Genomic DNA, 144,179 nt, shown 5'->3' with positions numbered 1-144,179 from the left:
AACATTTTTATAGCAATCTTTATTGTTCTAAGTATTCAGAATCCAACTGCCAGTCTTTTTTCGATGAAATTCAGGATTCTGTTGAAAAAATGAATCTTGATTTAAAAAACTTATGGAAGATGACTTCAGAATCGAAGAGCTTGACGTAGCATTACAACAAATGGAAAAGGGTAAATCTCCAGGCCTAGACGGATTAACTACAGATTTTATTCTTTCTTTTGGAAAGATTTATGAAAACTATTATTTGAGGCCCTGCTGGAATGCATTTCAAGCAATAATCTCTGTCCCACTATGAGACGAGGTCTGATTACTCTGATCCCCACAGCCAACAAAGATCCTTTATCTTTATCAGCAGCAGGAGCTGCAGCAGCCGCAGAGACAGCAGCTGGGGTGGACAGGCTGGTGGGTGGAGGTCTGGGTGGAGGCGGTCAGCTTAATCCATTCTATTTCCTCCACTAGACCGGTAATCCCCAGGTGGGACAACAGTGGGAGCTGGTCCTTGTACACGTCCCACAGGCTCTCCTCTGTATTCATCCACACCCAGGGCAGGTTAACAGTGGGTAACGAGTTCAATACTTTCCTCAGGTTGAGGAACATGGGTTCCTCCATGAAGCTCAGGAGAGACGTGACTATGGGCTCCGGGCTCTGTGTGGGCGACGGGTTCATTCTGGCCGGTTCACACTGTCAGAAAACGTACTGTTGAACCCGAATTCAGCCACACACAGAGCCACTTTAAGAGTTTTTATTGAAGGGTTGAATCATGGAATGGAGAAGCGGAGGCTGTACCAGACTGCAGCAGGTGTGTGATGATGGCTGGAGCTGGACGGCGGAGCTGAGGCTTGGCAGACTTGGAGAGCAGGCAGGCTTGGCAGGTGCAGGGAGCAGGCAGCAGACGTGAGGAAGACAAGGAGCACACGAAGGTGAAGACTGAGAGGAACTCTGGCAGTTAGATTTGGAAAACTCTGACTGGCAGACGAGGTTTGAGTGAAGGCGAACCGGCGGGGAAGAGCTGACTGAAGGGAGCTTATATAGAGAGGCTTGCAGGTGGAGTGAGTCCCGGTGATTAGAGGCTGACAGGTGTAGGTGATCAGAGTGGAACTCGGCTGAGTGAATGGTGGAACTGTCCATGGTGCTGCAGGGCAAAAACTAAACCCTGACAGTTCTTCTTAACACCATTTATTTTCTTCATACCTCTCCATACCTCAGATAACTTGGTTTCTCCTCCAATAGAATTACAATACTGCCTCCAACATGCCTTCTTAGCTGCTCTAACAGTCTTCCTAACTACAGCTTGAGCTTTCTTATACTGAATTAATGCCTCAGAAGTATGGCATCTCCTCACCAACTTAAAAGCTTTATTTCTTCCCCTTATAGCAATACTACATTGCTCATTCCACCATGGAATAGACATTTTATTTCCTCTTCCCCTGTTTTAGAAATTGCAGTTTCAGCTGCATTAACAATAACAGACACAATCTTTAAGTTACATAACTCCACATCAGAAAACAAGTTTTCATCTAGTTTATCCCACTGGTTATTAACTAAATAGTGAAATAATTCCCAAGTAGCCCTACTTAGTCTCCATCTAGGAATCAGTACTTCCTCTTCTTTAACTACGTCAGAACCAACTGATATTATAACAGGAAAATGATCACTACCCAGAGGAGAATCACTCATCACCTCCAAGATGTAATTCCAGCTATTCCATGTGACACCAAAGTTAAATCTAAAACACTTTCTGAATTCCTATTACAATCATTCCTAGTAGGACATCCATCAATAAAACAAACCGGTGAATGTAATTCTAGAAACTCTTCAATGACCAATCCATCTGCATCTGTATTTAGACTGCCCCATAAAACATGATGTGAACTGAAATCACCACACCATACAGTCTTTCCTTCATGCTCTTCATTTACTTCATTAAGATCTTTAATGGTCAACTTCCTGCTAGAATTATATAGATTAATCACTGAAATCTGACCATTTCCTATCCATATCTTAACAACTATTGATTCATAATTCTGCCCTATTCATTCCACTTTATATCTTATACCATCTTACACAAAAGTCCACCCCCCTACACACCACCACCTTGTCTTTCCTTTCAATCATTCCTAGTTGTTGTTTATCCAGGAATTACAAAATCTAATTGGGGCTTAAGCCAAGTTTCCCGAATGTAAATCAGATGAGGCTTAATTATCAAACCAGAAATGTATTTCTTAAACTCTAGACCATCACTAATGAGACTTCCTGCCTTCCACTGGAATATAACTAACATAAAGAAGGGCCACCACTGCATGACTGAGGCAGAGAAGATTGTGTCTCATTCAGTTTCTCCTTAATTGATTCCCAGCTTGCATTCTTAAAATCAAGATACTTTTGGGCTGCCTTCACAATTATTGATTTTTTTCTGTTTTCCTTTGAGCAGTGTGATTTATAACCTTCACCATGAATAAACCAAATGCTCTTTCTTCATAAGTAGAGTGTCATCTTTAATCTTGTTGCCTTCATACAATCAGAACTTCCTTCTTCTAGCCCTGTCACTTTCTTTGGCTGCATCATTGGTGGAACAGGCACTTTTTTAGCTGCTTCTGCATCAGTGATCCCAGCAGTGATTTTAACTTTCTGTACTTCCACAGCTCTTTTACTAGCTACACATCCCCTGAAACCTGAACTATGTCCACCTCCACCATTACAACATCTCAAAGGAGCTCCTTCCTCACATTTCCATACGCATCATCCCCAGCACATCTCCCACACTTCTGTTTCCCTGCGTTCTGCCGCCACATGTCGACATCTTTGACATTTAAAGCACCGCAGTGGTGGAGGAATAAATGGTTTAACATCAGAACTCATATATCCCACAAACACTTTGTCTGCTAGAGTTTTCTCTTCAAACTTTAGCATGATAGAAAAACTATCACTCCTTTCTCCCTTTTTGTTTCTTTTCAACCGTTTGACTTCAACTACTTTCCCTCCTGATAGATTAGATATAATGTCATCAACTCAGGAGAAATAACCTGAAATAAAACCGCCACCTATTTCCTGTTATCTAACATTCTCCCCCTCACATTCTCACCTAGGACGTTTTATATTCAGGACCTGTCCTTTTTGTTTAACATCATTACAAATTATCAGCAAAGATCCATCCCTTAACACTTTTACATTTCTCACTTTTCCAACCAGTGAGTTGATTTCTTTAGTAAGTTTGATCAGATTCCACTTACCAAAGGACACACCCTCTTTGACCGTTTAAGACTATTTTAAACTCTGTCATCACAACTGTTTCTCCTTCAGCCTCAGAAACAGACCATTCTGTTTGTTGTCTTGATTTTCTGCCTTTGTGTTTAGCTTTTTCAGTTTACCATATTCCTTCATTTGATCCCCGGTAAGATGGCGATGTGGGCACACGTATTATTCTGAACTCCATCTACGCAGCCCTCAAGCTGCTACTTAAACTGGCCTTTACACATCATTTCATCCACAAGGTGAACCCCAACATCCACGCTCTACAGTAAGGGGAAAAATAAGAGTTTATACAAGATGTCGGCTGTTGATGAGAAAGATTTTAGTGGAGAAACTATGAACAAATGGAGATTAATGCAGATAAATGAAGTATTTTAATGATTCCACAGCCATAAAAACATGATGTGATGGAGAATATTTCATGTAAACTGACTTTAGGAGCTGAAGCTCCCAGAAGCAGAACCTGCTACTGTGACATGTTGTGTCTGAGTGTTTTAGTCAGTAAAATCCTTGCAGAGCTTCTAAAAGTGCTGAAGCATCAATCAGGGATTATAGATTTGTTCCTGTCACACAGATTCCAGGAGCTGAAATTGACTTTTCTAAACTGGCTTGAATCCCCTCTGAGCCGCTTCCCATGAGGGGCATTTCTACACACTGGGGGTCCCAATGCTGTCCGCTTCTGACCTGAGATCAGGGCTCTGTTATGATATTTTTTCGAGGATGAACCCGGACACAGCACGCACACACAGAGCTAGTTCTTAAGAGTGAGTTTATTGAAAGGTGTGGAAGATGGACGATGATGGGACCAGAGTCTTTCAACAGACGGAGGTGTAGGGTGCAGAAGCTGGCCGGCAGGAGGCGTGTGGAGAGACTGACCGGGAGGAACTCTGGAGCCGAAGACTAACGACCAGAACAGAGCATCTGAGCTGAGGTCTTGGAGAGCAGAACCTCTGAGCCGTAGACTCGAGAGCAGACCGGGAGGAACTCTGGAGCCGAAGACTAACGACCAGGACAGAGCATCTGAGCTGAGGTCTTGGAGAGCAGAACCTCTGAGCCGTGGACTCGAGAGCAGAACCTCTGAGCCGTAGACTTGAGAACAGAACCTCCGAGCCGTAGACTTGAGAGCAGAACATCTGAGCCGAGCACTGGAGAGCAGAACATCTGAGCCGAGCACTGGAGAGCAGAACATCTGAGCCGTGCACTGGAGAGCAGAACCTCTGAGCCGAGCACTGGAGAGCAGAACATCTGAGCCGTGCACTGGAGAGCAGAACATCTGAGCCGTGCACTGGAGAGCAGAACATCTGAGCTGTGCTCTGAAGAGCAGAACATCTGAGCCGTGCACTGGACCGGAACAGCTCACCAGGAGATGAGAACAGGAGTGGGAACAGAGCTGAGCTGGATCTAGGCTGAGACTGGAACACAACAAAACTGAAGGAAAGTCTATTAGCTGACTGTAACAAAAAACAAAGTTGAAGAAAGTCTTCAGGCTGACTGTAAGAAAAAAACCTGAGCTGACAAGGATTCTGGCAGAGACTGAGCGGGAGTGAACGCTATGGACCGGCGACGAGAACAGAATGAGGTGAGTCTTATAAAGAGGTGAACACAGGTGGCAACAGATCAGGGGTAATTGTTGACTGACAGGTGACGGGAATGAAAACTAATTAGTGTCCAGAGAAGTGACTAAAACTGAGCAAGGGAGAGCTAAGTGAACTACAAAATAACAAAGAAGCCAGACAAAACTTAAACCATGATAGGCTCAGACTCAGTTACACAGAGAGACAACATTAAAAACTGGCTCCAAGTCCAGGAACAAACTCAGCAAAGATTTATTACAATAGAACATCTGAACTTTGCTTTTCAGCTCAATTACATCCACTTATTCAATTATTTTAACATCATCCTGTAGAAAATGGAGAAAAACTGACCTGATGAAGGTTTAAAGAGATTAAAAACCTTCAAATAAATGAAACGTCAGCATTTTATTTCTTCTCTCTTCCTCTTCCTCAGTTCTGGATAAAAGCTGCAACTCTAAACTGAAATTCAGCTCATTGTTTCATGTTTTCTGCTGATTATTGAATAAATGCTGACAGGAAGTTAGAAAAAGAAAGAAACTTTAAGTGGAGCAAAGCAGTGACGAAGAAAGCAGACTTTACCATGAAGATCCTCAGTGTGGATCAGTAGAATATCAGCCAGATGTCTGCAGTTTAGTGTCAACACAACTTTCACATCACAGATATCAGAACTAAAACATGGAGTCTGACCTCAGTGTCTGTAGTTTGCACAGGGGAGTCTGGAGGAAACCACAGAGCTCCTTCACTCCACCATCTTTCAGGTCGTTGTTACTCAGGTCCAGTTCTGTCAGATGGGACGGGTTGGACTTCAGGGCAGAACCCAGATGTTCACAGCTGATCTCTGACAAACTGCAGCGCTCCAATCTGAATAAAGAATGAAAGATGTGAGCTGAAGCCACCAGGATGCAGGTTAAAACTGAAACATGAACAAATAAATGATCAAATGTAGAAAATGAATGTCCCTGAATGTAAAAGTGCCAGAAACATGATGAACTGATGTCTGATATGTGATCCAGTAGAACTGATTTAAAGAGTTAAAGCCAGCAGAACCAGAACATGTTATCATGACGTGTGAAGGTCCAGATCAAGGTGTGGTTCTCAGCAGTGGCGGCTGCTGATGAAGATGTTCTGGGCTTAGGGTTGGGGGGGGGCACTAGAGCTTGGAGATTAGCAGCCAACAATAAACTCTCCTTGAACATAAATCCATCCATGATCACTTACTACTGCTGGATATTTAAGTCTGATGGCTCTGGCGTCTGTTTAAAATGCTGCTGTCTTCTAGTCTGGCTCAGGGTTCTGCTAGAACAGTGGTTCTCAGAGCCACAATGTTCTAAACATGGATCATTTAACAGAGTTTCAGCTCACATTGTTCTGGATTCATCTTCAAGCTAAAGCAGCATCCTTCATGGAGGCTTTTCTCTAAGGAAACATGGCGTCTGCTTAAAGTTCTGCTCCTTCAGTCCCTGATCACTGAACATTGGTCCATGTTCTGCTGCTGGGCTCACATGTTCTCCATCATCCTGGCTCAGTTGTTCTCAGTGGGTCTCAGTGTGTCTGCTGGCTCATTGTGAGAACCAGAACCTACCATGAGGAGACTTTCTCTACCTGCGGCCCTCAGCTGTGGATCAGCCTTCCTGAAGACCTGAGGGCAGCTCAGAACTTTGGACTAAATAACAATCATCTGCATTTTTCACCACATCTTTGGAAACCAATGAAATGTGTCCTCTGCATTTAACCCGTCCCTCAGGGAGCAGTGGGCTGCCACTGGGTGGCGCCCCGGAGCATTCTGGCTCTAAGGGTCTTGCTCAGGGACCCAGGGCAGGAGCCTGTGGGATTTGAACCAGCAAACTTGCAGTGCAAACGTGGACTACAGATCTATGCATGGTATTAGGTTTCAGCACTAAATATTGAACACTGGAATAATGAGAATGAGGCACAGACTAAATCACCATTTGACACAAGTTATAAAGTGTTAACAACCCCCCCGCCCCCCGCTTTATTTAGGAAAATAAAAAGGTGAATAAATAAATGTACTTTAGGACCTTTAAATAAAGACAACAAGCACTTCTCTGCATACAACAGCAAAATAAAAACCCTCAGGGAGTCAATCTGAGATCCCAGTTCAATAATATTTGCTTAAATGCTTATTAATTAAAGCTAAAGGCGGTAAAAGCCAGGCTAAGCCTACGCTGCAGGCCTGTTTCTATGCTTGTGAACATGGAGACCAAACTCAGTGGTGGCTTCTCTCAAAGAGCAAATTAGAAACTAAAAAGGAACCTTGGTCCAGAAGAATAATAATGCTAACAGAAACGCTCTGCTCCCTTTAGTCCTCCTCTCCAGTGGAAAAAACTCGCCTCCCACAGTCACGGCTCCCATTTCAATACTAGGCCACCTGCGAGGTCCACACCCATCACAATCTCCTCGTCCTTGTCTCCAACGTCTCCAGAGGTCCTAGGAGTGCATTCTGGGTAAATCTCTGGTTGTCCGGTTGGGTAACGATACTCTCCAAGCTCCTAGGTCCATGGAGGTCCCAGGATGGCGGAGTGAGAGGTGGTGTTTTTGCAGCATCTAGCGTACAGTCATTGTTTAGCCAAGATTTAACCCTATTTTTGTGCTTTAGCCCCTGTTTTAAAGCGCCTTTGGGTTTTTTGTCCCTAGTTTAACAACCTTTTGAAACCATTTCAGCCTTCCAGTTCTTTTTTTCACCATCTGTGAATTTGTATACGGAGGCAAGGAAGGAGGAAGGTTTCTCCTTGATGGATAATTAAAGAGTGGACCCTGACTAAGTACACCGCTGTGTTCCTTTACTGCCACTGGTATGGCATACTATGTCTGTATTTGTTTAAAGGGCTATTGCACTATTCCTAATAGTTGTTATTGGCAGTTATCTCATTCCTGCTCATCGTTCCTGAGCTTAGTTTTTGCACAACTACTGTTTATTTCATGTTGTCTTTACTTTCACTCAATGCTAGGGCTTTGAAAAATAATCTCAAAAGTAAGGCTACTTTTCTTTATTGCAAAGAGCAAAAGGCAAAAAACTAAATTCTGCTGGAAACTCATTCATCCAGTGAGGAGACTAAATTCTATAAACTTCAATGGGGTGACCAAATTTATTTCAGTCATGGTACTACACTGCATTCTGCTGGGGTTATGATTATGTTTCATAAATTCCCAGGTTCTTTGTTGGAGCATATCAGTGATACCAATGGCCACTGGGTAACTGTAATAGTGGAGATTGATGGCAATAAGCTCAGTCTGGTGTGTGTATATTAAGGCTGGGCACGTTAACTCGTTATTATCACGTTAACTCATCAATCAATTAACACAGACAATTATTTGATCTCGTATTAACGCAGTTTTTATTATTTCTTTTATTACTGTAAAAGTCTGTTGCTCCCAGGCATTTATTTGGTAAAACTAAAAGTCTGTTGCTGAAGGCTGCCGTGCTTAGGCCTACAGGAACCGGAAAAGAAAAGAAATTGGCGGATAAACAAACCAACAAACATGGAGAAGGGTACGGCACTTTTACATGGCCATTTTCATTTTAACGTTCTTTCAGACGGTGCAGTCCACAGAAGCAAAGTTATTTGTAATCACTGCAAAGTTGATTTGTCTTATCACCGGAGTACTTGGAGTCTAAAATATCACCTAAATGCAAAACACACAGTTGATAGCAGCAAATCATTTAAGGAAACAGACAGTGGCGCCAGGCTTCAGCAGACTAGTGTAGATGCAGCGTGTGGGAGAAGTAGAGATAAACAAAGGCAAGAGAAGCTAACAAATGCCATAGCCAAGTGGATAGCTACAGACTGCAGGCCCATTAGTGTTGTGGAGGACATCGGTCTTCCAAACATTCTGAGAATCGCAACAAATGACGGCAGTTATGAGATTCCCTCAAGACGCACCATCACAAGAAGAATACACGACTTGCATGAAAAGGAGAGGAATGCAAAGGCGACAACTTTACAAGGTGCAGCCGCTGTTGCTCTCACTGAGGACTACTGGACATCACTAGGTAACCATAATTACCTCAGAGTTACAGTGCATTATATTGATGAACAGTGGGCTCTGCACTCACATGCTCTAACGGTAATGAAAAAAGAGGAGAGACTTTATGCTGAAACGTGCGCGGGACACTTTATTGAAGTTGCACAGCAGTGGAATGTATCAGATAAAGTCACCACACTTAGCACAGATAGTGCACGAAACATGATAGCCGCTGCGAGACATGTGCCTTTTGATCATGTTCCCTGCTTTGCACACAGTCTCCAGCGTTCCGTCACAGTATCCCTGCATAACAGTGCCTTTGACAATGTCCTGGCCAAGTGCAGAAAAGTTGTTGGCCACTTTAAACACAGTCCAGCGAGTGCTGCGGAATTGGAGCAACAACAAGTTGAACATGGACAGAAGAAGGAGTCGCTTACACAAGACGTTCCAACCAGATGGAATTCAACTGTGGACATGATAAAAAGCATCGGCAGAAAGGAACAGCCACTGAGGGATGTCCTCACCACAAACACCAAGATTGTCATGCCAACTACAGCTGAAATGGACAAACTGCAGAGGTTGGAAACGCTACTGGAGCCTTGCAGGTATGTTTTACATCATATTTCTCACTATTCTGGCTGAGTGTAAGAGATAAATATGTGTGTGTAAAATGCAGCATGAATATGTAGGATATGTTTTGTGTAGAAGTGAATGCAATTTCTTTGGACTGAAGTGGAGTTGGTTTTCTTTTGCAGGTACGTGACTGAACTTTTGGGAGGAGAAAAGTATGTCTCATGCTCTGTGGTCCTGCCTGCTTTTTGCCATCTCTCTCTGGTGATGGAGAGCTCAGATGATGACCCTGCCTACATGGCCAAGTTCAAGTCCACATTCAGAAAAGACTTGGAGACACGCAAGGAAAATGCCAACATTGCATATCTGAAGATTGCTACTGCATTGGACCCTAGATTCAAGGACTCAAGTGTATAGCCAGAGGAGAAAGGAGTGAGGTGTGGGCCTCAGTCACAAACTTAGTCAAGGAACAGAGGATTATTGCAGAGAAAGCTGTGGAAGAAAGAACATCAGAGCCATCAAAGAAAAGGTTAACCCTATTGGCTGCTTCATATGAATCTGATTGTGAACAGGAAGAAGACTCAATTGAGAAGAGTGTGCGTCGATACAGAGCAGAGCCCACAATCAATCCAGAGTCTTGTCCATTAGAGTGGTGGTCCAAACATGCAGGCTCACACAGCAGGCTGGCCCCCTATGCACACCTGCAGCCTCCGTACCCTGTGAAAGGTTATTTTCTCTCGCTGGTCATATTGTACAGAAAAAGAGAGCTTCTTTATCATCTGAAAATGGGAATAATCTTGTGTGCCTTAGCAACTGGCTTAGTGTAGATGAGTAAATCACGTTTTAGGAATCTACAAACTCCACTGAAAGTGTTTTCTGTTTCTTTTTTAATTGAGATTCTCCAAAGGAAATTCAGTATATTTACAGGCTATTTCCCTGCACAGTAAATCCCAGCAGTGAACTTTTTTTTGTGCTTCACCTCACTCTAACAGGGACATTTGGTACTAGACTGGTTACGCTGCTCCCTGATAATAAAATGTTTCTGCTGTTACCTCAGAAATTGCCTGTTTTAATGTTATGATTGTGACTCGGGATTTTGTGACCAGTTTTTATTTAACTGTTACTGTATAAACAAAATGCTGATGTTAAGTGTTTGCAGAACAAATGTTATGGCACTTCCTTTCATATGGCAGAACATTTAAAATAAAATTGTGCTATACACTACTTTTGAATTCATTATTGTTTTTTTGTGTATAAAAATGTGATTAATCACAATTAATTAGGGAAATCATTAGATTAATCGCCATTAAAACTTTTAATCGTTGCCCAGCCCTAGTGTATATGGATATAATAATAAAGCAATGAATAGTATATTTTTTGCTGACATCGGAAAGATGATAAAACTATGGAAAACAAAATCTTCCACTGATCAGGTTGTTTTAGGTGGAGATTTCAACGTAACTCCAGATGGATCGATTGATCGTCTCCCCTCCCGGGGTCAGCACCATATGTACAATAATATTTTTGTAAACTTAACCTCTAATACAAATTTGACAGACTGCTGGAGGATTAGAAATCCTGATACCAGACAATCCTCCTGGTCCAATCCTTCTGGAAATGGCCAGAGCTCTAGGCTAGATTACTGGTTAATCCCTCACAATATGTTAAATAATATTTCAAGCTGTGAAATCTCAACAGATCCTCTAACAGATCATTGCTCACTGGGTGAAATTTGCTGGGGGGGAAGGGGGGGATTTACCCCCCCCTGTTTGTGACGTCCCCCCCTCTGGTCATTCATGTTTTATCCCTGGGGGGGATACATTCCTCCCCCCCTCTGGTCTGAATAAATCATATTATGGATGTCCGTTTTAATGCGTTAACGCGTTAGACCACAACGTCAACATTTTTTTTGTCGCCGTTAATAGACCAGTTCACACGTGACGTCAGCGCTACATCCGGGTCACGGTGGTTGGCAAAAAACAGAACTGTTCTCGTCTACTACATGACAAAACGGGTGATTTAGAGCGTACTTTTAATTTGTTTATTTTTGGAATCTAAACAATGCCTACGACTTGTTGTGCTCCCGGTTGCACACAGAGGCATTCCAAATCGTTGGATGTACGTTTCTGTCGTTTACCGAAGGAGGAAGGACGAAGAAAGAATTGGATATTTTCAATGAAAAGAGCGCAGGCAGATAATCCCAATGGACTGGGGGAGCCATCATACTACGACAGAATTTGCAGTCTACACTTCATCTCCGGTAAATACAACTTAATTCTGCTCTAGTCATTGTTCTACTTAAATAGCGGCGGAGGGGAGGTGGCGATCACTACAAGGGGCCGGGAGAAGCGGGCTGCAGCTGCTGCTCCGTTACGCCCAGGGTCCGAAATTAACACTCGCCAGTCGCCAAATGCGAGTAAATTTCCCGTTTGGCGAGTGAATTTCAGAGGGCTAGCTGCCACATGGCGAGTAAATGTTTGTACCAAATAAAATAAAAGTAACATAAAAATAACAAAACCCATACGATCCGTTCACAGCTCTGTCCATCCAGAGCTCAGTCTAGACCCGCCTTCTGCGGTGCTGGTTCAGCTTCTTTCACATTCAGAACCAGTCATGGCTGCACGCTGGATCAGAAAACAGATCTGCTAACCAGATACAGTCTAAAACGCCAATTAGTCTGTTTATAAGTTTCGTTCTTATTTATTCAGATTTTTTTTTAACTACCTGCGCTGCGGCTCTGTGCTTCACCGCTCTTACTGCGCCTCCCCCGCCCCCTCTCAGAGCATGGTGCTTTTATCAGCGGCCAGCCTTCAAAACGTGAATCGCTACGTTTAATGTCCTTCCACTCGTACCAAAATGTCCCAATTAAAGTCAGTAGGAGAGTCGGTAACTGTTTTTCATGCTCTTTTGTTTTTAACGACACAGGACCAGCGGTGCTTCAGTGGGCGTGGTGCGTTGCGCTTGAATTCAGGTGCGCAAAATTACGTTACATGTAACCTGTAACATCGGGGGCGCAGCGCACGAGGGTAAAATCCAGCAGCGAGATCAGCGTAAAGACGCAGCGTGAACCCTAAGTGCTTTAAGTGTTGCAGCCGAGGGGAAAATTTTGAACCATACACAGGGGCGGATCTGGACAGGGGCCAACAGGGGCCTATGCCCATGTAGAACTGTTCCTGGCCCCTGTTATGGCCCCTGTACTAAAAATATGATGTTAAATTTCTTAGGACGATAAATGCTGACAAAGATAACGTGACTGACTGGTCATTTGGATCAGTTGCATTTTTTTCCTTTATGGTTTTACCCAATAATAAAATAACAAAATAATAAAAAAATAGATATAAAAAAAATAAATATAAAAAAAATATTAAAAAAATAACAATAATTAAAAACAATAATTAATAACAATAATTAAAATCAAGCTGTTTCACGTTAAACTCCCGCTGTATTGAGAAAAGATCAGGGGTCTGCAACCTGCAGTTCCAGAGCCACAATTGGCTCTTTGGCTTACTTAATATTTTAAACAATGAAATGTTGACCTGTTAAGTCTCCCCCCCCCCAATCTTTTGTTCTGTGCCCCTGTGAAAAAACACTGGCCCCACCCTGACCCACCCTGCTAAATTTGGTCTAGAACCCCCACTGACCGTACAGGCTTGATGAAACTCTGCCTCATTCACAAATAAGGCCAACATGGATAGAATAATGATAATCTGTAGTGTTTTTTATCGGCTGGATGTGAATCTGATAATTCATATTGTGTCTTTTATAATCAACTACAATATATATTTTTTTTAAATTCAGGAAACAAAGATTTCTCTTCCAGGTTCCAGTCAGCCACGCCCCCAACCACGCCCCCCATAATTAACATAATTTCACTCTTAATTTTTATAAAAGTTGAGGTCTGGTCAAAATTAATATTTTGGCCGGTAAAAAATATGCCTGGCCGGTTGATTTTTAACTTGGCCGGTGAATAACAAAGTTAATTTCGGACACTGGTTACGCCCCCGTTCATGGGCGCTAGTACGTCTGTGTTTACGCTGCAATGTCGCCGACACCCCCACCCATTTTAAAAAGACAAAAACACCAAGATAATCTGCAGTGAACAATGTTTTTTTTTAACCTACCGGGCGGGTCTTCCTCTCTGCTGAGACGTCGTCTGTGTCCGACGCCGCTTTGTGCTGTTGCACAAACGTGTGAACAACATCCATCCATCCATTTTCTGACCGCTTAATCCCTCATGGGGTCGCGGGGGTTGCTGCTGTCTATGTCCCGATATAAAATAATTGTAGCCGTCCAGTGGTTTCAGGGGCTTTTTATGCTCTCTCATCTGTACTGGCCTGCCGTGTTTATAAGGCAGCTGTGTATGTCACGGTACGGAACCCTTGGCCAGCATTCACAGACTCGCTCTGTCCCTTCAGGCTTTTGCTGTGTGGATCTGGCAATCTGATACCATCAACCATCAACTTACTCGTAAAACGATGTTGTGATACGTTATCTAAAGAAGACAAATACGTGGAGAACTCGTCAGTTTCTCTGTTTGCGTCCGCCATTGTGTTCGCCTTTTGCCTACCAGTCCGGCACGCATGCGCGAAAAACCCGCATCAAAACAATAACAATGGATAGTGGTCCGTTCTTCGTACGTCGCTAACTCAGCTAGCTGGATTTGATTGTTGACGATTTGGCATGATCTTGGATCGTTTGGTTCTTAGAAACTCATCTTGCGCTTGTTGTCATAGCAACATGTGCGCTAGCTTAAACCTGCTCGCTAACAGGCTTATTTCATGTAAACGGGATTAGATCACGGCTTTATAAGCGGAGGAGATAGGGAAGTCTGTCGTATCCATGTTGTCCATTTTTACAATTGCAACCTGTTGCGGAAGGTGCAAGAATATTTTCAGAGCTTTTCGAATTAATCACGTATTGCGCAATAGACAGGATCCTTTAGCGCAGCGCGACAGTGTAATTGTAGAGAGATTTTTCTTGTGGCTGTTATAAACAGTCAAACGCATCATTTAACAGTGGCTTTTAAAGAGGAAAAAGTGGTGTTAGAGCCATAAATAGAAAATATTTAAGTTATTTGTAGGATGGTTTGCTTTTTATTTTTATCATATTCAGTAAGAACATTTGTTCAGGCCATTTTATTGTGAAGTTTAGTTTACTTTGAAAGGCTGACTTCCTGTCGAGCCGTATATTGTATTAGAAAAACCTATGGATGGATTATCTAGACACGGAGCAATACAGTTTTACCGTGTAAACTGTGGATGACTTGGAAAAGGAAGAACTTAATTTTTTATAGATAAAGATTTTTTTTTTGTTAAAATTCCCAGTTTGCACGTGTCCTTTACTTCCAGTGTCTAAGGAATGACACCGAAATTTGGATCTATGACATAACAAGTGCCTTTTTAAAATAAAGTATAATAATTAAAGGCTACCATTTTGTAGAATATTCTTGTATTTCACTTTTACTTGTTCCCATGTTCTAGTGGGTCCCGTGGAGGCTCTGATATAAAAGAACAAAGTAAATATGAGATTACTAAAATGCTAAATATAAACTGTAGAAAGTGATAGAAACATCTACCATGGACAGTATTTACGCATTAATTTGTCTGCTGCTTTTTGCCGGCCCTCTCTCCTGGCTTTAGCAGACTTTGAGGTGTTACCTGTTGTTTTAATTAATGACTCTGTCAGGATTCTCTGTGTTGGCTGCTAACTCTACTCCGCAGGTGTGCCTAGTTGGCTGAGGAGGCGTGGTCCACACCTGCAGCTCGTTGCAGGCGGCTTCCTCTGGCTTCTTAAGCAGAGCACTGGCAGATGGAAGACGCCGGAGCCTTAACCAGTCGTGGTACGACGTGGCCTCAGTCCCAACTCTCGGAAACCAGCTTGTGAGTTTTTGTTGCTCATCTTTTTGAGTAATTTTTGTACCTCTCTGTGCTCCAGATTTTGGTGCTTGGATGCACTCACCTGTCTTGACGCCTCGTCCGAAGAAACAGACCAGCAGACCTGTCGGCTCAGATTTTGCTCTGGCGCTCCCCTCATACTTCCTGGAAATTACCCAGCGAGGGCTGAGATCCCCTTTCCCGGGTGCTGTTGGTTCTGTGCTCACTCTGGTCAATCCATCTGTCAACCGCTGCCGATGAGGTCATCTCGGATTCCTCACCAGCTACATCTGCCGCCCTCAGCCACTAGCCACCTATCTCCATCAGAGTAGTCACATAGAGTTCTCCTGACGCTACTACTTCCCGGTTAGGTCCGTCCTGCCTAATGGTAAGCAGCGCAACTCTTAGTCGGTTTTTCTGGCTTTCATTATGAAGAACTCACGTGCTCTCTCTCTTACAGTCTCTCCAGCCTTGACGTTCTGACCCAGCCGAGTACCAGTAGTCCGTCCATAAACCTGCTTATTTTTCCTTTAATAAAAGAACTTAAAACTGTGTTTTGCCTCCCGTTCGTATCTGCATGTGGGCTCGTCATCTGAAAACCATGACAGAAGAAGGCTCCGGCCACCAAAGTCCAGCGGATACGTTCGGGCGGCAGTTAGCCGCACATCAAGAACAGATGCAGACGTTAGGTTTTGCTGTGAATTCCACTCAGGAACAACTTCAGAGGTTAGCCGCGCAGGTTAGCCTACTAGTGGACACAGTTACTTCCGCGAAGACGTCACTTGTCACTCAAGGTCTCGCAACCCCGCCTTCCGACGCTCCGAGCATGGATAATCAGGCTTGGACTCCACCACTTGAGGGCGCGTCACCTTGTCCGGAGAAATTCTCCGGTGACGACGGAAGTTGCGGAGGTTTTCTTTTCCAGTGCAAGCTGGTGTTCAACCGTTCACCCCAGATTTTCGCCTCTGATGAGGTAAGGATATCTTACGTTTTACGCCTGTTAACGGGTAGGGCTCTTAGGTGGGCTGAGGCTAGATTCCCTGATTGTCAGTCATTTGGGACAACTTTTCAGGATTTCATTACTGAGTTTAAGACAATTTTTGCACCGGAGTTGGATTCGGCACAACAGTCTCGACATCTCCTCACCTTGAAACAGCGCGGTCGTCGAGTTTCAGATTTTTCTGTGGAGTTTCGTACAATTGCTGCGGTTGCAGGTTGGCAGCCGAGACCGTTAAAGGCAGCTTTCTTTCAGGCTCTAGACGAGTCATTAAAGGACGAATTAGCTCGGGTAGAGGAACCAGCGGACTTTGAGGAGTTTGTCGCGCTAGCTATTCGCTTGGACTCTCGGTTACGCAGCCGAAATCGGGTTAAGTCCAACCTTGCCTTGCAACCATCCACCTCCACAGCTTCTTTTCCTATCAGGAGGGAACCCCGTTCCTTTACACCTCCTCCCGAACCCATGCAGTTGGGGCAGGTGGGTCTCTCCAAGAAGGAACGTCAGCAGCGATTCTCAGAGAACTTATGTCTTTATTGTGGAGGTGATGGTCATTTCCTCAGAGATTGTCCTGTTCGGCCAAAAGATCGAGTCCGCCGCTCTTAACGGGGGGATCGGTGGACAAGTTGGGATCTATTCCCCGGGAGACTGTTAAAGTTTCATCTGGTTCTCGTTGTTGTCTACCTCTTACTTTAATATTCGACCAGGAGAGTTTTGATGTTTCGGCTCTAGTAGATTCAGGTTCTGATTTTAATCTTATTGATCAAGCGGTTGTGGACCAGCTTCGTGTACCTGTGGATCATTTACCCGAACCACTCCAGGTCTCATCATTGGATGGGCAGAATTTGACCCTTATTACTCATCGCACACGACCTTTGGAGGTGATAGTTTCCGGCAACCATCGAGAACAACTTTCTTTTTTTGTCTTCCCGGTTAAGCGTTCACCTGTGGTTTTGGGTATAGCTTGGTTAAGGGTCCATAATCCGCAGTTCAATTGGGCTGAGTCCCGATTAGAGTCATGGTCACCTTCTTGTCATTCCCGTTGCTTGCAGTCTGCTCGACCCGTAGTGGCCTCCTCTTCCCTAACTAATTCCGGAGACGTTATTGATCTGTCTCGCGTTCCTGAGGATTACCACGACTTGCAGCAGGTCTTTAGTAAGACTCAGGCTTGTTCTCTGCCCCCACATCGCCCATACGATTGTGCGATTGACCTGTTACCTGGGGCCCCTTTACCGGCGAGTCGACTCTATAACATCTCCAGGTCAGAACGTCAATCGTTGGAGAAGTACATTGGTGAGTCTTTGGCTACGGGGTTAATTCGTCCTTCTTCTTCCCCATTAGGGGCTGGTTTCTTTTTTGTGGGAAAGAAGGACGGAACCCTTCGACCCTGTATTGATTATCGAGGGCTTAACCAGATAACGGTCAAGAATAAATACCCACTTCCTCTATTATCATCAGCCCTTGAGCCAGTCCAGAATGCCAAAGTTTTCACTAAGCTCGATTTGCGCAACGCTTATCATTTGGTTCGGGTGAGACAGGGGGATGAGTGGAAGACAGCTTTTAAGACTCCGTTAGGTCACTTTGAGTACCTAGTAATGCCTTTTGGCTTGTGTAATGCCCCAGCAGTGTTTCAGGCATTAGTGAACGATGTCCTGCGGGATTTTTTGAATGTTTTTGTGTTCGTCTATTTAGACGATATCCTGATTTACTCTCGTGACCTAGATCAACACAAACAACATGTTAGGCTTGTTCTCCAGCGGTTGCTAGAGAATCGCCTGTTTGTAAAAGCCGAAAAATGCGAGTTTCACCAGACTTCAGTTTCTTTTCTCGGTCTTATTTTGGAGGGGGGGCAAGTAAGATCAGACCCAGAAAAGATTAGAGCGGTAACAGAGTGGCCAGTTCCTGAGTCACGTAAACAGCTTCAACGGTTCCTAGGGTTCGCTAATTTCTATAGGCGATTTATCAGGAACTATAGTCAAGTAGCTTCCCCGTTACATGCTCTTACCTCCACCAAGGTTCCTTTTTTCTGGAGTCCTGAAGCCGATGAGGCGTTTAGGAACCTTAAATCCCGTTTTTCCCAGGCTCCTATTCTAGTTCACCCTGATCCTTCCAGACAATTCACACTTGAAATAGATGCTTCCAACACCGGTGTAGGAGCGGTCCTCTCCCAACAGTCTGAGACAGATAATAAACTTCACCCTTGTGCATTCTTCTCCCGTCGTTTGTCCCCTGCTGAACAGAATTATGATGTAGGCGATCGGGAATTATTAGCTATTAAGTTAGCCTTGGAGGAGTGGCGGCACTGGCTAGAGGGATCCGAGCAGCCCATCATAATTTGGACAGATCACAAGAACCTCTCCTATCTGCAGACAGCCCGCAGACTCAACTCTAGGCAAGCCCGTTGGTCATTATTCTTCTCACGATTCAACCTCACCATAACCTACAGACCAGGCTCCCGAAACATTAAACCCGATGCGCTGTCTCGTCAGTTTGCTCAAGTGGAACAAGAGAAACAACCGGATTTAATTCTTCCTCCATCATGCACAGTTGGAGCTTTGCATTGGGACCTAGAGGACAGGATTAATCAGGCCCAGTTATTAGATCCGGATCCTGGTACGGGCCCACCGGGATTAAAGTATGTTCCCCGATCTGTTCGTCCTGAGGTTTTACGGTGGGTTCACGATGCCAAGTTTTCCGCCCATCCGGGCATTTATAGAACCCAGTCTCAGGTGTCTCTGCGATTCTGGTGGCCATCGTGGACCAAGGATGTCAGAGACTACGTTTTAGCCTGTCCTGTCTGCGCCCAAAATAAGTCGTCTAACCAGCCACCTTCTGGGTTATTGAATCCGCTTCCGATTCCCAAACGTCCATGGTCCCACATAGCTGTCGATTTCGTTACTGGACTCCCTGTTTCCCAAGGCATGTCAACTATCTTAACTGTGGTTGACCGTTTTTCTAAGTCCTGTCATCTCATACCCATCCGTAAGCTACCTAACGCTCTCCAGACTGCCCAACTCCTCATTAAACATGTTTTCAAGCTCCATGGAATTCCTGTTGACATTCTCTCTGACCGGGGTCCCCAGTTTGTTTCTCAGGTCTGGCGGCACTTTTGCTCTGCTCTGGGTGCCCGTTACACGCTCACCTCCGGATACCATCCTCAAACCAACGGTCAGACTGAATGAATGAATCAACAATTAGAAACCACCCTCCGTTGCCTCACGTCATCTACTCCTTCCGACTGGAACAAGTTTTTGCCTTGGGTTGAGTATGCCCTGAACTCTCATATCACCTCAGCCACGGGACGTTCACCTTTTGAAGTTGCATTAGGATATCAACCACCACTCCTACCCTCAGACGAACTCAGGATTCCCTTCACCTCCGTTAACGATTATATCGCTCGCTGCCAGAAAGTATGGAAAGAGACAGTTACAGCCCTCACTCGCACCGCAGAGCGGAGCAAGAGGTTTGCCGACCAGCACCGCAGACCAGCTCCCCATTATCGCCCCGGTCAGAGGGTTTGGTTATCATCCAGAGATGTTTTGACTAATCCATCCGCCAAGAAACTTGCTCCCCGGTTTACAGGTCCCTATGAAATAGAAACAGTCATCAACCCCACCACTGTCCGCTTACGTCTTCCTCCTCACTCTCGTGTTCATCCCACTTTTCACGTATCCCAGATTAAGCCTGTTTTGGACAATGATTCTTACCCTCCTTCCGGACCCCTTCCACCCTCCCAGGACAGTCAGAGTTCTCGCGTCTCCAGGATTGTAGATGCCCGTCGACGTGGAAGGGGTTACCAATACCTCGTGGATTGGGTGGGTCGCAGCTCGGAGGATCGCTCATGGGTATCTGCAGCCACCATCGCCAATGAGGAATTGATCCGAGACTTTTGGTCTACTCAACCCAGCACATCTTCGTCTGGGCCGCCAGGAGGCGGCCGTTGAGGGGGGGGGTAGTGTCAGGATTCTCTGTGTTGGCTGCTAACTCTACTCCGCAGGTGTGCCTAGTTGGCTGAGGAGGCGTGGTCCACACCTGCAGCTCGTTGCAGGCGGCTTCCTCTGGCTTCTTAAGCAGAGCACTGGCAGATGGAAGACGCCGGAGCCTTAACCAGTCGTGGTACGACGTGGCCTCAGTCCCAACTCTCGGAAACCAGCTTGTGAGTTTTTGTTGCTCATCTTTTTGAGTAATTTTTGTACCTCTCTGTGCTCCAGATTTTGGTGCTTGGATGCACTCACCTGTCTTGACGCCTCGTCCGAAGAAACAGACCAGCAGACCTGTCGGCTCAGATTTTGCTCTGGCGCTCCCCTCATACTTCCTGGAAATTACCCAGCGAGGGCTGAGATCCCCTTTCCCGGGTGCTGTTGGTTCTGTGCTCACTCTGGTCAATCCATCTGTCAACCGCTGCCGATGAGGTCATCTCGGATTCCTCACCAGCTACATCTGCCGCCCTCAGCCACTAGCCACCTATCTCCATCAGAGTAGTCACATAGAGTTCTCCTGACGCTACTACTTCCCGGTTAGGTCCGTCCTGCCTAATGGTAAGCAGCGCAACTCTTAGTCGGTTTTTCTGGCTTTCATTATGAAGAACTCACGTGCTCTCTCTCTTACAGTCTCTCCAGCCTTGACGTTCTGACCCAGCCGAGTACCAGTAGTCCGTCCATAAACCTGCTTATTTTTCCTTTAATAAAAGAACTTAAAACTGTGTTTTGCCTCCCGTTCGTATCTGCATGTGGGCTCGTCATCTGAAAACCATGACAGACTCAAATTCATCATAACCTTCCATTAAAAGCTCGTGTTCTGCTTGGGAGAAAAACTGTGGGCGTTCTTTGGCCATGCTGAACAGCCAATAGCAGTGCTGCTGATCATTGTTTCTACTATTGATACATTTCCCCTTTTAAACAAACACATGAACACGCAGTTATCAGATAACTCAATCCAGCCATACTAATCATAAATAACAGGTGTGTTGGAAGAACCCAACTAGCCGGATCATGATTAGCCGGATGATATTATCTTGGATGTCTCATTTGATCTCGGATGTTTTAAGCAACATATGAAGAACGGGGCCCTGGAGTTACTAAACAGTTGCTAAACAGTCTCTTTCAGGGTACTAAGCTCCTGGCCCAGTTGCAAGCAAAGTGTAAGACTGGAATGACCTGGAAATCTAAAACCTTTTTCCAGGCTTAAACTCTATGAATATGGATAGAAACAGCAAGCAAAAATATTGTTGTTGGTGTGAAAGCTCAGAATTAGATGTGTGTGAGAGAGAGTGAAAAAACGAACAATAAAACTTATGACTTTATTGAAATGTAAAATTTTCATTAATTTATATGTATATGCCTAATACCATGTCTATCTTTGTTTAAGAGGCAAAAAAATATATAGGCATGGTATTTATTTACAAATTTATTTACACATTTTGTAAACATCAGGGCGTCATGATTAGTCATTTAGCCATTATAGTCCAGAGTTTAACATTTAAATCTAGAAAAAAGTGCTTGAAAAATAACAAAATAAAAATATTTTTGTACAAGCATGCATTTTATTAGTGTCATTTATTGCATAGTTGTATATTAAAATTAGTGTTGCACCTATACCGATACCAGTGTCGGACGGGGCCCCGATCCAGCACTAAAATGGTGGTATCAGCATCGGCGAGTACCAACAAATAGGGCACCGATACCACTTTAATGTTTGTATGTCACTTGAATGTAGCCTTCTCTCTCCCAACGCAGCCTTCTCTGCCCCGATACTCACTAGTATTAACTATCGCTATTGGCCTGCTCGAGACCAATGGGAGCGGGCCAATAGCCGCTCTTAACCAATGCCGGGGCAGCTTTTTTATGCGGTGGGAAAACAAACCAGAAGAAGAAAGAAAGATGAAAATGTCTGGGGTCTGGAAGTACTTCGTGATAGAAACGCCGTCGAGTACATTGGCGAAATGCAAGATCTGTGACCTAAAAGTTTCGAGAGGTGGAGTTAAACAGGGCAGTTTCAATACATCGAACCTGATCCAACATTTGAAGTCGAAACATATAAACGAAGACAAAGAGTTCGGGACTGCCAAGAGAACCCGGGAAGGACCGCAGCAACAAACCCTGGTCAGTTCACTTCGCGGGAAAGAGCAGTGGGACGAGAAGAGTGAAGCAGCAAGTCAGATGTCCGAGAAAATAACCCAGATGACTGTTCTCTGTAACTTGCCCCTCTCCTTCGATGAAAGCGTGGGCTTCCGGCTTTTTATGGCTCACGCAGTACCTAAGTTTAAAGTCCCAAGTCGCAAATACATCACAGGGACGACTATCCCTGCACTAAAAAATAAAGTGACGGAGTATGTTTTAGGAAAGCTAGCGGAGGCAGGGGCCATAAGCTTTTCAACCGACCTCTGGACCAGCCAAGTCTCCCCACTTTCCCTGCTTAGCTTGACAGCCCACTGGGTAGACGTGGAAACATTCACACCGGAAAGCGTCATTCTTCATGCCAATGAATTCAAGGGATCACACACGGGCGAAGCAATTGCAGGAGCAATAGACCCTTTTCACAGTGACGTCATGCAACTTCCGTTCTGCGGTGAAGCAGGGTATCTTTATTTCCTCTTTCTCCGCGAGCAGTGTTTTTACATAGGGAATTCACACAGTCCCTCACCAATCTACCCAAATTTCGTTTGGGAGACGTGCACAGACTGGTACAAAAGCTTTCGGCCACACCAGCCTCCAAACTCGACAAAGATGACAAGTTCTTTGTGGAACAATACCTTTTCGATTATGAAGGTAAGAGCTTTGTCTTTTTAGCTCTGTTGTTAGCATAGATGCTAGGATAATGGTAGCTATGCTACCAACAGGACTTTTGTCATTTATTAGTTTTCTATTTCTCCATTATATTGCTACGCTAGCTTTATTGCTATATCAGCTATTCTGTTTCACAGCTTTTAGTCAATGAGTCACACCAGGGATATAGTTGATGTATAATGTTGAGCCTTTTCTTACTTTGTTTTGGAACAGTGTCAATGCTGTTGGCCACTTGGTCACAGCTCTATGAATAAAAATGAGGAGCCTCATTCCCTCCCGTTTTTTCTTTTTGTGTAGTATTTTACTGCAGTTGCAGACTTTGCAGTATCCCTCAAAATTCCTCGGTGGGTTCAGTGTGTTTCTCAGTCTCGTCAGTAGATCTGGAGCCTCAATTAATAAAATAATTCTGCCCATTCCTGTTAAAACTGTGATAGTTTAGGACATCATAGACTGAGAAAGACGCTGTCAATAATGTTGCAAGCACACTGCATGCACACTAATAATCAGTTCACTATAGTATTTATGGATTATGCTGCTGTCGGGGCAAACCCCTTGTGTCCTATACTGTTATTTTTCAGGAACTGACCAAAAAAACATGGATTTAAAAAAACTTCAGACATCACACTTCATATATTTTAGTCATTTATTACATAGATACTTTATAGCAGCTCTGTCCATTTTACCTTTTACCTGTCCTGTTTATCCTGCTCCGGTTCCCCTCTGCCTTACAGAAGAGCCTGCTGCCGAGCTCTGGTGGGTTCTCCCCTGAACTGTCAATTCTCTGCCGAGCTGTGGACCCTGCTGCCTGTTCCTGGTTCCAAGAAGTCTCTCTCTGGGCCGTCAGCTCCTGCCAACACCATCACCCTGTTCCCGTGCAGTTCTACCTCGCTGGTTACATCACCCTCCATCCCATCAAACCTTCAATAAAGACTTTCATTTAAGTCCCTTGTGTGTGGTTCTGGGTTCATCCATAGACAAATTAGATTTAGACAACTTTATTTGTCATTATGTATGCACAGAGTGCGTACAGAACGAAATTCCGTTTGCATACAGCTTGAGAATTACAGTAAATTACAGCAGTGATTTAACAGTAAACAGTTGAAATGTAAACAATGCAGGAGAAAGAGACAGTGTGCGATCACAGTGTACAGGTGAGTATTTTTAAAAACCATTTGTATGTGCAGAAATTAATTTCTCAGATTAATTTCCTTTCATTAACAAATTGATTTTGACAGCTCTAATAAAATTTTACGTGGTGAGCCACTGAAATTATCTTGGGAATAGCTAAATTAACTTATAACTCAATTATCTTTAAGAAAGAAAGATGGAGTTTAATTTGTTAAAGACCACTTGCAGAAACATAGGTGTCCTCGGAAGAGAAGTGCTGACTGCAGGCGTAAGTGCTGCCACGAAGGATTTTAAAATTTGGCCCCTCGTCTCTTCTTATTGCCGTCACCCAATGGGCTCCAGTCTCAGCATCAGCCGGGAAGTTGTGAAATCTGAGATATGGAAAGTTTTTTTTGTTGTTCGAACACTGTGGGACACTGCAGTAGCGGTTTCTCTGTGATTGTGCCATGCTTGGTGGATATGATGCTGCTGAGAGATGGACACAAGGGGAGAAAAAAATAGATTAACTATAATACTTTTTAAAACCTTTATTTAACCAGATAAACTCCCATTGAGATTAAGATCTCTTTTTTAAAGGTTGATCTGACTAAGAGGTCAGCAGCACATGTCATTACTAATACAGTATAATAAAAACAATTTCAGGCTTCTACTTAAAATATACAGTATTTTGCACAAAAACTAAAAAATAGTGCATTAATATAAGTGCAAATAATATTATGAAGAAAATTCATTATAATACACAGAAAATTCAGAAACAGAAGTACTGTCCAATAGACCCACGGTAATTTTTTTTAGGAATGAACAAAAAGATTCAAATGGAATAAGATCTTTTTAATTCAGTGACTGCAATTATATATATAACACGTCACCATAACCAAGTAAAGGGAACAATGTAGCAGATAAATGTCTCTTTTTTCACTCAGTGAACAAGATTTATTTCTATAATAGCAAAGCTACAGTAATCATTTTATAACATCTACATCAGATTAATGACAGGTAAAGTAAGCTAACAAGCTGCTCCATGTTAGCTTTGATCTTCATGTTACTGTCCCAATCAAAGCATCTTTATAACAGCAATGATCGCTACAAATACTAAGGAAAATAAAGATAGTCAATAAGACACGTTTAATATTGTGCTCTCAGTCTTACTTAATGAAATCACGCTGATTACTGATAGGTAAAAGTTTGGTAAGGTAAGCTAACAAGCTGCTGCATGTTAGCTTAATCTACATGTTACTGTCCCGATCAAAGCATCTATATAACAGCAATGATTGCTACCAATACTAAGGAAAATAAAGATAGTCAATGCGACACATTGTGGTCTCAGTCTTACCTTATGAAATCGAGCTGATTATCAGTGAAACACCTCTTCACCTCCCGAATTTTCTATATAAAAGCATGTAGCCGGAAGTAAAGATACCCTGCTCCGCTTCAAAACGGAAGTTGAGTGACGTCATGTGAAAAGGGTCTATAGAGAGCATGCTGCTCAACTGGAGCATCCCGAAGTCAAAGGTAACGTATGTTCTCTAGTCTAGACTTTGAAAGAAATGCTGTAGTAATTTGTGGCAATAATTTGAGCCATAGAAGGTGTGTGTGTGTGTGTGTGTGAGAGAGAGAGAGAGAGGGAGAGAGGGAGAGACTCATGCGCAACTTGTATTTGTGTGTTGCTATGACGATGGAGTTGAGTGATGTTGCTGCTGGTACACAGATATAGGGAGGCTGATACAAAGACAGGATGTGGTTAATTTTTACTATAATTACATTATTATTAATAATATTCTTCTTCTTCTTCTTATTATTATTATTATTATTATTAAAGGTCCATGCCGTGCTTTGGGACAATGCAAGCAATATGAAGAAGGCAATGAGGGACCTCGGAGTCTCCAGTCTGGGATGTTTCTCGCACATGATTCAACTCGTGGTGCACGATGGACTGCTGTCCCAGAAAAATGTGAGCGATGCGCTGGCCAGTGGGAGAAAAATAATTGGGCACTTTAAACATTCCCCATTGGCCACATCAAGACTTGAAACTGTTCAGACGGGACTAGGAATCCCAGTAAAAACGTCTGATCCAAGATGTTCCCACCCGCTGGAACAGCACCTTTTATATGACTGCGAGCCTGCTGGAGCAAAAGAGTGCCATCTCACTCTATGCTGCAGACCACCAGTTCCCAGCAACACTGACAGCAAGTCACTGGACCTTGCTGGAGAGAATCAACGCTATTTTGGCTCCATTTGAAGAGATCACAAAACAGATCAGCGTCGCCACCTCCACCACCTCAGAGGTCATCCCCTCAGTGGTCGTCCTGAAGCGTCTGTTGGCCAAACAGACCCACGTTACAAAGACAGGTATGCTAGTTTAAACATCTTGTGTTAGTGTGTAATTAAATGCAGTGCTAAATAACAGCATATATGAGCTAACAGCTATAATATACCATTCTGTTTACTTTGTTACTGCAGATACTTCACAAGTGCAGAGAGTAGTAAGCTTGCAAGAAGTGCACTGACCCAAGAGGTGGAGAAAAATGAGGAGTCATCACTGCAGACAACCACCATTGAGGCAGCAGACCCAGCCAGTAAGACCCCACGGATGACAGCAGAGCCCAACGCTAGCAGCTGCTTTAAGGGGCTGTATGAGGAGTTCCTGCAAGAGCATGCTGCTGAACAAGGTGGGGCCAGCAGCACAGCTACACAGGTACAGATAGAGACATATCTGGCTGAGAAAACAATCCACCGCACAGAGAGCCCATTCGAGTACTGGGGAAAGAATAAAGAACGGTTCCCCTCCCTGGCTACTACAGCTGCAAAGTTTCTCTCCGCTTCCTCCACCAGCGTAGATAGTAAGAGGCATTTCAGCACAGCCTCTAACATACTTGATGAGAAGAGGAATAGGCTGTCAGGAGATCATGTAGAAACACTGATCTTGCTCAAGAAAAATCTGCCAATGTACCTGAGCTTGAACCCCAAGGACTTGAATCCTCAAGAGGACTGAGTAAACACTACTAGGTGTTGTGTGACAGATCTGTCACTAATGTGAAATTTAGTTTTTTCCGTTGCTTGTTTTAGTTTGTTCAGTGTGGATTTTGCAATTGGAACTTGTTGGGAGGAAACTAGCACTTAAAATGGTCTTTTATTTATTTCTTATGTCATTTCTGATTAATCCTATTTGTTCTTATCTCAGATACTCTTAATGCAGCTATCTCTCAAATATACCTCATATGTATATTATTTCTTATTTTAATATAATTATACGTTCTTACTGTTGCACTAGTGTTTTAAATGTTACAATTTTATCAGAGTTGCACTAGTTTGGCATTTGGCAGCCAACATTCAGGGCTTTTAAGAGTTTATTCTATTATTAATATTATTTTAACTTTGTTACTGTTGCACTGCTATTATACATGTTATAATTTCAATTTCATGTTGCACTTTTTTGGCAAAAAGTTTATTAAACTATTTCACCCGTTCCAGGTAGGCAATAAAAAGTTCTACTGGATTTACTTTGTATTAGTCTTTTTTTCCTGCTTCACAAAGGTAAGCAGCAGCTTGACAAAGCCATGATGGCAATTATTTTACATCCATGTAGTATGCAGTTCTTCATATATACACATACACACATCAATTTCAAACAGATGGTATCGGTATCGGCCGATACTGCACAGCCAGGTATCGGGTATCGGTATCGGGGCCAAAAAATGGTATCGGCGCAACACTAATTAAAATGCCCAAACATGCTATAACACTTTCAGAAATAAAAGGATAAAACATGCAATTAATTTGCAATTAATCTCGAGTTAACTATCGACATTATGTGATTAATCGATTCAAATAAAAAAAAAAAGTATCATTTGACAGCCCTAATATAAATACATGTCTTGTGTCCTTCACATTTGTTAATTAAAATTTTTGTTGTCTGTTTTTAAAAAGAATTATTACGTTTTCTGCTCGAAGCGGTTGAAGTAACCTAAAACCCACTCCCAAATTATTTTGTCATATTTCTGCCCGAAAAATCTACAGAAAAGTTCAAGAGTAGATGACGGGACAAACAGCCATGGTAATGTTACAGGACGAACTTTGGTGGATGATGAAGATTTGCAGGCAGCGTCACAAGACAAGGAGCAGCAGCAGCCGATTTCTCCATCCTCCCTCCCAGGACAGGTTACATGCTGTCTCCAGCCAGACAGCATGCAGGCCACATAACCTTGTTGTTATGCTCATTTATAAAACACTTGAAATTATCCCCCCTCTGTTTTTTTTGCAAATCACTTATTGTTCAGTCACCTTGTTTCTCTCTTTAGATAAATCCAAACCACCTTCATTTTTATCTTGTAAGTTTAACAGTAATCTACTGAATAATAACGTTTTGTGCAGAAATCCTGAACCTTATTGAGGATATCTCAGTAATGGATCTGTCGCCCTTAAATAAGTGGGAGTGATTTAAATTTAATGTCAAGACTACAGCAATAAAGACTGAAAAACTTGCTTCAAAACTGAGGAGACAGAAAAAATCCCAACTTATTGTCAATATTAACTCTATGTTCAAAATCAGTTTAATCGTCTGAATCGTCAACTTGATGTTTTCAAATCTCTACTAGATGTTTTTCTACATAAAGCTAGGGGGGGGGGGGGGGCTTTCATTCGCTCCAGGGCTCGGTGGATTGAAGACGGGGAAAAGAACTCTTCATATTTTTTCAGTCTTGAGAAGCAGAGACAGTCCAAAAAGAAGATTCAGAAACAAATTATTAATGGTAATATCACTGAAGACCTGGATTTAATACATGCCACAGTTAAACATTTTTATAGCAATCTTTATTGTTCTAAGTATTCAGAATCCAACTGCCAGTCTTTTTTCGATGAAATTCAGGATTCTGTTAAAAAAAACGAATCTTGATTTTAAAAATCTTATGGAAGATGACTTAAGAATCGAAGAGCTTGACGTAGCATTACAACAAATGGCAAAGGGTAAATCTCCAGGCCTAGACGGGTTAACTACGGATTTTTATACTTTCTTTGGGAAAGAGTTACAAAAACTATTATTTGAGGCCCTGCTGGAATGCATTTCAAGCAATAATCTCTGTCCCACTATGAAACGAGGTCTGATTACTCTGATCCCCACAGCCAACAAAGATCCTTTATCTTTATCAGCAGCAGGAGCTGCAGCAGCCGCAGAGACAGCAGCTGGGGTGGACAGGCTGGTGGGTGGAGGTCTGGGTGGAGGCGGTCTGCTTGATCCATTCTATTTCCTCCACTAGACCGGTAATCCCCAGGTGGGACAACAGTGGGAGCTGGTCCTTGTACACGTCCCACAGGCTCTCCTCTGTATTCATCCTCACCCAGGGCAGGTTAACAGTGGGTAACGAGTCCAATACTTTCCTCAGGTTGAGGAACATGGGTTCCTCCATGAAGCTCAGGAGAGACGTGGCTATGGGCTCCGGGCTCTGTGTAGGCGACGGGTTCATTCTGGCCGGTTCACACTGTCAGAAAACGTACTGTTGAACCCGAATTCAGCCACACACAGAGTCACTTTAAGAGTTTTTATTGAAGGGTTGAATCATGGAATGGAGAAGCGGAGGCTGTACCAGACTGCAGCAGGTGTGTGATGATGGCTGGAGCTGGACGGTGGAGCTGAGGCTTGGCAGACTTGGAGAGCAGGTAGGCTTGGCAGGTGCAGGGAGCAGGCAGCAGACGTGAGGAAGACAAGGAGCACACGAAGGTGAAGACTGAGATGAACTCTGGCAGTTAGATTTGGAAAACTCTGACTGGCAGACGAGGTTTGAGTGAAGGCGAACCGGCGGGGAAGAGCTGACTGAAGGGAGCTTATATAGAGAGGCTTGCAGGTGGAGTGAGTCCCGGTGATTAGAGGCTGACAGGTGTAGGTGATCAGAGTGGAACTGGGCTGAGTGAATGGTGGAACTCTCCATGGTGCTGCAGGGCAAAAACTGAACCCTGACAGTTCTTCATAACGCCATTTATTTTCTTCATAACTCTCCATACCTCAGATAACTTGGTTTCTCCTCCAATAGAATTACAATACTGCCTCCAACATGCCTTCTTAGCTGCTCTGATAGTCTTCCTAACTACAGCTTGAGCTTTCTTATACTGAATTAATGCCTCAGAAGTATGGCGTCTCCTTACCAATTTAAAAGCTTTATTTCATCCCCTTATAGCAATACTACATTGCTCATTCCACCATGGAACAGACTTTTTATTTCCACTTCCCTGTTTTAGTAATTGCAGTTTCAGCTGCATTAACAATAACAGACACAATCTTTGAGTTACATAACTGCACATCAGAAAACAAGTTTTTATCTAATTTATCACACTGGTTATTAACTAAATAGTGAAATAATTCCCAAGTAGCCCTACTTAGTCTCCATCTAGGAATCAGTACTTCCTCTTCTTTATCTACGTCAGAACCAACTGATATTATAACAGGAAAATGATCACTACCCAGAGGAGAACCACTCATCACCTCCAAGATGTAATTCCAGCTATTCCATGTGACACCAGAGTTAAATCTAAAACACTTTCTGAATTCCTATTACAATCATTCCTAGTAGGACATCCATCATTAACACAAACCAGTGAATGTAATTCCAGAAACTCTTCAATGACCAATCCATCTGTATCTGTATTTAGACTGCCCCATAAAACATGATGTGAACTGAAATCACTACACCATACAGTCTTTCCTTCATGCTCTTCATTTACTTCATTAAGATCTTCAATGGTCAACTTCCCGCTAGAATTATATAGATTAATCACTGAAATCTGATCATTTCCTATCCAAATCTTAACAACTATTGATTCATAATTCTGCCCTATTGATTCCACTTCATATCTTATACCATCTTTCACAAAAGTTACCACCCCCCCTTGTCTTTCCTTTCCATCATTCCTAATAGTTGTTTATCCAGGAATTACAAAATCTAATTGGGGCTTAACCCAAGTTTCCTGAATGTAAATCAGATAAGGCTTAATTATCAGATCAGAAATGTATTTCTTAAACTCTAGACCATCACTAATGAGACTTCTTTCCTTCCACTGGAATATAACTAACATGAAGAAGGGCCACCACTGCATGATTGAGGCAGAGAAGATTGTGTCTCATTCAGTTTCTCCTTAATTGATTCCCAGCTAGCATTCTTAAAATCAAGATACTTTTGGGCTGCCTTCACAATTATTTCTGTTTTCCTTTGAGCAGAGTAATTTATAACCTCCACCATGAATAAACCAAATGCTCTTTCTTCATGAGTAGAGTGTCATCTTTAATCTTGTTGCCTTCAGACAATCAGAACTTCCTTCTTCTAGCCCTGTCACTTTCTTTGGCTGCATCATTGGCGGAACAGGCACTTTTTTAGCTGCTTCTGCATCAGTGATCCCAGCAGTGATTTTAACTTTCTGTACTTCCACAGCTCTTTTACTAGCTACACATCCCCTGAAACCTGAACTATGTCCACCTCCACCATTACAACATCTCAAAGGAGCTCCTTCCTCAAATTTCCATACTCATCACACTGCAAAAACAGATCTAAAAATAAGTCAAATGTTCTTAAAATTTGTGTTTTTGTCCTAGATTTGAGCAGGTAAATAATATTATCTGCCAATGGAATGAGTATTTTGACCCCTATAATAAGATAATTAGACATCCTGCACTTGAAATAAGATGATGGAGATGAGTTGTTCCTATTTTAGGTGCAAAAGTCTTATTCCATTGGCAGATCATCTTATTTACCTGCTTAAATCAAGCACAGATACACTAATTTTAAGAAAATATTACTTATTTTTAGTTAAGTTTTTGCAGTGCATCACCAGCACATCTCCCACACTTCTGTTTCCCTGCATTCTGCTGCCACATGTCCACGTCTTTGACATTTAAAGCACCGCAGTGGTGGAGGAATAAATGGTTTAACATCAGAACTCATTTATTCCACAAACACTTTGTCTGCTAGAGTTTTCTCTTCAAACTTTAGCATGATAGAAAAACTATCACTCCTTTCTCCCTTTTTGTTTCTTTTTAACCGTTTGACTTCAACTACTTTCCCTCCCGATAAATTAGATTTAATGTCATCAACTGGCCAATCAGGAGAAATACCTGAAATAAAACCGCACACATATTTCCTGTTATCTAACACTCTGATCCCCGGTAAGATGACGATGTGGGCACACGTATTATTCTGAGCTCCATCTACGCAGCCCTCAAGCTGCTACTTAAACTGGCCTTTACACATCATTTCATCCACAAGGTGAAGCCCAACATCCACGCTCTACAGTAAGGGGAAAATAAGAGTTTATAAAAGATGTCGGCTGTTGATAAGAAAGATTTTTGTGGAGGAACTGTGAACAAATGGAGATTAATGCAGATAAATGAAGTATTTTAATGATTCCACAGCCATAAAAACATGATGTCATGGAGAATATTTCATGTAAACTGACTTTAGGAGCTGAAGCTCCCAGAAGCAGAAGCTGCTACTGTGACATGTTGTGTCTGAGTGTTTTATTCAGTAAAATCCTTGCAGAGCTTCTAAAAGTGCTGAAGCATCAATCAGGGATTATAGATTTGTTCCTGTCACACAGATTCCAGGAGCTGAAATTGACTTTTCTAAACTGGCTTGAATCCCCTCTGAGCCGCTTCACATGAGGGGCATTTCTACACACTGGGGGTCCCAATGCTGTCCGCTTCTGACCTGAGATCAGGGCTCAGACTCAGTTACACAGAGAGACAACATTAAAAACTGGCTCCAAGTCCAGGAACAAACTCAGAAAAGATTTATTACAATAGAAGATTTGAACTTTGCTTTTCAGCTCAATTACATCCACTTATTCAATTATTTTAACATCATCCTGTAGAAAATGGAGAAAAACTGACCTGATGAAGGTTTAAAGAGATTCAAAAGCTTCAAATAAATGAAACATCAGCATTTTATTTCTTCTCTCTTCCTCTTCCTCAGTTCTGGATAAAAGCTGCAACTCTAAACTGAAATTCAGCTAATTGTTTCATGTTTTCTGCTGATTATTGAATAAATGCTGACAGGAAGTTAGAAAAAGAAAGAAACTTTCAGTGGAGCAAAGCAGTGAAGAAGAAAGCAGACTTTACCATGAAGATCCTCAGTGTGGATCAGTAGAATATCAGCCAGATGTCTGCAGTTTAGTGTCAACACAACTTTCACATCACAGATATCAGAACTAAAACATGGAGTCTGACCTCAGTGCCTGTAGTTTGCAGAGGGGAGTCTGGAGGAAACCACAGAGCTCCTTCACTCCACCATCTTTCAGGTAGTTGTTACTCAGGTCCAGTTCTGTCAGATGGGACGGGTTGGACTTCAGCGCAGAGATCAGAGACGCCCAGCTGATCTCTGACAAATTGCAGCTCATCAATCTGAATAAAGAATGAAGATGTGAGCTGAAGCCACCAGGATGCAGGTTAAAACTGAAACATGAACAAATAAATGATCAAATGTAGAAAATGAATGTCCCTGAATGTAAAAGTGCCAGAAACATGATGAACTGATGTCTGATATGTGATCCAGTAGAACTGATTTAAAGAGTTAAAGCCAGCAGAACCAGAACATGTTATCATGACGTGTGAACGTCCAGATCAAGGTGTGGTTCTCAGCAGTGGCGGCTGCTGATGAAGATGTTCTGGGCTTAGGGTTGGGGGGGGGGCACTAGAGCTTGGAGATTAGCAGCCAACAATAAACTCTCCTTGAACATAAATCCATCCATGATCACTTGCTGCTGCTGGATATTTAAGTCTGATGGCTCTGGCGTCTGTTTAAAATGCTGCTGTCTTCTAGTCTGGCTCAGGGTTCTGCTAGAACAGTGGTTCTCAGAGCCACAATGTTCTAAACATGGATCATTTAACAGAGTTTCAGCTCACATTGTTCTGGATTCATCTTCAAGCTGAAGCAGCAGCCTTGGCGCTTTATGCCGCTGCTATGAGCCTGTTGTGGGTGTGGATCAGAAGCTGCTGGTCCCGCAGCAGAGGAGCAAAATGCTGAGTCAGCTTCAGCACCTTTATGTGGAGAGACATGTGGTGTGGCCACTTCTCTGCCACTACCTGGGACAGACACCTTCCTCCCAGCCTGACAGCGTCTGTGAACACCGGGACGTGTGACTCTGGTCTGCTGAGGGCAACTCCCTCTGACACAGTGGGGGGGGTTCCCCAGTGGGCCAGGTGGGCTCCCACTGACGGAGGGACTGCAGTCATCCTCTGCCTCTTCTGGCCACAGGGTCTCTGCGCAGGCGGGTGAAGCATCTCTGCAGGCAGGCGCCTCCTATGAAGCAGAGCCAGCGGAAGCAGCAGGTGGGCCGCTGACGTCATCCCCAGCAGCCGCATGACGGACAGAGCTGTCACTGTGTGGAGGTGTGACCCGGCGGAGCAGCGCTGACAGCGTCTGCTCTGGGCTCTCATGGTGGCCCAGTTTAGCTCCTAGCAGCTGGGACGCAGAACACAACCTTTTAGCACTTTATGGAGAACCCAGTTCTGTCAGCTGTGGAGCCAGAGCTCTGGTCTGCACCGCCGCTTCCTCTCTGGACCGAGCCAGCAAGAGCAGGTGGTCCACATAAAAGAGGATTCTCATCCCTGCAGAGCGCAGCGGCATCTGGAGAACGTGCGTGGAACCAGAGAGGAACCCAACGGCAGGTTGTAGTGACAGGGAATCCCCTGGAAGGAGAAGCGCAGAAACTTCCTGTGTTTGGGGATGATGGAACATGGAAGTAGTCCTTCAGATCTATGGAGGAGAACCAGTGGTTCTGGAGAACGTTCTCCAGCAGCTGTCTGACTGTCAGCATGTGGAACCGTCTCTCTGTGATCAGAACCAGTAAATAAAGGCAATAGAACCCCGTGGAGAACCCTGGAAATGACGTCTTTATCCAGGAGTTCCTGCAGTTCTGACAGGAGAGCAGCGCTCTGCTCTGGAGACGCTAGAACCGTCTCGATGACTCCTCTGAACCGTGGAGGAGAGAGGAGGTGCAGCGCTCTGTTCTGGAGACGCTAGAACCGTCTCTATGACTCCTCTGAACCGTGGAGGAGGAGAGAGGAGGTGCAGCGCTCTGCTCTGGAGACGCTAGAACCGTCTCCATGACTCCTCTGAACCGTGGAGGAGGAGAGAGAAGGTGCAGCGCTCTGTTCTTGAGACGCTAGAACCGTCTCTATGACTCCTTTGAACCGTGGAGGAGGAGAGAGGAGGTGCAGCGCTCTGTTCTGGAGACGCTAGAACCGTCTCTATGACTCCTCTGAACCGTGGAGGAGGAGAGAGGAGGTGCAGCGCTCTGCTCTGGAGAAGCTAGAACCATCTCCATGACTCAACTGAACCGTGGAGGAGGAGAGAGGAGGTGCAGCGCTCTGCTCTGGAGAAGCTAGAACCGTCTCCATGACTCCTCTGAACCGTGGAGGAGGAGAGAGGAGGTGCAGCGCTCTGCTCTGGAGACGCTAGAACCGTCTCCATGACTCCTCTGAACCGTGGAGGAGGAGGAGAGAGGAGGTGCAGCGCTCTGCTCTGGAGACGCTAGAACCGTCTCCATGACTCCTCTGAACCGTGGAGGAGGAGAGAGGAGGTGCAGCGCTCTGCTCTGGAGACGCTAGAACCGTCTCCATGACTCCTCTGAACCGTGGAGGAGGAGAGAGGAGGTGCAGCGCTCTGCTCTGGAGACGCTAGAACCGTCTCCATGACTCCTCTGAACAGTGGAGGAGGAGAGAGGAGGTGCAGCGTGGAGCCTCTGCTGATCAGTCTGTGAGGAGGAGAGGAGGAAGAGGCTGATGCAGGAGGAGGAGGCTGATGGAGGAGCAGAGGGAGGAGGAGGCTAATGTAGGAGGAGGAGGAGGAGGAGAGAGGAGGTGCAGCGGGAGGAGGAGGCTAATGGAGGAGGAGGAGGTGGAGAGAGGAGGTGCAGCGCTCTGCTCTGGAGACGCTAGAACCGTCTCCATGACTCCTCTGAACCCTGGAGGAGAGAGGAGGTGCAGCGCTCTGCTCTGGAGACGCTAGAACCGTCTCCATGACTCCTCTGAACCGTGGAGGAGAGAGGAGGTGCAGCGCTCTTCTCTGGAGACGCTAGAACCGTCTCCATGACTCCTCTGAACCGTGGAGGAGAGAGGAGGTGCAGCGCTCTGCTCTGGAGACGCTAGAACCGTCTCCATGACTCCTCTGAACCGTGGAGGAGAGAGGAGGTGCAGCGCTCTGCTCTGGAGACGCTAGAACCGTCTCCATGACTCCTCTGAACCGTGGAGGAGGAGAGAGGAGGTGCAGCGCTCTGCTCTGGAGACACTAGAACCGTCTCCATGACTCCTCTGAACCGTGGAGGAGAGAGGAGGTGCAGGGCTCTGCTCTGGAGACGCTAGAACCGTCTCCATGACTCCTCTGAACCGTGGAGGAGAGAGGAGGTGCAGCGCTCTGCTCTGGAGACGCTAGAACCGTCTCCATGACTCCTCTGAACCGTGGAGGAGGAGAGAGGAGGTGCGGCGCTCTGCTCTGGAGACGCTAGAACCGTCTCCATGACTCCTCTGAACCGTGGAGGAGAGAGGAGGTGCAGCGCTCTTCTCTGGAGACGCTAGAACCGTCTCCATGACTCCTCTGAACCGTGGAGGAGAGAGGAGGTGCAGCGCTCTGCTCTGGAGACGCTAGAACCGTCTCCATGACTCCTCTGAACCGTGGAGGAGAGAGGAGGTGCAGCGCTCTGCTCTGGAGACGCTAGAACCGTCTCCATGACTCCTCTGAACCGTGGAGGAGGAGAGAGGAGGTGCAGCGCTCTGCTCTGGAGACGCTAGAACCGTCTCCATGACTCCTCTGAACCGTGGAGGAGAGAGGAGGTGCAGGGCTCTGCTCTGGAGACGCTAGAACCGTCTCCATGACTCCTCTGAACCGTGGAGGAGAGAGGAGGTGTAGCGCTCTGCTCTGGAGATGCTAGAACTGTCTCCATGACTCCTCTGAACCGTGGAGGAGGAGAGAGGAGGTGCAGCGCTCTGCTCTGGAGAAGCTAGAACCGTCTCCATGACTCCTCTGAACCGTGGAGGAGAGAGGAGGTGCAGCGCTCTGCTCTGGAGATGCTAGAACTGTCTCCATGACTCCTGTGAACCGTGGAGGAGGAGAGAGGAGGTACAGCGCTCTGCTCTGGAGACGCTAGAACCGTCTCCATGACTCCTCTGAACCGTGGAGGAGGAGAGAGGAGGTGCAGCGCTCTGCTCTGGAGAAGCTAGAACCGTCTCCATGACTCCTCTGAACCGTGGAGGAGAGAGGAGGTGCAGCGCTCTGCTCTGGAGATGCTAGAACCGTCTCCATGACTCCTCTGAACCGTGGAGGAGGAGAGAGGAGGTGCAGCGCTCTGCTCTGGAGAAGCTAGAACCGTCTTCATGACTCTTCTGAACCGTGGAGGAGGAGAGAGGAGGTGAAGCGCTCTTCTGTGGAGACGCTAGAACCGTCTCCATGACTCCTCTGAACCGTGGAGGAGAGAGGAGGTGCAGCGCTCTGCTCTGGAGACGCTAGAACCGTCTCCATGACTCCTCTGAACCGTGGAGGAGGAGAGAGGAGGTGCAGCGCTCTGCTCTGGAGACGCTAGAGAACCGTCTCCATGACTCCTCTGAACCGTGGAGGAGGAGAGAGGAGGTGCAGCGCTCTGCTCTGGAGAAGCTAGAACCGTCTTCATGACTCTTCTGAACCGTGGAGGAGGAGAGAGGAGGTGCAGCGCTCTGCTGTGGAGACGCTAGAACCGTCTCCATGACTCCTCTGAACCGTGGAGGAGAGAGGAGGTGCAGCGCTCTGCTCTGGAGACGCTAGAACCGTCTCCATGACTCCTCTGAACCGTGGAGGAGGAGAGAGGAGGTGCAGCGCTCTGCTCTGGAGACGCTAGAACCGTCTCCATGACTCCTCTGAACCGTGGAGGAGGAGAGAGGAGGTGTAGCAATCTGCTCTGGCGATGCTAAAACCGTCTCCATGACTCCTCTGAACCGTGGAGGAGAGAGGAGGTGCAGCGCTCTGCTCTGGAGACGCTAGAACCGTCTCCATGACTCCTCTGAACCGAGGAGGAGAGAGTAGGTGTAGCGCTCTGCTCTGGAGACGCTAGAACCGTCTCCATGAGTCCTCTGAACCATGGAGGAGGAGAGAGAAGGAGAGAGGAGGTGCAGCGCTCTGCTCTGGAGATGCTAGAACCGTCTCCATGACTCCTCTGAACCGTGGAGGAGAGAGGAGGTGCAGCGCTCTGCTCTGAAGATGGTAGAACCGTCTCCATGACTCCTCTGAACCGTGGAGGAGAGAGGAGGTGCAGCGCTCTGCTCTGGAGACGCTAGAACCGTCTCCATGACTCCTCTGAACCGAGGAGGAGAGAGGAGGTGCAGCGCTCTGCTCTGGAGACGCTAGAACCGTCTCCATGACTCCTCTGAACCGTGGAGGAGGAGAGAGGAGGTGCAGCATGGAGCCTCTGCTGATCAGTCTGTGAGGAAGAGAAGAGGAGGAGGAGATGAGGAGGAGAGGAGGAGGAGAGAGGGAGGAGAGGAGATGCGGAGGAGATGAGGAGGAGAGGGAGCAGAGAGGGAGGAGAACATAAGGAGGAGAGAAGGAGGAGAGGAGGAGGAGGAGAGAGGAGGAGAGAGGGAGGAGAGAAGGAGGAGAGGAGGACAGAAGGAGGAGAGAGGAGGTGCAGCGCTCTGCTCTGGAGACGCTAGAACCGTCTCCATGACTCCTCTGAACCGTGGAGGAGGAGAGAGGAGGTGCAGCCCTCTGATCTGGAGAAGCTAGAACCGTCTTCATGACTCCTCTGAAACGTGGAAGAGGAGAGAGGAGGTGCAGCGCTCTGCTCTGGAGACGCTAGAACCATCTCCATGACTCCTCTGAACCGTGGAGGAGAGAGGAGGTGCAACGCTCTGCTCTGGAGACGCTAGAACCGTCTCCATGACTCCTCTGAACCCTGGAGGAGAGAGGAGGTGCAGCGCTCTGCTCTGGAGACGCTAGAACCGTCTCCATGACTCCTCTGAACCGTGGAGGAGAGAGGAGGTGCAGCGATCTGCTCTGGAGACGCTAGAACCGTCTCCATGACTCCTCTGAACCGTGGAGGAGAGAGGAGGTGCAGCGTGGAGCCTCTGCTGATCAGTCTGTGAGGAAGAGAAGAGGAGGAGAGAAGATGAGGAGGAGAGGAGGAGGAGAGAGGGAGGAGAGGAGATGCGGAGGAGATGAGGAGGAGAGAGGGAGCAGAGAGGGAGGAGAACATAAGGAGGAGAGAAGGAGGAGAGGAGGAGAGAGAAGGAGAGAGGGAGGAGAGAAGGAGGAGAGAGGACGTGCAGCGCTCTGCTCTGGAGAAGCTAGAACCGTCTTCATGACTCCTCTGAACCGTGGAGGAGGAGAGAGGAGGTGCAGCGTTCTGCTCTGGAGATGCTAGAACCGTCTCCATGACTCCTCTGAACCGTGGAGGAGGAGAGAGGAGGTGCAGCGCTCTGCTCTGGAGACGCTAGAGCCATCTCCATGACTCCTCTGAACCGTGGAGGAGAGAGGAGGTGCAACGCTCTGCTCTGGAGACGCTAGAACCGTCTCCATGACTCCTCTGAACCCTGGAGGAGAGAGGAGGTGCAGCGCTCTGCTCTGGAGACGCTAGAACCGTCTCCATGACTCCTCTGAACCGTGGAGGAGAGAGGAGGTGCAGCGTGGAGCCTCTGCTGATCAGTCTGTGAGGAAGAGAAGAGGAGGAGAGAAGATGAGGAGGAGAGGAGGAGAAGAGAGGGAGGAGAGGAGATGCGGAGGAGATGAGGAGGAGAGAGGGAGCAGAGAGGGAGGAGAACATAAGGAGGAGAGAGGACGTGCAGCGCTCTGCTTTGGAGAAGCTAGAACCGTCTTCATGACTCCTCTGAACCGTGGAGGAGGAGAGAGGAGGTGCAGCGCTCTGCTCTGGAGACGCTAGAACCGTCTCCATGACTCCTCTGAACCGTGGAGGAGAGAGGAGGTGCAACGCTCTGCTCTAGAGACGCTAGTACCGTCTTCATGACTCCTCTGAACCGTGGAGGAGGAGAGAGGAGGTGCGGCGCTCTGCTCTGGAGACGCTAGAACCGTCTCCATGACTCCTCTGAACCGTGGCGGAGGAGAAAGGAGGTGCAGCGTTCTGCTCTGGAGACGCTAGAACCGTCTCCATGACTCCTCTGAACCGTGGAGCAGGAGATAGTAGGTGCAGCGCTCTGCTGTGGAGACGCTAGAACCGTCTCCATGACTCCTCTGAACCGTGGAGGAGGAGAGAGGAGGTGCAGCGCTCTGCTCTGGAGACGCTAGAACCGTCTCCATGACTCCTCTGAACTGTGGAGGAGGAGAGAGGAGGTGCAGCGCTCTGCTCTGGAGAAGCTAGAACCGTCTCCATGACTCCTCTGAACCGTGGAGCAGGAGATAGTAGGTGCAGCGCTCTGCTGTGGAGACGCTAGAACCGTCTCCATGACTCCTCTGAACCGTGGAGGAGGAGAGAGGAGGTGCAGCGCTCTGCTCTGGAGACGCTAGAACCGTCTCCATGACTCCTCTGAACCGTGGAGGAGGAGAGAGGAGGTGCAGCGCTCTGCTCTGGAGAAGCTAGAACCGTCTTCATGACTCTTCTGAACCGTGGAGAAGGAGAGAGGAGGTGCAGCGTTCTGCTCTGGAGATGCTAGAACCGTCTCCATGACTCCTCTGAACCGTGGAGGAGGAGAGAGGAGGTGCAGCGCTCTGCTCTGGAGACGCTAGAACCATCTCCATGACTCCTCTGAACCGTGGAGGAGAGAGGAGGTGCAACGCTCTGCTCTGGAGACGCTAGAACCGTCTCCATGACTCCTCTGAACCCTGGAGGAGAGAGGAGGTGCAGCGCTCTGCTCTGGAGACGCTAGAACCGTCTTCATGACTCCTCTGAACCGTGGAGGAGAGAGGAGGTGCAGCGTGGAGCCTCTGCTGATCAGTCTGTGAGGAAGAGAAGAGGAGGAGAGAAGATGAGGAGGAGAGGAGGAGAAGAGAGGGAGGAGAGGAGATGCGGAGGAGATGAGGAGGAGAGAGGGAGCAGAGAGGGAGGAGAACATAAGGAGGAGAGAGGACGTGCAGCGCTCTGCTTTGGAGAAGCTAGAACCGTCTTCATGACTCCTCTGAACCGTGGAGGAGGAGAGAGGAGGTGCAGCGCTCTGCTCTGGAGACGCTAGAACCGTCTCCATGACTCCTCTGAACCGTGGAGGAGAGAGGAGGTGCAACGCTCTGCTCTGGAGACGCTAGTACCGTCTTCATGACTCCTCTGAACCGTGGAGGAGGAGAGAGGAGGTGCGGCGCTCTGCTCTGGAGACGCTAGAACCGTCTCCATGACTCCTCTGAACCGTGGAGGAGGAGAAAGGAGGTGCAGCGTTCTGCTCTGGAGACGCTAGAACCGTCTCCATGACTCCTCTGAACCATGGAGCAGGAGATAGTAGGTGCAGCGCTCTGCTGTGGAGACGCTAGAACCGTCTCCATGACTCCTCTGAACCGTGGAGGAGGAGAGAGGAGGTGCAGCGCTCTGCTCTGGAGACGCTAGAACCGTCTCCATGACTCCTCTGAACTGTGGAGGAGGAGAGAGGAGGTGCAGCGCTCTGCTCTGGAGAAGCTAGAACCGTCTTCATGACTCTTCTGAACCGTGGAGAAGGAGAGAGGAGGTGCAGCGCTCTGCTGTGGAGATGCTAGAACCGTCTCCATGACTCCTCTGAACCGTGGAGGAGGAGAGAGGAGGTGCAGCGCTCTGCTCTGGAGATGCTAGAACCGTCTCCATGACTCCTCTGAACCGTGGAGGAGAGAGGAGGTGCAGTGTGGAGCCTCTGCTGATCAGTCTGTGAGGAGGAGAGGAGGATATTGAGGCTGATGGAGGAGGAGGATTTTGAGGCTGATGGAGGAGGAGGAAGAGGAGGAGAGAGGGATGAGAGAGGGAGAGAGAAGGAGGAGCAGAGGGAGCAGAGGAGGAGGAGGCTGATGGAGGAGCAGAGGGAGGAGGCTGAAGGAGGAGGAGGCTGATGGAGGAGCAGAGGGAGGAGGCCGAAAGGGGGAGGAGGCTGATGAAGGAGCAGAGGGAGGAGGCTGAAGGGGGAGGAGGCTGATGGAGGAGCAGAGGGAGGAGAGGAGGAGGAGGAGGCTGGTGGAGGAGGAGGCTGATGGAGGAGGAGGCTGATGGAGGAGGCGGCTGATGGAGGAGGAGGCTGATGGAGGAGGCTGATGGAGGAGGAGGCTGATGGAGCAGGAGGCTGATGGAGAAGGCGGCTGATGGAGGAGGAGGCTGATGGAGGAGGAGGCTCAAGGAGGAGGAGGCTGATAGAGGAGGCTGATGGAGGAGGAGGCTGATGGAGGAGCAGAGGGAGGAGGAGGCTGATGGAGGCGTCTGATGGAGGAGGAGACTGATGGAGGAGGCTGATGGAGGAGGAGGCTGATGGAGGAGCAGAGGGAGGAGCAGAGGGAGGCTGATGGAGGAGCAGAGGGAGTCTCCAGGAGGCGTGGAGCTCCTGAACTCCTGACCTCCTGGCCACGGTGCTCCAAGCAGCCGGCAGACCAGCGAGGGACGTCGGCCCGGAGCGAGGCCTCACCAGGTCCTGAAGCGTCTCTGACTCCTCGGCGTTCTTCTGGATCTTCTCCAGCGCCGATTTAAAGTGAGGAGCCAACAAAGCATCTGGGCTGATACGGCTCCCAGCACCTCCTTTTTCACATCCTGGGAGGAGGAGGCTGATGGAGGAGAACAGCTGGAGTCAGATGTTCCTCTGGATCATGGTCTGCCAGGCAGAAATGGTCTGCAGACTAATAGCAATGATGATTCTTCAGTTTTCCTTTGCTTTCCTTCTTGGTGCTCAAACTTGTTGGCTTGTTGCTGAACGGTACCGCTGAGTCCAGAGAGCGTCTGCTGCAGTAGAGCTTTTTACTTTTCAATATTGTGCTGTAGTTTTAATAGCCACACTGCTGGCTCCTGGTTCTGGTTCTGTCTGATTGAGCTGTCAGACTGAAGAGGACGGTTCCTCTCTGAGCCGCACCAACAGAACAGCAGCTTCAGGACAAAGCTGAGCTGCTGGAACCTGCTGGTGCCGTCCATCCAACCATTTTCCACCAGGCTTATCCCTGCTGGGGTCCTGAGGGCTGCTGGTGTCTATCTGCAGCTGTCAGTGGCTGAGAGGCGGGCTTCACCTGGACAGGTAAGCAGCCTATCACAGGACAACACAGAGACAGACAGGACAACCAACCATTCACACACACACTCACACCTAAGGAGGATTTAGAGAGGCCAGTTAAGCTAACAGTCATGTTTTAGGACTGTGGGAGGAAGCCAGAGTACCCAGAGAGAACCCACACATGCACAGGGAGAACATGCAACCTACTGGTGCCGTCGCTTTGATTTAGTTTACATTTTCTCTCTTTGTTCTTCTCAGACATTCATTTTTTAGATAATGCTGTTTTATTATTGTTATTTTACTGTTTATGTGTATGAATGTGATCCTGGCACTACTCTGGAGGAACAAAGATTAATGTTTCATGTAAAGATGTGACAAAGAAATGAAAAATAAAGCTAAATTATCTGATCTTATCTAAATCTTTCCCAAATCAAATTAAAACATCTCCATCAATCATTCACATCATTTGACTTATTTTCCTAATTTTTGTTCTTCAGTCCAAAACATTTTAAGTGTTAAATGTTGAATACTGAAAATATCAAAGAAGAAAATAAATAATTGACAAGGCAAAACATTTGGACAGCAGGTTGTCTGTAAAAAAAATGTCAGAACAAAATTATTAATTAAAATAAGTTTTAAAGTAGCAGTGAAGATAAAACCTACGTTAGCTTCTTTACTTTACAGAATGGAGTCTCCAGGATCTCACAGAGACGCTTCATCTCAGAGTCTCCAAAGGTTCTCATTACATAATAGATCTGATCTATTTCCAGGTCAGTCAGGGAGGGGTTGGACTTCAGAGCTGAGGCCACAACTTCACATTCAGTCAGTGAGAGATCACAGCCCACTAGTCTGTGATGAGAGAAAGAATGAGATTAGTTGTAGTTAAATCAGACTAATAAAGACTGATAAACAGACTAAAAGATGATGACTAAACAGTGATGTCATCATCAGATGAACATCTGCTCTTCACATCAATGTCCTGTTTGACCCACACAGAGAATCTCTTCAGTCTCTTCAGGTCTTGGTTCTACTGCAGAGCTGCTGTGTCTCTGCTTTGGTTAAAAGCTTCATTCAACCACAAAGATGAAGAAAGATCATCTAGAGTAAAACAACAGAACTGACTAAATCTATCTGGATGTCCATGGTAGCATTTGGCCGTCTCCTCTATGTAAATTATCAGCAGATTATCTCTAGACATATGTGAGTCTAGTGATAATACACTATGGTTGTTTTGGCTTCATCTCACTTCCAAATCATCTCTAACTATACATACAAGTGACGCCTCTTCCTTTTACTGGAAGTGACCAAACTGGGTAAAATTACTGGTAATGTATCAAAAAGAAAACAGGAGGCTCCAGTTTTCATTTAGTAAAGAGAGTCATGACTTAATGTAACAGATAACGGCGTTACGTTACTTCCACTAGAACACAGTGTGTTACTACAACTGCATCAATAAAGCAGCTTTTCTTCACAGCATGCTCTCCGCTGCAGGAGTTTACCAGTGGCTGACTTAGTTTAGCACTTTACTTCTTCAGTGGTATAATAGCTGAAGTACATTCTACCTGCTGCTGTCTGCAGTGGAGGGAGCCCTATTTCATTTACTACAAAGTCTGTTTTAGCTTGATATATTGCTGCAAGAGAAGATTTTGTTACAACCATTTATAGCTGCTTGCAGCTTGTTAATGTGCAATAATAATCAAGTTCAAAAACATTTGGTTTATTTATTGTTTTACGATGAACATTGAGTATAATAATAATAATCATATCTACATAATTATATTAAAATTGATAGATGTCTTGACTCTTGATATGCCAGAAGCTGGTTGAATATGCTTATTATTATTATTAATTATAATTTGGTATTATAATTTATATAATAAATCATTCAACTCAAAATTCCGTTATAACAAAATATAGTTCAAATGTTAGCTATAAGCTTGTAAGTATTTATACTACTAATGCATTAGTTAATTTGCTGTTATGAACTCATTTATGCTGGAATAAATGATCTGGTCGGACTTGTAACCGGCGAGGTTTATCCGGCAGGCTTAGAGAACCCCAACGTAACTGCAGTTAGAGTTTAAATCCTTATTCCTTATCACCATCCAATGATATTGTCTCTGTATTAATATCAGATGTTAACTGCAAAGGAGGTTAGCTCTGAATTCTGAATACCCAGGCAACTGTGAATTAGATTGAACACAAAACAATGTCTATTCCGCAGTGGTTGTTTATGAAACCAAAAGCAATTCCCTGTTACAGTAATTCTCTGATTCAACGACTTTGGAAATCTTACTCATTACTAAAACTACACATGTAAAATATAGGTGGAAATAAAAGAACAAAAAAACAAACAAACAATGGATTAACATGAGCGATTAGCGAATCTAAGTTCAGCTCACGGTTGTTTAAACCACACTCAGAGACGTCGGCATTTGACGTTGCAGCATTGGGGAGCAGACACCCGCTCTGAGACACTCGCAAGCACAGACATGAATACGTAGATGCCGCGTCCTCGGGTGAGAGGCGTGCCGACAAAGCGGCCATCTTAGGTCAGACCAAGCTGCGCTCAGACAGAATACACGTCAATTCAGGAAAATGTACTTTATGTTTTCAGACACTCTGAATCCAGTGAATTCTCACCCGATTTCCAGATAAATCAACTGACTGAAAACGTCACCCCTTTAGGGGCTACATGGGACCAATTGATTGAATTAAATTATTGTCTAACTTGATAAATAATTTCGATTTTGTATTGAAAGTAAGCAAACTTCCAGAGCTCCGTCCCAGGAAGCCCGACTTTAACTCCGCTTATGGGTGCGCAAATAAAAGGGCACTAGGAACCAGATCCTGGGGAATTACCTTCCATAAGGAAGATTTTATGATAGATAATCCTCATGCTCTACAGTTACAGTTTTTCTGGCATAAACACAATATGTGCTAATGGGTAGCAGGGATGGAAGTAGAGAAAAGTACATTAAACACCAAAAACAATCAATATTGTCCTAAATTACTGGATAGACATGATTTGTGTGTGTGTGCGTGTGTGTGTGTGGGGGGGGGGTTAATATTATACCGTTTTTGCTATGATTTTGTAATGTATTCAATTCTAAGATGCGTTATTAGGGTTTTTTTTGTTGATTTTTTCCCCCCAGATTGCGGTTTGTATTATATAATTTTTAAATGCTGTTATGGGCACCTCTGCTCCCACTTTTCTGTATATAGTTTTTCTCCTATGTAGATCAGTGCTGTTGTCTGTAGATCGGTGTCTGTGTATATATATATATATATATATATATATATATATATATATATACACAGACACCGATATATATATATATATATATATATATATATATATATATATATATATATATATATATATATATACACAGACACCGATATATATATATATATATATATATATATATATATATATATATATATATATATATATATGGGGAGACTAAGTCACAAAAACTTGGACGTGTAGACCTGTATCTCTCTACCTAATATTAGAAAAATCACATAATATAAACAATATCTTTTAATCTTACTTGTGAAACGTTATGCCTCGAGCCCAGACGTCAATAGTCCGTCGATTTAAACAAAAATACACCGCACAGTGCTGAGGTATCATTAGTGTGTTCGGCTTGAATCAGCAGGTTAGGGTAGCAGGTCGACTGCCCCAAGATGGCGGCCGTAATTCCTGTGCCGCGACAGTCAATGCGGGGTCTACTCTTATATTATGTCTATGGGCCCAGCGGCCGGCAGCGTACAATGGGGCGTCTATGTACATAGACATATATAAAGAGTAGACCCCGCATCAACCGCTCTCGCCTATAGGCGCTGACGAGATTTAGGGGCGCCATCTTGGGGCGGTCGACAACTCCGCTCAGTCTAATGCGTTAACCAGGTGCAGAATCAATTTTAATCAACCATAACTCGTTTAATGTTGAACAAATTTTCACATTTTTTTTTGCTTAAAATGTTAAAACTATAGCTATTATAACAAATGGTCCAGTGCGTTTAAATAATCTTAGTGGAGTTAAAAGTAATAGAATATTCTGACATGATGTATGTATGTTTCAAAACACAGCCACTCACACATTTTTATAAGTTTTTTATTACTATATAAACAAACACATTTGTACATGTACACATATACATGTACACATATATATATATATATATATATATATATATATATATTTACGTTCCAAAAAAGAACCCGTGATAGGCGAAATCCGTGAAGTAGTAACCTTTATTTATTTTTTTACAACGATTATTTTTGAGAACTGTAATGAACGGCCAGCGGCGCAAGCAATGCAATGGGCCGGGATAGCAGCGAGAACCGGGGAAGGGGAACCGCGAGAGAGGAGCGGGGGGCGGTGGGGGACAGAGAGAGAGGAGAACGAGGATAGAGAGAGATAGTAGAGAAAAAACGAGAGAGAGAGGAGAGAGAGAGGAGAGAGAGAATAAACGAGAGAGAGATAGGGAGAGAGAAGAGAGAGAGAGAGAGAGAGAGAGAGAGAGAGAGATATAGAGAGATAGAGAGAGAGAGAGAGAGAGAGATAGAAACTAGAGATAGAGAGAGATAGAGATAGATATAGATAGATAGAGATCTAACTAGAGAGATAGAGAGAGATATATATATAGATATATATATATATATATATATATATATATATATATATATTTATCTATCCATCCATCCATTTTCCAAACCGCTTTATCCCTCACGGGGTCGCGGGGGTTTCTGGTGCCTATCTCCAGCGTTCACTGGGCAAGAGGCGGGGTACACCCTGGACAGGTTGCCAGTCTCTTTCTCTCTCTCTCTCTCTCTCTATATATATATATATATATATATATATATATATATATAACTATATATATAGATATATATATATAACTATATATATATATATATATATATATATAACTATATATATATATATAACTATATATATAACTATATATATATATATATATATAACTATATAATATATATATATATATATATATATATAGTTATAGTCCTGACGTCAGCAAGCTTCCTCACCTGACAGCGCATGCACCAGATGATCAACCCCAGGTGGGAGCAGCTCAGATCAGACCAGCTCGGAGGAGAATATTCAGCAAAATAATTCCAACTTCGTCGTGGAATAAAAGCATTAACCTACACCTACAAAGTTCTAACACCTGTCCAGGCACTTCTAAACATCCTGTGGATGAAAAAGAAATAAAAGGGGAGAACCCCGTTACTTTGAGGTGATCCCGGAATGAAGTCCCGGCTTCGGGGTCCGTGAGCGCTCGGAATAACGCGGCGTCCTGAATGCACCGGAGCGGGCAGCAGCAGGGACGGCGTAGGTACCAGATTGACTCGGGTCCTGCACTCCCGGCAAGATGGCGATGTGGGCACACGTATTATTCTGAGCTCCATCTGTGCAGCCCTCAACCAGCTACTTGAACTGGCCCTTTGCACATAATTTCGTCCACATGGTGAACCTGAACATCCACGCTCTAAAGTAAGAGGGAAAAATAAGAGTCTTATAAAAGATGTCGGCTGTTAATGAGAAAGATTTCCCTAGTCTGAAGAAGGCTAATGATGCTAAGCTAAACATGCATAACTATGCTGCTGCTGCTGCTGCTAGCGTTGAAACACCGATGGAGTTGTCAAGAAATGCCTCCGGTACAAGACGGCAACTGAATGCAACTCCAACCAAACTGCCACCTGCTAAAAAACAAGCCACTGAGACTGAGGTCTCCTTAGCTGCCGTCTTAGAAGCTATTAAAAGACTGGATAGCAAAGTTGATGACTTTGGAAAACAGCTAAAGGAAAATGCTGACATGTTTGGCCGCATTACCCTCCAAGTGGAGCAGAACACACTCTACGTTGCTGAATGTAAATCTACAGTAGAAAACCTTCAACAAAAGTTTGATTTAATGAATAAAGAAAACGCAAATCTGAAAGAAAAACTCCTGGAGGCTGAAAGAAACAAGCGTCAATGGAACCTGCGATTGTCGGGGCTCAAAGAGCAAGAAGGAGAAAACCTCAGAGAAAAGGCTGAACAATTTCTCTCTAAAATCTTACCACAATGGGCAGAACAGGCAGGAGATATGATTGATACAATCCACCGGTTGGGAAGAAAAGAAGAGGGACGGAGCCGTCAGGTCATCCTGCAGTTCACTAGGAGGCGCCATCGAGACGCAGTCTGGAAAGTGACGAAGGATTCAGCGGTATGCAAAGAACAAGGTCTGCGTTTTGCTCAGGATTTCATTAAGGAAGACCGGCTGGCAAGAGAAGAACTTTGGCCTAAGATTAAAAAAGCCAGATCCCAGGGTAAGGTGGCCTTTTACAGAGGTCATATTGCAGTGATTGACGGCAAAGTGTTCAAAGCTTCATCTCCCTTCTGAGACCACAGATGTTTCTCTGTTTATAACATCCCCCTATTATAGGGCTAAAAAAATCAACACTGTTTTTCCCTTTAATATTGAGTTATATCTCTAAGATGCTTGCTACAGTTCTCTTATCTGCACTCCAGAGGTTATTCCTCTTGTTTAAATTTAAAGGGAGTAGTTTTAAGTTAAGTGAAAGTTGTGGCTGTAAGGTAGATTTTATTTTTTCCATGTTGTAAAGGGTACTCTTATATTTTCCAGGGGCTTGCCTTTAGTTCATTCTACCTTAACAAAAGTTCTTTATTAAGGTTTGTGTCTTTAAAACTTTTCTTTTCCTTTGTCTTTTTTATGTCTTTAAAATCTAATCTTAGGTTTTTGTCGTTAAATGTAAGGGGCTTGAGAGAAAATGCCAAAAGGAAGGCAATGTTTATGTATTGTAGAAACAAGAATCCACATTGTATTCTTCTTCAAGAAACCCATTCAATGGTCTCTGATGTAACATTTTGGTCAAATCAGTGGGGAGATCAGATTTCTTATTCTCACGGTACTTCTAAATCAGCAGGTGTGGCTACATTACTGAATAATGTTCCATGCAAAATAATTCATACAAAACATGATAGTGATGGCCATTGGTCTCTTTCCGTATTACATACGGAGGACACATTAATACTCCTAGGCAATATTTATGGTCACTGTAACATTTCTAAAAATAAAGAGCTTCTTACGATTATTGAAGTAAATATCGAACAACTTAAACAAAGATTTCATACTAAATATGTTTTATTAGGCGGGGATTGGAACATGGTAAAGGACGAAAATCTTGATAGATACCCAAACAAATCCTCAAATGTCCATCCAAACCGAATTCTGTCTGATTTCTGTGAGAGATTGGGATTAATTGATTTATGGAGAGATAAACATATTAACAAAAAACAGTTCTCTTGGTTTAAATCAGATGCTTCAAGCAGATCTAGAATAGATTTTTGGCTAGGAACAGATGATATTCTGAAGCTAACATCAGACTCTAATATGTCTCCAACTCCTCTTACTGATCACTGCAGCATCGATTTATTAATTACTCCTCTTCCTGAAAGTCTGAGACACAGAGGGTACTGGAAATTCAAAGCAAATCTCTCAAAATATGAGTTGTACTGCAAGGAAATCAAAGAACTAATAAAAAAGATTCTGTTAGACGATTCAATAATAACCTACGCCAAAAAATGGGAATTCTTAAAATATAAAATAAGGGCTCACTCAATTTCTTTTAGCAAAAATCTAAAAAGAAACAATGACATGGAAGAAGTAAGGTTAGTTAAAGAGTTAAACCTACTATTTCGTAAACAGACGTTGACTGATGCTGACAAAAATAACCTCCTGACTCTACAAGCTAAATTAGACAGCATCTACGAAACAAAGGCCCGAGGAGCTTTTGTCAGATCCAGAGCTTAGCGGATTGAGGAAGGGGAAAAAAACAGTTCATACTTCTGCAGACTGGAAAAGAGAAGACAAGTTAAAAAATACATTCAGTCCCTAATTATTAACAACAATGAATGTACTGACCGAACTCATATTGCAAAAGAAATTAGTAACTTTTATCAAAACCTTTACTGCTCTTCTTTTTCACCCCAAGAATGCGACCTTCTGCTAAACCAAGTCAAAGACTTTATCCCTCAAATCACTGAGGATTTTAAGGAAAATTGCAACAAAGATATTAATATCGAGGAACTAGATAACGCCATCTTATGCTTGAAACTCGATAAATGCCAAAGCCCTGATGGCTTTACCGCCAATTTCTATACAGATTTATGGGATTATCTCAGAGAATTTATATTCCAGGTTTTAAAGAGATCCTATGTAACAATTCACTTCCACACAACATGAAGCAGGGTGTTATCACCCTTATACCCAAACCAAGAACAGACAACAAGATTTTAGACAATTACCGTCCAATCACCATTCTAAACTGCGATTATAAACTGTTAACGTATATTTATACAAATAGATTAAAGACTGGTCTTAAGGATGTTATTTCTGAAACACAGACAGGTTTTATGTCCAAAAGATCTATACATGATAACATCAGACTGGTGCAGGATTTACTGGAATATAGTGAACTGATTGAGGATAAAGGATTCATCCTTTTCCTAGACTTTTATAAAGCCTTTGATATGTTGGAGCATCAGTTTCTTTTCAAAGTTCTGCACTTGTTCGGATTCGGGCCAAACTTCTGTAGAATAATAAAAAGCTTTTACAATGACACCACAAGTTCAGTTGCACTGCCACACGGTACGTCTCCACGTTTCACCATTAATAGGGGAGTATAACAGGACTGTAATATTTCCCCTTTTCTCTTCATCTTGGCTGTTGAAGTGTTGAGTATTTTCATCAAAAACTCAAATATACCTAAATTGAGTTTTTGATGACCAAATTATAATCAGCCAACTAGCTGACGACACTACAATTTTTTTTGAAGAATCTAGACCAAACCCCTAAAGTTCTTGAGTTAATTAATACTTTCTCCAAAGAATCTGGATTAACCTTAAACCTGCAGAAGTGTGAACTGATGGCGATTCATGACTCTGATCTGACGGAAGCTTATAATATTCCTATTAAATCCTCAGTTAAATATCTTGGAATTTTAATTACTAAAGATGCTAAACTCAGTGAAACTGTTAACATAGATAATAAAATACAGAATTGCAAGTCCCAGTTAAATAGATGGCTCCAAAGAGACCTGACCTTGTTTGGGAGAACCTATCTAACCAAAATGGAGTCCCTGTCCCGGTGCATATACCCAGCTTACTCTATGGCCATACCCAACAAATACATTAAAGCTATAAATCAGTTGAACTTTAATTTCATCTGGAGAAATCGAATCCACTACTTAAAGAAAGCAAATATGGTTAAAGACTATAATGATGGTGGTTTACAAGCTATTGACTTTGATTTTTTAAATGCAGTCTTAAAAGTAAACTGGTTGAAATCATTTTTAATAAATGTAAATAGTATCTGGTTCTGTCTCACCAAAGGTTTGTTTAAAAAAATTGGAGGCTTAGATTTTGTTCTCAGATGTAACTTTAATGTCCACAGACTTCCTGTTAAGTTATCTGCCTTTCATAAGCAGGTTTTGTTGTGTTGGAAACTTATGTACACGCACAACTTTACTCCTCACCAAACGCCAATCTGGAACAACAGATATGTGTTACACAGAAACAAGTCTCTGTATTTAGATCACTGGATGGAAAAAGGTATTTGGTCCATAAAACATCTTCTTAATGACAATGGAGACTGGCTGTCTTATGACGAATTTTGCTTATTATATAATTTGGATTGCACACGCACTCAGTTTAACATAGTAATGAACTCCATCCCCACTGCAGTCAAAAATCTGGTTCAAAATATAATCACTCAGTCAGCTAACCTTCAGTTACCCACTCTTCAACTTTTTGGAGTTAACCTTTTGGACCAAAGTAACTCTAACAAACGGATGCGTCAACATCTAACTAATTCTATATTTTCTACCAAACCAAATAAAAACTCCATTTTAAATTTGTTTTCTGATTCAGAGGTTAATAAGTGAAGAACCGCTTACCTTAAATACCCTCTATGTCCTAAAGCTAAAGAAGTTAATTTCAAAATCCTCAATAACATTTTTCCATCCAGAGAACTATTAAGGCAAAGATTCAACTTTGATACCAACACATGTACCTTTTGTGATAACGACATTGAAACAACAGATCATCTCTTCTTCTATTGTGTGCATACTGATACATTTTGGAGAAACTTTCAGGACTGGATCTCAACAAAACTTTCCCTCCATCATCCCTTTAAAAGAGAAGATGTAATATTTGGAACCACCCACAGAGACAGAAGAACCGACCTCATTCTTAACAACCTGCTAATTTTAGCAAAATTCTTCATCCATTCCTGTAAATGGGGTAATAGGAAACCTGTGTTTTCAGCCTTTAAAAACCTTCTAATGGACAACCACTTAAGAACCTTAAAACGGATAAAAAATAAGCATGGACTACAACTCCTGAATGACTATATTGATCTAAATTTTTTTAGAACTAATGCCCCATTGTTGTTCTTTTTTTTGTTTGTTTTGTCTTTTATTTATTTATTAATTTATTTATTTTTGTTTGTTTTGTCTTCTGTTTGCTTTTCCCGTTTTTTGATTTATCATTATCTTCTAATATGTGTGCCTTAACCTTGTACGACCTCATTTCTTTATATTTGTACATGCCACGTTATTTTGTACATTTGTTCAAATCTTTAATAAAAAAAATAAATTAAAAAAAAGACTCGTGCCTGCGCCTTCTGATGACGTCACTATACATTGGTTTAACGTTTGCTCAATTGCGCAAAATATTGTAATTGGTCTGGACAACTTACTAAAGTAATTATAGCGGGGTGTAGGTTTTATTCGAGAGTGGGATTGCGGTTTGTAAACGGACAATTTTACGAAGAAAATCGCCATGGTCCCTGCGCCTCCTGATGACGTCAACTTATGGCAACGCCACTCAAACAAACTACATAGAGCCCGCGGTCTGCATTTGTAACGAATCAATTTTATTAAGTTAATTTAGCGGTTTCTTTTTTCTCAAAAGCTTGAACAAATATTCAAGCCATTTTACAATAAATAAATAAATAAAAATCAACAAATATTTGACAATTGGCTCAATGTTAGGAAGAATATTGTTAACAAAAATGGAAGGGCTAGCCAGACTAAGTTATCCAGCATATATCTTAAATGTACCAAATACCACAATAAAAAAATAATCAAATTCATCACAATTTCATCTGGAATAATAAAAAAACATGTGATCAGAAAGAACAACATCAGTACAAAAAGGAGGAATGAACGTTATTGATTTTAAAGTGATGAATGCCGTGATAAAATTAAATTTGGCTGCTGACTTTTATCAAAAATGAAATGAGTTTATGGTTTAGTTTCCCTTGACAACTTAAAAAAAAAATTGGGGGAATTAAATTTCTCTAAGGTTGTAACTTCTTTGATCCTGCAAAATTACCGATTAAATTGACAGACTACCACACAGGTATTCCAAAATGATGTTAAAAGTTTTCATGCCTCGACTAATTTACAGGAAAATAACCGTAAATTAACAAAATAAAATTGATTTGTAACAAATGGAGACCGCGGGCATAATCTAGTTTGTTTGAGTTGAGTTGCCATATGTAGACGTCATCGGGTAGCACCCGAGCCAATCTGGCAGCCCGAGTCAATCTGGTACCTACAACCATAGACATTTATAAAGAGTCAATCTGGTACCTACAACTATGCCTACAACGGCAAGGATGAAAAAGCTCTTTCGTCTCTTCCTCCGGGCTCACGGTCGCTTTGCTCGGCCCAGCAAAAACGTAGTCCTCTTTCGATCCCTGGGAGATAAGGCGGCTTCCAGTATTTGATCAGAGGGAATTAAAAGTACCTATTAGAGTCGACCTCCTGCTATTATTAATGCAGGGATAAGCTTGCTTAGAAAAATTCGGTCCAGCGAGAAACTCGAGCACGTGGCGTGTGGGTAATTAATCCACGAAGTACTGCTGTGTGTCTTCTCAGGTTGGCGGTGCGCCAGAGAAAGAAGGCAGATTTTAGTACGTGAACGAGTTTTATCAACTTTGCCTAGCAACGTTGGCCATTTCTCAATTCACGAGAACGCGAGTCCGTACTCACGTTCTCGTCAAGTCTGTTCTCGGTAAGAACACAGGAAGATCGGACTTGATGAGAACGCGAGCACGCAGCACGTATTGTGCGTTGGAACAGAAGCATACTCGTGACGTCATCACACCCGCAGCGCTTGAGCATTCCTTTAACGTTCAAAACTATTTATACACTACACCATCATATCTTATGCAGGCGCGGATTCAGGCGGTGGCGCGGGTGGCGCGCGCACCCCCCTTTGGGAGACCAAAAGTACTTTTTTTAAGAGGCCGAAATCTTAAACATCCTTCATAGAATTAAGATTAGTAGCCATTACCTGTCATCTGGAACGCGCTATGACGCCGACGCGACGGTTGAGACACCGGATATCGGCATGAATTTGAATTGCAACGCCCAGGTCTCGCCACGCGAGACCTGGGCGCTGTAATAACGCGGCGTTGCAACGCAACGCGATTCAGTGATACCACAATGGCGTCGAAGCGAGCACGAGGAGAGCTGGAAGATTTAAGGCCAAACAAGAAAAGCAGACAACCATCTCTTTTAAGATTCTGGTCCAATCCAACAGAAGGGTAAGTAGAAACCAACTTTATCACTTTATTTTTTAAATAACAGCAAATTTATATGATTTTTTGATTCGTAAACAGTGAACATATGTAGCCAGAAAAAAAGGCTGACCGAAACCCGGCGGCCGACGACAGGCAAATTAAAAAAGAAGTCCGGTCAACAAGGATCATTAGCTATATCTTAAACTAAAATGTTCGTGGTGATTTCATGAACTTAGCGTTAATCGATAAGGAAATAAAAGCATAAATTGTCGTCTCGTCACTGTGTAAAGAGCAGCCATGTTGCGCGCTACTGGGCGACGTCACTTCCTGTGACGTCTCTCTGTGCGTTGCTACACTCTACAAGCTACAACCGTTGTGCACAGCTCCAACAATTATTTTGGATTTCGGGAGGACTTCGCCATTGAAATTCGTGAGAGCTATTGTTGAAGCAACAGCGACCACGTGCATGGCAGTTGGATGTTCCAATACATCGGGTAAAAGTGAAAAAAAACCAAAACATTAGTTTTCGGCGTTACGTTATCAGGCGGAGGAATATTTCCGCCATTGTCTGTAGTGCGGCAGTTTAAAGCGCCGCACCAACACACGACTTCAAAGAAAAAGAAACACCGAGTTCATTTGTTGACCAGTATGTAATAGTTTTATATTTAAAGTACTTTCAGCAGTTAGAATTCTGATTTTGACCGGGCTTTTCCTTTAACAAGTTTCCCAATGTCGTGCATTTGTGCTCTGTACAGCGGTTCCTAATTCAAGGAACCGTTTTGCCCACCTCCGATCAACAATTATTTTGGATTTCGGGAGGACTTCACCATTGAAATTTGTTACAGCTATTGTTTAAGCAACAATGACCACGTGCGTGGCTGTTGGATGTTCCACTACATAGGGAAAAGGTGAAAAAAAACATTACGGTTTTCACCGTGAAGTTATGAGGCGGAGGAATATTTCCGCCATTGTCTGTAGTGCGGCAGTTTAGAGCACAAACAAACGAGTTCAGAAGTTTTGTCGTGTAGTAATAAATCCAAAGTGTAGGCTTATGTCTATAATCTAAATAACACAGATTGAAATGTTTATATCTTGTTTTCTATTCTTCAGTGGACCACCTGGCACAACTACAGAAAATGACCACAGCATTGACCTGTATGAATGTTCAGATATTGGATCATACCTTTCACAGATGAAAGGTATGATGATTGCTAGAAAATGTTGATACTGAGAAAACATTATCAACATTGTTGATTGTTGATAAACAAGTTGTTTAGAGTTGCAAAGTGATGCAATTGTAGGAATACTTACTAACTTTTCTCAATTGGTAAGGATCCAAATCAATGAATGCTCTAAGCACATGCTTGGAGTCTGAGGGAGTCTTGTTAACATTGTGATATAACTACCGATCTGGTGTTATTTGTTTTCAGTGCATTTAATATTTTACAATAAAAATACAATTTACTTTTAAGTAAATTCAGTTTTGTGCACCTGGTGATATGTGTTCAGTGAATTTAATAATTTATGATAAAAACACATTAAACATTAAAACATTAAATTGTTTTGTGGCTCCTCCTGAGATTACAAGGTTCACCTGATCACTAAAATTATTTTCTTTTCCAGATGAACAACAAGGACCGTGTTTCGGTGTAAAGACAACTGAAGAGCCGGCGCTCAACCAAGCGGATTTGCCCCAAACAACTTACGACATAGGTTAGTAATAGTTGTATTTTTTTCAATGTCAAAACAACTAATTTTGTTTTTGTTTTACACGATTGATTTTTTTGCTTAATCTTAATCTTACATTTCATAATAATAATTTCATAATAAAGCAAGACTATATACAATGGCTTCATGTAGGCAGATTTACAACTCCATCAGCACCCGTACAAAATTGTAATGTAAATATCAATGTTCTTACAGATATATCAAAGGCCAAGGACCGGATTAGGGAAATGGACGACTCTGGAAAACTCCAACTTCTTCAGACCAGAAAACCACCCAAATCTTTCAATTTCCCTGCCAGAGACTTTAAAGACATCCGAAGAGCCAGTGGGGTGACCAAAAGAACATGCCAGAGGGACTGGCTGGACAAGTATGACTTGACACTCTAAGGGACATAAGATGTGAGGCTGAAGCTGAATTCAAAGAGGTTTACGAATCAATGTTAGAAATGGGGAAACTGGCTGGTTTTGATGGTGACCTCCCAATACCTAGACGTTGTGGACGACAGACAATGAGAAACAGCAATCCTTCAAATAACCCTACGCAGTACTGGAGATGTACAGTCTTTGTTCCATTTCTGGACAGTCTCATTTCAGAACTTGACTCGCGCTTCAGTGTTATGTCCGCAGCTGCCATACTAGGCTTAAAACTGTTGCCAAGCAACCTGCATTTGATGAACACTGAGAATGAAAAAGACATCTTTACATCATATAAAGATGATCTACCGTCAGGATCAACATTCAGACAGGAAGTGAAGTTGTGGCACACAAAGTGGTCATCATCAGTGGAAAAACCCAGCTCTCTCCCTGAAATTCTAAAGATAACAAATATGAAGTGCTACCCAAACATTTATATGATTCTTCACCTTCTGTCAGTCATACCTGTTACCAGTGCTTCTGTGGAACGTGCTAACTCAGGTCTTAAAGCAGTGAAAACTTTGCTGAGGTCAACAATGGGACAGGAAAGGTTTGTGGCTTTGCTACTTTTGTATGTGCACAAGGACATTCAGTTAGACATCAACAAAATCATTGACATATTTGCCGAGAAGCATCCCAGAAGGTTGACATTTGTAAACCCATTATCATCATCATAAAGTTTGTAGTAGAGAACAATATTCTTTGTCTGGTTTAACTTTTTTTTTTTTTTTCAACAGTTTATCTTGTTAAAATATATTCAAATCTCCTTTGTCTTACTTGAACCATACTTGAACCCAAGTCCTTGTTTTTTTTTTATTTCATGTTCTGTGTAAATATCTTTTCTGGAAATAAAGAAACTCCTTGTTTGATTAATTGTTGATAAGGATCGTTTTTTTCTTCAAACTACTTTTTAACCTTGTGCATGCTTTAAAAACCGAGAGATCTTTTTTTAATTACAATAATGTAATCATGCTAATTCTACTTATGTTCATCCATTAAAATTATCAATTAAAAACCCTTGGATGAATAATTAGGGTAGTGTGAAAGAGTGAAGATGGTATTCTTTGGTCTTTTAGCCTCACATTGTCTTGACCTGTGACCCCGTGACCCTTGACCCCGTGACCCCATGACCCGTAGGTGCGCACCCCCCTTTGAAAAATCCTGGATCCGCCCCTGTTATTGAAAACGTTTTTTATTTAAATTAATTTCTAAAAAGTATAAAAAATATCTAAAATAATTACAGAACTGTGGGTATAAAACCATCAATAGCGTGAATTTCTTTGTGGGGAGGTGTAATTGTTGTAGTTGCAGAGGCGATTGAATCTTTAAAAATCAGCACTTTGTAGAAGCAAAATGAGCAATACGAGCAATATTGCTCTTGCTCTGGTCGTTGGTCAGCTTTACCAGCAGGCTGAAGAGGAGGTGATGCAGCTGAGGAGGCAAATCCGAGCAAGGAGAAGATTGATGCAGCAGAGGAGGCTCAGAAGGCAGGCTTTGCTCACCCATCTATTGCCAACTGGTAGGCATTTTGAGATTGACAGCCTATTTCCTACTTTTATCTTTAAAAAAACCCATTGATGATGATATTAAAAACCTGATCAGGTTGAAATTGTGACTATTTTTCCTATATTAATAAAAATGAAGACCCAGTTTTAACATTAATAACAGTAGGGTTAAGCTACTTTATTGCACCTCCTGACCTTCACAGCATTGATCATTAAGAAAGGAAAAAAACAAAAACATTTTTATGTCTGTCCACCTTTACAGTGATTAATCTATAAGTTATGTGCAGTTAGTTCAGCCCATTTTTTCAGTGAAATAGTAAAAATACCAGAGAAGGGAAGCCATTTGTTACATTTACTATACAACACTATACATTTTACCTTTTCTTTCTTGAGAACTATAATAATCTGCATGTTAAACAGGTATAGTTTTATGCATAGAAAAGGTGACAAAAAACAATGATGGTAACATTTGGCATTTTTTCTTTACAGGAAGAAACAGAAACAGAATATGTGAGGATAAACACTTCTGTGCCAATCCTCCAAATATGTTTTAATGAAGGGGACCTGAAACAAGCCTTCAGGCTAAACAGGTTCACCATCGTCCTCCTCCTTCAGCTGCTGCCCATCCAGAAGGTCCATGGATGGCCACAGGAGATAGAGGTGCTGGTGACCCTCTACTGGCTGGCCTGTGGTGCATCCTATAGGGAAACAGCTTGCCAGTAAGATCTCTTACCTTCTTGTCCTTAAATAGAGCCAACAATGACACACAATTGATACATAGATTATATAAATTGGATAGAAGATTAAGACAGATCAGCATATTACCTAAATTACAAGTTAATTTTATATTTGGTACAGGTCAAGTGGAGGCACGCTACAACAGGCACCACGCCAAGGCTGATAAACATCATTGAGCGTGTCTTTGGTGGTCTGAAGACACGGTGGCGTTCCATCTTCTTAAGGGCGCTGGAGGTCTGCCCGACGTTTGCCCCAAAAGTAATCGCCGCCTGCTGCATCCTCCACAGTATTAGTATAGCAGCAGAGGACCAGCTGGACGTGGAGGATGAGGAGGTCGACCCAGAGGAGGATGAGGAGGTTGACCCAGAGGAGGATGAGGAGGTTGATCCAGAGGAGGACGAGGAGGTTGACCCAGAGGAGGATGACCATCCAGCGGCTGAAGACAGGGAGCTGCTCCAGCTGGCTGCATGTTTAAGTGAACATGACTACACATGACCTAATGTAGATCAGTTGGAGTCATGTTCACATGCTGCTTCATTTCATTTTTTCACCACCTGTGAAAATACATTAAATAATCGTTAAATAATTTCCATTCCAACTATTTTTAATTGTAAGTTTATAAGCATTGTCTATTTGTATGAGATCTTAATAGGAGTTATTTCTTTGTTTTAAACCATGTTAGTAACTGTTAATAATGTGTTGAATATATTACACCTTCATTCTTTTCCAAAGATTAAACATTTGTATAAAATAAATGTCTGTTTTTTTATATACTATTATTACTATTGTTTTCTTTCCCTCTTTCTCCTCTCAATTATTCGTGCCCTGACTCAGAAGAAACTCACTTAGATAGGAAAAACATTTATAGAATTTATTTATTTTATATGCTGCTGTCGTCCTAGGGAGACATTTACAATTTATTCAAGCAAGTATTGAGTTAATAAAGCAACACACGTCAGTCAGATAAACACAAAACAAATAAATCATAACCAGCGGTATTATGCACACTACTTTTTTTAATTACGCACTAACTCTGTAAACAGGCCACATAGGGAAGCTTAAAAGTATAATGTTCTCGCCTCAAACGATCTTAAAACGTACTTTTCAACAATAACAGCAGCAGAAAAGGGATTTTTTTACTTACCGCTGTGAGCTCTGTTTGCGCTGTCTCGTGTCAAGCTGCGGCCGCGGTACATTCTGGGCAAGCGGTCAGTCCGAAGAACGCACAAGTCTGCTCTGATGCATGCTCGATAAAGAGGGTGGGTGAGAACAACATCCGGGGAATTCGGCGCGTTCTCGATTTGGCGTTCTCAGCATTGGAACAGTGCTCGGGCTGAGGCTGATGACGTGTCACGAGCACACGAGCACACGAGAACGCATATTGAGAAACGGCCGTTATCTCTCCGCTCCGTTGTTAGGGCGGCGGCCATTTTGGGCCGCGTTGCATGATGGGAGTTGGTGGCCATTTTGACCACATTGCATAATGGGAAACGCAGTCCGTCATGTTTGAACTGGCATTACACTCTAGACTCACTTGTGCCACCACACACTAAAATGGTAGATTAGTGGACAATGTTCGCAGATTTATGCTCCATTCATCATGTATTCATTATTATGTATTTTATACATACATATACATTTTATACCGATATCTGATTGACCACAATTGTACCGGCTCTGCTGACTTCCTGTTTGTGGTAAGGCGTAATGTGTCACTTCCTGTTGTTGCTGTGTGAACAACGTTTTTTTGCTCCAGGCTCTCTCGCTTTTTATCTTTAAACCTCTTTGCTGTAACATCTGTTTCCAAACATAAGCACTTTTAAAATATTTTCTGTGGCTGCTCATCACGTTTGGGAACTCCTCGTGTTTCACACAGTTTGTTCTTTGGCGTGATAACAGGGCGCTAGCCTAGCTTTAGCCTAGCGTTAGCCAAGCGTTAGCCTCATAATGGCTTCTCCGTCTCTGACTAAGTCTCCTATCTGCTGCTCTCTTTGTCAGATGTTCAGTTATTCCTCTGCCTCCTTTAGTGATAATGGTACATGTAATAAATGTAGTGTTTTTGTAGCTTTGGAGGCGAGGGTGTCAGAATTAGAGACCCGGCTCCGTGCTGTTGAAAAACCAGCTGATAGCCGCTCCTTTGCTAGCGCGGAGCCACAAAGAGTAACTTCACGTAGCGAACCTAAAGCAGTAGCACCCGACCAGCCGGGTAACCAGGCTGGCTGGGTGACAGTTCATAGGAAGCATAGCTCTAGATCCCAGCCCCCAGATCACCACCAGTCCGTCTGTGTTTCTAATAAATTTTCCCTTCTCAGCGACACACCCGCTGAGGAGCCGACCTTAATTATTGGCAGCTCAATACTAAGAAACGTGGCACTAGAGACACCAGGGACCATAGTTAAATGCCTACCAGGGGCCAGAACGGGCGACATAGAATCTTATCTGAAACTGCTGGCTAAGGATAAGCGTAAATACAGTAAGATTGTTATTCACGCTGGCGGTAATGACACCCGGTCACGCTGATCAGAGGTCACCAAAGTTGGTGTTGCTTCGGTGTGTGAGTTTGCTAAAGCAATGTCGGACTCCGTAATTTTCTCTGGTCCCCTGCCTGATCTGACCAGTGATGACATGTTTAGCCGCATGTCATCATTCAACCGCTGGTTGTCTAGGTGGTGTCCTGAAAACGACGTGGGCTACATTGATAACTGGAGAACTTTCTGGGGAAAACCTGGTCTGATCCGGAGAGACGGCATCCATCCTACTTTGGATGGTGCAGCTCTTCTTTCTAGAAATCTGGCCGGATTTATTAGTTCTCCTAAATGCTGAACACCCAGGGTCCAGACCAGGAAGCAGAGCCGTAGTTTAACACACCTCTCTGCAGCTTCTGTACTGTTACCCACCCATTATCCTATTGAGACGGTGTCTTTCCCATGGCCAAAACTTAACAGATCAAAAACTGATCTAAAAGGAACAAATCATAAAAATCTAATACAAATCCATACGGATCACTTTGAACCAAAAAATAAAAGAATTAAATGTGGTCTATTAAATATAAGGTATCTCCCTCCAAAGACTTTGTTAGTTAATGAATTGATTTCTGATAATCAGATTGATTTGTTTTGTCTCACAGAAACCTAGCTACAAGAGGACTACTTTAGTATAAATGAGTCAATTCCGTCTAATTATTTCAATTTCCACAATCCCAGATCTGTGGGAATAAGAGAAGGAGTAGCAACCATCTTTCAGTCTGATTTATTAATTAGTCCCAGGCCAATTAATAACTACAGTTCTTTTAAAAATTTAACCCTCAGTTTCCCTCATCCAAACTGCAAAGCAATAAAACCTCTTCTGTTTGTTGTTTTGTATCGTCCACCAGGCCCTTACACTCAGTTTTTGGATGAGTTGTCAGATTTCTTATCTGATTTAGTGATAAACACTGACAAGGTTATTATAGTAGGGGACTTTAACATTCATGTTGACACAGAATGTGATAACCTTAGTGTAGCCTTTAAAACTATCCTAGGTTAAATTGGTTTTGCTCAAAATGTGCATAAACCGACGCACTCTCGGCTCCATACTTTAGACCTTGTGCTGACATATGGCATTGATTGTGAAGGATTAACAGTATTTCCTCAAAACCCTGTCCTATCTGATCATTTTTTAACAACATTTGAGTTTAATCTCCACCCCCAAAAGAGGGTTCCATTATAGTAGATCTTTATCGGATAATGCTGTATCAAAACTTAAAGGTATACTATGCAACCGGGTTGATTTTCCTGCGAGGCTCCCCCCAGAGGGCGAAAGTAAAAGTGCACTGTCGTAAAGATGCTCAGCTGTTCTGGTTTCCCCGTCAAGCCAGGCGCGGTTGTTTTGAGCTTAGCAGACAGACGAACACAACGAAAAGTGGAAAAAACGGCAGTACAAACAATGACTAACACAGTGAAGGTATGAACATCAAGCTTCCCGCCGCCGCCTCGCCAGTTTTATTATTATTATTATTATTATTATTATTATTTTATGTTGGAGAGACGCTACCGCCACCGCCTCGCCAAGCCGCGGCCGCCGCCACCTCGCCAGTTTTATTATTATTTTTTTTTTTTTTTTATGTTGGCGAGACGCTACCGCCACGGATTCGCCAAGCCGCCGCCGCCGCCGCCGCCGCCTCGGTAGCGTCTCGCCAACATAAAAAATTTTAAAAAATATTAATAATAATAATAATAATAATAATAATAATAATAATAATAAAATTCGATATGCTTGCATGTTTATTTGACGTTAACACGCGGTTCTTTGTTGTTGCTTTCGCGCGTGCATATAGTGAATGGCAGGGCAAAAACACATGGAGTTCTCGCCGTAAAGCGAGACTTCTGTGTGTGCGGGCCGTGAGCTCTTGCAATTGCAAGTGCGGTATTTCCCCCATACACCCCCAGGGCGGCCGAGAAAACCTTTCTTCGACCTGAAATGACTCATTTAATCACCCAAAACGGTATGGAACACATTAATTAACTGAAAAATGTTGCATAGTATGCCTTTAAAGAGTCTGTCCCCTTTTTAATATCCTCAGTATTGCAGAAATGCCCTGTAGATGGCAGCAATGCTGTTTCCTCCCATTCACAAATAGATGTCTTTGTTAGTGGTGTGACTTAGTCATTGCGTTCTGCATTAGACAATGTAGCTCCCTTGAAAAAGAAGGTGATAATTCACAGGAAGCTGGCTCCTTGGTTTAATTCAGAGCTGCGTTCCTTGAAGCACAATGTTAGGAAATTGGAGAGAAAATGGCGCTCTACACACCAAGAGGAATCCTACCTAATCTGAAGGGACAGTTTATTGTTGTATAACAAGACCCCTCGCAGAGTTAGAGCAGCATATTTTTCATAATTAATTGAGGAGAACAAAAATAATCCTAGATTTCTCTTCAGTACAGTTGCCAAACTTACACAGAGCTGCAGCTCTGTTGATCCATCCATTCCCTTAGCTCTCAGTAGTAATGACTTTATGGGATTCTTCATAAATAAAATTGATTCCATTAAAAATAAAATAATTGGCATCCTCCCAAACATGATTACCTCATCCTCAGTAAGTGAACCTGCACAGTGTTTGAACTGTTTAGAAGTAGTAGAGCTTTCTGAGCTATCTAAAATCTTAGCTTCATCTAAACCTTCTACCTGTATGTTAGACCCAATCCCAACCAAGTTGTTTAAGGAGGTATTCCCATTGATCAGTGGTCCTATTTTAGACATGATTAATCTATCCTTAGTAAATGGATATGTACCACAGGTTTTTAAAGTAGCTGTTATTAAACCTTTACTTAAGAAACCTTCTCTTGATCAAGATGAGTTAGTAAACTACAGACCAATATCTAATCGTCTTTTCTTATCTAAAATTCTTGAGAAAGTAGTTGCTAATCAACTTTGTGAACATTTACAAAGTAATGACCTACTTGAGGAGTTTCAGTCAGGCTTCAGAGCTCATCATAGCACTGAAACAGCTCTGGTGAAGGTCACTAATGATATTCTCATGGCCTCATATAATGGACTTGTGTCTATACTTGTCCTGTTAGATCTCAGTGCTGCATTTGATACAGTTGATCACAATATTCTCCTACAAAGACTTGAGCATACTGTAGGGATTAAGGGGAAAGCATTAGGCTGGTTTAAATCTTATCTGTCGGACAGATTCCAGTTTGTTCATGTTAATAATAAATCTTCCTCAAACTCTAGGGTCACCTGTGGAGTACCACAGGGTTCAGTCCTTGGACCAATTCTCTTTACTATATATATGCTTCCCATTGGCAAAATGATCAGACAGCATGGGATTAATTTCCACTGTTATGCTGATGACACTCAGCTATATTTATCCATAAATCCTGATGAATCCAATCAATTACTTCGACTGCAGTCATGTCTTGATGACATCAAAAGCTGGATGACTTTAAATTTCCTGCATCTAAATTCTGACAAGACCGAAGTTGTAATCTTTGGGCCAGAGTCTTCAAAAAATAAACTTCTTAACCAATCACTTAATCTGGATGGCATTAACTTGGCCTCTGGTAATAAAGGTAAAAATCTTGGTGTTATTTTTGACCAAGACATGTCATTTAAATCCCATATTAAACAGGTTTCCAGAGTTTACTTTTTTCACCTCAGGAATATCGCCAAAATTAGAAACATTCTGTCCAGGAGTGATGCTGAAAAACTGGTCCATGCATTTGTTACTTCAAGGCTGGACTAGTGTAATTCTTTACTATCAGGAAGTCCACAAAATGCAGTTCAAAGTCTTCAGCTGATCCAAAATGCTGCAGCAAGAGTTCTGATGAAAATCAACCAGAGGGATCATATTTCTCCAATTTTAGCTTCCCTTCATTGGCTTCCTGTTAAATCAAGAATAGAATTTAAAATTCTCCTTCTTACGTATCAAGCCCTTAATAATCAAGCTCCATCATATATCAGAGCTCTGATTACCCCGTATGTTCCTAACAGAGCACTTTGCTCTCAGACTGCAGGTCTGCTGGTGGTTCCTAGAGTCTCTAAAAGTAGAATGGGAGGCAGATCCTTTAGCTATCAGGCTCCTCTCCTGTGGAACCAACTCCCAGTTTTGGTCCGTGAGGCAGATAGCCCGTCTACTTTTAAGACTAATCTTAAAACTTTCCTTTTTGACAAAGCTTATAACTAGAGTGGCTCATGTTACTCTGAGCTACCTTTATAGTTTTGCTGCTATAGGCTTAGGCTGCTGGAGGACATCAGGATCTAATTTTCTCACTCTTTAGAGTTCTACTGTTCTTCAATTATGCATTATGTGTTCTCATTTCTGCTTTAACTTTCTGTTCTCTCTCTTTTTCTTCATAGTAGGTACACCTGGTCTGGCGTTCTGTTAACTGTGACATCATCCAGAGAGGACGACTCACCCGCTACTACCATCTAATGTAGAACAGATTACTTGATCAATGTGTGCTTCTGTGCTTTTTTGTCTCTCTTGTTGTGTCTCTGCTCTGTCTTCTGTAACCCCCAGTCGGTCGAGGCAGATGACCGTTCATACTGAGCCCGGTTCTGGTTCTGCTAGAGGTTTTTCCTTCCCGTTAATGGGGAGTTTTTCTTCCCACTGTCGCTTCATGCTTGCTCAGTATGAGGGATTGCTGCAAAGCCATGTACAATGCAGACGACTCTCCCTGTGGCTCTACGCTTCTCCAGGAGTGAATGCTGCTTGTCGGGACTTTGATGCAATCAACTGGTTTCCTTATATATGACATTTTTGACCAATCTGTATAATCTGACCCAATCTGTATAATATGATTGAACTTGATTTTGTAAAGTGCCTTGAGATGACATGTTTCATGAATTGGCGCTATATAAATAAAATTGAATTGAATTGAATTGAATATGTGACCCTTGAACTCTGAATTCTTTTTAAAGTTCCACTAACAAGAAAGTGGTCCTGGTTTTGAAGCCAGACCTATCAGCTCTGAGCCACTCTGAGCATTAAAGCCACTCACACCTGCAGATGGAGGCAAAGGCCGGCTCAGCTTCAGGTAAGCTCCCCGTGCTACCAGGCTCCATTTTGCCCTCTTTCACAAGGCCATGGCTGATGTTCTGTGTGTGGGTGAGCATCAGTGTTTGGCTTATGTGCTGCGGGTGGCTTTACTTTTGCTCTCTTTCTGTTTGCTGCAACCTGATAAAATCACTGTTTCCTTTTCATGAGTAACTCAGTGGTCAGTTATTATTTCCTGAGTTACAACCTTCAGTCAATCAGTCTGATGGAGAACATGATTAAATGATCAATCATGGTTGATGATGAAATCCAACTCCACAAAATCATCAAGTAGCTCTTAGACAGCTGCTAAAGCATCTCAGCTGAAATCTGTAGCCTGGTGTCTTTAGACAGGATCAAATACGCTCTAAATGAACGCTTTCTGAGCTCCGTTAACACCACTTAGTCTGGGGGGGTTGATGCGTCACCTTGTGCTTGAATTCAGTTGCACATAATTACCTTACATGTAATTTAGGTGCCAACTTTTAAGGCTCATTTTAAGGGACTTGTAACTGAAAACTCATTTATTAAAACACAGTTTATTATATAGTTTTTAAGTGGCTCTTATTTTTAAAATTCCACATCAGAATTGACTGAAACTTATTGAGCCACATCTGGAGGTGTCATGCTGAAGTGGAATCATCGATTGATTATCTAGTATTTAGTTGCTAGAGCTACAGCAACTTTGTTGAAAATTAGTTAATATATAGCGATTTCAAATGGCTCTCATTTTGAAATTCCAAATCAGAATTGTCTGAAACATACTGAGCAACATCTGGGGGCACGCCCGCCAACAGGGGGGGGCAAACGGGTCAGTTGCCCGGGCCCAGGACCGAGGGGGGCCCCAAAACTGACACTCTGACCAGCGCCCACGCTGCTTGCAGACGCTGCACTAAAGTCTCCCTCACGGCACTTTGCTGCTCCCCCTACCCTCTTGTACATTGCTCAGCCGCGCCAGCCAATCAGCACGCAGGCTTAGCCCGGCCCGCCCACTCTGCTCCCAACACAAACATATGCAGTGCTTCTCAAATCAGATTCGGAGAGAGAGAGAGAGAGAGAGAGAGGGACTGCACAAGCGGAAAAACATGAAGAGGGAAAGAAGCGCCATTTGGCTAAAATTTATTACCGTAAATGAAATCAAGCTGTATGGTTTGTAAAAAGCCGGTTAAATTCAGTGTAAACATAACACATTTATATAAGCACGGGAAAAAACATGAGCAAGAAAACATCGGGCAACAGAAGCAGAGAGAGAAGACGAAACTTCTCTAATTGCCACGACAGACCCACAGACTGACGTCACTGATTGAGGCGTTTCAGTCCTCCAGAGAACATCCAGGTAGATCAGAGTGGTCATCTTCAGTAGCAGTTCATGTTAACTTTCAAAGTAGATATTATCTATCATATGTTACTGGAGCCCACACAGAATATGTAATTAACACCTTGAAAGAACCCAGTACATATATCCTATTAAAAAGTGTTATTTAAGATAAAATAACATTAGTTAATCCTTTATTTATCCCACAGCGGGAAAATTTAGCAACAGGCAGGTGCACACAACCTAGACAAAATTATAAGGATTGAAAGATATAAGAGGTGGATTAGGGGAAAAACACTATGAACATAACATTATTATTATTATTATTATTATTATTATTATTATTATTATTATTATTATTATTTAATTGTAATAATAAAATAAAAATCACAAAATCTGAAAGGTCAACAGTTTCATGATACATCAAGCTTAGGGACTGGCTGATATACAGCAGGTCAGAAAAGGCCATATTTTGGCTGCAGTGCTTTCTGTTTTCTGATGAAGAAAAGATCAACTAGTGCACTAAATTCAATAGATGGGTTGAAAATATCCAGTGTAAAATACAGAGATTTCCAGGGCATGAAGTATACAGTTAAGTTGACTTTTTTTAGTGTGTGTGTGTGTGTGTGTGTGTGTGGTGGCAGCAGGTGTAAAGGGGGGGGGCAAAAAGACTGCGTTGTCCCGGGCCCTGGCAAAGCTGTCAGCTGGCCTGTCTGGGGGTGTTCTACTGTCATGCTGAAGTGGAAGCATCGATTGATTATCTACTATTTAGTTGCTGCAGTGGCAGAAACTTTGGTCAAAATGAGTTATAGAGATTGCAAATGGCTCTTATTTTGAAATTCCACATCAGAATTGTCTGAAACGTATTGAGCCACATCAGGGGTTTTTCTACTGTCATGCTGAAGTAGTTGCAATGAATGATTATCTAGAATTAACTTGAGTCAATGTAAGGGTTTTTAAATGTTTTATTTTTAAATCACAAATCATGTAGATGGACTTCTGGAAATCATCATCTGTCATATGTAAGTGAAGATAGTCACCTGGAAAAATAAGTTGTTTGAGGCTCAAGAGTGTGACCAAAGTATATATTTCCGTTTTCACCAGCAGACCAGAATAATGGAAAAAATGACGCATGAAGCATGAATATAAATATATCATAAATGATGATATGTGTGAAAAGACGTAGTCGATACACCGCAAACATGCTGCTTTTATTTTTGAAAAGTAGTCTCAGCCGTCTGTGCCGTAATCCTTAGTGTTTGCGAGACCAACAAAATCAAGTGAGGGCTCACTTTACCGCAGTCAATTATAATATGCAGATAATATAAATGTTAACGTCCCCGTAGAGCAGGACTATTCAGCTAAACTGCTTAGGGGGCCACAGTTACTGAAGGACTAAAGCTCAGGGGCCGGACATCCAGTTAGTCATGTATAAAAAGGATAAAATATTACAATGACCTTATACTGCTTAAATTCATTTTACAGCATCAAATTATAAATGGAATTAGCAGAACTCAAAGGTTTAATTCAAAGACTGAGTTTTGAAAATGCTTTTATCTTTATGTGAAACTGAAAAAGAAACATAAGAAAAAAATTTTATCAGTTTTTTTTCTACATCTTACATGTTTAAAATTAATACACAGATTGACAGTTCATGTCATTTCAGCCAAAATGTGGCAGTTTTATTTATTTCTGTTCTCAAAAACAATGAAAGAAACCCATAAGGCTGTTTTCATTTCAGTTAGTAGCCTTAGATTAGCTGGTAGACAGCAAAGCCACAGCTGATATTAAAACATTCTAGCGGATCTAGTTAGCTGAAATCTTTCTCTTCTAACTCTGTTCCAGCTCCATAACATAGTGGAACAAGCCAAAGGGCTCCTGAGAGACACTGTGGTGTTGTTAGGCTTGGCTTGTCATGGACTGTTGCTGCTGTCCTCACACCAGGAGACTATGTGAAGCTAGACAGCCACCAAGATGAAGAAAGTTCTCCACACAAGGCTTGATGTCCTTCACTTCTCTGAGGAACCTTTATTCAGAAATGTGTTTTTATCTATAAGTCAGCTGCACATTCTTTGTTATTAGATTTAGACAGAATCCAAGCCAAAGCACTTAGGATATGTTGTGGTTCTTTTAGAACGTCTCAAATTCCTGCTCTTCAGGTGATTACTGGAGAAATGACACTGGACTTAAGGTGGGTGAAACTGACAATAAATTATTGGTTAAATTTACAAGGGCATGAGGAAAATCACTCTACTAAACAGATATTCAGAGAATGTTGGGAGCATGGCCATAACATAAGGAGTTTTGGATGGGAAGGAAATATTTATGCAGATCATTTGGGAATAAATAAAATAGCATGCTGTAAAACTGTAACTAAATCTAACATTGCTCCATGGTTATTTGAAATGCCAACAGTAAATCTAGAAACAAACAAAAATAAAACAGTCCTGTGGAGGTTTGTATCAAACTATTTAGCAGTATTTAGATATAAGGTATGAAAATATGACAAAAGAGGAAAATGGTAAAACAGGAGTAACAGTTTATATTCCAAAAGAAAATATTTCTATAAAAAGAAGAAGAACAGATAATTTATACATTTTTTTAGCAATTATTTTGGCATTACAATGGGTGCTGGAGGTGAATCCTAGAAATTTAGTTATCTGTTCAGATTCATTGTCTTGCCTGATTAGTTTTAAAAATGGAAAATCTGAAAGCCGTCAAGATCTTTTAGATGAAGTCACTTATTTGATATATGGTATAAAGCAACAAAAAATAAGTATTCACTTCACATGGGTTAGATAAGATAAGTTAGATAAGTTGGCGAATGAAGCAGTTAAAGAGAAACAAATTGAATATGATGTCCTGCTAAGTAGAGCAGAAATCTAAGTAATTATTGAAGATAAAATAAATAATATATGGCAGGAGAAGTGGAATTTAGAAGAAAGAGGAAGGCATTTACATAAAATACAGAAGGAGTTTAAGATAGGATAAGATAGGGCTTTATTGATCTCACAATGAAGAAATTTACTTAAACCAAAATGAAGGGTGCTAAAAGGAGGAAAGGTGCACAAGGTATAAGGTATATACAGTGTATCCACATATGTACAGTGTATCAAAATAAAAAATAAAATAAAAGCACAGGAGAAATAAGCAGATATTTAGGGTGACCTATGTACGCTCAGGTGACTTATATACAAGTTGAATGAGGTTTTACATTAAGTGGTACCAGGTAAGAGCAACAGTGAGGTAGTGAGATATCTATGCAGCTGAAGTCACTTATTAAACAGGATTATTTAACAGGATTATTGCACAGTGTATTAAATAGAATTGCAGAGTAGTTATTGCACATTAGTTATTACAGTTATAGTTACAGTTATGGTTACAGTTATAGTGCAGCATTGTATAATCTGATAGCAGCAGGAAAGAATGACTTGCGGTAGCGCTCCTTTTTACAGACAGGATGTCTAAGTCTGGCACTAAAGGAGCTGCTCAGCTCCTCTACAGTCTGGTGCAGGGGGTGGAAGGTGTTGTCCATGATGGATGTGAGCTTGGACAACACCCTCCTCTCAGCCACTTCCTCCACAGAGTCCAGAGAGCAGCCCAGGACAGAAGTGGCCTTCCTCACCAGCTTATTCAGCCTCTTTCTGTCCCGCTCTGTGCTGCCAGGAGCCCAGCAGACAACAGCGAAGAGGAGGACTGAGGCCACCACAGAGTCATAGAAGGTCTTAAGCAGAGGCCTGCTCACTCCAAAGGACCTCAGCCTCCTCAGGAGGTGGAGGCGGCTCTGGCCCTTCTTATACAGAGTGTCTGTGTTGTGAGTCCAGTCCAGCTTATTGTTGACATGAACACCCAGGTATTTGAAACTCTCCACAGTTTCTATGTCCTGCCCCTGGATGTTCACAGGTGAGTGAGGTGGGGTCTTCTCCTGAAGTCGATCACCATCTCCTTGGTCTTACTGGTGTTTAAGCACAGATGGTTCTTCTCACACCAGTCCACAAAGTCCATGATGACCGACCGGTACTCCAGCTCGTTCCCCTCAGACACACAGCCCACAATGGCCGAGTCATCAGAGAACTTCTGAAGATGGCAGCTGTCCGTGTTGTAGGTGAGGTCCAAGGTGTAGAGGGTGAAGAGAAACGGAGACAGGATGGTGCCCTGGGGGCCCCGGTGCTGCAGAGTGCCACCTCTGACTGACAGCCGTGCAGCCGCACGTACTGAGGGCGGTCAGTGAGGTAGTCCATGGTCCAGTCAGCCAGATGTTTGTCCACCCCAGCGTCCTCCAGCTTCCCCCTCAGCAGCACCGGTCTGATGGTGTTAAAAGCGCTGGAGAAGTCAAAGAACATGACTCTCACAGCGCTCCCAGTGGTCTCCAGGTGGGTGAGCGCCCGCTGCAGCATGTAGATGATGGCGTCCTCTACCCCGATGTTGGGCCGGTAGGCAAACTGCAGCGGTTCCAGGGTGGGGCTCACCACGGTGCGCAGGTGAGCTAGGATGAGGCGCTCCATGGTCTTCATCAGGTGGGAGGTCAGGGTGATTGGTCTGAAGTGGGCCGGTTCCCTGGCGTGCGGTGTTTTGGAAACCGGTTCCACACAGGAGGTCTTCCACAGGATGGGCACCACCCCGAGGCTGAGGCTCAGGTTGTAGATGTAGCTGAGGACCTCACAGAGCTCATCAGCACAGGTCCTCAGCAGCCTGGGGGGGATGTCGTCTGGTCCTGCAGCTTTCCTCTGTTTCAGCCTCATCAGCTGCCCTCTCACCTGCATTGGTGTGACTGTGAAGAGGGAGGAAGGCAGGACCGAAGGTGTGGATGGGTCGGGGGTTGGTGAGAGTGGCGGCAGGGGGGATGGTAGGTGTCTGGAGGACTGTGGATTGGAGACGTGTGGAGGGTTGAGGGCAGGGAGGGGGCCAGTGTGAGGGGAGTCAAACTGGGTGAAGAACCTGTTTAACTCAATACTTTGACTCATTTTAAACTATGAACTAGTTTATAATCTTATTTATGTAATTTATTCACACCACAAATGTATTGCTGTCTTTTGACAAAAGGCAGGACACTGTTCATTTTTATGTTCTGTCTCTTTTTATGTTCTGTCTCTCTTTGAGGTCGGTCGTGATTTTTCTCTCCTCTCCAGCTTTCACCACCCCTCCCCCTCTCCTGCTTCTGCTGCTATGTCTTGTCTTTCTGAGCACGTTCTTCATATCACCTGAACTCTGAAAAACATGGATCTGGTAAGTTGGTCTCTCAATGCTATTAATCAAAAATTTTCAACGGGTGGGCAACGAAAGGGGGACCTGTCTGGTCCTGATTTGACTAATTTTGTGGGATACACCCTACATTCCTGGATGGAAAACGATGTGTGTCTTTCGACTTTGTCATTTCTGGACGTTTGAAACGTTTGCATATTTGGATTCAGGATACTTGGATTTCTACTTATTGGTGGATTTTTGATGTATCAGCAAATACAGCGGATGTCGGTAGCCATTTGGCCTTGATCAGTCTACCGGCTGCATATGACGCGCAGTGTAAGGCAGTGAACGGAAAGATCTGGAAGGTGGAGGAGCAGAGCCGAAAAGCTGGCTGTGCTGGTACACAGACTGGCTTCGGTGGTTGGACTCAAGGGGAGATGGGATGAAATCTGGAAGTGAAGTGGGGAAAAGCCCAACAATTAGGAATAATATTGGATTTCACCATTTGGAGCCAGCAATGACTTAAAGCTGCCAGGAAAGTCAGTGCAGCTTGTCTCATAACAAATAAAGTATTTGGATTATGCCTTCCCTATCTATAATAACTCCTGTTTGTTATGGCGGACAATGCTCAGAACTCTCCCCCGCTCCCTCCTCCCCCGCTAACATCTGTGGATGCTTTCTGAACTGTTGGCCGGCTGAGAACATCAAGGACAATGGCCTCTGGAGAGTGTTCACGGAAATATAAACACTTTCACCCAAACAGACACACATAACTGATGCTCATATAAACTGAGGTTGAAGATGTCAGTGACAGTCGTAGACACTGGCAGACAAACATAGTTGTGGACTGTTTCAGAGAACAATGAAAGCTAACCTATTACTTAGAGGTTAGGAACTGAACAGCAGACAAACCAAGGCTGTTCAACCATGCCGCTCATCTGGGCCGTTTTTCACACAATGTTTCTGATCTTCTCTGATTTATTTAGTTTTCACAAAGAAGTCATTTACGGCCCAGATTACCATCACCAGCGGACCAGAAGTGGCCCACAGACCATCAGTTCAATAGCCCTGACCTAAAGAGTGATTTTCTAAAGAGGTGAATTATGGGTAACAGCCCAAAGAGTGAAGAGCTGTTTAAAGTTTAAAATGTGTCTCTGGATGATTGAATCTTTCTAAAAGATCAAAATCTCTAAATACCAAAAGCTGCAGCAGAGCTGACCTGAATGAGCTGAAGATTTAGAAATCTGATGGTTGAAATAGTCCAAAGTATGAAGGAAGTAGTTAAAGGTCCAAAAACGTCCAGAACCGACTGAATAATGAAGAATAAACCGGACGGCAATAATGCTGAATCAGCATCAGTCAATGAAGACATCTGGACTCACCGAGCTTTTCTGCAGTTCCTCACAGCTGGAACCAGTCTCCGTCGTCCTGATTCTGATGTGTTGTACTTCTCCAGGTCCAACTCATCCAGAACCTTCTCTGACATCTGCAGCATATAGGACAGAACTGAGCACTGGATCTCTGAGAGCTCCTTCTCTGATTTCAGGAACTGTTGGATCTCCTGATAAACTGAGAGGTCCTTCATCTCCATCAGACAGTGGAAGATGTTGATGCTTCTGTCAGGAGATATTCTATCATAGTTCATCTTCTTCAGGTTGTTGATGACTCTCTGGATGGTTTCTGGACTGTTCTCTGTCTGACCCAGCAGGCCTCCCAAGAGTCTCTGGTTGGACTCCACAGAGAGGCCATGAAGGAAGCGAGCAAACAGGTCCAGGTGGCCATTTTCACTTCTGAGGGATTTATCCATGACTGCCTTCATGAACTTATGCAGAGATGAGTAATTATGTCCTTTTCCCAGGAAGTTCTTCACCTTTTTGATCCAGCTGGTGTAATCTTCCCTCAGGAAGTTCTTCACCACCTGTGTCTTCCTGCTGGTAAAGCAGTGGAACATGTAGACTGCAGCCAGAAACTCCTGAATGCTCAGATGAACGAAGGAATAGACCGAGTCACCGTCCATCCCTTTCTCCTCTGTAAAGATCTCAGTGAAGAACCCTAAATAGAGAGGAGCCTCTTGGACATCAATCTTAGAATCTTTCAGGTCTGATTCATAGAAGATCAGGTTTCCTTTCAGAAGCTGCTCAAAAGCCAGTTTTCCAAGAGGCAGAACATTCTCTATGTTCTCTGGAGTCCAGAGTGTTTTTAGCTCAGGTCCTCCTTCATACTTGATGTTTTTCTGTTTGATCTGAGTCTCCAGGAAGCGGATGTACATCTCAGTCAGGGTCTTTGGTAGCTCTCCTTGGCCTCTGATCTTTAACTCGTCCTCCAGAACATTAGCAGTGATCCAGCAGAAGACTGGGATGTGGCACATGATGAAGAGGCTTCGTGATGTCTTGATGTGGGAGATGATCCTGCTGGCCTTCTCCTTCTCATCACCAAATCTCTTCCTGAAGTACTCCTCCTTCTGTGGGTCAGTGAACCCTCTGATCTCTGTCTCCAGGTCAATGAACTGTTTTCGGATCTTACCGGCTGCTGCAGGTCTCGTGGTTATCCACAGGAAAGCAGAGGGAAGCAGATCACCACTGATGAGGTTTGTCAGCAGAACATCTACAGAGGTAGACTTTGTGACATCTGTCACAGTCATATTGTTGTGGAAGTCCAGAGGAAGTCGACTCTCATCCAGACCATCAATGATGAAGAGAACTTTGAACTGTTCAAAGCTGCAGATTTCTTTGGTCTCAGTGAAGAAGTGATGAACAATGTCCACCAAGCTGAACTTTTCTCCTTTCAGTGCATTGAGCTTTCTGAAGGTGAATGGAAATATGAAGTGGATGTCCTGGTTGGTTTTGCCTTCAGCCCAGTCCAGAATGAACTTCTGTGTTAAGACTGTTTTCCCAATGCCAGCCACGCCCATTGTCATCACTGTTCTGATTGGATCTTTTCTTCCAGGTGGGAGTTCAAAGATGTCTTCTCGTCTAATTGTTGTTTCTGAACCACTGGTTTTCTTGGATGCTGTTTCAATCTGTCTAATCTCATGTTGATCATTGACCTCTGTACTTCTTCCCTCTGTGATGTAGAGCTCTGTGTAGATCTGATCCAGAAAGGTTTTTTTTCCAGCTTTAGGAATGCCTTCATTCAGACATTGGAAATTCATCTTCAGAAACTCTTTAAGGTCTCGTTGACACCGACCAAAAACAGCTGAATAAAGACACAAAAGGAGACACTTCAGTGAGACACAAATTATCAGAACTAGTTCTGATCTTTTCAGTGGGGGTTTGCACACAAGATTTCATGAGCCTATTAAAATCCAATACTGACAGTAAATATATTGGTTTTATAGGAATTTGTCATAAATCTTCTCTGCAGCAGATAGTTGTCTATCTGTTGTGTTGTGGACCAGCTGACTGTTTGCCACTCTCTGACCTGCTCCACTCTGCTCTGCTAATTAGTGGGAGCAGCAGCACCTGTTACTGCCCTAATTACCTTCATTCCTGTTACCTGCAATCCTGCCTTTATATACCAGTCTCCCACAGTCATTCCCCACCAGTTTCTTGAAAAGCCATAGTGAGAGTAGACAATGCAGTGTTCTGTGCGTGTCTTGCCTGCCTTCACCTGGTCAGACTCTCATTTGGCCTCTGAATTCTGGACACCAACCTGCTGTTTTTAATCAAGCCCTCTTAGTCCCTTGTGGATACCTCTGTCTGGTTCTGCACTCTGTGTATGACCCAACTTGGTTTCAGATCATTTCTGTTTCAGGCCTGTTCCCCATCATCATTAAGTGAACCTACAACCCACTTCCTGTAACTTCACCTCTACCAGGACCAAGACGGAGCCCCAGGACCTACTTAGTGGATCCAGTGCACCCTCCTGGACTCTGAGAAGGTTGGTGGCTTTATTTTAGTGTTCACTAGGACTCACAGAGTCCTTTACAGATATTAACTTGTCTAACTAACCTCTTTCCATTTCAGGGGTTCCTGCTAGTGTTCCTGGCTGTTTTCATGTCTCACATAGAACATTTATTTCTGTAAGTTTTTTGAAGCAGCTCAACTGAATTCTTTGGGTCTTCTGTATCAGGTATTGCAACAAGTTGTCTAAACAGGGAGGTCATTACTACTACAGACCATAACAAGGGAGAAATAAAATATTTAATTATGTAACATTATTGGACTTAGGTCCAATAATACTCAGGTCAACAGTACTGGTATTATTGGACCTAAGTGCAGAATTTGACACTGTTTAATTCTCCATTCTATTAGATCGCCTGGAAAACTGAGTCTTTCTGTTAAACTTGACTGGTTTATATCCTACATGTAGGACAGGGCCTCAATTCCTTTACCTCTATAGGGTAAGGACTCTTTAGCCAAAGCGGAGTGCCGATGGTCACCATGATAAGGACTGTCTGAATAGTGCAGTCAGCAATGAAGGAGGTAGGAAAAGTAGTCAGTATGCTTTCTCTCTTACAGCAGTCCAAAGCTCCTTTCCTCCCCACAATAGAGTTCTTCATGTTGACCCAGTGATGGGTTACTGAACAGGAGCTAGGAGCTGTTATTGAGGGTATTAGGATGGAACCAGTAGGTCAGTATATAAGTTTACATCAGAGGCTCAGGTCTACTCTGCATCCCCAGAACCAAACATTTAGAAGCAGAATTTAGTTCCTATGCTCCACTTATCTGGAACAAACTCTGAGGACTACAGAAGTACTGAAGCCCAGAGTTCCTTTAAATCAATGTTTATTGTTTAGGTTTTTAACCTTAATTTAAAGGAACCCACTTCTCGTGTGAGCTCAATCAAGCTACTCACTCACTGGAGCTTGCTGCTTCTGCATCCTTGGGGTTATTTATGGCAGTAGGTAGGTTGATCCAGTCGGCATCCATCACTGCTCGTAATTGTTTACAATGACTGCTGTCCTTTGTCATTGCTCCGTCTCTTAAAAAAAACAGCTGCAACAGCTGAAAGAACTCTGTGTAGATCTGATCCAGAAAGCACCTATGCAGCGTACATTCAGCACTTTGAATTATCTTGTTACTGAAACATGCTTTATAAATAAACCTGCCTTGACCTGCCTGTCATCATGAAGTGCTTTGAGAGAATCCTGAAGGACACCAAGGATACCATTCCTGCTGGCCTGGACAGCCTACAGTTCACCTACAGGGAGAACTGTTCTACAGAGGATGCTGTCTTGTTGGCCCTTCACTCAGCTCTGACTCATCTACAGTCTCCCATCACCTATGGTGGGATGCTCTTTGTGGACATCAGCTCATTCTTCAACACTGTGGTCAGAAACATGTGGATGACACTACTGTGGTGGATCTCATATCCAACAATGGTGAGACCCACTATAAAAATAATAAGATCAAGTAGGTCATAGTGGACTACAGGAGGTCCAGGAGAACTGAACATGCTCCTCTCTACATACAGGGGGAGGTGGTGGAGCAGGTCATTCATATCTCCTCTGACCTCCTGGACTGTGAAACCTCCCACCTGGTGGAGAAGACCCAACAACTTCTCCTTTTCTAGGGAAACTAAAATGAACTGGACTTTCTACTTAGCTGCTAAGAAACTTTTATAGAGCCACAATCAAAAGCATTTTGTGTCTCAGTGTGACCGTGTGGTGTGGCAGCAGCACTGCACAGGAGAAGAAGGATTTAGCACAGGTGTTGAGATCAGCACAGGGGATTATGGGATGCCATCTACAGATCTATGCTATGAGTCCAGGAAAGGGCCAGACATATTTCCACACATCCCACCCACCTGGCAATGAACTGTTTCTCCCACTTCTATCAGAAAAAGGATTAGGGACATTAAATAAACAAATTAGAGACTTAAACAGCTTCTTTCCCAGAGCTCAAAACTGAAACACTGACAATTCAAGATTTTTATAGAAAGCTTTAATAACGATAATATTAATAATCTTTATTTCTAATTAAAACAAACATCCCGGTGAAATATGACCTCTGTGTTTAACCCATCTGTCAATGACCAATGAGCTACCACTGGGAACCACCCAGGAGCATTATGGGACTAGGGGTCTTGCTCAGGGACCCAGGGTGGAATCTGTGGGATTCAAACCAAGGAATCACCCTTTCCAGGAAAAGAGAGCCCTGCTCTAACTACTAGTTCACTATTGCTTTGTTTATTCTACATTTAGAGTTATAACTGAATTATTGTGTAACTACCCTCTAAGTCACAGGCAGGAGCCTCAACAATCAAACCACTGAGAATGATTTATGAACGAGCTTCAAAGACCCTAGATCAGGGGTCTTCAACTCCAAATTTAAGATGTATCCAACACAACTGAATCAAATGGCTGAATTAGCTCCTCTGTATGCAGTCATAGTCCTGCTAATGACTTGATTATTTGACTCAGGTGTGTTAAAGCAGATGTATATAAAAGTTGCAGGACACTAGACCTCAATGACTGCCTTGATCAGAAAACCTGTTTGAATCTACCAGTCAGCTTCTGCAGAAGTTAAATGTACCAGGTTTAAACTGTCTGTTATTTAAAATTACTGTATTAATGATTGCATAAGCGAGCTTGGTGTTGGCAGTCCTATTGCCAGAGGTTAAGTCATGCCCTGGGTTATCGGTGGATCAGTTCCTGGTCTTGGTCTGCTCGGCTGGGTTAGAGGGGTTTGGTCCCCTGCATCTCACTTTGTGCCTCTTTGTCCTTAGAGCTGCCACTACTGTGCCTCACTGGTGACTTACTTCTGTGTGGGGCATATAGCTGTCTCAGGGTGATGCTTTGTGTCTGGCAGAATGGGGGTGCTGCAGCCCTCCAGGCCCAGGTTCTCCTGTCATTTGTTGTTCTTGGGTTGTTGAGTGCTGAAGATGGCAGGCTTTCTGCCATTCACACCACACTTACAAATGGATGGACCAGTGGTGAAAGGTCATACAAAAAGTCCCTATAACATTACTGTGGTCTTCCTACTTTGATGTTGGCTCTAATCTGGATTTAATAAAGTTATTCATGTAATCAGGATATTGTTTTGAGGTATCATTTTCTTAGGGCAAATCTGCCTTGGCACATGTAGGCAACCATCTGTTCCATAGGCCTAAAATGCAGAGACCTGTTAACATAAAACTTGTTGACCTCCCCTAGTCCTGAATCCAAGCTAGACTCAGACTGGAGACATTTCAGATGTGATCTTAAATGTGTCTTTTAAAAAAAGTCAGTCTTGTGAGTACAGCTAATTGACTATGTCTGTGTTTCATTGGGCATGTCTGTGAGTTCTAACTAATGTTTCTGTAAAGGCCCTTGAAGACAGTTAACTTTGCAGTAACAGCAGCATCACAGAACTGTGTAGCCTCACCTGGCTGAGCAGATAAGGCAAAGGACAAACCCAGCTGATTGGACAGTGTAGCATCTTTTAGCTGAAGATGTTGGATCATCATTTTGCAGGAGTCGGGTCCTTTTTTCCTCACAACATCTATGGTGGAGCGGGCCTTGTCTGCTCTGGTTTGGTTCTTTTGAAGTATTGCCTCTGTTTCTGAATGATTTAAGACACCACCAGCTTCAAGGGAGTCAAGGAGCTGTTTCAGGACTTCCTCAGAAACCCTCTTCACAAACTCTGGGCGAACACTGAGAAGTGTTTTCTCTGCAGACAGAAACATGATTAATTCAAACTGAGAAAAATGTGATTAAGAGCAATTAGACATGTTGTAGCACACAGGGATCATCACAGACTGTTTATTGTGCCTCCTTAGGTCTTAAAAACCTGTTCTTGTTCTATTACTGCTTAATAGTGAGGACCATCTGATTCTGTCTACATGTGACCAGTTGGATTCTTCCATTGAATCCATGGATTGTTCTCTGTGGCGCTCTACACATCAAGAAGAATACTACCTAATCTGTAAAAACAGTCTACTGTTGAATAAAAAGATCCTTCACAGAGTTACAGCAGCATATTATCGTCATTAATAGAGGGGAATAAAAGTAATCCTAGATTTCTCTTTAATACAGTTGATCCATCATTCCCTTAGCTCTCAGCAGTAATGACTTTATGGGATTCTTCATCAATAAAATTGATCCAGACAATGCGGGTTCTGGGTAGGTTGCTTGGGAGGACGCTGGCACCAACTACCCTTTGGAGGGGTGGTGGATGGTACTGGACACCCCTTTGGCACTACCAGTTTTAAATACTAGAGAATAACATGTAACATCATGACATCTGAGCAGGTGGAGGCTGGTTCTGGGTCTTCCTCACACAGCTGTTCTCCATTTACTGCCCCAGGGCGGTAAATGGAGAACAGCTTGGCTGAAAGGTGATATTTTCATTTTTTATTGGACCGTCTCAGGAGGGGAAACCCATCCTGTTTTATCAGATACTATGGGGACAGAGACAGGATCTGATTATTCAATGAATCCAGGAATCAGTCCATAGATGAATGATTCCTGATGTATTGTACTGCAAACCTGTTCCTCCCATCACACATACTTATTTAAACACAACCAAATGAAAACGGTCGTTAGTCAACTTGATGAAACCCTGTTTCAGTTTGAAAGAAATAATTTCACATATTTCTGCTTCAGATAACTTACCTAAATCCTGCTGCTTCTCTTCTAGAGGCTCCTCCATTTTATCTCTGAAAAATAAAAGATCTAAATTTACTCATCATGTTTTAGGATTTACTTCTAACAAATAATTTATTCTATGGTGAAGTTAGAATAGAAACTGAACATACTGGACAGAGAACATCCAAAACATTATTCACTTAAATACTAAATACCCATGAACACACACAGACTCCTATCAGACCCCTATAAGTTAGATGGCCAGTAGCTGACACTGAAACATGAAGCAGCACAGCTGTCTGTCTTTATAAAGCTAAAACATGTCAGCATGACAGCTAACATGATCCATAAAATCAGTGCTGTAAACATTAATCACATTTTTCTTGATGAGGGAGGATGTTCCCGTTAATGATAGCCACCAGTTGTCAGTCATTCCAGCATCTATTTCCTGCAGGTTGACATGAAATCCTTTGTTGCCATCTGACTGTAGGGTGATGTTTCTACCACCAGATGGCAGCATCAGCTGAAGAATGCTCCTACAGAAGGTCTTTGGACTCCTGCTTTGGGTTTTAGTAGACTGAGGGAACCCTGTCCAGGTCCAGCAGCTTCTGCTGCTGTCCTCACTGTGGGCCTCTGATCATGATGACCAGGAGCAGATAAAATGCACAGAGGGATGCAGGGACCGTCTCCTGGCTAAGGGAGCTCCATCAAGCTGAAACAGAAAGAAGTTCTGACTGTTTTTACTGAAGATGCCGTCTGGGACCAAACTGAAGAACTGCTGGAACAGTTTTAAAGGATTTTGATTTGCTTTTAAACCAGTCCTGCCTGAGCTGCAGCAGAGAGGACATCTGGGACAAGGACGTCCCCGTTTAGTCCATCATCTGTGGACTGCTGGATACCAGTCTGGAATGAAACCAGAGAAGTTCTCCTGGTACCAAGAACCAGAACCACAGACCAGCAGAAAGTCAGTGGATCCGTCTGCAGACCTCCAGAACCCTGCAGCCATGAATGAGCTTGTTTACCAGCTTCAGTACTTCCTGACCTTTACACAGACATGGCTTCAGAAGGTCCGGTACCAGCTGGTTCTGATCATTCATTACTGGGTTTGCTTTTTTGAAAGTACAATATCAAATGTTTCCATCCCCTTTGCAAGATTGTCTCTGTTAAAAAACTCAGGTTTATTATTATTCTGGCCTTTAGTCGTCCTTCAATGGTATAATGACTCAGATCATGATTTGAATCATTATCCCACATGTCAGCTGTTGTTTTTTAATAATATGAGGGGCAGGGAAGGCTGGTATACAGTAATATATTAGTGTTCCTATCCCTGGTTCCTGATAGAAAATAATAATAAAATGATGTCATAAATCAGCCATAAAACCTATATTAGAATGTGGAAAATGTATCTAATTCCAAAGTAGACACATCAGAATGAAGAGATGTGTTGGGATTTAAATGTTTTGATTGAGAAAAATGAAAAGTCAACCTTTTCACTGCACAGAAAGACGTCTCATTGAAATGTTGAGGCGTCCAGACGAAGAAATCTACTGGTGTCCAAAGATGGCTTAAAGGCAAAGGAACAGTTCAGCTTTTAGTGGCATGAAAACAATCAGCTGAGACTTTATTATATGAACTGAACTCAGAGTCAAACAGTCTGACTTTAACATGATTGTCTTTTTATTTTCCTCCTTAAACACAGCTGTAGATGAACCTCGTTCCTTCAGAGGAACCAACTTTGCATCTGACTGAAGTCCCAGAAAACCAGTCGATGAACAGAACGTCTGTAGCTCTATCTTGTGCCATGATATTAAAGCCATGATGATAAATTTGATGTCAGATTGAATTCTGGCCATGTAGCTGGAGGACAACTCTAAAGGGGTTTGTGAGCAAAGGAATTTCACACTTCCAGAGAGACAGCCCTCTCTGCAGGGTGCGATCAGTGCAAAAGCTTGCTCCCACAGGACGACCCCCCAGTCTTCAGTCTACCCCTGGCCAGAGGTCCAGTTCACATTCTGCTCCGTCCTGGGACTCTAAAGGAGGGGCTTCCCTGCAGGAGCCATGCATGGGGCCTGGAAGAGGCCATGAGCTGAGTGAGACATGAGCCTCTCTCAAACTCAGTTCCTCCCTGACATGGGGAGGAACTGCCGGCCGATTCAAAGATAAGTCTGCTCCTTCTTAAGGGGGCTGCCACCCAGCCTTCACCTTCTTCCTGCCTGAGACATAGGAGGAGGGAGACGGGCCTGAACCACCATGGGCCCAAAGACGCACCATCCAGCACCTTGGAGAAATCTCTCTTCACCTGGGGGACATGACTGGGTAAATCAGAGTTAAGTCTGTTGTCTTAACTTCAGCATCAGGCGCAGGAGGAAAGGAATCTAACCATGCCAGAAACAGCTTTGTTTATTTCTTCTCAGCCTTTACAGGAATGTGGATTCCAGACGGAGCTGGAAAGCCGACACAACACCCACTTCCCCATGCTGAGGGGAAATCTGCTGAAATCCTGTTATTATTTTATTATATTAGTGTGATTTAAAGGCGTTTTATTTAACTTTAGGAGTGACCGTGTTTAGCGTCTGATTGCTAGTGCGACCCCTAGTGCCCGGAGGTAGAACTGCATCGATAAAACAAGCGCTCCTAAAAATAAGGATTTTACCGAGCAAATTATTCTTTAAAATGTGATTTCCTCTAATAACGTTTTGTGTAACTTGGGATTTGCATTGTGCATGGGTTGAAACAGTTACCAAATGTTGTTTTGAATTAGTAAAGCTACTTTAACCTCATCCTGTGTTCTGTACATCAGATCTGCAGTGAACCAGGATTCACTGAATTATTCTGATCATGATCAACCACTTTTGTTTCTTCTTTTTTTTCTTTTGGCAAGTAAATAGTTCCTTAGCTCAGCTTCTTTCTATCTTTAAGTTTCACTAGCCTAGTAAAGAGGATTTATTGATTGAAATATAGTGTTAATTCAGATAAACAGCATTACACAGTGATGTTCTCTGGTTTACTCCAAGGGTTGAAGATGTCAGTGACAGTCGTAGACACTGGCAGACAAACATCGTTGTGGACTGTTTCAGAGAACAATGAAAGCTAACCTATTACTTAGAGGTTAGGAACTGAACAGCAGACAAACCAAGGCTGGTCAACCATGACGCTCATCAATTCTAAATTCTTCTGTTTCCATTTAAGGTCGTCCACAGCCTCACTCCTCTTTATCTGATCTCCTTCATGTCATCTCAGCCTCCTCTCCCTCAGATCTTCCTCCTCCTTCCATCTCTCTGTTCTCTTTTTCTCCTCAGCACCTTTGGGAGCAGAGCGTCCCAAACTCTGGACTTCTCTCCCATCAGACATCAGAATATTGACTCTCTACACCTGTTTAAATCCAGACTGATAACACACCTCTTCAAGACTTTATTCTCTGTGATTTGAACTTTGATTAATAAAGTTTTATTTGTTTTATTGTTGTTTTTATTTTCATTTGACAGCAGTGACCTTGAGTGTTTTGAGAGGAGCTTCTAAATAAAATATATTCTTCTACTTATTATTAATATTATCATTATCATCTTACATTATGAGGAAGAAGCTGTAGAGCAGTAACAGAACCAGTACCAGTCAAACTGAACAACTAAAACACAGAAGCTTTAAAATAGTTTTTAGAAATATTATCTCTCATTTTTGCCAGGAACAGAAACAGAGGATCCAGAATTCAGCCGGCCAAGCAGAGAAACGTTTTAGACAGTTTATTAAAAAGACAGGTAATGGGTCAGAACCAGAGTGACAGGCAGGCAGACTGATGAAACAGAGTTCGTTATAGTCCAAAGTCAAACCGGGTAATTAGAAGTGCAGCGAAGTCTGAAGAAAAGAGACAAAGGAAGGAAACTGAGCGTTTGTTGGTGCTGATAAGCAGGAAATCAGAGCCTGACCAGCACCACGGTTACATGAAGCAGCAGCTTGGTTCTGAAGGAGAACCAGACTGAGTTCTGTTCCTGGTTCTGTTCACAGTCCACAGAGAGAAAAGCAGAACAAGTTCACACTCACCCTGATCCAGAGTCTTCTCTCTGTTCTGTTCTGCTGCTAAATGGAGTCAGAACCTGTTTCTCCTGATCTGATACCTGACTGTAACTGACTCACCTGAGGCTCCGCCCCCTGTCCAGGTGAGTTTACCTGACTTTGAACACCTTTCCTTTCAGTTCTTCTCTCTGTTCTGTTCTGCTGCTAAATGGAGTCAGAACCTGTTTCTCCTGATCTGATACCTGACTGTAACTGACTCACCTGAGGCTCCGCCCCCTGTCAAGGTGAGTTTACCTGAGATTAAACACCTTTCCTCTCAGTTCTTCTCTCTGTTCTGTTCTGCTGCTAAATGGAGTCAGAACCTGTTTCTCCTGATCTGATACCTGACTGTAACCGACTCACCTGAGGCTCCGCCCCCTGTCCAGGTGAGTTTACCTGAGTTTAAACACCTTTCCTCTCAGTTCTTCTCTCTGTTCTGTTCTGCTGCTAAATGGAGTCAGAACCTGTTTCTCCTGATCTGATACCTGACTGTAACTGACTCACCTGAGGCTCCGCCCCCTGTCCAGGTGAGTTTACCTGACTTTAAACACCTTTCCTCTCAGTTCTTCTCTCTGTTCTGTTCTGCTGCTAAATGGAGTCAGAACCTGTTTCTCCTGATCTGATACCTGACTGTAACTGACTCACCTGAGGCTCCGCCCCCTGTCCAGGTGAGTTTACCTGACTTTAAACACCTTTCCTCTTAGTTCTTCTCTCTGTTCTGTTCTGCTGCTAAATGCAGTCAGAACCTGTTTCTCCTGATCTGATACCTGACTGTAACCGACTCACCTGAGGCTCCGCCCCCTGTCAAGGTGAGTTTACCTGAGATTAAATACCTTTCCTCTCAGTTCTTCTTCTCTTTTTATCAGCCTAGCTCCTCCACTGGAGGCTGGTTAATTAGTTTCAGCAGCCTGATGGGTTAAAGGTGCAGCTCTAGTAATGTCATTTACTGAGGATCAATAAATAGAAAAATAATGAATAATCCTGAATAACAAGTGGAAACATCTACAAAGAATATATATACATGTACATCTCCTTGTGTTTGATTGCTACACGGAGCACTTCTCACCAGGCTGGTGGATAAAAATAGAGAAAAAGAGAAATTAATCTGCAGCAATCAGCTTTAAAGTGCTTGTATCTGCTCTGTGATCCAGGGACCAATTGACTTTTCTAAACTCCTCTATTCACCTTCCAGAGCTGTGCCCTGGGCAGAGCTGCTGTCCTTCTCCTTTTTGTTCTCTCCTTCTTTTTCCTCCATTTTCTGTTGGTCCTTTTACAAAATCCAACAGCTTTCCTCCCAGAAGGCAAAGCCAGTAAGATGCTGACAGGTGAGAGCGCATTAATATCAGAGAGATAAAGTAGTAAAATGACTGGAGAGGAAACAGAAGCAGATCTAAATAATGATGAGGATGAAATAAGGAGCATTCAAACATTTTGATGCCGCGTGACGATTAATTAGAAAGAAGCAGACTTTGTGTCTGAGCCTCCATCTTTAATCCTCATATCTGGAGCTTTGGATCAGAACCATGACTTCCTCTTTATTATTAGATTTATTATTAACTTTAATATTATAGCTGCTCAGCTTTGTCCTCCTGGTTCTGATCACGTTACTCCATCTTGGGGCTTTATTCAGTCTGAGAGGAAACAGGAAGTGACTGTGAGCTCACAGCTAAAGAATCTGAACAAACGGGTCGGTCCAAGATTCCCACTGAGAGAACAAAGGTTTAACTTCCTGGTTCAACTGTCAGAGAATAAAAACATCTTCTGTTTGCTGAGAAGATGTGAAGAATTAAAGCAGAAGCAGACTGGGTTCTGGTTCTGGTTCTGTTTACAGAGAGAAAACCAGGAGAAGTTAAGCCGCCCTGATCCAGGTTCTTCTCTTTGCTCTGATCTAAAGTGACTGCAGTCTGAACCTGACTAGACCTGCTTCTCCTGATCTCATCACACCTGACTCCTCTGAGGCTCCGCCCCTTCTCACAGGACAGGTGAGTCTACCTGTGTGGAACAAGGTTTAGATTCCTTTCTGCTCATCTCTGCATTGACAGCAAACTGGCCCTAAATGGCTGCCCAGTGCTGCAGTCAGTAGCTCTGTTAGCTAGCAGCAAGAAGATCCTGGCTTCAACACCTGGTTTACCTGGAAGAACCCAGGTAAAGCAGGTGTTCTCTCTGGGTACTCTGGCTTCCTGCCACAGTCCAGAAACATGATTGTTAGGTTAAATGGTGACTCTAAGTTACCCTTAGGTGTGTGAGGAGGAGACGGGATCAGAGTGTCTGATTACAGGGACATAATTGACTGCTTTGATTTTCTGCAAGCAGCTCTATAATAGATCAAAGCATATGGCTGTAATAAAAATAAGAATAATGGGCGTGATTGGGTGCCACAGTGGTTAGCACACACAACCCATGTACAGAGGCCTTAGTCCTCTAGGCGTTTGCTGCAGGCTGGACTCTGACCTGTGGTCCTTTGCTGCATGTCTCTGCCCTCTCTGGTAGCCCCTTTGCTGTCAGCCCACTGTCTGAGAAACCAGCCACTAGTGCCGTAAAAACCTCAATAATAATATATCCATCCTTAGATATGTGGCAACCTGAGGGGGGATTTTCTTTTACTTTGAAACACGCATGTTAAAGTTTACAATACGGGAAACCAACAGCGCCACCTGGGATAACTCCAGGAAAATGGTAATAAGGGCCCAGGTAAGTTCTGCTGGAAATGAGACACGATATAGAAAAGTCTACAAAACTTTATTAAACTTCAGGAGGTTTAATTCAACAATAACCTGGACTTGAATGTTTAAACAGTGAAAATTGAGTATAATTTTTTATTTTAAATGAAACCGAGGCTTAGCAATGGGGGAAAGTGGTGAGGAGAAAAGGGAGCACCCTGGACACTACAGAAACACAGCAAACACAAGCAAAGGCTGCTCCAACACAACACAACCCAAAACACCAGGGCCACCAGGGCTCACCACTGCCACCACAGTAGCCTCAGTCCCTAAATGACAGACAAAACTAAATCAATATGAGTAAAACAGTGATACAATGCCACTACAATATTGCACTGCATCCCATAAATGGTGCCACCAATGAAAGTTCAGCTAAGTCTTTAAAACATGTCTTTATAGGCAAAACAGCAGCGAGTGTCAATCCACGTTGAATGTTGATCAGAGGCTGGTCAGGTGGCTGTAACTGGTAAATTCCCAGCATGCCAGGTAAACAAGTCCACAATTCCTCCTCACAGTGTAGCTTCCTGCCAGCAAACAAGTTATTTTTGGACTGTTTTTAGACAAAGAAAGGGTGATTTTACTTGTCTAAGGCAGTGGTGGGACCATGGAAAAGTTCAAATAAAACAACTTTGTCAACAGCATACTCTTAATGTCACTCGTGACGTCACCAGATCTATCAGAGATCTGGAGATGAATATAGTGGAATTAGAACATTTAAGTGAGTCCACAGGAAATCGAGAGCATATTGAAGCTCTCAAATCCAAAAGGCTAGTTTTAGCCAACCTGCTGGAGTCTAAAGTCCAAGGCGTGTTGGTCAGGTCTCGGGTTCAGAACATCACAGAGATGGATGCTCCCTCTAGCTTCTTCTTCAGCTTGGAGAGGAAACGCGGGCAGAGGAAGGTGATCCATTCCTTACTATCTGACACAGGGCAGCAGGTGAGTGAACCGGGCCAGATCAGGAGGAGGGCTGTTGAGTTTTACTCCTCTCTGTTTGAGAGTGAGTATAAGGAGAATGAGGAGCTGTTTGGGGAGTTCTGTGGGGGGCTGCCCCAGGTCTCTGAGGAGACCAATGTACAACTGGAGCGCCCCCTGGGGGTACAAGAGCTCCATACAGCCCTCCTGAATATGCAGGGCCAGAAGGCCCCAGGCATCGATGGTCTTACAGTAGAGTTTTTCAAAGCCTACTGGGACATCCTGGCGGAAGACCTACTGGAGGTCTATAATGAGAGTTTGGCCGCTGGTTCACTCCCGCTTTCGTGCCGCAGGGCAGTCATCACCCTCCTGCCCAAGAAAGGGAATCTGCAGGACATTAAGAACTGGCGCCCTGTGTCTCTCCTCTTCACCGACTACAAGATCCTCTCCAAAGCCTTGGCAACGCGGCTGAGAGAAGCTATGGAGCAGGTCATCCACCGGGACCAGACCTACTGCGTCCCCGGCAGGTCCATGGTAGATAACGTCTACCTAATTCGGGATGTTTTGGAGGTCTCCGGTTCATTGGGTTTAAGAACGGGCTTGATTTCATTAGATCAAGAAAAGGCATTTGATCGCGTCGAACACGGCTTCCTGTGGAAAACTATGGAGAGGTTCGGGTTCGGCGCTGGTCTGATCGCCAAGATCCAGGTGATGTACAGTGGCATTGAGAGTATGCTAAAGATTAACGGTGGTCTGTGTGCTCCTTTTAGGGTGCGTAGAGGTGTTCGCCAAGGCTGCGCCATGTCCGGGATGCTCTACGCGCTCTCCCTGGAACCCCTGCTTCAAAAGATACGTTCTACTGTTCATGGTTTGGTTTTACCTGGTTTTAATAGTAGAGTGGTTTTATCTGCCTATGCTGATGACGTCGTTGTTTTTAATAAAAACCAGCAAGATGTCGACATACTGAACGAGATAACAACTAAGTTCTCTGTTTTATCTTCTGCGAGGGTGAACTGGGGGAAAAGTGAAGCCCTGGCAGTGGGCGAATGGCGTGAAGGGCTCCCGGTTCTCCCTCAGGGACTTTTATGGAAAAAAGATGGTTTTAAATATCTCGGTCTGTTTTTAGGCAATGAAAACATTGAAAAAAAGAACTGGGAAAACTTGGAACAGAAAATAGAATGTAAACTAGAAAAGTGGAGATGGCTACACTCCCACATGTCATACAGGGGAAGGGTTTTGGTTTTAAATAACCTTGTAGCATCTCAGCTGTGGCACAAACTTTCCTGTTTAGACCCACCGTCTGGTTTGTTGGCCAACTTACAAGCAAAAATGGTCAACTTTTTTTGGAACGGTTTTCATTGGGTGCCACAGTCTGTGTTGTTTTTACCCAGAGAAGAGGGGGGCCAGGGCCTTGTCCACCTAGCCTGGAGAACAGTGGCTTTTAGATTACGTTTTGTTCAGAAATACCTGGCAGGGTCCTCTGACTTAGTGTGGAGGGACGTGGCCAGCTGCATTTTTAGAGGTGTAAATAACCTGGGGCTGGATGCGGCTCTGTTTTTAACTGATTTAAATCTTTTAAAGTTAAGGGGATTGCCTAGGTTTTATCAGGGTGTTTTTAAATCATGTACCCTGTTTAAATTAAAGCCATCCCAAACGACTAACTCTCTGCACTGGCTTTTACAGGAGCCTTTAATCTGTGGGTCCAGGCTGGACGTGTGTGACGGCGCTGGACCAGGGCTGTCGGAGGCGCTGCGCCGGTCAAAGATAACAACCGTGAAACAGCTGGTGGAGACTGCAGGACCGTCCCTCTCCAACGTCGAGGCCATGGGTTCCGTGATGGGGGTACGGTCTGCCAGGCTGGTGCGGCGCTTCCTGGACCTCCTGAAGGAAAAGATGTCGGCCAAGGAGAGGAGCCTCCTCCGTGCTTACTGTGAGGGACAGAGCCAGCCAGACCCGATGGACTCCTTTCCTGGCCTGATCCTGGATCCTGGGTTCCCGGAGAGAAGTGGACCTCTGCTCTCCAGCCTGGACCCACAGAAGATGGTTTTATCCACTATGGACCAGAAAACTGTTTATAGAGTTTGCTCCAAAGTGATAAATCGAAGACACTTTGAGAACCGCGCAGTCTGTGTATGGACTGATAGACTTGCTGGTAGAGCACCCCAGTGGAGGACTTTATATAAGCCTCCAATTAAAAAGAGAACTGGTGATCTCCAATGGAGGATTTTACACGGTGCCATCGCCACAAACTCTTTTTTATCCATTATTAATCGGGCTGTTTTAAATGAGTGTCCTTTCTGCAGTCTGTCTGAGAACGTTTTTCATGTTTTTATGGACTGTAACAGACTAAAGACCATTTTTAGCCTTTTAACAAAAGTTTTTAGTCTTTTTGGCACTGTTTTTACTACTTCTTCATTTATTGGAGGAGTGTGCCAAAATAAAAATAATAAGGCAAAGGCCAGACTTTTAAACTTTTTAATCAGTGAGGCGAAGATGGCTATTTATTTGTCCCGTAGAGACAGACTGCAGGGAGGACCTCACCTTGATGCTGTGGCTCTGTGGAAGTGCAACGTTAAAGCCAGAATTAGGCTGGAGTTTCACTTCCACAGAGCCACGCAGAACATGGAGGATTTTATGCAGTTGTGGGGTTTTAAAAAGATTTTATGTGAAGTGTCTGAAAGAAAAGAACTTCAATTTAACAAGCTTCTTATTTAAGAATTTTATGTAAATGACACTTGGTTTTAACTCAATTGTTTAATTGTTTGGCCTTTTGTAATAAAAGTTTTGTTAAAAGTCACACAAAAAAGTCTTCTTCTTCTTCTTCTTCTTCTTCTTCTTCATCCACCTTGATGCTGCCAAGCCTCCTGTGGAGCTTGTGGCCCAGAAAGCAAAGCAACATGTTGGTTTTGCTGAATCTCCTCCAGCTGCAGCAGTTTTCCACCTTAAAGCTGCTTCAGGCCAGATGTGAGGGAAAGAGGAGCTGAAGAGTTCAGCAGATGTTAAAGCTTCATGTCTCCCAGCTCAGCTTCAGGCTGCTCTTCATGTGTCCCTGCAGGTGGCGCTGCTGCTCTCCCTCTGTGGGCCATGCAGCAGCAGCAGCGCCACCTGCTGTCCACAGCAACTAAGTGCAGCCAGCAATCCTTCCTGTCTGCATCTGCCTCTTCAGTTTGGCTTTAAAGCATCATGTGTGTTGCTGCTCTGCTGGAATCAGACAGGAATCATGGTGGAACGTTCACATCTCTGCAGGAAGCAACTAAAAGATCATCTGAACTGAACGCAGGCAGAAAAAGATGGAAAAGCTGCAAAGATTCAGCAACTTGGCCATCAGCATTTCCCTGCTGGCACCTAGCTGACCTTTGACCTCCCAGAGCCCAGCATGACTGTGACTATTTAAAGGAGCAAATCAATCATGTGTTGCTCAGATAGAAAAGTTCCAAAAGTTTGTGTGCTGCCAGCCTGCAGAGCAAAAGTCTTCAATCCCTCCTGATTGTGTTTAGTCTGAGAGAGAGAGCCAAGGCTGAGGAGCACAGAGAGCCAAGGCTAGGCAGAAAGGAAAGCTGCAGAAAGGCTTCAGTCGGGGAGTGGCTCTGGAAGGCTGCCTCTAGTCAGCCACATCTAGAAGAGAACATTTCTCTGTCTGCTTACAGCACATTGAACATCTTCCACACACTGCTGCTCTTCTCCCTGCAAGGATCCAAGAAATGCTGAGTCATCAAGACCAGCCATCTCCTCCTCCTCCTCCTTCTAAATTCACAATAGTCCTTGATTTGCATCAACATGTGCATAAAGTCACGTCTTGACCTTCAAACGTCCTTCATCCTCTGAGCTGGGAGCAAGCAGAGCTAAGCTTGTGGTCTGAGCATCAAGTGTTGGAGGACAGAAAGCTGCTAAAAGCAGCAAAGTTCCAGCAGAAAATCAAGTTTCCTTTAGAGCTGCTCTCCACAAGCTGCTGAAGCCAAAGTGGCTGCAGATATTTAGCAGCTAGAAGCTGCAGCCGTAGAACAGGATCCTTTGCAGATTTTCCTGCTTTCATTTCTAATCATCAGAGGATGGAACAAGTGGCTGCTTTGCCTCTTTTTTCCTGCCTTTTTCCCTCTGCAAGGTGTGCAGCTGCAAAGTTAGTGAGAAGTGCTTTTCTAACTATTGCACAGTCTGTTTTCTCTTCTGCTGGCGAGTCCAGAGTGCAGCGTGTGAGCAGCAGAAGCAGAAGCTTGCCCTCGTCTTTCATGGTGGCGCATTAATGCACATGAGCAGCAAGAGTGGAAAAAAGTGGATGAAAAGTCTTCTTTCTCCCAGAATGGCGTCTACAAAGTAGCTAAAAGTAGCTGAGCTCCTGCTTCTGCTTCTGCTTTGATTCTGATGGCTTGTGGAGCCCTTCAAAGCTAAACATGATCCTATCTGGCTTTAAAGTTCATGGCTTGAGATGGAAAATTGTGGCTGTGCTGCTCTGCTGGCCACCCGGACTCCTGCTGCTGCTGCTGCTGCTGCTGCTGCTGCTCTTTTCTTCTTTTCACTTTCTTTCAGGCCTTTTTGCAGCTGCTCTTCTGCACTCATTGTCTTTGTGTGTTTTTGCTCCTGCACTACGGCTTTCTGGCAACAAAGACTGATTCTTCAAACTTCTGCATGCGGCAGGCTCCAACTTTTCCACTTTCTACTTCTTGCAGAGATCACTTGTGTCCCTTGGCCCTGCAGAGCTGCCTGAAGAAGCGCTGGAAGGACAATGATCAGGACGGCTTGGACCAAGGACAGGTAGAAGGGGAGGAGTACGGCAGCCCACAGGGACAAAGCCCAGCGTCTTGCTGTGCAGCACACGCTGTGTGAAGTGGAAGGTGGAGGAGCTGCGTATCAAGGAGTAGCTGGGGTGCAGCATGCTGTGATCAGGGAGACCTGGCTCCTCTCTGACCTCTGACCTCTGTTATGGAGCTGGATGGCTTCTCTGCTGTTGGGCCCTAAGATGAACTCTATGGGCATTTGGTGGACATCAGTGAATGAGTGGCTGAGGGAAACGTCTGCAGCTGCCATGTGGAGCTGCTGTGTCTCTCCTTTCCACCACCTTATCTTCTGAGGGAGTTCAGCAGTGTTCTGGGAACTGAGCGGCTCCACAAGGCTGCCTCCTTCCTCTGCTCCCTCATTTCCTGCCAGCAGCAGCGTGCTGACTGCTGGCTGCTGGCTGCTGACTGCTGGCTGCCCCCCCCCCCAGCATGTAGGTCAGGCTCAGCGCTGAGCAGCAAATCTTGTCCCTGGGTCCAGAAAAGAGCCAAAGTTGTGCTTTCAGCGCAGCATTTGCAGCGTTCTCAGTCAAGATGTGAGTCCAGACTCAGCGCACATCTGATCCTTGTTCAGCTTTGCAGATGAAAAAGTTAAAGGCCAAGCCAGCAGCAGCAGCAGCAGCACAGATGAAGTCCCTGCTAGAAAGTGGCTTCTAGTCACCAAGCTGCAGTGGGCTTCCTGAGCCCACCCGCTCCAGGGTGCCACTCCTCCAGAAAGAAGCGCCTGGAAGCCAAAGGTCTTTAAAGGAAACTCTGCTAGGACTGTAAACTTGTAAAGTGCAGTAGTGGCCCATTGTCTGCTTGTCAAGCTTCTGCTTTAATGAGCCAAACATGGAGCACGCTACCTTGATCCACAACACAAGCATGGCTGCTGCTTCTTCTCTGGCTTCTGCTGCTTTCTGCTGGGCTCTGATGACTGCAGCTCTGTCATGTCCTCACAGTCTGATCTCTAAATGATCAACAATGACAAGCGCTCGGCTCTTTGGCCAAATCTCCATCTGGCTTCATGTTGAGCTGCTGCAAGTGGGCTAGAAAAGCTGAAGGATGGAAACATTTCTCACAGCCTCCCTCCATGTTGCTTTGCTGGCCATTCTACAAGCTGCCAGCTTGCAGCTTCCTCTGACTGCCACCAGCAGAGATTTCTAGTTGCTGCATTAAAGATGGACTTTTCTCTGACATTAGGGCTGCTAGAGCTGCAGCTCTTCTCTTCCTAAAATACAGCAGCAGCAGCAGCAAATTCTGCTGCTAGCAAAGTTTTCACAGCTTTCTCAAAGCTGAGCACCTTCATTTTCTCTGGCTTTTCATCCACACATCAGCTGCTCAACATCCATCAGCTGCTGCAGAGTCCTGCTAGCAAACTGACTTCCACTACAGGCCCCTACAGGCTAAAGTATTCACAGCCCATTAAAGTCCTTTTAGCAGCTGACCACCACAAACTCTGCTGATTTGATTTGGCAGATCAACACAAAGCAGCACATCCAGGCTCATTAGTGGAAACTTTTTCCCCCTCAATAACTCCATCTAATAAAAGTCAAGATGAAATGTGCTGCAGATTTCTTTGAAGACTCATTAGTTTGAAAGAGTCCAAGAAGAAAAGCTTGGATTTTCTCCATTGCTGCATCAGAGCAAATGTTCTTCAGCTTTAACAGCTTTGAATCAACTTTAAAGCTGAAAACTAAAGAGATCACCAAGAAGTTAGTTGATGTGTTTGTGGACTGAAAGCCAGCAGATCACATTCCTCCTGGAAAGCCTTTAGAACGGCAGCAGAAAGAGATTCTCCAAAACTTTCCCACCTAGAAACAAACAACTAGTTTCCTTTTGCTCCACTTCACCATGATGAGCTCCTTTGTCTCCATGTGTCTCCTAAAATGGCCAGAAAAGCCACTAAGGCCACGGTTAGGGCTGCAGTTAGATGTGGGGGAGCATCAGGGAGAAAAGGCTCAGAAGGTCTGAAATTAGGCTCAGAAATGATGGATTTGATCTGGGCCACATTTTGAATCCATCAAGCTGTCAATTCAAAGTTGACAGAAAGGACTTGCTGTATTTTGTTGCCTCCAGGTTAGGGATGAGTCTCTGCCTCCAGCCAAGGAGTTCACATGATCTTTGGTGTCTTGTTCCTGTGTGATGGCAGCATGGAGCAGGATGAAGGGCAGACAGCTGGAGGCTTCATCCGCACTAATCAGAATCAGCTGCTTTACTGCCAACCTTTGAGCAACAAAGCAGCAATCTGACTTTGCTTCCACTTTGCTCTCAGTCTTCAGACGTTTTACACAGAAATCTAAAGAATTTGGTGGATTTCTTCTAGTTTTTGTCACATGGAAACTTTTCAGATCATCAAATGAATTTTAATGTCAGACAAACAGAACCTGAGTAGATCCAGAAAGTGGTTTTAGAGTCCTTCTTGTGTTTCTTCTGCTTCAAGCCTTGGCGGCAGCAGCTGCCATCAAGTGGTTCTGATAACTGCTAATCAGTCTTTTCCATCAGCTGGAGCAGTTTGGACCCGCTCTGCTTTGCAGAACTTTTTCATTCAGACACATTGGAGGCTTTTCCAGCATGAACAGCCTGTTTAAGGTCAGGCCACAGCATCTCAGTCAGCTTTAGCTCCAGACTTTGACTAGGCCACTCCACAACCTTCATCCCTGGCTTTGCTGCTGAGCTTTGGATCATTGTCCTGCTGCAGAACCTCAGTCAGCTTGAGTCTAAGGTCCAGAACTGCTTGCAGGACTTTCTTCTCCAGGATTTTCTGTCACAGAGCAGAATTCCTGCTTCCTTCAGTTCTAGCAGGTCCTCCAGGTCCAGAAGAAGCAGAAGCAGCCAGACCATCACACTGCCACCACCGTGTTTGACTGTAGGCCTGATGTTGTGCTTCTGAAACGCTGTCCTAGTTCTTCAGCAGATGGAACGGAGCCACACCTTCCAGAAAGGTCCAGTTTGTCTCATCAGTCCCAGAAGATTTCCCCAAAAGTCTTGATGATCATCCAGATGTTTTTGGCTCTTTGGCTTCTTGTGGCTCAGCAGTGCTTCTGGTCTTGGACCTCTCCCATGGAGGCCATTTTTCCACTTTCTCTCTAATTGTTGACCTTAACTGAGGCAGTGAGTCCTGCAGAGCTTCACATGTTGTTCTGCTTCCTCTGGGACCTCCTGGATGAGTCCTTGTTAAATCTCTCAGTCATTTAGATGGGACTCACATTTTGATGCTAGATGTGCTTCCTTCCACCGCCTCCTTTTTTACCTCGGCTTTTTTACCTTCATTCCACTATTCACTTTACAGCATTTTAGGATTCTACATTTCACACTAAAGACAGCTGACCACATGGACAATTGGCATTTTCTGCTTCACTTTCATGTGGCAAACCTTTCCAAATGTGCTAAAATTGAAGCTTTTGGCCTCTTTTAATGTTTGCTGTTAAAATGACTGCTATGCTGCTTAAGGCTAGTGTCTGGTGTTCTGGATTAAACCATTGCCTTTCTCCTTGATCTGACTTTCTAGCTTTATTCATGTGGATCTGTCTGCTGATTTCTCCATGGATGTCTAGTTTTTACAGGAACCAACAATCTACTAATCTGCTCAGCTGCTCAGTGCAACTGGAACTGACTCCTTTTTTCTCTTCTCTCTGACTTTAGAGGCAAAAGTGCAGATGAGTGTCTCTCCCAGCTTCACCTGCTGCTTCCTGTCAGACAGGAAGTCTGTGATCCACCTGCAGGTGGAGTCAGGTACATTCAGCTGGGAGAGCTTCTCCTGAAGCAGAGCTGGGATGATGGTGTCTGCAGCCTGTGCCCAAAATAAAGCAGTTAATTTTTTACCTTAAGTGGAGGTCAGCGTGGTTCTGGCCAGCCAGGCCACTAATGGACCGAGCTGCAGGACTACAGGGTAGCAAACACTCCCTACATGCTACCATCTCAGACCTGCTATGGTAGATTGGACAGTTCCAGATTTAGTAAGGCTATGAAAAAGACAGCCTGACCTTTTACTGATGCCAAGTTTGAATCCTGTCTGTATTAACAACAGAACATCTTCCTAACAATGTCAATGGAAAAGGAGCAGATGGTGCTGGAGGAGCCTTAAGAAGAGCAGCTGACAAGATGGTGGCAAAAGGCCGTGACATCCCAGATGCAGAAGAGTTATTCAGGACCTTGTCTGAAGCAAACACAAGAGTTAAACTCTTCTTTGTGAAAAGATGTTGAAGAAGCAATGGAGAAATGCCAAAGATAGCGGCTGCTCCTGGAACCATGAGAATCCAGCAGCTCATTACTCTGGCTCCAGGAGAACTGATGCTTCTGGATGCAAGTTGCATGAGTTCAACACGTCAGCAGTTTATCTGCAAGTGCTTCAACAGCCAGTGTTTCAGTTTCAGACAGAAGATGGAAATGGCTGCATCACAGCCAGCTGCTGAGGGAAATACAGGAAAACAAAGCAGTGGCAAAGTTCACAGCTGATTGGTAAATGCTGTATTCTCACATATGATGATGATTTGTATCCAGGTATCATTCTAAACATACAAGAGACACGTGTCCAGGTCAAATGTATGCATGGTATTGGGTCAAAGCGCTTCTTCTGGCCATATCAGGATGATCTTCACTGGTACCTGTTTGATGAAGTCCTTGAACTTATTCCACCCCCACAAACGTTCCAAAGCGCCATGTGGAAGTCTTTAAAGAGGTGTGGAACCCACTCACAATATGAACTTAATGAAACAAAAGGCACATTCATGCATATATACAGACACACACACTGGCCGGAGGCATAAGGGAACTAAGCGGCTGCTTGGGGCCCCCAATCATTTACTTTTTTATTTTTTTAATGATCAAAACTAAAAGGAAACTAATGCCTGAGATGAAAGAAAGTTTTTTTCTGAAAGTTAAATATATCCCTAATGTAATAAGATATACATAAAAACAATACTTTTGGGTGTAAAACGTGAAAATATCAGTGTATAATGTTACCCATTCTAATAGAATGACTCAAAAACAATACAAAACCAAGCTTAATTATTTAATTTATTAGATTTTTAAGTACAACATTTAAATTAAAGCAAAGAGGCAACCTTGACATAATTGTGTTTCGTTTTACAAACAAGTTGATGAGATATCCTGAGAATCCGCCTCTGGCATCCAGGTGCTGTTTGCAGGATGACCTCACCAAGATGGCGGCCATCTTTTATGTCGCCTCATTATCCAACAGCGCAGCCAGCGTTCGATCTCTTCCGGGTTCTTTGTCCTTGTGTTGCTGTGAGGCCAGAAGCGGGAGTGTTGGTGAGGCTGAAAGAGAGCAGCAGCTGCTGCAGGTGATGAAGTCTGGAAAGAAGTCCAGCAGCTGGAGGCACAGCGGAGAAACTGGAGGGAAGCAGGAGCTCAAAGAGCGGCAGGACGCAGCAGAGGAGACACCAATGATGGGGGATGTTTTCCAGCCCAGAGTTCTGCTGCACCCATCAGGTTTGGAGATTTCCTTCTTCATGCTAACTGTGTGGATGGAGCTAAAGTTTAGGAGCCGTTTTCAGCAGCTGATGGATTCCTCCTCTTCATCACAACTCGTTGCAGGCTTTCCCCCAGAAAACTGTCAAGTTTTTCTTTGTGCTTGGAAAAATTCCCCCGGAAAACGCTTTTTGGTTTATCTTGTTTAGAAAGAGGGTCGCATGTTTTCTTCTGGCTGTATGGAGGACCAATCCTGCCAACATTTAGAATACATACAAAAAAAATTAATGACTCACTTAAATAAATACTGGACCAAAAAGTAGCTAATATTATAAAACTGTGTGTCATTAAATGCAACAAAACAACAAGACATTTACTCAATAACATTCAATAGTATTCAATTAATCAGCTACAAATATTTATTCATATAACAAATATATACTTTTAAATCAATGTTTAACTGTCATATTCTATCCAATTTAGCCATTATTAAATGTTTTAAAGAAATAATTACAATTAAAACCGCAAGCGGTGATGATCGGCCCTCGCAGCAAAGCGCCGCTCTGGCCTATTGGCCACCGCTGGGATTTGCGCACCGCCCGGCGCCCGCCACCGCAGATGCCCGTCCACTGGGCGATTCACACGAACGTGTTCGGCAGCGCTCCCCCACGGCTCACAAAAAATCTGGTGCAGATCGCTCGATGCAGCGAGGAGATACAGCCGTTGGATAATGATAATGCATTTGGCCATCGGACCGGACTAAATCGTTCGCGGGCCGCAGCTTTGACACCCCTGGTTTAAACATTAGTATACCAATTTAATCAAAGGTATCCTACTAGCTGTTAATCCGGCTTAATGTGAAAAGTTAACAAAACCATTTTAGTTTTTTAAAGTTACTTGCTATTTCATGTGTTTAAGGGTTTTGTTTCTTGCATTAAGACAGCTGTTATGAAAGTTTAACATCTAAATTGGTGGATACACACCCAAAAGTAATGTAAAAGTAACACTTTACAGTGTTTCCCGCAGGAATTTGCTTATGCGAGGCGGACCGACTCGCGGAGCGGGGGGGGGCGGATAAAACACGTTTTCCGCGGACAGACTCGCGGAGCGGGGGTATCCATGTGTTTTTTTCCCTGCCATTCACGCACGCGCAAAAGCAACACCAACAAACCGCGTGTTAACGGCACTTTTTTTTTTTTGGAATGTTGGCGTGGCGGTAGCGTGAGTTTGGCGTGGCGGCCGCCACGCCAAGATAGCGCTGCGGGAAACACTGCTTTAGCAATAGACCCCTTGCATCTGACGTCACAGTCACGTGATCGGGGGTGCGCGCCTCCATCTTGGTGGGCAGGCTAGCCTGACAGCCCGTCTACTACATGACAAAACGGGTGAATCAGAGCGTACTTTTAGTTCTTTATTTTTGGAATCTAAACAATGCCTACGACTTGTTGTGCTCCCGGTTGCACACAGAGGCATTCCAAATCGTTGGATGTACGTTTCTGTCGTTTACCGAAGGATGAGGAAAGAAGAAAGAATTGGATATTTTCAATGAAAAGAGCGCAGGCAGACACTCCCAATGGACTGGGGGAGCCATCATACTACGACATAATTTGCAGTCTACACTTCATCTCCGGTAAATTACAACTTAATTCGGCTCTAGTCATTGTTCTACTTAAATAGCGGCGGAGGGGAGGTGGCGATCGCTACACAGGCCGGAGAAGCGCCCCGTGTAGCGATCGCTACCTCCCCTCCGCCGCTGTCTGTAGAAGCAACAGCGGCTTCTCCGGCCCGTGTAGCTTTAGACAGCCGCCGCTGTCTGAAACAGGAGCCGCTGTTGCTGCTACAGACAGCGGCGGAGGGGAGGTAGCTATCGCTACACTAGCCGGAGAGCCGCCGCTGTCTGGAGCAGCACCCGCTTCCTGCTGGCTCTACGGCCAGTGTAGCGATCGCCACCTCCCCTCCTCCCGTTCACAGGCGCTAGTATGTCTGTGTTTACGCTGCAATGTCGCCGACACCCCCACCCATTTTAACAAGACAAAAACACCTAAATAATCCTTAGTGAATGATGTTTTTTTTTTAACCTACCGAGCGGGTCTTCCTCTCTGCTTTCTGCTGTTGCACAAACATGTCTGAACATCCATCCATTTTCTGACCCGCTTAATCCCTCATGGCGTCGCAGGCGTTTGCTGGAGCCTTTTTCCTGATATAAAATAATTGCAGCCGTCCAGTGGTTTCAGGGGCTTTCGTGCTCTCTTGTCCGTACTGGCCTGCGTGTTTATAAGGCAGCTGTGTCGTGGTACGAAACCCTTGGCCAGCATTTCACAGACTCGCTCCGTCCCTTCAGGCTTTTGCTGTGTGGATCTGGCAATCTGATACCATCAACCATCAACTTACTCTTAAAACGATCTTGTGATACGTTATCTAAAGAAGAAAAATACCTGGAGAACTCGTCATTTTGTCAAATGGCGTGCCAACCAATATGGCCGCCACGCAAGGGGTTCTGGGTAACGGAGTCACGTGGTTGCAAGGGGTCTATTGGACTATTGCTAAAGGAACACTTTATCAATATCGCGGGGGTAGCAGCTTCAGTAGGGAGGCCCAGACATCCCTCTCTCCAGCCACTTGGGCCAGCTCCTCCGGGGGAATCCCAAGGCGTTCCCAGCCGGGAGACATAGTCCCTCCAGCGTGTCCTGGGTCTTCCCCTGGGCCTCCTCCCGGTGGGACGTGCCCGGAACACCTCACCAGGGAGGCGTCCAGGAGGCATCCTGACCAGATGCCCGAGCCACCTCAACTGGCTCCTCTGGACGTGGAGGAGCAGCGGCTCTACTCTGAGTCCTCCCCGGATGACTGAGCTCCTCACCCTATCTCTAAGGGAGAGCCCAGACACACTACGGAGAAAACTCATTTCAGCCGCTTGTATCCGGGATCTCGTTCTTTCGGTCACGACCCAAAGCTCGTGACCATAGATGAGGGTAGGAACGTAGATCGACCGGTAAATCGAGATCTTGGCCTTTTGGCTCAGCTCTCTCTTCACCACAACGGACCGGTACAGCGCCCGCTTCACAGCAGACGCTGCACCAATCCGCCTGTCCATCTCCCGCTCCATCTTCCCCTCATTCCTGAGCAAGACCCCAAGATACTTGAACTTCTCCGCTAGAAGCTGGCTCTTTGGACTTTCCTTTTTTAAAAAGCTTATAGTCAGAGTGGCTCATGTTACCCTGAGCTACCTCTATAGTTATGCTGCTATAGGTTTAGGCTACTGCAGGACATCAGGGTCTATTGTTCTTCAATTTTGAATGACTGTTGTAATTTCAGCTTTTAACTTTTTGATTTTTCTTTTTTCTTCATAGTATGTACACCTGGTCTGGCGTTCTGTTAGCTGTGACATCATCCAGGGAAGACAGATCCCCCGCTACTACCATCTAATGTAGAACAGATTACTAGATCAATGTGTGCTTCTGTGCTTTTTTGTTTCTCTTGTTGTGTCTCTGTTCTGTCTTCTGTAACCCCAGTCGGTCGAGGCAGATGACCGTTCATACTGAGCCCGGTTCTGCCGGAGGTTTTTCCTTCCCGTTAATGGGGAGTTTTTCTTCCCACTGTCGCTTCATGCTTGCTCAGTAGGTAGGATTGCAGCAAGCATGTACAATGCAGACGACTCTCTCTGTGGCTCTACGCTTCTTCAAGAGAGAATGCTACTTGTCAAGACTTTGATGCACTGAACTGGTTTCCTTATATAGGAATTCTTTTGACCAATGTGTATAATCTGACCCAATCTGTATAATCTGATTGATTTTGACTTTGTAAAGTGCCTTGAGATGACATATTTCATGAATTGGCGCTATATAAATAACATTGAATTGAATCATCTCTTTAGACCAAGTAAACTATCACATTTTATGAGACAGTTATCTCATTTTAAAGATATAATCATCTAAAGTTATTACTCTTAGCAAGTTAAAGCTCCATAAAAATTTTAGACCAGCTTTTTTTTTTTAGACCACCAATTTTCACAGCAAGATGGAAATGACGACTATCTAACATTTTAAGATTTTGTAAAAACTTTTTTCCTTTTTTACCTACCTTTTGAAATTAATACTTGTTTCTACTTCTCCAAAATTATACTTCAAGAAAACTATTGTGCTGTCCTGGGGCCATATGCAGCTAGACAGCTAGGACAAAAGTTCCCCACACAAAGCTTCCTTTTCTTGCGTTCTCTGAATAACCTTTATTCACAAATCTGGCTTTAAACATTGTTTTTGTAAAAAGACAAATATTTTTCCAAGGCAGAAGCATGTAGAACAAATTCAACTTCAACATTAGCAGTTTCCCTAGCTTCATAGCTGAAAAGCAGCTTTTACCAGAGCAAAATACGTCAAACATCTTTTTTTAAGGTGAGAGCACTCACTATCTCACGTAATTCACATAGAGATCTAACAAAGTTGTGATGTCTCACTCTGATTAAATATGTTAAATAAAGCCCAAAACTTTTCTAACTGTTTTTGCCTTGGATTTCATCTGACTAAGAATTAATTAATATCTTATTTATGTAATGTATTCACGACATGAATTCCTTGCTGTCTTAACAAAAGGCAGAACAACTATAACGTTACTTTCTATAATTATTACAGGCTCTGCTGAGATGTCAAATTCTGGAGAGTGCTTAGACACCCTGACACACAAATATGGATTAACTTCATTTCATGTGCACTCGTGAACTTGTTTTAGTTGATTTAGTTTTCTTGATGTACTGTAGAGCGTGATGAGGTCTGTTGTGGTATTGAATTGCAATGAGAAGTATTACACATCTATGCGTGAGCATAATCAAAAATTCCCCCCCAGGAGCAGCGTTTTTTTTTTTTTTTTTTTTTCCCAGGACCCGCGGTAACGACAGCGGTGTTCTTACGATGGAGTATTAGGGCCACACATGAAGAGAAAAAATAATTTTGCCATGACGAGATTAAACTGGTGCAGATCAGTTGATGCAGCGATGCATTTGGCCACCGGAGGCAGTGGCGACCCACCAGCTTAAAATCTATGTATTGACATCTTAAAGATGGTCTTATAGCTTAAAAGATCATCCTGTTTTGGTTGATTTTGTAGCCGAATAGAAGAGATGTTCTCAAAGCATTAAATAAGCCTTTTGACTTTTAAATATGTTGTCCTTTTAAGGTAATTTTAAGTTACTTTTTATTAAATTTGTCAATATCCTATGGAAGTCTGGACATATGGCAGCGGTGTTTCAGGTGACTTCGCCATGCCACCACGCCGCACTGCTACATGAAATCCAGTTGGGCCTGGAATCCATAACACACCGACATGTCTTCTGTCTGTGGACACAGTTTCATGTTGATTAGCTCAGAGGGGTAACATAGCGACCGCTTGCAACAAAACATGACACTTCCTGTTGTCAGGGGCCGTGGCCTAAGCAATGTCATCATTTGACCATTGGATATTATAGGAGACCTGATGGTGATCAATTACTGAACGTTTGGTGGCTCTGTGAGTTTTTGTGTATGAAATATAACAGCTTTGTGTTTCATGGCGAGTAGGTGAACTTTGACCCGTTCTAACCCCCCTTCACCATGCTCAAAAACTCACCGTTTTGATAACTTTTAATTGGCCATGCCTTATGATCAGACTGCCCGAGTTTCAAGCCGATCGCTCGATATGTCTGGGAGGAGTTCGATCAAGTACCAATGCTGTAACTGTCAAAACTGAGGTCAAAATCAGACTTTCAGTCTAAAATGGCCAACTTCCTGTGATATTTACAGTATGACATTAATTGTAAATTCTGAGCGTCTTGGTGAGCTCTACCACTGTACCAAATCTCATGTCTCTACGATTAAGTAAGTGAATAGCAAAGGGTCCTTTGAAAATGCTAGGTGGCGCCGTTGAGACATTAGGTCACGCCCACCAAAGTTTGTTATGGATTCCTGTTGGGGGGTGGATAAGGATGTATCCAAGTGAGTTTTAAGCAGCTCGGCCCAAAAATGTGGAATTCAGAGCCAAACGTATGGCAGCGGCGTTTGAGGTGACTTCACCACGCCGCCACGCTCTCCTGCTCCATCGAATCCACTTGGGGCTGGAATCCACAACACAACAACATGTCCTCTGTCTCTGGACACAGTTTCATATTGATTAGCTCAGAGGGGTAACATAGCGACCGTTTACAGCAAAACATGACACTTCCTGTTGTCAGGGGGCGTGGCCTAAGTGATGTCATCATTTGACCATTGGATATTAAAGAAGACCCGATGATGATCAATCACAGAAAGTTTGGTGCCTCTGTGTGTTTCTGTGTATGAGATATAACAGTTTTATTTTTTGTGGCGAGTAGGTGAACTTTGACCCCTGCTAATGCCCCTTCAACAAGCTCAAAAACTCACCGTTTTGATAACTTTTAATTGGCCATGCCTTATAATCAGACTGACCGAGTTTCAAGCCGCTCGCTCAAAATCTCTGGGAGGAGTTCGATCAAATAGCAATGTTGTGCACGTCAAAAATGGGGTCAAAATCAGACCTTCAATCTAAAATGGCCGACTTCCTGTGATATTTGCACAATGACATTAATTGTAAATTCTGAGCGTCTTGGTGAGCTCTACCACTGTACCAAATCTCATGTCTCTACGATGAAGTAAGTGAATAGAAGAGGGTTCTTTGAAAATTGCTAGGTGGCGCCGTTGAGGCATTTTTCTTTTGATTTTTGTGACGACCTTAAAATACAAAATTTTTAATTCGTCACCATGCATCTGCAAAGTTTGGTGAGTTTTTGAGTATGATAAAGCCCCCAAAAAGCCCCCTCTTTAGGGGGGCAGAATAAAAAAAATAATAAGAAGAAACAACACAGAAATTAAAACCGCAAGCGGTGATGAGCGGCCCTCGCAGCAAAGCGCCGCTCCGGCCTTGGCCACCGCTGGGATTTGCGCACCGCCGGCCGCCCGCCACCGCAGATGCTGTCACGCATTTTGCCTGCCCGTCCACTGGGCGATTTACACGAACGTGTTCGGCAGCGCTCCCCCACGACTCACAAAAAATCTGGTGCAGATTCACCACAACGGACCGGTATAGCGCCCGCTTCACAGCAGACGCCGCACCAATCCGCCTGTCGATCTCCCGCTCCATCTTCCCCTCATTCGTGAACAAGACCCCAAGATACTTGAACTTCTCCACTAGAAGCTGGCCCTTGGGACTTTCCTTTTTTTAAAAGCTTATAGTTAGAGTGGCTCATGTTACCCTGAGCTACCTCTATAGTTATGCTGCTATAGGTTTAGGCTACTGCAGGACATCAGGGTCTATTGTTCTTCAATTTTGAATGACCCGCTACTACCATCTAATGTAGAACTTCTGTGCTTTTTTGTCTCTCTTGTTGTGTCTCTGTTCTGTCTTCTGTAACCCCAGTCGGTCGAGGCAGATGACCGTTCATACTGAGCCCGGTTCTGCCGGAGGTTTTTCCTTCCCGTTAATGGGGAGTTTTTCTTCCCACTGTCGCTTCATGCTTGCTCAGTAGGTAGGATTGCTGCAAAGCCATGGACAATGCAGACGACTCTCCCTGTGGCTCTACGCTTCTTCAAGAGAGAATGCTACTTGTCAAGACTTTGATGCAATGAACTGGTTCCCTTATATAGGAATTTTTTGACCAATGTGTATAATCTGACCCAATCTGTACAATCTGATTGATTTTGACGTTGTAAAGTGCCTTGAGATGACATATTTCATGAATTGTCGCTATATAAATAACATTGAATTGCATCATCTCTTCAGACCAAATAAACTATCACATTTTTTGAGACAGTTATCTCATTTTAAAGATATAATCATCTAACAGTATTACTCTTAGCAAGTTAAAGCTCCATAATAATTTTAGACCAGGTTTTAGTTCCACTCTTTTATTATGCACATCTAGGCTACCTATAAATATAAAGTATGGTATGCCAAAAAACATTTTCAACAAAAGGCAATTTTAGTAATGGCCTTGCGATTTTATATCTAAGCATTAAAAAATGATAATATTTCACCAATTTTCACAGCAAGATGGAAATAACAACTATCCAACATTTTAAGATTTTGTAAAAACTTTTTTCCTTTTTTACCTACCTTTTGAAATTAATACTTGTTTCTACTTCTCCAAAATTAAACTTCAAGAAAACTATTGTGCTGTCCTGGGGCCATATGCAGCTAGACAGCTAGGACAAAAGTTCCCCACAAAAGCTTCCTTTTCTTGCATTCTCTGAATAACCTTTGTTCCCAAATCTGGCTTTAAAACATTCTTTTTGTAAAAAGACGAATATTTTTCCAAGGCAGAAGCGTGTAGAACAAATTCAACTTCAACATTAGCAGTTTCCCTAGCTTCATCGCTGAAAAGCAGCTTTTAACCGGAGCAAAATACGTCAAAGATCTTTTTTTAAGGTGAGAGCACTCACTATCTCACGTAATTCACATAGAGATCTAACAAAGTTGTGATGTCTCACTCTGATTAAATATGAACCCAAAACTTTTCTAACTGTTTTTGCCTTGGATTTCCTCTGACTAAGAATTATTATCTTATTTATGTAATGTATTCACGACATGAATTGCCTGTAAAAGCCATGGACAATAAAACATGACACTTCCTGTTGTCAGGGGGCGTGGCCTAAGTGATGTCATCATTTGACCATTGGATATTGTAGAAGACCCGATGATGATCAATCACAGAAAGTTTGGTGCCTCTGTGTGTTTCTGTGTAGGATATATAGCAGTTTTTCCTGTTGTCAGGGGGCGTGGCCTAAGTGATGTCATCATTTGACCATTGGATAATGTAGAAGACCCGATGATGATCAATCACAGAAAGTTTGGTGCCTCTGTGTGTTTCTGTGTAGGAGATATAGCAGTTTTTCCTGTTGTCAGGGGGCGTGGCCTAAGTGATGTCATCATTTGTCCATTGGATATTGTAGAAGACCCGATGATGATCAATCACAGAAAGTTTGGTGCCTCTGTGTGTTTCTGTGTAGGAGATATAACAGTTTTTCCTGTTGTCAGGGGGCGTGGCCTAAGTGATGTCATCATTTGACCATTGGATACTGTAGAAGACCCGATGATGATCAATCACAGAAAGTTTGGTGCCTCTGTGTGTTTCTGTGTAGGAGATAAAACAGTTTTATTTTTTGTGGCGAATAGGTGAACTTTGACCCCTGCTAACGCCCCTTCAAAATGCTCAAAAACTCACCGTTTTGATAACGTTTAATTGGCCATGCCTTATGATCAGACTGACCGAGTTTCAAGCCGCTCGCTCGAAATCCCTAGGAGGAGTTAGATCAAATACCAATGCTGTAAACGTCAAAAATGGTGTCAAAATCAGACATTCAGTCTAAAATGGCCGACTTCCTGTGATACTTGTACTATGACATTAATTGTAAATTCTGAGCGTCTTGGTGAGCTCTACAACTGTACCAAATCTCGTGTCTCTACGATGAAGTAAGTGAATAGCAAAGGGTCCTTTGAAAATTGCTAGGTGGCGCCGTTGAGGCATTAGATCACGCCCACCAAAGTTTGTTATGGATTCCTGTTGGGGGCTAGATAAGGATGCATCCAAGTGAGTTTTAAGCAGCTCGGCCCAAAAATGTGGAATTCAGAGCCAAACGTATGGCAGCGGCGTTTGAGGTGACTTCACCACGCCGCCACGCTCCCCTGCTCCATCGAATCCACTTGGGGCTGGAATCCACAACACAACAACATGTCTTCTGTCTCTGGACACAGTTTCATATTGATTAGTTCAGAGGGGTAACATAGCGACCGTTTACAGCAAAACATGACACTTCCTGTTGTCAGGGGGCGTGGCCTAAGCATAGTCATCATTTGACCATTGGATATTGTAGAAGACCCGATGATGATCAATCACAGAAAGTTTGGTGCCTCTGTGTGTTTCTGTGTAGGAGATATAACAGTTTTATGTTTTGTGGCGAGTAGGTGAACTTTGACCCCTGCTAACGCCCCTTCAACATGCTCAAAAACTCACCGTTTTGATAACTTTTAATTGGCCATGCCTTATGATCAGACTGACCGAGTTTCAAGCCGCTCGCTCGAAATCCCTAGGAGGAGTTCGATCAAGTACCAATGCTGTAAACGTCAAAATTGAGGTCAAAATCAGACCTTCAATCTAAAATGGCCGACTTCCTGTGATATTTTCACTATGACATTAATTGTAAATTCTGAGCGTCTTGGTGAGCTCTACCACTGTACCAAATTTCATGTCTCTACGATGAAGTAAGTGAATAGCAAAGGGTCTTTTGAAAATTGCTAGGTGGCGCCGTTGAGGCATTTTTGTTTTGATTTTTGTGACGACCTTAAAATACAAAATTTTTAAACAGTCTTCTTGCATCCGCCAAGTTTGGTGAGTTTTTGAGTATGATAAAGCCCCCAAAAAGGCCCCTCTTTGGGGTGGCAGATTAATAATAATTAAACAACACAGATACAATAGGCCTTCGCAGCGCTTCGCTGCTCGGGCCTAATTAAAACCGCAAGCGGTGATGAGCGGCCCTCGCAGCAAAGCGCCGCTCTGGCCTATTGGCCACCGCTGGGATTTGCGCACCGCCGCCCGCCCGCCACCGCAGATGCTGTCACGCATTTTGCCCGCCCGTCCACTGGGCGATTCACACGAACGTGTTCGGCAGCGCTCCCCCATGACTCAAAAAAAATCTGGTGCAGATCGCGCGATGCAGCGAGGAGATACAGCCGTTGAATAATGAAAATGCATTTGGCCATCGGACCGGACTAAATCGTTCGGTGGGCCGAATTCGGCCCGCGGGCCGTAGCTTTGACACCCCTGGTTTAAACATTAGTATACCAATTTAATCAAAGGTATCTTACTAGCTGTTAATCCAGTTTAATGTGAAAAGTTAACAAAACCATTTTAGTTTTTTAAAGTTACTTGCTATTTCATGTGTCTAAGGGTTTTGTTTCTTGCATTAAGACAGCTTTTATGAAAGTTTAACATCTAAATTGGTGGATACACACCCAAAAGTAATGTAAAAGTAACACTTTAGCAATTGGACTACTGCCAAAGGAACACTTTAGCAATATCGCGGGGGTAGCAGCTTTATAAAGGAGGCCCAGACATTCCTCTCCCCAGCCACTTGGGCCAGCTCCTCCGGGGGAATCCCAAGGCGTTTGCAGGCCAGCCGAGAGACATAGTCCCTCCTGCATGTCCTGGGTCTCCCTCTGGGCCTCCTCCTGGTGGGACGTGCCCGGAACACCTCACCAGGGAGGCGTCCAGGAGGCATCCTAACCAGATGCACAAGCCACCTCAACTGGCTCCTCTCGACGTGAAGAAGCAGTGGCTCTACTCTAAGTCCTCCCCAGATGACTGAGCTCCTCACCTTATCTCTAAGGGAGAGCTCACACACACTATGGAGAAAACTCATTTCGGGATCTTGTATCCGGGATCTCGTTCTTTCGGTCACGACCCAAAGCTCGTGACCATAGATGAGGGTAGGATTGTAGATCGACCGGTAAATCGAGAGCTTCGCCTTTTGGCTCAGCTCTCTCTTCACCACAACGGACCGGTACAGCGCCCGCTTCACAGCAGACGCTGCACCAATCCGCCTGTCGATCTCCCGCTCCATCTTCCCCTCATTCGTGAACAAGACCCCAAGATACTTGAACTTCTCCACTAGAAGCTGGCTCTTTGGACTTTCCTTTTTTAAAAAGCTTATAGTTAGAGTGGCTCATGTTACCCTGAGCTACCTCTATAGTTATGCTGCTATACGTTTAGGCTACTGCAGGACATCAGGGTCTATTGTTCTTCAATTTTGAATGACTGTTGTCATTTCAGCTTTTAACTTTTTGATTTTCCTATTTTCTTCATAGTAGGTACACCTGGTCTGGCGTTCTGTTAGCTGTGGCATCATCCAGGGAAGACACATCACCCGCTACTACCATCTAATGTAGAACTTCTGTGCTTTTTTGTCTCTCTTGTTGTGTCTCTGCTCTGTCTTCTGTAACCCCAGTCGGTCGAGGCAGATGACCGTTCATACTGAGCCCGGTTCTGCTGGAGGTTTTCCTTCCCGTTAATGGGGAGTTTTTTTCCCGCTGTTGCTTCATGCTTGCTCAGTAGGTAGGATTGCTGCAAAGCCATGTACAATGCAGACGACTCTCCCTGTAGCTCTACGCTTCTTCAAGAGAGAATGCTACTTGTCAAGACTTTGATGCAATGAACTGGTTCCCTTATATAGGAATTTTTTTGACCAATGTGTATAATCTGACCTAATCTGTATAATCTGATTGATTTTGACTTTGTAAAGTGCCTTGAGATGATATATTTCATGAATTGGCGCTATATAAATAACATTTAATTGAATCATCTCTTTAGACCAAGTAAACTATCACATTTTATGAGACAGTTATCTCATTTTAAAGATATAATCATCTAACGTTATTACTCTTAGCAAGTTAAAGCTCCATAAAAATTTTAGACCAGCTTTTAGTTCCACTCTTTTATTATGCACATCTAGGCTACCTATAAATATAAAGTATGGCATGCCAAAAAACATTTTCAAGAAACGGCAATTTTAGTAATTGCCTTGCAATTTTATATCTAAGCATTAAAAATGATAATATTTCACCAATTTTCACAGCAAGATGGAAATAACAACTATCCAACATTTTAAGATTTTGTAAAAACTTTTTTCCTCTTTTACCTACCTTTTGAAATTAATACTTGTTTCTACTTCTCCAAAATTATACTTCAAGAAAACTATTGTGCTGTCCTGGGGCCATATGCAGCTAGACAGCTAGGACAAAAGTTCCCCACACAAAGCTTCCTTTTCTTGCGTTGTCTGAATAACCTTTATCCACAAATCTGGCTTTAAACATTCTTTTTGTAAAAAGACGAATATTTTCCAAGGCAGAAGCGTGTAGAACAAATTCAACTTCAACATTAGCAGTTTCCCTAGCTTCATCGCTGAAAAGCAGCTTTTCCCAGAGCAAAATACGTCAAAGATCTTTTATTTAAGGTGAGAGCACTCACTATCTCACGTAATTCACATAGAGATCTAACAAAGTTGTGATGTCTCACTCTGATTAAATATGAACCCAAAACGTTTCTAACTGTTTTTACCATGGATTTCCTCTGACTAATAATTAATTTATATCTTATTTATGTAATGTATTCACGACATGAATTCCTTGCTGTCTTAACAAAAGGCAGAACAACTATAACGTTACTTTCTATAATTATTACAGGTCCTGCTGAGATGTCAAATTCTGGAGAGTGCTTAGACACCCTGACACAAAAATATGGATTAACTTAATTTCATGTGCACTCGTGAACTTGTTTTAGTTGATTTAGTTTTCTTGATGTACTGTAAAGCGTGATGAGGTCTGTTGTGGTATTGTGTGCACTGGATTGAGGGGACAGTTGGTGTTGTCTGTCAAACCCAATCTTCTTAAGCTGCAAATTCAGTAAAGTTACAAGTTTTCTTGCAACCTCTCATATGGAACTAGTCTAAAAAATAAATAAACTGATAATTAGAAGATCAGTTTGTACATCCACACCAACTCTAGAACCAAAGCCGTATTCAGCTGGAACTTATCCTGACAAAATGTCCCAATTCAGCCAAATAAACTCCAAAAGCTTAGAGGAGATCATTCAGCAGCTAAGTTCCTCCTCATGCTGTTTTGATGCTCTACCCACAGTTTTCCTTAAGAAAGTTTTGCCTGTCATAGCGTCTGATTTGACTCAGATAATAAACACATCCCTTCTGTCAGGTGTTTTCCCCCCAGTCCCTAAAAACAGCAATTATCAAACCACTGTTAAAAAAGAACAATTTAGACAAACTACTACTCCAGAACTACAGACCCATCTCAAACCTCCCCTTTATCAGTAAGATTATTGAAAAAGCTGTGTTTCAACAATTAAACACCTTCTTAACAACGACAAGCCGCTTTGACGTTTTCCAGTCTGGCTTCCGTGCTCACCACACGCCCTTATCAAGGTGTTTGATGACATCCATAGAAATTCAGACTGTGGAAGAACCACAGTGCTGGTTCTGTTGGACCTCAGTGCAGCATTTGATACTGTTGATCACTCCATTCTGTTAGAGCGCCTGGAGAACTGGGTCGGCCTCTCTGCTACAGCTCTCCGCTGGTTTAAATCCTACTTAAAGGACAGGGACTTTTTTGTATCAGTAGGTAACTTTACATCGAAGATTACAAAAATCACATGTGGGGTTCCCCAAGGGTCCATCTTGGGTCCCCTCCTATTCAATATCTACATGCTCCTCTAGCTCAGATCATAAGAAACAACAACATCAGCTACCATAACTATGCAGACGACACACAGCTCTACATCACCATGTCACCAGGTGACTATGAACCAGTTCAAGCACTGAGTAAATGCCTAGAAGAAATCAATACGTGGATGTGCCAAAATTTTCTTCAGTTGAATAAAAACGAAACAGAAGTAATAATATTTGGACCAATAGAGGAGAGATCAAAAGTTAACACACAGCTTCAGTCGCTTCAGCTAGGAACCACTGATCAGGCCCGAAATCTTGGAGTAGTAATGGTCTCAGACCTGAACCTCCAAAAGCATCTAAAGAAAGTTACAAGGTCAGCTTTCTATCACCTGAAAAACATTTCCAGGATTAAAGGACTAATGTCTCAGCAGGATCTGGAAAAACTAATCCATGCGTTTATATTTGCAACGGTGCAACGGTGTTTTCACAGGCCTGCCTAAAAAGTGGATCAGACAGCTGCAGCTGATCCAGAACGCTCCTGCCCGCGTCCTCACTAAGACTAAGAAAGTACAGCACATCACCCCAGTTCTAAAGTCCTTCCATGGCTCCCTGTATATCAGAGAATAGACTTTAAAAACTTCTGTTCGTCTATAAATCCCTGAATGGCTTAGCACCTAAATACATCAGACTTGTTATCAGTGTATTAACCATCCAGACCATTAAGGTCTTCTGGCTCTAGCCTACTCTGCATACCTAGAACCAGAACTAAACAAGGAGAAGCAGCATTTAGTTCCTATGCTCCACTGATCTGGAACAAACTTCCAGAAAATTGTAAAGGTGCGTAAAGCCTGAGTTCCTTTAAATCAAGATTAAAAACACATTTGTTTAGGATTGCCATCAACTGTTCTAGTTAACTGAATCACCACTTTTTTGTTCTTTTTTCTATCTACATTTTATTCCTACCTACTTGCTTTTATTCTGTTTTATTTTGCTATATTTTAATCATGTAAAGCACTTTGCATTGTCTTTGTACTGAATTGTGCTATATAAATAAATTTGCCTTGCCTTGGCTTACTGAACAAGACAACTTGGTTTGTGGTTTATTTGTGGTCTCTTGCTGCCACCTGGTGGACAGGTTTGAGCAAATAATGCTGTCAAAAGATTAAAAATATATGGTTTGATGTGACTTCCCCATGCCACCACGCCGCCCTGCTCCATGGAATCCACTTGGGGCTGGAATCCACAACACACCAATATGTCTGGAATCCACAACACACCAATATGTCTTCTGTCTCTTGACACAGTTTCATGTTGATTAGCTCAGAGGGGTAACATAGCGACCGCTTACAACAAAACATGACACTTCTTGTTGTCAGGGGGCGTGGCCTAAGCAATGTCATCATTTGACCATTGGATATTAAAGAAGACCTATTGGTGATCAACTACTGAAAGTTTGGTGGCTCTGTGAGTTTTTGTGTATGAAATATAACAGTTTTGTGTTTCATGGCGAGTTGGTGAACTTTGACCCCTGCCAACGCCCCTTCAGCATGCTCAAAAACTCACCGTTTTGATAACTTTTAATTGGCCATGCCTTATGATCAGACTGACCGAGTTTCAAGCCGCTCGCTCAAAATCCCTAGGAGGAGTTCGATCAAATACCAATGCTGTAAACGTCAAAAATCAGGTCAAAATCAGACCTTCAATCTAAAATGGCCGACTTCCTGTGATATTTGCACTATGACATTAATTGTAAATTCTGAGCGTCTTGGTGAGCTCTACCACTGTACCAAATCTCATGTCTCTACGATGAAGTAAGTGAATAGCAAAGGGTCCTTTGAAAATTTCTAGGTGGCGCCGTTGAGGCATTTTTCTTTTGATTTTTGTGATGACCTTAAAATACAAAATTTTTAAACAGTCACCATGCATCTGCAAAGTTTGGTGAGTTTTTGAAAAAGGTAAGGCCCCCAAAAAGGCCCCTCTTTAGGGGGGCAGAATAATAATAATAATTAAAGCCGCAAGCGGCATCGAGCGGCCCTCGCAGCCAAGCGCCGCTCCGGCCTTGGCCACCGCTGGGATTTGCGCACCGCTGGCCGCCCGCCAGGATCTCGTTCATGTTGATTAGCTCAGAGGGGTAACATAGCGACTGCTAACAATAAAACATGACACTTCCTGTTGTCAGGGGGCGTGGTCTAAGTGATGTCATCATTTGACCATTGGATATTGTAGAAGACCCGATGATGATCAATCAGAAAGTTTGGTGCCTCTGTGTGTTTCTGTGTAGGAGATATAGCAGTTTTTCCTGTTGTCAGGGGGCGTGGCCTAAGTGATGTCATCATTTGACCATTGGATATTGTAGAAGACCCGATGATGATCAATCACAGAAAGTTTGGTGCCTCTGCGTGTTTCTGTGTAGGAGATATAACAGTTTTTCCTGTTTTCAGGGGGCGTGGCCTAAGTGATGTCATCATTTGACCATTGGATATTATAGAAGACCTGATGATGATCAATCACAGAAAGTTTGGTGCCTCTGTGTGTTTCTGTGTAGGAGATATAGCAGTTTTTCCTGTTGTCAGGGGGCGTGGCCTAAGTGACGTCATCATTTGACCATTGGATATTGTAGAAGACCCGATGATGATCAATCACAGAAAGTTTGGTGCCTCTGTGTGTTTCTGTGTAGGAGATATAACAGTTTTTCCTGTTGTCAGGGGGCGTGGCCTAAGTGATGTCATCATTTGACCATTGGATATTGTAGAAGACCCGATGATGAACAATCACAGAAAGTTTGGTGCCTCTGTGTGTTTCTGTGTGGGAGATATAACAGTTTTATGTTTTGTGGCGAGTAGGTGAACTTTGACCCCTGCTAACGCCCCTTCAAAATGCTCAAAAACTCACCGTTTTGATAACTTTTAATTGGCCATGCCTTATGATCACACTGACGGAGTTTTTAAGCCGCTCGCTCGAAATCCCTAGGACGAGTTCGATCAAATACCAATGCTGTAAACGTCAAAAATGAGGTCAAATTACGACTTTCAATCTAAAATGGCCGACTTCCTGTGATATTTGCACTATGACGTTAATTGTAAATTCTGAGCGTCTTGCTTAGATCTACAACTGTACAAAATTTCATTACTCTACGATGAAGTAAGTGAATAGCAAAGGGTCCTTTGAAAATTTCTAGGTGGCGCCGTTGAGGCATTTTTCTTTTGATTTTTGTGACGACCTTAAAATCCAAAATTTTTAAACAGTCTTCTTGCATCCGCCAAGTTTGGTGAGTTTTTGAAAATGGTAAGGCCCCCAAAAAGGCCCCTCTTTAGGGGGGCAGAATAATAATAATAAGAAACAACACAGATACAATAGGCCTTCGCAGCGCTTAGCTGCTCGGGCCTAATAATAATAATAATAATAATAATAAAATCTGCAGTTACAATAGGCCTTCGCAGCGCTTAGCTGCTCGGGCCTAATTAAAGCCGCAAGCGGCGATGAGCGGCCCTCGCAGCCAAGCACCGCTGGGGTACGCGCACCGCCTGCCGCCAGCCACCGCAGAAAATGTCACGCATTTTACGCGCACGTCCACCGGGCAATTCACACGAACCCGTTCGGCAGTGAAATCAGGTGCAGATCGGTTGATGCAGCAAGGAGATACAGCCGTTGAATAATGATATTGCATTTGGCCACCGGGCCGGACCAAATCGTTTGGCGGGCCGTACGTTTGACACCCCTGGTTTAAACATTACTTTACTGGTTGAAATGCAGTTCAAAGTCTTCAGCTGATCCAAAATGCTGCAGCAAGAGTTATGGAGATAGTTTCCTGCCAAAAGGTTGTAAACAGAAAAGGTGTTGCACACAAATAAAACTTGTTTTGCACACAAAAAGATGTGTTTCACACAAAAGAAATTGTTTTGCAAACTGTCCGCCAACCTTGCACTCAAAATATCATTTATAAGTTTTCCTCCAGTACAAAATGGTCTCTGCACACACAAAACAGCCTCTGCTCGACTAAGAAACAATCCCACCCACGCTGCGGTAAATTTGTGCCAAAAGTCACGTGATGCATTAAGAGTTGTTGTTCAGACTTCCCGACATTGAGAAGAATTCAGTTATCTCTAAACTATTGGGCTAATTTACTAAATGATTGCATTATTAGGTGCTGTAGAATGGATTGAGGAAGTGAGACCATTAAGAGCTGTCATATGTTCAGATTCAAGTTCATCATTGATCAGTTTAAAAAGAAATCATTCAGAAAGCCGTCCAGATATCTTATTAGTAATTCAACAAATATTATATCATATTCAGATGATGGGGTTATCAGCTGTGTTTCTTTGGGTTCCTGCACATATAGGAGTGAAAGGTAATTAAATGGCTGATAAGAAAGCTAAAGAGTCGATAAATAAAAGTAAGAGTGATTAAGAATAGACATGGGTAAATCAGAGGTTCAAAGTATTATGCTGCCATCTTGTGGTCAAAAATAATACCCGTTTTTATGACAAAATTACATCTTTGATGAAAATTAATTGACTTTTACATTCCTGCAGTGAAAAAGAAGGTTCATAATAAGTCATTTGGTTGGACAATTATTCAGAAAGCAAGAGAATTAGGATTAAATCATTGAAATATTAGTCCAACAGTACCATTATCAATAACACCACCATGGATCTTACCTGAATCAATAGTAGATTTAACAATATTGGAAAAGAAAAATAGAGATAAAATGTATATATGTAATTCTTTAATAGTGGAGGAATATATAGAACAGTTTTATAATTATGTAAAAATGTATACGGATGAATCAAAAAAATCAATTAGGACAAACTGGAGTAGGTGTAATAATTCCAGAGTTTAAACTGCATATAGGGAAGAAATTAAATGAAGGAATATCTGTTTATACGGCAGAAATGATTGCATTATTAGGTGCTGTAGAATGGATTGAGGAAGTGAGACCATTAAGAGCTGTCATATGTTCAGATTCAAGTTCATCATTGATCAGTTTAAAAAGAAATCATTAAGAAAGCCGTCCAGATATCTTATTAGTAATTCAACAAATATTATATCATATTCAGATGATGGGGTTATCAGCTGTGTTTCTTTGGGTTCCTGCACATGTAGGAATGAAAGGTAATTAAATGGCTGATAAGAAAGCTAAAGAGTCGATAAATAAAAGTAAGAGTGATTAAGAATAGACATGGGTAAATCAGAGGTTCAAAGTATTATGCTGCCATCTTGTGGTCAAAAATAATACCCGTTTTTATGACAAAATGACATCTTTGATGAAAATTAATTGACTTTCTTTAGGGTTTACACAATTGGTCCAAGAGACTTTTTTGTAGGGACTGAGAAGTTACATCTGCTTACTAAGTTTCATAATTCTCAGACAAAGCATGGCTTGGGGCTTACTGATTTAATGCGTTTTTAATGGTTTTCCACAAACCTGATTTTTGCAATGTGACAGCTCAGGCAAATATGCATATTTCATAAAACCTTTGATAACTTTCAACCCTCAAGGTCTCATCTCCACGCTGAAAAAATTTGAAAGTGATAGCTTAAAATGCCTAGGACTAGTTCGTTAAAGTTTGAGGCAAAAACCGTCAATATTTTACCCTTTGACCCAAAATGGCAGGCTTCCTGTGGGTTTTAGAGCATACCCACAATAGACTTTTTTTCATAACTTTAAGAAAGCTACCTAGGTAAAAAATTTCAGCTTTCTACGTGTTACGGTTTGGCCCAACTCACTCTAGTTGGCGCTGTTGAGCGGGTTTGCCACGCCCGCTTTCAATTACACTAAAATCATGCGATTTCTCACGGGGGACAATTTTGGGCAAAGTTTGGTGAGTTTTCATGCATGTTTAGGCCTCCAAAAAGCCGTTTCAAAAGTCCCAAGAATAAATAATAATAATAATAATAATAATTAAAGCCGCAAGCGGCATCGAGCGGCCCTCGCAGCCAAGCGCCGCTCCGGCCTTGGCCACCGCTGGGATTTGCGCACCGCTGGCCGCCCGCCAGGATCTCGTTCATGTTGATTAGCTCAGAGGGGTAACATAGCGACTGCTAACAATAAAACATGACACTTCCTGTTGTCAGGGGGCGTGGTCTAAGTGATGTCATCATTTGACCATTGGATATTGTAGAAGACCTGATGATGATCAATCAGAAAGTTTGGTGCCTCTGTGTGTTTCTGTGTAGGAGATATAGCAGTTTTTCCTGTTGTCAGGGGGCGTGGCCTAAGTGATGTCATCATTTGACCATTGGATATTGTAGAAGACCTGATGATGATCAATCACAGAAAGTTTGGTGCCTCTGTGTGTTTCTGTGTAGGAGATATAGCAGTTTTTCCTGTTGTCAGGGGGCGTGGCCTAAGTGACGTCATCATTTGACCATTGGATATTGTAGAAGACCCGATGATGATCAATCACAGAAAGTTTGGTGCCTCTGTGTGTTTCTGTGTAGGAGATATAACAGTTTTTCCTGTTGTCAGGGGGCGTGGCCTAAGTGATGTCATCATTTGACCATTGGATATTGTAGAAGACCCGATGATGAACAATCACAGAAAGTTTGGTGCCTCTGTGTGTTTCTGTGTGGGAGATATAACAGTTTTATGTTTTGTGGCGAGTAGGTGAACTTTGACCCCTGCTAACGCCCCTTCAAAATGCTCAAAAACTCACCGTTTTGATAACTTTTAATTGGCCATGCCTTATGATCAGACTGACGGAGTTTTAAGCCGCTCGCTCGAAATCCCTAGGACGAGTTCGATCAAATACCAATGCTGTAAACGTCAAAAATGAGGTCAAATTACGACTTTCAATCTAAAATGGCCGACTTCCTGTGATATTTGCACTATGACGTTAATTGTAAATTCTGAGCGTCTTGCTTAGATCTACAACTGTACAAAATTTCATTACTCTACGATGAAGTAAGTGAATAGCAAAGGGTCCTTTGAAAATTTCTAGGTGGCGCCGTTGAGGCATTTTTCTTTTGATTTTTGTGACGACCTTAAAATCCAAAATTTTTAAACAGTCTTCTTGCATCCGCCAAGTTTGGTGAGTTTTTGAAAATGGTAAGGCCCCCAAAAAGGCCCCTCTTTAGGGGGGCAGAATAATAATAATAAGAAACAACACAGATACAATAGGCCTTCGCAGCGCTTAGCTGCTCGGGCCTAATAATAATAATAATAAAATCTGCAGTTACAATAGGCCTTCGCAGCGCTTAGCTGCTCGGGCCTAATAATAATAATAATAATAATAATAAAATCTGCAGTTACAATAGGCCTTCGCAGCGCTTAGCTGCTCGGGCCTAATAATAATAATAATAATTAAAACCGCAAGCGGTGATGAGCGGCCCTCGCAGCAAAGCGCCGCTCCGGCCTTGGCCACCGCTGGGATTTGCGCACCGCCGGCCGCCCGCCACCGCAGATGCTGTCACGCATTTTGCCCGCCCGTCCACTGGGCGATTTACACGAACGTGTTCGGCAGCGCTCCCCCACGACTCACAAAAAATCTGGTGCAGATTCACCACAACGGACCGGTATAGCGCCCGCTTCACAGCAGAAGCCGCACCAATCCGCCTGTCGATCTCCCGCTCCATCTTCCCCTCATTCGTGAACAAGACCCCAAGATACTTGAAGTTCTCCACTAGAAGCTGGACTTTCCTTTTTTAAAAAGCTTATAGTTAGAGTGGCTCATGTTACCCTGAGCTACCTCTATAGTTATGCTGCTATAGGTTTAGGCTACTGCAGGACATCAGGGTCTATTGTTCTTCAATTTTGAATGACTGTTGTAATTTCAGCTTTTAACTTTTTGATTTTTCTTTTTTCTTCATAGTAGGCACACCTGGTCTGGCGTTCTGTTAGCTGTGGCTTCATCCAGGGAAGACAGATCACCCGCTACTACCATCTAATGTAGAACTTCTGTGCTTTTTTTGTCTCTCTTGTTGTGTCTCTGCTCTGTCTTCTGTAACCCCCAGTCTGTCGAGGCAGATGACCGTTCATACTGAGCCCGGTTCTGCTGGAGGTTTTTCCTTCCCGTAAATGGGGAGTTTTTTTTCCTGCTGTCGCTTCATGCTTGCTCAGTAGGTAGGATTGCTGCAAAGCCATGGACAATGCAGACGACTCTCCCTGTGGCTCTACGCTTCTTCAAGAGAGAATGCTACTTGTCAAGACTTTGATGCAATGAACTGGTTCCCTTATATAGGAATTTTTGTGTATAATCTGACCCAATCTGTATAATCTGACTGATTTTGACGTTGTAAAGTGCCTTGAGATGACATATTTCATGAATTGTCGCTATATAAATAACATTGAATTGCATCATCTCTTCAGACCAAATAAACTATCACATTTTTTGAGACAGTTATCTCATTTTAAAGATATAATCATCTAACAGTATTACTCTTAGCAAGTTAAAGCTCCATAATAATTTTAGACCAGGTTTTAGTTCCACTCTTTTATTATGCACATCTAGGCTACCTATAAATATAAAGTATGGTATGCCAAAAAACATTTTCAACAAAAGGCAATTTTAGTAATGGCCTTGCGATTTTATATCTAAGCATTAAAAATGATAATATTTCACCAATTTTCACAGCAAGATGGAAATAACAACTATCCTACATTTTAAGATTTTGTAAAAACTTTTTTCCTTTTTTACCTACCTTTTGAAATTAATACTTGTTTCTACTTCTCCAAAATTAAACTTCAAGAAAACTATTGTGCTGTCCTGGGGCCATATGCAGCTAGACAGCTAGGACAAAAGTTCCCCACAAAAGCTTCCTTTTCTTGCATTCTCTGAATAACCTTTGTTCCCAAATCTGGCTTTAAACATTCTTTTTGTAAAAAGACGAATATTTTTCCAAGGCAGAAGCGTGTAGAACAAATTCAACTTCAACATTAGCAGTTTCCCTAGCTTCATCGCTGAAAAGCAGCTTTTAACCGGAGCAAAATACGTCAAAGATCTTTTTTTAAGGTGAGAGCACTCACTATCTCACGTAATTCACATAGAGATCTAACAAAGTTGTGATGTCTCACTCTGATTAAATATGAACCCAAAACTTTTCTAACTGTTTTTGCCTTGGATTTCCTCTGACTAAGAATTATTATCTTATTTATGTAATGTATTCACGACATGAATTGCCTGTAAAAGCCATGGACAATAAAACATGACACTTCCTGTTGTCAGGGGGCGTGGCCTAAGTGATGTCATCATTTGACCATTGGATATTGTAGAAGACCCGATGATGATCAATCACAGAAAGTTTGGTGCCTCTGTGTGTTTCTGTGTAGGAGATATAGCAGTTTTTCCTGTTGTCAGGGGGCGTGGCCTAAGTGATGTCATCATTTGTCCATTGGATATTGTAGAAGACCCGATGATGATCAATCACAGAAAGTTTGGTGCCTCTGTGTGTTTCTGTGTAGGAGATATAACAGTTTTTCCTGTTGTCAGGGGGCGTGGCCTAAGTGATGTCATCATTTGACTATTGGATATTGTAGAAGACCCGATGATGATCAATCACAGAAAGTTTGGTGCCTCTGTGTGTTTCTGTGTAGGAGATAAAACAGTTTTTTCCTGTTGTCAGGGGGCGTGGCCTAAGTGATGTCATCATTTGACCATTGGATACTGTAGAAGACCCGATGATGATCAATCACAGAAAGTTTGGTGCCTCTGTGTGTTTCTGTGTAGGAGATATAGCAGTTTTTCCTGTTGTCAGGGGGCGTGGCCTAAGTGATGTCATCATTTGACTATTGGATATTGTAGAAGACCCGATGATGATCAATCACAGAAAGTTTGGTGCCTCTGTGTGTTTCTGTGTAGGAGATATAACAGTTTTTCCTATTGTCAGGGGGCGTGGCCTAAGTGATGTCATCATTTGACCATTGGATATTGTAGAAGACCCGATGATGATCAATCACAGAAAGTTTGGTGCCTCTGTGTGTTTCTGTGTAGGAGATATAACAGTTTTCTGTTTTGTGGCGAGTAGGTGAACTTTGACCCCTGCTAACGCCCCTTCAACATGCTCAAAAACTCACCGTTTTGATAACTTTTAATTGGCCATGCCTTATGATCAGACTGACCGAGTTTCAAGCCGCTCGCTCGAAATCCCTAGGACGAGTTCGATCAAATACCAATGCTGTAAACGTAAAAAATGAGGTAAAATTACGACCTTCAATCTAAAATGGCCGACTTCCTGTGATATTTGCACTATGACGTTTATTGTAAATTCTGAGCGTCTTGCTTAGATCTACAACTGTACAAAATTTCATTAATCTACGATGAAGTAAGTGAATAGCAAAGGGTCCTTTGAAAATTTCTAGGTGGCGCCGTTGAGGCATTTTTCTTTAGATTTTTGTGACGACCTTAAAATACAAAATTTTTAAACAGTCACCATGCATCTGCAAAGTTTGGTGAGTTTTTGAATATGATAAAGCCCCCAAAAAGGCCCCTCTTTAGGGGGGCAGAATAAAAATAATAATAATTAAAACCGCAAGCGGTGATGATCGGCCCTCGCAGCCAAGCGCCGCTCTGGCCTATGGGCCACCGCTAGGGTACGCGCACCTCCCGGCGCCAGCCACCGCAGAAGCTGTCATGCATTTTCCTCACCCATCTACCATGCAAAACACACGTATGCGTTGGGCAGCGCTCCCCCACGACTCACAAAAAATATGGTGCAGATCGGTCGATGCACCGAGGAGACACAGCCGTTGAATAATGAAAATGCATTTGGCCACCGGGCCGGACTAAATCGTTTGGTGGGCCAGATCCGGCCCGCAGGCCGTACATTTGACACCCCTGGTTTAAACACTAGTATACAAATTTAATCAAAGGTATCTTACTAGCTGTTAATCCAGCTTCATGTGAAAAGTTAACAAAACCTTTTTAGTTATTTAAAGTTAATTATTTCATGTGTTTAAGGGTTTCATTTCTTGCATTAAGACAGCTTTTATGAAAGTTTGACAGTTAAATTGGTGGATACACACCCAAAAGTAATAATGTAAAAGTAACACTTTAGCAATTGGAATATTGCTAAAGTAACACGTTAGCAATATTCCACATGTGTATGTTGTGTACAAACTTCAGTAATTTCTAACAGAGCACTTCACTCTCAGAAAGCAGGTCTGCTGGTGGTTCCTAAAGTCTGTAAAACCAGAATGGTAGGCAGATCCTTTAGCTATCATGCTCCTCTCCAGTGGAACCAACTCCCAGTTTTGGTCCGTGACGCAGACACCCTGTCTACTTTTAAGACCAATCCTAAAACTTTCCTTTTTCCATCCATCCATCGTCTTCCGCTTATCCGGGGTCAGGTCGCGGGTGTAGCAGCTTCAAGAGGGAGGCCCAGACCTTCCTCTCCCCAGCCACTTGGGCCACTTCCTCCGGGGGAATCCCAAAGCGTTCCCAGGCCAGCAGAGTCTCTCCAGCGTGTCCTGGGTCTTCCCCTGGGCCTCCTCCCGGAGGGACGTGCCCAGAACACCTCACCAGGGATGCGTCCAGGAGGCATCCTAACCAGATGCCCGAGCCACCTCAACTGGCTCCTCTCAATGTGAAGGAGCAGCGGCTGTACTCTGAGTCCTCCCCGGATGACTGAGCTCCTCACCCTATCTCTAAGGGAGAGCCCAGACACACTATGGAGAATACTCATTTTGGCCGCTTGTATCCGGGATCTCGTTCTTTCGGTCACGACCCAAAGCTCGTGACCATCGATGAGGGTACGAACATAGATCGACTGGTAAATCGAGAGCTTGGCCTTTTGGCTCAGCTCTCTCTTCACCACAACGGATCGGTACAGCGCCCGCTTCACAGCAGACGTCACACCAATCCGCCTGTCGATCTCCCGCTCCATCTTCCCCTCATTCGTGAACAAGACCCCAAGATACTTGAACTCCTCCACTAGAAGCTGGCTCTTGGGACTTTCCTTTTTGACAAAGCTTATAGTTAGAGTGGTTCATGTTACCTTGAGCTACCTCTATAGTTATGCTGCTATAGGCTTAGGCTGCTGGAGGACATCAGGGTCTATTGTTCTTCAATTTTGCATGACTGTTGTCATTTCAACTTTTAACTTTTTGTTTTTTCTATTTTTTCTTCATAGTAGGTACACCTGGTCTGGCGTTCTGTTAGCTGTGACATCATTCAGGGAAGACAGATCACCTGTTATTACCATCTAATGTAAAACAGATTACTGGATCAATGTGTGCTTCTGTGCTTTTTTGTCTGTCTTGTTGTGTCTCTTCTCTCCCTTTTGTAACCCCCAGTCGGTCAAGGCAGATTATGGTGGTGGTGGTGGTTGTAATCAGTGACGTGCGGTAGGGTTCATAGCTGGTGAGGTACTGACGTCATCAGAGTCAGATTTACAAATATATACACTCTACAGAGTAGACTCTTTGCAAAGTGCTGAAGGAGACTGATTGAGCCAAATTAATTCACCAAGAGACATGGAAAAATATTGATTATTTGATGAAAAAATAAAAATAAATTATTTGTCATTTGACTGTAACAGTTTATGAGTTATGATGGATTTCTGCATTTGTAACACATTCTAAAACTATAACCCACATTACGCACATTTTATCACAAAAACAAAACATGAATAAGTATCGCTGTCTTACCTCTACTTATAATTTAAGTCCCTGCGGCGCTCTTTCTGAACAAAAATATCATCATTTTCCGGTAAAAGTTCTCTTTATCTTCTTCAGTTTTAAAAGTCTCTCAGTCTCAGTGGAGCTCACTGCCAGGGAGGAAAGCCTTCCCTGGTCAGTCCTGTTCCAGATGTACGTTTAGAGTGTTTTTAGTGCTTTACTTGTTTAGCAAAACTCGCTAATAATACATCCATAACTTGTTTTGACTCTACTATTCGGGGATCACGAGCGGTGCACCTTGAGCGCCCCCTGCCTAGCGGCCAAGGAACTGCCGACCTCACCTACAACCAGTTCTTTGCTGTTTATGATCAGCCAGCACCACGAAAACATGTTATCTGCACACAGTTTGATGACCAAAACACAATTCGTAATCCACATATATTAAATTGTGGAAAATCTGTTCATAACTGTTTGAACAATTGAATTTATGATCTAGAGACAGGAAGATGCATTCACAGAATGGAAGTCAGCGCAGTTAACATGGGATTGCACAATCCCAGGGGAGGCCAAGCTTGCTGCGACCTCACCGGCTTCGCTATGAAGTACCACCAAGGATTTACATGAAAAATAGCAAAAAGTCTGCGATTTTAAAGAAAATATGATCAAAAATTAGGAAATTAGATAAATAAAATACTTATTACAAATGACTGAGTAAATCAAAATTTATATTATGTTATTATATATATTTTCTTTCTTTCCATGATAAGTGAGGCCTTTCTCTGATTCATTTTGTCATTGGCATCCTTTTTTACACAGTGAGTGCACATTAGTCCAATGTTACCCTACAGTATCTGGAAAACTAAATAGATCTGATGAGCAACTTACAATAACTTCTTATAATGATGTAACGTGATAATATGTGTGATTGACCCTGACACCTCTCTTTCTCTCTCTCTCTCTCTGATCTAAGAATAGTTGCTGTGCTGTGATGGAGTTTACATTTTACCGTGTTAATAAATTAAGATTTTAGAAGTATTTTAAGTGTCCACTCTCACTAATTTCCATTAACCTGACCTCAAGGTATTGTACAGTTGGTATACACATTCAGTACACAACAAAATGTGGTGGGCCAGTCTAATCCAAAATGCCAGGGCCGATTTTTTTTGTCCCAGTACACCCCTGATGACATGTTTCATGATTTGGCGCTATATAAATAAAAACTGAAATGTATTGAACAAGAGTAAGTTTGTCAGTTTTCAAGCAGGATTTGTATATCTGTTCAACTTAAATATATAAGGAAACCAAAGAGTTAAGATCAGTTACTTACCAAGAGAAATTCCTTTGGGGTTTATTTGTGGTCTCTTGCTGCCCCCTGCTGGACAAGTTTGATCAAATATGATCAAACTTGATGATGATGGTATTTGATACCATGTCAACATGGTGTCAAAATTCAGATTTCAATCTAAAATGGCTTACTTCCTGTGATACTTGCACTATGACATTAATTGTAAATTCTGAGCGTCTTGCTGAGATCTACAACTGTACAAAATTTCATTACTCTACGATGAACTAAGTGAATAGCAAAGGGTCCTTTGAAAATTGCTTGGTGGCGCTATGGAGAAACTAAGTCCTGCTCACTAAAGTTTGTTATGGATTCCTGTTGGGGGGTGGATAAGGATGCATCCAAATGAGTTTTAAGCAGCTTGGCCCAAAACTGTGGAATTCAGAGCCAAACGTATGACAGCAGCGTTTGAGGTGAATATGCCACGCCGCCACGCCCCCCTGCTCCATCGAATCCAGTTGGGCCTGAAATCCACAACACATCAACATGTGTTCTGTCTGTGGACACAGTTTCATGTTGATTAGCTTAAAGGGGTAACATAGCGACCGCTTACAACAAAACATGACACTTCCTGTTGTCAGGGGGCGTGGCCTAAGCAAGGTCATCATTTGACCATTGGATATTGTAGAAGACCCGATGATGATCAATCACAGAAAGTTTGGTGCCTCTGTGTGTTTCTGTGTAGGAGATATAACAGTTTTATGTTTTGTGGCGAGTAGGTGAACTTTGACCCCTGCTAACGCCCCTTCAACATGCTCAAAAACTCACCGTTTTGATAACGTTTAATTGGCCATGCCTTATGATCAGACTGACCGAGTTTCAAGCCGCTCGCTCGAAATCCCTAGGAGGAGTTCGATCAAGTACCAATGCTGTAAACGTCAAAATTGAGGTCAAAATCAGACCTTCAATCTAAAATGGCCGACTTCCTGTGATATTTTCACTATGACATTAATTGTAAATTCTGAGCATCTTGGTGAGCTCTACCACTGTACCAAATTTCATGTCTCTACGATGAAGTAAGTGAATAGCAAAGGGTCTTTTGAAAATTGCTAGGTGGCGCCGTTGAGGCATTTTTGTTTTGATTTTTGTGACGACCTTAAAATACAAAATTTTTAAACAGTCTTCTTGCATCCGCCAAGTTTGGTGAGTTTTTGAGTATGATAAAGCCCCCAAAAAGGCCCCTCTTTGGGGTGGCAGATTAATAATAATAATAATTAAAACCGCAAGCGGTGATGATCGGCCCTCGCAGCCAAGCGCCGCTCTGGCCTATGGCCCACCGCTAGGGTACGCGCACCTCCCGCCGCCAGCCACCGCAGAAGCTGTCAAGCATTTTCCTCACCCGTCTACCATGCAATACACACGTACGCGTTGGGCAGCGCTCATCCACGACTCACAAAAAATCTGGTGCAGATCAGTTGATGCACCGAGGGCGGGCCAGATCTGGCCCGCAGGCCGTACGTTTGACACCCCTGGTTTAAACACTAGTATACAAATTTAATCAAAGGTATCTTACTAGCTGTTAATCCAGCTTCATGTGAAAAGTTAACAAAACCTTTTTAGTTATTTAAAGTTAATTATTTCATGTGTTTAAGGGTTTCGTTTCTTGCATTAAGACAGCTTTTATGAAAGTTTGACAGTTAAATTGGTGGATACACACCCAAAAGTAATAATGTAAAAGTAACACTTTAGCAATTGGAATATTGCTAAAGTAACACGTTAGCAATATTCCACATGTGTATGTTGTGTAAAAACTTTAGTAATTTCTAACAGACCACTTCACTCTCAGAAAGCAGGTCTGCTGGTGGTTCCTAGAGTCTCTAAAAGTAGAATGGGAGGCAGATCCTTTAGCTATCAGGCTCCTCTCCAGTGGAACCAACTCCCAATTTTGGTCCGTGACGCAGACACCCTGTCTACTTTTAAGACTAATCTTAAAACTTTCCTTTTTCCATCCATCCATCGTCTTCCGCTTATCCGGGGTCAGGTCGCGGGGGTAGCAGCTTCAAGAGGGAGGCCCAGACCTTCCTCTCTCCAGCCACTTGGGCCACTTCCTCCGGGGGAATCCCAAAGCGTTCCCAGGCCAGCAGAGTCTCTCCAGCGTGTCCTGGGTCTTCCCCTGGGCCTCCTCCCAGGGGGACATGCCCAGAACACCTCACCAGGGAGGCGTCCAGGAGGCATCCTGATCAGATGCCCGAGCCACCTCAACTGGCTCCTCTCAATGTGAAGGAGCAGCGGCTCTACTCTAAGTCCTCCCCGGATGACTGAGCTCCTCACCCTATCTCTAAGGGAGAGCCCAGACACACTATGGAGAAAACTCATTTTGGCCGCTTGTATCCAGGATCTCGTTCTTTCGGTCACGACCCAAAGCTCAAGACCATAGATGAGCGTAGGAACGTAGATCTACTGGTAAATCGAGAGCTTGGCCTTTTGGCTCAGCTCTCTCTTCACCACAACGGACCGGTACATTGCCCGCTTCACAGCAGACGTCGCACCAATCCGCCTGTCGATCTCCCGCTCCATCTTCCCCTCATTCGTGAACAAGACCCCAAGATACTTGAACTCCTCCACTAGAAGCTGGCTCTTGGGACTTTCCTTTTTGACAAAGCTTATAGTTAGAGTGGTTCATGTTACCCTGAGCTACCTCTATAGTTATGCTGCTATAGGCTTAGGCTGCTGGAGGACATCAGGGTCTATTGTTCTTCAATTTTGCATGACTGTTGTCATTTCAGCTTTTAACTTTTTGTTTTTTCTATTTTTTCTTTATAGTAGGTACACCTGGTCTGGCGTTCTGTTAGCTGTGACATCATCCAGGGAAGACAGATCACCTGTTATTACCATCTAATGTAAAACAGATTACTGGATCAATGTGTGCTTCTGTGCTTTTTTGTCTGTCTTGTTGTGTCTCTTCTCTCTCTTTTGTAACCCCCAGTCGGTCAAAGCAGATTACCGTTCATACTGAGCCCGGTTCTGCTGGAGGTTTTTCCTTCCTGTTAATGGGGAGTTTTTCCTTCTGCTGTCACTTCATGTTTGCTCGGTATGAGGGATTGCTGCAAAGCCATGTACAATGCAAACGACTCTCCCTGTGGCTCTACGCTTCTTCAGGAGTGAATGCTGCTTGTTACGACTTTGATGCAATCAACTGGTTCCCTTATATAGGAATTTCATTTACCAATCTGGATAATCTGACTTAATACGTATAATCTGATTGATTTTGACATTGTAAACTGCCTTTAGATGACATGCAGGCATGGACTGGTAATCGGGCGTACCGGGCATTTCCCCGGTGGGCCGACGTGCTGTTTGGGCAGGCAGACCCGACATGTATATTAATAATATGTATTATTATTATTTTATATATCTGTCTTGTTATATTTGCATCATGCATGAAGAAAAATAAAATCAGCAGAGCAAGAGTCTGTTCCGATCATTCGGCCCTTACCACAGGCTACTGCAGCCCATTGGTTATCATCCCTGACAGTCTAAAGGGCTAGGCCAATCATAAAGTAGAAAAACACCTTCACGCTCCATGTGGAACTTTGTGCAGCGGTGTTCACAGTAGTAATGGATAAGAAACGCAAGGGAGGCGCAGAGAAACTGCACGAAAAAAAGAAACAAGTTCTTCAAACGGACGCTGCGAAATGTGTCAAACTGACTGACATGTTCCCAACAGCAGGCCCTTCATCTGCTCCGGTTGCTGATGAAAAATATGGTGGTGGTTGTAGTCAGTGACGTACGGTAGGGTTCATAGCTGGTGAGGCACTGACGTCATCAGAGTCAGATTTACAAATATATACACTCTACAGAGTAGACTCGTTGCAAAGTGCTGAAGGCGACTGATTGAGCCAAATAAATTCACCAAGATACATGGAAAAATATTGGTTCTTTGATGAAAAAATAAAAATAAATTATTTGTCATTTGATTGGTAACAGTTTATGAGTTATGATGGATTTCTGCATTTGTAACACATTCTAAAACTATAACCCACATTACGCACATTTTATCACAAAAACAAAACATGAATAAGTATCGCTGTCTTACCTCTACTTATAATTTAAGTCCCTGCGGCGCTCTTTCTGAACAAAAATATCATCATTTTCCGGTAAAAGTTCTCTTTATCTTCTTCAGTTTTAAAAGTCTCTCAGTCTCAATGGAGCTCACTGCCAGGGAGGAAAGCCTTCCTTCATCAGTCCTGTTCCGGCTGTATGTTTAGAGTCTTTTTAGTGCTTTACTTGTTTAGCAAAACTCGCTAATAAAACATCAATAACTTGTTTTGACTCTACTATTTGGGGATCACGAGCGGTGCCCCTTGAGCGCCCCCTGCCTAGCGGCCAAGGAACTGCCGACCTCACCTACAACCAGTTCTTTGCTGTTTATGATCGGCCAGCACCACGAAAACATGTTATCTGCACACAGTTTGATGAACAAAACACAATTAGGAAATTAGATAAATAAAATACTTATTACAAATGACTGAGTAAATCAAAATTTATATTATGTTATTATATATTTTCTTTCTTTCCATGATGACAAGTGAGGCATTCTCTGGTTCATTTTGTCATTGGCATCCTTTTTTACACAGTGAGTGCACATTAGTCCAATGTTACCCTACAGTATCTGGAAGACTGAATACATCTGATGAGCAACTTACAATAACTTCTTATAATGATGTAACGTGATAATATGTGTGATTGACCGTGAAACCTCTCTTTCTCTCTCCCCTTTCTGATCTGAGAATTGTTGCTGTGCTGTGGTGGAGTTTACATTTTACAGTGTTAATAAATTAAGATTTTGGAAGTATTTTAAGTGTCCACTCTCACTAATTTCCATTAACCTGGCCTCAAGGTATTGCACAGTTGGTATTGCACAGTTGATATACACATTCAGTACACAAAACAAATGTGGTGGGCCAGTCTAATCCAAAATGCCAGGGCCGATTGTTTTGTCCCAGTCCACCCCTGATGACATATTTCATGATTTGGCGCCATATAAATAAAAACTGAGATGTATTGAACAAGAGTAAGTTTGTCAGTTTTCAAGCAGGATTTGTATATCTGTTCAACTTAACTATATAAAGAAAACCAGAGTTAAGATCACTTACTTACCAAGAGAAATTCCTTTGGGGTTTATTTGTGGTCTCTTGCTGCCCCCTGCTGGACAAGTTTGATCAAATCCAAATGCTTTACATGTCAACATGGTGTCAAAATTTAGATTTCAATCTAAAATGGCTTACTTCTTGTGATACTTGCACTATAACATTAATTGTAAATTCTGAGCGTCTTGCTGAGATCTACAACTGTACAAAATTTCATTACTCTACGATGAACTAAGTGAATAGCAAAGGGTCCTTTGAAAATTGCTTGGTGGCGCTATAGAGAAACTAAGTCCTGCTCACTAAAGTTTGTTATGGATTCCTGTTGGGGGGTGGATAAGGATGCATCCAAATGAGTTTTAAGCAGCTCGGCCCAAAACTGTGGAATTCAGAGCCAAACGTATGACAGCAGCGTTTGAGGTGAATATGCCACGCCGCCACGCCCCCCTGCTCCATCGAATCCAGTTTGGCCTGAAATCCACAACACATCAACATGTGTTCTGTCTGTGGACACAGTTTCATGTTGATTAGTTCAGAGGAGTAACATAGCGACCGCTTACAGCAAAACATGACACTTCCTGTTGTCAGGGGGCGTGGCCTAAGTGATGTCATCATTTGACCATTGGATATTAAAGAAGACCCGATGATGATCAATCACAGAAAGTTTGGTGCCTCTGTGTGTTTCTGTGTAGGAGATATAACAGTTTTATTTTTTGTGGCGAGTAGGTGAACTTTGACCCCTGCTAATGCCCCTTCAGCATGCTCAAAAACTCACCGTTTTGATAACTTTTAATTGGCCATGCCTTATGATCAGACTGACCGAGTTTCAAGCCGCTCACTCAAAATCTCTAGGAGGAGTTCGATCAAATACCAATGCTGTAAACGTCAAAAATCGGGTCAAAATCAGACCTTCAATCTAAAATGGCCGACTTCCTGTGATATTTGCACTATGACATTAATTGTAAATTCTGAGCGTCTTGGTGAGCTCTACCACTGTACCAAATCTCATGTCTCTACGATGAAGTAAGTGAATAGCAAAGGGTCCTTTGAAAATTGCTAGGTGGCGCCGTTGAGGCATTTTTCTTTTGATTTTTGTGACGACCTTAAAATACAAAATTTTTAAACAGTCTTAATGCATCCGCCAAGTTTGGTGAGTTTTTGAATATGATAAAGCCCTCAAAAAGGCCCCTCTTTGGGGTGGCAGATTAATAATAATAATAATTAAACACTACAGATACAATAGGCCTTCGCAGCGCTTAGCTGCTCGGGCCTAATAATTAAACAACACAGATACAATAGGCCTTCGCAGCGCTTCGCTGCTCGGGCCTAATTAACACTACAGATACAATAGGCCTTCGCAGCGCTTCGCTGCTCGGGCCTAATAATAATAATAATAATAATAATAATAATAATTAAAACCGCAAGCGGTGATGAGCGGCCCTCGCAGCAAAGCGCCGCTCCGGCCTTGGCCACCGCTGGGATTTGCGCACCGCCGGCCGCCCGCCACCGCAGATGCTGTCACGCATTTTGCCCGCCCGTCCACTGGGCGATTTACACGAACGTGTTCGGCAGCGCTCCCCCACGACTCACAAAAAATCTGGTGCAGATTCACCACAACGGACCGGTATAGCGCCCGCTTCACAGCAGACGCCGCACCAATCCGCCTGTCGATCTCCCGCTCCATCTTCCCCTCATTCGTGAACAAGACCCCAAGATACTTGAACTTCTCCACTAGAAGCTGGCCCTTGGGACTTTCCTTTTTTTAAAAGCTTATAGTTAGAGTGGCTCATGTTACCCTGAGCTACCTCTATAGTTATGCTGCTATAGGTTTAGGCTACTGCTACTTCACGACATGAATTGCCTGTAAAAGCCATGGACAATAAAACATGACACTTCCTGTTGTCAGGGGGCGTGGCCTAAGTGATGTCATCATTTGACCATTGGATATTGTAGAAGACCCGATGATGATCAATCACAGAAAGTTTGGTGCCTCTGTGTGTTTCTGTGTAGGAGATATAGCAGTTTTTCCTGTTGTCAGGGGGCGTGGCCTAAGTGATGTCATCATTTGTCCATTGGATATTGTAGAAGACCCGATGATGATCAATCACAGAAAGTTTGGTGCCTCTGTGTGTTTCTGTGTAGGAGATATAACAGTTTTTCCTGTTGTCAGGGGGCGTGGCCTAAGTGACCTTCAATCTAAAATGGCCGACTTCCTGTGATATTTGCACTATGACGTTTATTGTAAATTCTGAGCGTCTTGCTTAGATCTACAACTGTACAAAATTTCATTAATCTACGATGAAGTAAGTGAATAGCAAAGGGTCCTTTGAAAATTTCTAGGTGGCGCCGTTGAGGCATTTTTCTTTAGATTTTTGTGACGACCTTAAAATACAAAATTTTTAAACAGTCACCATGCATCTGCAAAGTTTGGTGAGTTTTTGAATATGATAAAGCCCCCAAAAAGGCCCCTCTTTAGGGGGGCAGAATAAAAATAATAATAATTAAAACCGCAAGCGGTGATGAGCGGCCCTCGCAGCAAAGCGCCGCTCTGGCCTATTGGCCACCGCTGGGATTTGCGCACTGCCGGCCGCCCGCCACCGCAGATGCTGTCACGCATTTTGCCCGCCCGTCCACTGGGCGATTCACACGAACGTGTTCGGCAGCGCTCCCCCACGACTCTGGTAAATGTGCCAAAATTTTCTTCAGTTGAATAAAAACGAAACAGAAGTAATAATATTTGGACCAATAGAGGAGAGATCAAAAGTTGACACACAGCTTCAGTCGCTTCAGCTAGGAACCACTGATCAGGTCCGAAATCTTGGAGTAGTAATGGTCTCAGACCTGAACCTCCAAAAGCATCTAAAGAAAGTTACAAGGTCAGCTTTCTATCACCTGAAAAACATTTCCAGGATTAAAGGACTAATGTCTCAGCAGGATCTGGAAAAACTAATCCATGCGTTTATATTTGCAACGGTGCAACGGTGTTTTCACAGGCCTGCCTAAAAAGTGGATCAGACAGCTGCAGTTGATCCAGAACGCTCCTGCCCGCGTCCTCACTAAGACTAAGAAAGTACAGCACATCACCCCAGTTCTAAAGTCCTTCCATGGCTCCCTGTATATCAGAGAATAGACTTTAAAAACTTCTGTTCGTCTATAAATCCCTGAATGGCTTAGCACCTAAATACATCAGACTTGTTATCAGTGTATTAACCATCCAGACCATTAAGGTCTTCTGGCTCTAGCCTACTCTGCATACCTAGAACCAGAACTAAACAAGGAGAAGCAGCATTTAGTTCCTATGCTCCACTGATCTGGAACAAACTTCCAGAAAATTGTAAAGGTGCGTAAAGCCTGAGTTCCTTTAAATCAAGATTAAAAACACATTTGTTTAGGATTGCCTTCAACTGTTCTAGTTAACTGAATCACCACTTTTTTGTTCTTTTTTCTATCTACATTTTATTCCTACCTACTTGCTTTTATTCTGTTTTATTTTGCTATATTTTAATCATGTAAAGCACTTTGCATTGTCTTTGTACTGAATTGTGCTATATAAATAAATTTGCCTTACCTTGCCTTACTGAACAAGACAACTTGGTTTGTGGTTTATTTGTGGTCTCTTGCTGCCACCTGGTGGACAGGTTTGAGCAAATAATGCTGTCAAAAGATTAAAAATATATGGTTTGATGTGACTTCCCCACGCCACCACGCCGCCCTGCTCCATGGAATCCACTTGGGGCTGGAATCCACAACACACCAATATGTCTGGAATCCACAACACACCAATATGTCTTCTGTCTCTTGACACAGTTTCATGTTGATTAGCTCAGAGGGGTAACATAGCGACCGCTTACAACAAAACATGACACTTCCTGTTGTCAGGGGGCGTGGCCTAAGCAATGTCATCATTTGACCATTGGATATTAAAGAAGACCTAGTGGTGATCAACTACTGAAAGTTTGGTGGCTCTGTAAGTTTTTGTGTATGAAATATAACAGTTTTGTGTTTCATGGCGAGTTGGTGAACTTTGACCCCTGCCAACGCCCCTTCAGCATGCTCAAAAACTCACCATTTTGATAACTTTTAATTGGCCATGCCTTATGATCAGACTGACCGAGTTTCAAGCCGCTCGCTCAAAATCCCTAGGAGGAGTTCGATCAAATACCAATGCTGTAAACGTCAAAAATCAGGTCAAAATCAGACCTTCAATCTAAAATGGCCGACTTCCTGTGATATTTGCACTATGACATTAATTGTAAATTCTGAGCGTCTTGGTGAGCTCTACCACTGTACCAAATCTCATGTCTCTACGATGAAGTAAGTGAATAGCAAAGGGTCCTTTGAAAATTTCTAGGTGGCGCCGTTGAGGCATTTTTCTTTTGATTTTTGTGATGACCTTAAAATACAAAATTTTTAAACAGTCACCATGCATCTGCAAAGTTTGGTGAGTTTTTGAAAAAGGTAAGGCCCCCAAAAAGGCCCCTCTTTAGGGGGGCAGAATAATAATAATTAAAACCGCAAGCGGTGATGATCGGCCCTCGCAGCCAAGCGCCGCTCTGGCCTATGGGCCACCGCTAGGGTACGCGCACCTCCCGCCGCCAACCACCGCAGAAGCTGTCATGCATTTTCCTCACCCATCTACCATGCAAAACACACGTATGCGTTGGGCAGCGCTCCCCCACGACTCTCAAAAAATATGGTGCAGATCGGTCGAGGAGACACAGCCGTTGAATAATGAAAATGCATTTGGCCACCGGGCTGGACTAAATCGTTCGGCGGGCCAGATCCGGCCCGCAAGCCGTACATTTGACACCCCTGGTTTAAACACTAGTATACAAATTTAATCAAAGGTATCTTACTAGCTGTTAATCCAGCTTCATGTGAAAAGTTAACAAAACCTTTTTAGTTATTTAAAGTTAATTATTTCATGTGTTTAAGGGTTTCGTTTCTTGCATTAAGACAGCTTTTATGAAAGTTTGACAGTTAAATTGGTGGATACACACCCAAAAGTAATAATGTAAAAGTAACACGTTAGCAATTGGTGAGTAAATCAAAATTTATATTATGTTATTATATATTTTCTTTCTTTCCATGATAAGTGAGGCCTTTCTCTGGTTCATTTTGTCATTGGCATCCTTTTTTACACAGTGAGTGCACATTAGTCCAATGTTACCCTACAGTATCTGGAAGACTAAATAGATCTGATGAGCAACTTACAATAACTTCTTATAATGATGTAACGTGATAATATGTGATTGACCCTGACACCTCTCTTTTTCTCTCTCTCTCTCTGATCTAAGAATAGTTGCTATGCTGTGATGGAGTTTACATTTTACCGTGTTAATAAATTAAGATTTTAGAAGTATTTTAAGTGTCCACTCTCACTAATTTCCATTAACCTGACCTCAAGGTATTGTACAGTTGGTGTACACATTCAGTACACAAAAAATGTGGTGGGCCAGTCTAATCCAAAATGCCAGTGCCAATTTTTTTGTCCCAGTCTACCCCTGATGACATGTTTCATGATTTGGCGCTATATAAATAAAAACTGAAATGTATTGAACAAGAGTAAGTTTGTCAGTTTTCAAGCAGGATTTGTATATCTGTTCAACTTAAATATATAAGGAAACCAAAGAGTTAAGATCAGTTACTTACCAAGAGAAATTCCTTTGGGGTTTATTTGTGGTCTCTTGCTGCCCCCTGCTGGACAAGTTTGATCAAATATGATCAAACTTGATGATGATGGTATTTAATACCATGTCAACATGGTGTCAAAATTCAGATTTCAATCTAAAATGGCTTACTTCCTGTGATACTTGCACTATGACATTAATTGTAAATTCTGAGCGTCTTGCTGAGATCTACAACTGTACAAAATTTCATTACTCTACGATGAACTAAGTGAATAGCAAAGGGTCCTTTGAAAATTGCTTGGTGGCGCTATAGAGAAACTAAGTCCTGCTCACTAAAGTTTGTTATGGATTCCTGTTGGGGGGTGGATAAGGATGCATCCAAATGAGTTTTAAGCAGCTTGGCCCAAAACTGTGGAATTCAGAGCCAAACGTATGACAGCAGCGTTTGAGGTGAATATGCCACGCCGCCACGCCCCCCTGCTCCATCGAATCCAGTTGGGCCTGAAATCCACAACACATCAACATGTGTTCTGTCTGTGGACACAGTTTCATGTTGATTAGCTTAAAGGGGTAACATAGCGACCGCTTACAACAAAACATGACACTTCCTGTTGTCAGGGGGCGTGGCCTAAGCAATGTCATCATTTGACCATTGGATGTTGTAGAAGACCCGATGATGATCAATCACAGAAAGTTTGGTGCCTCTGTGTGTTTCTGTGTAGGAGATATAACAGTTTTATGTTTTGTGGCGAGTAGGTGAACTTTGACCCCTGCTAACGCCCCTTCAACATGCTCAAAAACTCACCGTTTTGATAACTTTTAATTGGCCATGCCTTATGATCAGACTGACCGAGTTTCAAGCCGCTCGCTCGAAATCCCTAGGACGAGTTCGATCAAATACCAATGCTGTAAACGTCAAAAATGAGGTCAAATTACGACCTTCAATCTAAAATGGCCGACTTCCTGTGATATTTGCACTATGACGTTAATTGTAAATTCTGAGCGTCTTGCTTAGATCTACAACTGTACAAAATTTCATTACTCTATGATGAAGTAAGTGAATAGCAAAGGGTCTTTTGAAAATTGCTAGGTGGCGCCGTTGAGGCATTTTTCTTTAGATTTGTGTGACGACCTTAAAATACAAATTTTTTAAACAGTCACCATGCATCTGCAAAGTTTGGTGAGTTTTTGAATATGATAAAGCCCTCAAAAAGGCCCCTCTTTGGGGTGGCAGATTAATAATAATAATTAAACACTACAGATACAATAGGCCTTCGCAGCGCTTCGCTGCTCGGGCCTAATTATTAACACTACAGATACACTACACTACACTACAGATTCTTCGGTTCTCCACAATCACTATCAAGCCATTTCCTTCTGGATAATTTTCACCTAAATTAGTGCACTCTCACAATCTCCCACAGGTGCTGGGTCCCAGGTATTAAATGTTCACTTATATATAGAAAGGCTATAATTTATTTACTTTCTTTTACTTTTTTTTTTAGGCATCACATTACACATGTCAGCTTAAATAATAATACATATGATTTAGCAATGGTATCAAGGTGTTACACGATTGTATCTGTTGCTTTATGTCTGTTGGTTGTGCTCTTCTTTTTGTGTCTCTTTCCAGGTGATGGAGCAGACAGAGGAAGTTTTATCATTCTCTTCCTTTTATCTCTTCTTTCTTTCACCTCTTCTTTCTCTTTTTTTTTCTCTTCTTGTTTTTCTTTTACTCTCCTACTTTCCCATTGTAGTGTCCATATAATTTGAAATTCTCCCTGCAGGAATCACAATAAAGCTATTTACACGCACAAATCAAGCGGAGCATTATGGCGAAAGCTGTTTGCTCCACTTGTGAAAGTAAAATCTGTCGAGCTCTATTTGGCATTAAGATATCAATTTTTATTGCCACATTGCTAGACAGGACACTGGGAAAAAAAAAAAAAAAAAAAAAAAAAAAACACTACAGATACAATAGGCCTTCGCAGCGCTTCGCTGCTCGGGCCTAATAATAAGAAACAACACAGAAACAATAGGCCTTCGCAGCGCTTCGCTGCTCGGGCCTAATAAATTTCCACACCAGAATGACACTAAAGTTACTGGTGATCATTTCTAGGGTGAAACTGTCAGTTCCTGAGGTTCAGTTTTCTCTACACTGCTGATCAAATCTTTTTCTCTAAACTGAATCTTTCCCATGGTTGTAACATTGTAAAGATCTAGTTGTTGATAAAGCATGGAATGTGTTTCAGTGTTGGCTGCAGATGTTAAAGAAGAGGCTCCTGAAGAACAGAGTCCTGAGGGGGAGCAGCAGGAGTCAGAGCCCCTCCACAGCATTTCACAGACTCGCTCCGTCCCTTCAGGCTTTTGCTGTGTGGATCTGGCAATCTGATACCATCAACCATCAACTTACTCTTAAAACGATCTTGTGATACGTTATCTAAAGAAGAAAAATACCTGGAGAACTCGTCATTTTGTCAAATGGCGGGGCGGCCATATTGGTTGGCACGCCATTTGACAAAATGACGAGTTCTCCAGGTATTTTTCCTCCTGTTCCTCCAAGGAGGAACAGGAGGAACCCGGGGCCCGTCAGGAAGGAGAGCAGCTCCTTGTGAAGGAGGAGACTGATAGCAGCTTTCCATTAACTGCTGCTCCTATCAACAGTAAGGATTGCTTTACTTTGTTTCTGGGTCCTGTGTTGCAGCTAAAGGCAAAAACTCTCTGGATTCATCAGACAAAATATCTGAGCTAGAAGTTTTTCCTGTAACTGGTGGGTTGGCAGTTTGAAGCCCCACACCGATCCTCTGTCGTTGTGTCCTTGAGCAAGACACTCCACCTGCTTTGGTTGCTGGTGGTAGTCAGAGGACCCGGTGGCGCCGGTTGTCTGGCAGCCTTGATTCTGTCAGTTTTTTACGTGTCCTGTCTGGTTGTGGAGCACCAAGAATTGCTGTCTTGATGCCAAGGAGAGGCCAACAGGTTTACTTTCACAAGTGGAGCATTACTGCTTTCACTATAGTGCTCTATGGGATACCTTTGATAAAAACTTTATTAGGGCTTATTTTGGGCTTATTTCACATTCAATGGACACAAACTGAAAAGTGGAAGAGAAATAAATATTCAAATAATTTTTATTGGTTTTAAAGTTTCAAAAACAGCATAAAGAACATAATAGACAGGGTAATACAATCCCAACAGCCCTGTGCTGACAGATGAGATTCAGCTATCAGGTTCAATAAAGAGGTAAAAAGGAGGGGGTGGGTAAGATGTTACTCTTAAGAGATTTTAGTCCCGAAATAAATGGCTGCCATAAATCTATGAACAGAGTCGCTGACAGTATGTTTCAAGCTTTAGATGGTTCATAACATCTTCCATCCACCGTTTGAGTTGGAGGGGCAGCTTTTTTCCAGTTCAACAATATGAAACGCTGCTGCATTGGCCTGGTACACTGGCATTGATATACCTGAGAGGCAACAACATATAGCATCAATAGCAGTTATAGAACTCGGTTTAACATTTCTCTCAAAAATAAATTATATTGTTCTAAAAACTGCCTCCCAAAACGTTTGAATTTTGGGGCAAAGCCTAAACCTATGACTCCGTCTAACGAGGCCACGCCTACAGCCGGTACAGAATGGATCTGCACCAGGGTGTTTTCTTACCGTTTTACTTGGAGAACAGTGCAGCCTGTGGAGCACCTTAACCTGCAGCTGTTCATGTCTGATGCATGAATGATATCCAGGAAGCTAATGCTAACAGACATTCAGAGCTAATTTTAAAAGGCCTAAAGCTCTATTTTGGTCATAATGAGTAGACCAGACAACACCAACATTAATATCCCATTAATGTATAAAACCCTTATGGAAATAAAGTTTGTTTTAACCATAAAAATACTCATACTACATCAGCATAGCACGGTTTCTAAATAGCTAGTGGGAGCTATCCTGTAAGCTCCCGGGCTTTTTACTAAGTCAGACCTTAAAACAGTAAAACCATGTATGGTGTCTGGCCCTAACCAGGGCCTCTGGTGAACTGGGGGGCCCTGGCCTGTTGAGCTGGTAGGGGGGCATGGACATTACCATCTAACTACAGATGCTTTCCCCTTCAAGGGGTTTGCACTCTGCCAGTGGGGGGAGGGGAGGGAGGGGGATTGGGGACGAACCCAGCCTGGGTGTCTTTTGTCGTATGTGTGTTGAGAGTTATTTGAATGGTAGTGTGGGGGTGGGATTACATTTTGGGGAGGGGGAGGGTGTGGATGTTTGGAGTGCTCCGTGTCCAGCTCCCTGTCTCGGTCCAGGTCCATGTCGTCTCCTGGTGCGGGCTCCATCCGGGGGATGGGGGTCTGCGTGGTTCGGGCGGGCTGGTTAACCAGAGGGGTTTAATTTTCTTTTCTTTACCTCCGGGACGGCCAGGAGGTTTGGTGGGTGGGTTGGGGGTGATGGTGTTGGTCCTGGTGAGTAGTTGGCTCACGGGCCCTGCCGCCTGTCCCTGGCCCCAGGTGGTGCGCCTGGCAGACCCTCCTTTTCCGGGTGGGTTTTCGGGGAATTGGGGTACCTATCAGAGTCTGCAGGGGAGCTGGCTCCCTGGGAGAGCATGAGGCTCCTCGGTTCTTCCCTCCCCATCCCCCACTCCTCCTTCTGCCTGCTCCATCACACTGTTAAGAGCTACCGCACCCGGTCGGCGGTTTACCCCAAGTGGACCCAGCTCTTT

General features: G+C 43.4%; 1 protein-coding gene across 1 annotated transcript; it reads right to left on the bottom strand.

Annotated features, from left to right (window-relative positions):
* Positions 1–34,082: 34,082 nt before the first annotated feature.
* LOC118561593 (protein NLRC3-like) lies at positions 34,083–86,843 on the bottom strand. Its single transcript, XM_036133750.1, has 7 exons — positions 86,829–86,843; positions 82,818–82,861; positions 81,589–81,873; positions 75,664–77,476; positions 43,914–44,099; positions 42,678–42,813; positions 34,083–34,589 (listed from the first exon to the last, which is right to left on the bottom strand). Exons 2-7 carry the CDS (start codon positions 82,852–82,854, stop codon positions 34,083–34,085), a joined length of 2,964 nt encoding a protein of 987 aa, XP_035989643.1. The 5' UTR covers positions 82,855–82,861; positions 86,829–86,843.
* Between the last annotated feature and the right edge of the window lie 57,336 nt (positions 86,844–144,179).

Source organism: Fundulus heteroclitus, unplaced genomic scaffold (assembly GCF_011125445.2).
Source record: "Fundulus heteroclitus isolate FHET01 unplaced genomic scaffold, MU-UCD_Fhet_4.1 scaffold_68, whole genome shotgun sequence".
Taxonomy (NCBI): Eukaryota; Metazoa; Chordata; class Actinopteri; order Cyprinodontiformes; family Fundulidae; genus Fundulus; species Fundulus heteroclitus.
Note: the sequence above shows the minus strand (reverse complement) of the source record. Positions and strands in the feature narration are given on the sequence as shown.

What these genes read in the sequence shown, in the direction of transcription:
- LOC118561593 (XM_036133750.1), bottom strand. Translation starts at nt 82,854, where the DNA reads ATGGAGGAGCCTCTAGAAGAGAAGCAGCAGGATTTAG. An exon ending in AGAGAAGCAGCAGGATTTAG is followed by an intron (nt 81,874 to 82,817) that starts GTAAGTTATCTG and finishes TTCTGTCTGCAG; the next exon opens with AGAAAACACTTCTCAGTGTT. An exon ending in TGTAAAGTAAAGAAGCTAAC is followed by an intron (nt 42,814 to 43,913) that starts GTAGGTTTTATC and finishes CTCCTCCATCAG; the next exon opens with CCTCCTCCTCCCAGGATGTG.